At 39.1% G+C, this 144,179-nt stretch overlaps 1 protein-coding gene across 32 annotated transcripts; it reads left to right on the plus strand.

Moving 5' to 3' along the window:
- The first annotated feature begins 18,221 nt into the window (after positions 1–18,221).
- GK (glycerol kinase) lies at positions 18,222–95,131 on the plus strand. Of its 32 annotated transcripts, XM_078362180.1 has the most exons (24): positions 18,222–18,414; positions 28,984–29,057; positions 32,095–32,201; positions 34,435–34,636; positions 40,593–40,670; positions 51,337–51,420; positions 54,923–54,999; positions 57,260–57,397; positions 59,390–59,499; positions 59,962–60,028; positions 61,038–61,055; positions 62,723–62,758; positions 63,136–63,203; positions 69,110–69,152; positions 70,205–70,285; positions 82,770–82,848; positions 83,653–83,749; positions 84,244–84,328; positions 84,852–84,972; positions 85,082–85,225; positions 87,964–88,044; positions 91,312–91,398; positions 91,502–91,561; positions 93,301–95,131. In XM_078362180.1, exons 4-23 carry the CDS (start codon positions 34,618–34,620, stop codon positions 91,519–91,521), a joined length of 1,533 nt encoding a protein of 510 aa, XP_078218306.1. In that variant the 5' UTR covers positions 18,222–18,414; positions 28,984–29,057; positions 32,095–32,201; positions 34,435–34,617; the 3' UTR covers positions 91,522–91,561; positions 93,301–95,131. The 32 variants fall into 32 exon arrangements, with proteins under 32 accessions (XP_078218306.1, XP_078218307.1, XP_008987357.1 ...); XM_078362181.1 differs by lacking the exon at positions 51,337–51,420; XM_008989109.5 differs by lacking the exon at positions 34,435–34,636.
- Positions 95,132–144,179: the final 49,048 nt, after the last annotated feature.

Raw genomic sequence — 144,179 nt, forward strand, 5'->3', positions numbered from 1 at the left:
GGGTTGGATACTACTAATGCCATGAAATCAGGAGGGAAGATTAAATTTAGGAGAGAAATATATAATTGGTCACGAAAAATGTGCACGGTGGCTCACGCTTGTAATCCCAGCACTCTGGGAGACTGAGGCAGGCAGATCACGAGGTCAGAATATCAAGACCATCCTGATCAATATGGTGAAACCCCATCTATACCAAAAATACAAATAATTAGCCAGGGTCGTACGTGCCTGTAGTCCCAGCTACCCAGGAGGCTGAGGCAGGAGATTGGCTTGAACTCAGGAGGCGGAGGTTGCACTGAGCCGAGATCACGCCATTGCACTGCAGCCTGGGCAACAAAATCGAAACTCTGTCTCAAGAAAAAAAAAAGATAATAATGAACAGCCCCAGGAAAGAATTTTAGATGTCTCTGACCTTTTTATGTATTTTCACATTATAATGTTTTAACTTTTTAGTTAGATGCTTCAAATAAAGTTACACCAAAATATTTAAATAATTTAATATTATTTAAATGAAGGGAAACCTTCATTTAAAAATTTTTATTGGCTGGGCACAGTGACTCACACCTGTAGTCCCAGCATTTGGGGAGGCTGAGGCTGGAGGATCACTTGAGCTTAGGAGTTTGAGACCAGCCCAGGCAACACAGTGAGAACCTTTCTCTACTTAAAAAATATGTGTATATATTTGTTATTTACCAACAGAGTCCCTTCCAACACTATTGTATATATTTTATGAAGCTGGTATCAAAGTATGTGCAGTATTTAATTTTACTTAATATTACTTTATATATTGATTTCTTTATTTATATTTATTTTCACATATTAAATGGTCCTACTTCCGGCCTCCCTTTAGCTGCCATCTCGTGCCCCATGTGTATGCACCTAATCTCAGCTGGTCCACCTGAGACCCCCCTGAGCACCAACCCTAGTCCCCCGAGCGGTCCCTTATCTGCTCAAAAAAGATGAAAGAAACAATCATGAACCAGGAAAAACTCGCCAAACTGCAGGCACAAGTGCGCATCGGTGGGAAAGGAACTGCTCACAGAAAGAAGAAAGTGGTTCATAGAACAGTCACCACAGATGATAAAAACACTTCGATTCTCCTTAAAGAAGTTAGGGGTAAACAATACTTCTGATATTGAAGAGGTGAATATGTTTACAAACCAGGGAACAGTGATCCACTTTCATAACCATAAAGTTCAGGCATCTCTGGCAGCGAACATTCACCATTACAGGTCATGCTGAGACAAAGCAGCTGACAGAAGTGCTACCCAGCATCTTAAACCAGCTTGGTGCCAACAGTCTGACTAGTTTCGGGAGACTCGCTGAGGCTTTGCCCAAACAATCTGTGGATGTTGCCATGTATGTACCTATGCAACAATCCTGCATGATCTGCACGTGTACCCCAGAACCTAAAGTACAATTTTAAAAAATCAGAGAGAGAAAAAAAGAAACACATATCAACCAATTAAAAAAAAAAGAAAGAATATTATATTCTTACTTGATAATTGCAATTCCCACCTCTTACTGAGGGTGGCAGTGCTGGTCTCTACAGAGACCAGGATTGTTGGCTTTCCAGCAACCTTAATATTTGCTACATTTTACAAAACCCTTATTACCGTTCTTAAAAATTTTATGTGGTATATGTTTTTTGTTTTTGTTGTTTTTTTGAGACAGAGTCTAGCTCTGTCATCCAGGCTGGAGTGCTATGGCACAATCTCGGCTAACTGCAATCTCCGCCTCCCGTGTTCAAGCAATTCTCCCACCTCAGCCTCCTGAGTAGTTGGGATTACAGGCACCCACCACCATGCCCAGATAATTTTTGTATTTTTAGTAAAGATGGGGTTTCACTATGTTGGTCAGGCTGGTCTCGAACTCCTGACCTTAGATGATCTGGCTGCCTCAGCCTCCCAAAGTGCTGAGATTACAGGCGTGAGCCACCATGCCCAGCTGATATGTGTATTTTTTAAGGCATAAATAAATGAAATAAAACTTTGTTTTGTATTAGAATGTGGTACTATTCATTTTTTTTTTCTTAGAGTCTCACTGCGATGCCCAGGCTGGAGTGCAATGGCAGGTTCTCGGCTCACTTCAACCTCTGTCTCCCAGGTTCAAGCAATTCTCCTTCCTTGGCCTCCCAAGTAGCTGTGATTATAGGTATATGCCATCGTGCCTGGCTAATTTTTTTATATTTTTAGTAGAGACAGGGTTTCACCATATTGGCCAGGCTGATCTTGAACTCCTGACCTCGGATGACCAGCCTGCCTCGGCCCCCCAATATGCTGGGATTACAGGTGTGAGCCACTGCACCTGACCAATTTTTTTTTTAAAGGCATGTCATTGGGGTGGCAATGGTACTGAGGTTAGAATTTCAGTCAGGTGATTTGTGCAACTCCAATTCGTTGTACTTACTTGCTATGTTATGACATTTCTGTTGGCTACCATCATTGCATCCACATTAGTTCTTTAAGTAGGTTAGAGGTTATCCTAAACCTCCCCACTCTTATTACCTATGTGAATGACGGCATCGACCACTGAAAGCACAGAAGAGTTCACAGGAAGGGACTGAGGCACTCTAGTCTAACTATTAAACATTGGCTTCTGTATATTTTATTAAGTAGAGCTAGCCCTTGGGCAAAAACTGTGAAGGTTATATCATTTTTACTCTAGCTCCTAACATTTCTCCTGCAGCCTCTGCTTGACCTTTTGCCCAATTCTCTCCTATTAGGGAGAACGAGATCTGAGAGGCAGAATGTAGAGGAAAGAGCACTGCTTTGGCATCAGAAAACCTATGTTGTCATCTTTACTCTGCCACTTTGATTTCGATTTACTCCAGCTTAATCAGTTAAACCTCGAGCTTTGTTTTCTTCATTTATAAATTGGGGTCAATGATGGTTAATTGAACATTGCTGAAACACATAAAGAGGAAAGTATTTATATAATTTATATATTTAGATTACTAATTTATCAAGATTTAAGCATAATGTTTAATGTATTGCTCCTAATGGCAATTCGTAAGTAACTCCAGGGCCCTTGCATATGCTGCTGGCTGTGTTGGAATGACTCTGTCCTTTACCTTTGGGATTCTGACTCTGAAAGACTGGTTAGAGTTTCCTCCTTAGTGATTCCCATGGCATATTTGCTTTCTTCTGTTTGCTCTTTACCGCGTGTTACAATTCCTATGTACCTGTCTACATCTCCCTCTAGAGCAACTGGAGTCTTCAAGAGCAGAAACTAGCCTGGCATGGTGGCTTGTGCCTGTAATCTTAGCACTTCAAGAGGCCTAGGTGGAAGGATTGCTTGAGCCCAGGTGTTTGAAACCAGCCTGGGCAATGTATTTTTGTGAGACCGTATCTCTACAAAAATAGAAAAACTAGCTGGGTCAGGTGGCTCAACCTGTAGCCCCAGCTATGCAAGGGGCCGAAGTGGAAGGATTGCTTGAGCCCAGGAGGTCTGCACTGAGCCACAATCAAACCATTGCACTCCAGTCTGGGTGACAAAGTGAAATGCTGTCTCCAAAAGCAACAAAACAAAAAAAAACAAAAAAAGAGACAGAACATGCATCTTAATAGGTTTAGATAAAATGCAGGATGCCCAATAGATATCTAATATAGAAGGAAAGTAAGGGGAAAGGATGGAGAAAGTAAGTCCAAGTAAAATGATAATACAAGGCTGACTATGAAATGTGCTATGGGAGTTAAAATAGGAACAGGTTATACTAGCTTGGGGAATTTACTTCATAGAAGTGGAGGCTGGGTGTGGTGGTTCATGCCTGTAATCCCAGCACTTTGTGAGGCCGAGGCGGGCGGATCATCTGAGGTCAGGAGTTCGAGACCAGTCTGACCAACATGGTGAAACATCGTCTCTACTAAAAATACAAAAAAAAAAAAAAAAAAAGCTGGGCGTGATGGTGTGTATCTGTAATCCCAGCTACTCCTCGAGAGGCTGAGATAGAATTGCTTGAATCGGGAGGCGGAGGTTGTAGTGAGCTGAGATGGCGCCACTGCACTCCAGCCTGGGTGACAGAGTGAGATTCCAGCTCAAAAAATAAATAAATAAATAAAAAGGAAGTGGAAACAGCAATAGACCTTGAAGAATGAGAATAATTTGATAGGCAGAAATTGGAAAGGCAGCATCCCAGATGGAGAGAACAACCCAGTCAAAGGCACAGAATAGGGAAAAGCAGGATGTTTTTGGAAAATGGAAACCATTCTTTTTTTTTTTTTTTTGTGACAGACTGTCGCTCTGTCACCCCCAGGCTGGAGTGCAGTGGTGTGATCCTGGCTCACTGCAACCTCCGCCTCCCAGGTTCAAGCAGTTCTCCTGCCTCAGTCTCTCTAGAAGCTCATGCCACCATGCCCAGCTAATTTTTTGTATTTTTCGTAGAGACAGGATTTCACTGTGTTAGCCAGGATGGTCTCAAACTCCTGATCTCTTGATCCACCTGCCTCAGCCTCCCAAAGTGCTGGGATTACAGGCATGAGCCACCGCAACTGACTAAAAGTGGAAACCACACTTACTGGCAGTGGGTAAAGTACAGACGGGGAAGTTGTGGGAGATGAGGCTGGAAAAATAAACAGGAGCTTACTCTGAATTCAGAAATGCGGAAGTCTAAACAGCTCACAAGCTGCTTGGTCTATATGGACTTCTCCTAAATGCTCAGGCAGAGCTCCTCTCCTGTTTCTCCTAACACAATCAAGCTATGGCCTCCTTTCCTCCATCAGTAACTTGCTTGCATCAGGAGCCTTTCCCGGAAGAAGAGTAAACCCCCGTACATGACTTACTTTTATTGCCTCTTCCTCCTACCATCAGTTTACACGTATTGGATCTTCTGACTTTGTAACCCTGATTTCTTAAATAATCAGGATCAAACAAAGAGGCATGGGCCTTAGTTGAATTTTATTAAAAAATAGTTACAGTATCTTTCACATGATCCACACATGACAAATTAAAGGAACAGATAAGGTGTAACATAATGAATTGACAACCAAATCATTTAGATAGTAATATGGTCGGGTGGGATGGGGCAGGGAATGGCAAATTTACAAGACAGAAAAGCACTGTGACCTAGCAGGATCAGTACCATTTTTCTGTCAGGTCCTGAAGACCTTCAATAACCTTGTGTCTCTGGCCTTACTCAAGCCTGACCAAAGCGCATCTTCTGGATTCTGAAGTGGTCTTTCTCTCTTGTTCTTGGACCACTGCTTGCCGTCATGCTCACACCTTGCCATGACCTCTACTATGTTGGTCTGATCTATAGCCATGTAGCTGGGTTGTTTTCCTGATGTGCACAGCAGTTTTCTCACCAGTGGATACAGCTTTGCCCTGAGTTACTTGGCAGGCTAGCTCTCTGCTGTGGGCCATGTTATGCCTAGAGATTTCAGCTATGATACCATATTGGAAGTCCTGGAATAATAGTATTGATCCAGAGCAAGCCCTTGAAATTCTGTAGTTTCGACTGCTTACAATCTTGAAAGCATTCTTATAGAGAAATCGGTGCCTCTATCCCCTGGATCTACTTCTTCTAGCTCTTTTGCATTAGCCCCTGCCACTACCATCTCTGCTGGTCAAAGGATGAACATTCAACACCTGAAAAGAAGGTGTGCTAGGCTGCATTATTGGCCCTAATTCTTCAGCCCTACCTTCATGTAGACACTGCCATGGTCAAATAATGGATGAAGAGTATTTCCTTGCTCCTTGTCTTTGGGCCTGGCCATGTAACTTGCTTTAGAGAATGATATCTGGCTGGATGCAGTGGCTCACGCTTATAATCCCAGCATTTTGGGAGGTTGAGGCGGGCAGATCACCTGAGGTCATGAGTTCAAGACCAGCCTGACTAACATGGTGAAACCCTGCCTCTAATAAAAATAAAAAAATTAGCTGGGCGTAGTGGCGGGTGCCAAGATCACGCCATTGCACTCCATCCTGGACAACAGAGTGAGATTCCATGTCAAAAAATCAAAAAGGAAAGAAAAAAAAAGAGAATGATATCTGAAGGGAAGTGTCAGTGTGACAATTTCAAGCCTAGGCCTTAATAGGCTTACGTGTTTCCTATTGTTCTCTTGCATGTTTGCCATCGCCATGAGAAGAACATACCCCAAAACAAGCTATCTCACTGGTCCAAAGAAAAAAACACTCATAGAGCAAGACACTGTACCCAATATGCAGCCTACAGTGAGAAAAGGGGCCATTATAACTAGCACAGCCTGAAGCAGCAACACCCAGCTGAGCCCAGCCTATATCAGCAGAAGTCCAATCAACCAGCAGAGGTACAAGGACTTCTTGCCCTCCCCATCTGTCCCATGTCACCACTTCTCACTAGATCAGGGGTGGCTACTTGACTACAGGTAGTAGGCAAATGAGTTGAGCCAGTCAGATATTCTTGAGGGTTTGTATTTGGAAACAGATTATAATCAATAAAGGATGGAGTCTTCTAGACTTAGAGACTGAGGTGTTATTTGGACTCCTGTACAGCTTGATGAGTAAACAGAAAAAGCCCGTCTTCAGAGGGAAGTAGGAAAACAGAAAGAATGCTGAAAGAGTTTCAAAGGAGTCCCAAAGAGAATGAAGAATAAAAACTGGGGAGAGTACACTCAGTTCTCAGAGGCTTCCCAGCACCCGCAAACATGAAGCCTGGCTGAGCTGCAGGTCTTATGTCTAAAAAGTTTCCTGTTTTAGTATCAAAACCATCTCTTACTTCACCTGTGTGCTCATGTGCATGCAATCACACACACACACACACACACACACACACACACACATACACACACAGTTTGATTTTTTTTTTTTTTTTTGAGACAGAGTCTTGCTCTGTCACCGAAGCTGTAGTGTAGTGGCACAATTTCAGCTCACTGTGACCTCCGCCTCCCAGATTCAAGTGATTCTAACTGCCTCAGCCTCCCGAGTAGCTGGGATTACAGTCACACACCACCATGCCTGCCTAATTTTTGTATTTTTAGTAGAGATAGCATTTCGCCATGTTGGTCAGGCTGTTCTCAAACTCCTAACCTTGTGATCCACCTGCCTCAGCCTCCTAAAGTGCTGGGAGCCACCGCACTTAGCCTGGAATTTGACTTTTAACTAACTTATATGAATTTTTTTTCCTTGCAACTGAAAAATTGACTAAGATTCTTTCCATAATGGAAGAAGGGAAAAGATGGGCAACCAGGTGTATAATTGATATTCCCTCACATAGTGGAAAATGGAACTCACTGTGCATGTGTGATGTGTATCACTTAGCTTTTTCTGACTGGGTATATACACAAAAGAACATAAATCATTCTATTATAAAGATACATGCACGCATATTTTCATTGCAGCACTATTCACAATAGCAAAGCCATGCAATCAACCCAAATGCCCATTAATAGTAGACTGGATAAAGAACATGTGTTATAAATGCACCGCGGAATACTGTGCAGTCATAAAAAGGAATTAGATCATGTCCTTTGCAGGGACATGGATGGAGCTGGAAGCCATTATCCTCAGCAAACTAAGGCAGGAACATAAAACCAAACACTGCATGTTCTCATTTATAAGTCGGAGCTGAACAATGAGAGCACATAGAAACAGTGAGGGAAATAGCACACACTAAGGTCTGTTGGTCAGGGAGGTGAGGGGAAGGAGAGCATCAGGAAAAATGGCTAGTGCATGCTGGGTTTAATACCTAGATGATGGGTTGATATGTTTACCTATGTAACAAACCTGCACATCCTGTGCACACATGTACCCCGGAACTTAAAAAACAACAAAAAATCTTGAAATTTGAGGGCTTAGAACAATATAATATTTTATTTAGATCACAATTTTGTGGACTGTCTTATGATGGATGGGATATTTGTGATGTTTGTGATGGCTCTTCTAGTCTAGGCTGGCTGAGCTGAGACTCCATGTTCTAGAATGGCCTCACTCTCATGTCTGGTGATTGTCAAGCTGGTTTTTCTAGCAGGGCCTCAGTGGCAATGACTTGTCTGTGCTCCATGGGGTCTCTCATTCTCCAAAAGGCTAGCCCAAGCTTCTTCACATGGTGGTTTGAGGATTCCTAAAAGAACTTAGGAGCCCTAGCCCTACTGAAGAAGCTCATTTTAACTCTCTGCTCATGTCATATTTACTATTGCCCCCTTAGCTAAAGCAAGTCACTTGGTCAAGTGTAAACTCAGAGTGGATGGGGACTAAGCAAGGACTTGGATACAGGGAGGAGTGAACACATTGGAAGCCATTATGGCAACAATATAATGTACAGGGAGGGGGAAAATACTGCTAAAGAATGCCTGTGAGTAAAGGCCAAAGGCCAAGGGAGTGGTGTTTTTATAGGAGTGAGTCTAAGAAAAACTTCAGTTTGTTATAAGTTGACCTTACATATCTTTGGAGGTCTGTAAGATTTTAACTTGGGGACTCATGATTCTACAGCCATAAAAACATTAGTCTATATGGTTCTAAAACATATAATAAATACCTACAGTTTTTTCACTCTCATTGGAATACATAATCTGCCTTTCCTCCTTTAGAAAAATATAATTTCAGCAGAATTAACAGGAGAAATATTAAGAGAATGAAAATAAAGTTTTTCCTGTATACAATCCAGATAACAAGCTCTCTTAGGCTTGATAGCAGAGAAGGATCCCAAATAATACAACATACATAGCAGGACGATGGCTGTGGAAGTTGGAATCCGCTAAGGAGTGTGTAACAACTCACCTGCTAAAAAAAAAAGAAAAAAGTTGAAAAAAAATAAAAGACAGCTATGGAGTAAAAAATTATTTTGCCGCAAAACACTTCAGCAGGGGATGCCACAGAAAGCAGCAAACCCTTCCTTGAAATGGGGCTTGTTCCTTCAAGCTTTGGAACCACATAGCTGCAAATCATAAGTTAGAAGTGTTCACTCTTTTCCCTATTCCAACCCATATGCGAGTCTGGGTGTCCATATCAGTGTTAAATTGGCAGACTAGAGATCTGCAATGGTCAAAGCAATATGAACTCTATCTCCTGAAGAATATGTTAATCCCAAAGTATCTAACATAGGCAATACATCAAAGCAAGACCTCTTCAATAGGCAGAAATATCACCCCATTTAGGAGAAGAGAGAGTCATGAGAGGAGAATCATGCAAACATATGGTTTCCACATTGTACAAATACGAATTTACAAACAGAAGTTATTTCCTCTCTAACCAGGTTCCTCTTGCTATGTTGCCTAACTTCAAACCAACTGTTGTGAGATCATCATTTCCAGGCAATCAGACACAAACTACAAAAGAGAAAAGTTCCATTTGTGTACTGTAATGTCTTTAACCAGCAGTTAGGGGAAGGGATATGCAGGGGTGGCTGTAGAGAAGTTAAAGTACATTTGAAAATGTAAACAGAAAATGTACTTGAAATTGTCCTGAATTGCACAGATTTGGGGGTCAACTGTTTTTAAAAGAAAAACATTATTCTTCTTAAGTCAGTGATTTCATGTTGTGCCAATAGCTTACAAACTACTTAAAATAGCCTTATCTTTTAAAAATTAGTAAATTAAGGCAGGGCATGGTGGCTCACACCTGTAATCCCAGCATTTTGGGGGGCTAAGGGGGGCAGATTAGCTGAGGTCAGGAATTTGAGACCAGCCTGGTCAACATGGTGAAACCCCATCTCCACTAAAAATACAAAAGTTAGCTGGGCATGGTGGCTCACTCCTATAATCTCAGCTACTCTGGAGGCTGATGCATAATAATCGCTTGAACTCAGTAGGTGGAGGTTGCAATGAGCAGAGATCATGCCACTGCATTCCAGCCTGGGCAACAGAGCAAGACTCCATCTCAAAATAATAATAATAGGCCGGGTGCCGTGGCTCACACCTGTGGTCCTAGCACTTTGTGAGTCCAAGGTTGGCACATCACCTGAGGTTGAGAGTTTGAGATCAGCCTGACCAACATGGAGAAACCCTGTCTCTACTAAAAAAAAAAAAAAAAAAAAATATATATATATATATATATATATATATACACAAAATCAGCCAGGTGTGGTGGCACATGCCTGTAATCTTAGCTACTGGAGACGCTGAGGTGGGAGAATTGCTTGAACCCAGGAAGCAGAGGTTGCAGTGAGCAGAGATCACGCCACTGCACTCCAGCCTAGGCAACAAGAGTGAGACTGTCTCAAAATAATAATAATAATAATAATAATAAAATAAAAATTAGTAAATTAATATGGTTGCTTCAATATAATTAAAAATTTTCTAATAAAATCTTAGTTATCATAAGCAAGGAAATATATCAATGCACACAATGTGGCCAACAGTAAGAGAGGTCAAGATCAGGGAATGGAAGTGGCAATGGCAGGGAAAGAGTGGTGATATCTCAACCAAGGCAATGAACACCCAGTAACATGCAGTCAGCTGAGGAGGCTAAGTAGGCAACAGAACCATTCAAGTTTATCAAAATTATCTCTATGGTATTTTTAGTATATTTTATTTTTTAGAGCAGTTTAAAGTTCACAGTGCAATTGAGTGGAAAGTACAGAGATTTCTAGTGTCTGTACTTTCCACTAGAATTGGTGGAAATATTTTCCCTCTGTCCCTGCACATGCATAGCCTTTTCCCTCTGTCCCTGCACATGCATAGCCTCCTCTATTAACTTTTTTTTTTTTTTTTTGGAAACGGAGTATTGTTCTGTCACCCAGGCTGGAGTGTAGTGGCACAATCTCAGCTCACTGTAACCTCCGCTTCCCCGGTTCAAGTGATTCTCCTGCCTCAGTCTCCTGAATAGCTGTGATTACAGGCGTGCACCACCATGTCTGGCTAATTCTTGTATTTTTAGTAGATACGTTGTTTCACTCTGTTGGCCAGGCTGGTCTCAAACTCCTGACCCCTGGTGATCCTCCCGCCTCAGCCTCCCAAAGTGCTGGGATTACAGGCCTGAACCACCATGCCCAGCCAGCCTCCTGTATGATCAACATCCCCCACCAGCATGGTACATTTGTTGCTATCAATGAACCTATAATGATACATCATTATCACCCAAAGTGCATAGTTTACATTATGGTTCTCTCTTGGTGTTGCACATTATATAAGTTTGGACAAATGTATAAAGACATGTATCCACCGTGATAGAATCACACAGTATAGTTTCACTATCCTAAAACTCATCTGTGCTCTGCCTATTTACCCCTCCCTGCCAACTCCTAGAAACCTCTGATCTTTTTACTGTCTCCATAGATTTGCCTTTTCCAGAATGTCACATAATTGGAATCATGCAGTATGTAGCCTTTTCAAAACTGGCTTCTTTCACTCAATAATATCCATTTAAGCTGCAGTGAGCTGAGATCGTGTCACTGCACTCCAGCCTGGGTGACAGAGCGAGACACCTTCTCAAAAAAAAAAAAATGGCCATGTCTTTTCATGGCTCAATAGTTAATTTATTTTTGGCGTTGAATAACATCCCATTGTCTGTGTGTACCAGTTTGATTATCCATTCACCCAATGAAGGACATCTTAGTTGCTTCCAAGTTTGGAAAATTATGAATAAGGCTACTTATAAACATCATATGCTGGTTTGTGTGTGAACACAAATTTTAAACTCATTTAGGTAAATATCAAGGAGTATAATGGCTGAATCACATGTAAGAGTATTTTTCATTTTGTAATAAACTGCCAAACTGTCTTCCAAAATGGCTGTACCATTTTGCAACCCCACCAGCTATGAATGAGAGTTGTTATTGCTCCACATCCTTTCCAGCATTTGATGTTTCTCTACAGTCCTTAATCCTTCAACTCAACCATAGACAGATTGATGACAGAGGTGAAGATTTGGGTTTTGTATACACTGGTGAGGAATGGAACTATGGGAAAATAACATATAGAAAGCGTGATAGAAAAACGCCCTGAAGAAGGCTATAGATTTTATCAGTGATGACTCAATTATTTACACATATACTGTTTATATGTTTACAGTGGCATTGAGGGAAGTAGTACTGTTGATTGATTATAGGTTGGCTTATACTCCAAGTTCTTTTTTTCATAAATAATAAAAAATTCATAAGAGACGTGCATCTCACCACTGGGTGAACAATATCATACATTAGAATAACCTTGGACAACTTACCCTGATTCTTCCCCTCATTTTCTTCATCTCTAGTAAGTGGTACCCAATCCTGAAAGTTCTTTTCAATCCTTTAATTAGTAAAAATTAAATCTGCATATTTCTTCACAAAGAAATATCCCCAAAGACAAATGTGACCTTGGGAATATTTCAAAAGGAAGTAGAGTTTTTCATTGTAAAGACAATGAATATATTTCAATTAACACCACTGTTTCTCTTTCTTTCCATGCCATTATTGAGTGATAAATGATACATTTTTCTTCCTACTCAAGTTTAAATACAAGGTATAAACAAATAAAATGTAATTGCCTTTTCTTTTCAATGGCATACATGTTTAGAGTCAACAAATGAATGATTACCATCTCATTGAGATTAGTGAATTCCCTACATCCAGTCCACATATATTTTGTGCCTGCTATGTGACTTGCCAAAGGAAGCACTAAATATTATTCTTTGTATGATTTGAATGTGTGAATGGAGCACTTGAGAAGTCAGTATCCCACGATTATAAATGTAATGAAAATGTAGTACATGAACTAAATTGTGGTTCCCTAGGGCTATATGTTTTTATCAGTATCTATATTTTTTACTGTGTACATATCATTGTAAAAGGCAGAAAATAAATTATTGGGAGTGTCGAGGTGGGAGGATTGCTTGAGTCCAGGGGTTCAAGACCAGCCTGGGGAACACAATGAAACCTTGTCTCCAAAAAAAATCAAGAAATTAGCTGTGAGTGGTAGTTTGTGCCTGTAATCCCACTTTGTTGATGCTTGGGAAGTTGAGGTGGGAGGATCGCTTAAGCCTGGGAGCTCGAGACTGCAGTGAGCCATGATGGTGCCACTGCACTCCAGCCTGGGCAACAGAGCGAGACACTGTCTTGAAAAAGATAAACAAACAAACAAATAAATAAATAAAATAACATACATTTTTGTTTTTCTTCTATTAGCCACTGGAGGCTTAGAGATAGACATAGATAAATGAAAGATAAACTAGCACACAAAAGGGAAAGCATGAGGAAAATGAGAAGAATGTGAAACTAGAAGACCAAAGGGATGTGGAATAAGGAAATAAAACAGCCAAAGTTACCAACTTTCCATCTTGAGCACCACTTTTCCCTTAACAGATCCAATCACTACCTCAAAAGCATCCCAAGTACGATCCTTACCCCAAACCCTTATAAACAACCGGTTTTCAAATTGTGCCTGCTCATGCCAGGCACAATGGTTTATGCCTGTAATCTCAGCACTTTGAAAGGTTGAGGCAGAGGATCGCTTGAGCCCAGGAGTTCAAGACCACCCTGGGCAGCAAAATGAGACCCTGATCTCCACACACACACACACACACACACACACACACACACACACACACGAATTAGCCAGGTGTGGTGGCGCAACCTTGGCCTCCTTGATTCCAGATACTCTGGGGACTGAAGGATCCCTTGAATCCAGGAAGTCAAGGTTGCAGTGAGGTATGTTCATGCCACTGAACTCCAGCCTGGGTGACAGAGCCGGACCCTGTCTCAAAAAAGAAATAAAAGAAAACTTCTCAACTTGAACCAGTAGCAAGTTTTTCAAATGTTTTTGGAAAATGAGAAAACTTCTGGATACTCATATTTGTATTTTTCCAAAAGGCGCAGTGCCTTGGTTATAATCAGATGTGACCAAGAATTCAACTGTGAGGAATGAAGATCACACCAGAATGTACCAATTGCATCATTTATCTATTGCTGCGTTAAAAAAATGACTCCAGAACTGGGTGGCTGAAAACAAAAACCATTTGTTATTTCTCGTGATTCTGTGGACTAGCTGGGCTCAGCTGTGGTTTGTTGTTGTTGTTGTTGCTGTCGTTTTCCATTCTAAGCGCTGTTTGCTAAAGTCATTCATTCAACTGGGTCACCCATTGAGCAGCTGCAATACCCTGAGAACTCTGACAGGGCTTAAATATGCAAGATGGTTTCATTCACATATCTGGAAATTGGTGCTGGTCAGCTGGGCGGCCTTAGTTCTCCTTCACATGGCCTCTCATCTGCTAGCAGTTTAAATGATCTCTTACAGCATGGCAACTGAGTTGCAAGAGGGAAAGGCCCACTTTTCCACAACTCCACATAATATTTCCAATACTCATATCAATCCATATCTGAGTAATCATTAGAATATCAAGGAGGCATTCAGGAAAGGCTAGCTTTCCAAGTAGACTAAACTAGAACAGATAAGTGCTACTTCTCAGGCAAATACGTAAAGACCAAGAAGCACTTCTGGGGGTAAAAGATACAGAGATTCCCCAGGGAATTCTGTGTAACTTAACAAAAAACAGGAAAAACCAGAGGAAGAATAAGTGAAACACCTATGGACTCTCCAAGAGGGAGGTTAACATTGATTTCCTGCTCTGCCTGTCAGAAATCATCTCAGTGAGCTTTAGATGACTCAAACTACTTAATTTGCATGAAGGACTTTGATCTTCACCTCTGGATTTCTTTGGTGGAGACAGAACAGTGAGATTGCCTCTTGCCTTTCATGATTAACCATTCTGCTTGTACAGTGCTTTCTCAGGCATTATATCATTTAAGTCTCACATTAACCGATCTATGTCAGTGACATTTTCCCTATTTTACAAACAAGTAACAAGAAATCATGGAAAGAAACGAGTTATTACTCAAGTTTATGACGATTAAGTGTTGAATGGCAGGGCCAAGATCAAACCAATGCCCTTCTCTTCCCAATCCAGTATTTTTTCTACTGCTTTGCCTTCAGATCTGGGGTGGGTGGTGAGAAGGTGAACCAGCATCCTATCTTTTTCCTTTTCTTTTGTTTTCCTATCTAACTTCCTTCAGCTTCCCTTTCCTCAGCCACTAGGTTTGATGTCAGGAGACTGAAATTCTAGTTCTGATTCTGCCACAGGAGTCCGGCTAGTCCTAAGACATGTGTGTCACTCATGCTCTCGTGGCCTCAAAAGCCCCATTATTGTTAATACTTCCAAGTCTGTCTCAATGATAGTATGAAAAATGGAATCAGACTATCTATTGGTTGATTTTTACATTTATATAAAGGTTTTGGACAATAGCAGGGGCTTGAAGGAGTGAGAAAGGTTAAGCCAAAGGAGACTGTCCCTCTGGGGATTAATTCCAGGATGACCCCACCCCATACATACTCACCCTCCCTACCCCAAGGATACAAAAATCCGAGAATGCTCAAATGTCTTATATAAAATGGTATAGCAGGGCCGGGCACGGTAGCTCACGCCTGTAATCCCGGCATTTTTTTGAGAGGCGGAGGCAGGTGGATCACCTGAGGTCAGGAGTTCATGACCAGCCTGGCCAACCTGATGAAACCCCATCTCTTCTAAAAATACAAAACATTAGCTGCACGAGGTGGCGGGTGCCTGTAATCCCACTACTTGGGAGGCTGAGGCAGGAGAATCACTTGAACCCTGGAAGCAGAGTTGCAGTAAGCTGAGATCAGGCCACTGCACTCCAACCTGGGCAACAGAGGGAGACTCGAGCTCAAAAAAATAAATAAAATAAAATAACATAGTATTTGCATATGACCTATGCAAGTCCTCCAGCATAATTTAAATCATCTTTAAATTAACTATAATATTTAATACAATGTAAATGCTGTGTAAATAGTTTTTATTGGTATTGTTTGTTATTGTTGTATTTACATTTTTTAAAATATTTTTGATCTGTGGCTGGTTGAATCCTTGGATAAGGGACCCACACATATGGAAGGCTGACTGTGATTCTAAAAAAATAAGACAAAGTGGACTTATAAGAGTTCACAGTAGGCGGGGCATGGTGACTTACGCCTGTAATCCCAGCACTTTCGGAAGGCTGAGGTGGGTGGATCACCTGAGGTTGGAAGTTCAAGGCCAGCCTGACCAACATGAAGAAACCCAGCCTCTACTAAAAATACAAAATTAGCCAGGCATGGTGGCACATGCCTCTAATCCCAGCTACTTGGGAGGGAGGCTGAGGCAGGAGAATCGGTTGAACCCGGGAAGCAGAGGTTGCCATGAGCTGAGATCATGCCATTGCATTCCAGCCTGGGCAACAAGAGTGAAACTTTGTTTCAAAATTAAAAAAAAAAAAAAGAGTTCACAGTAAATATTTAGGATGTGGAGTGAGTTAAGATAGGCTGAGCTCAATCAACTCTTCCATTTAATACCTTTCCCTTTATCTTTCCTTGGTCTCTAACAGGGTGCTTAGATGTAATTCCTGAAAGGCCAAATAATATTTTGGCTTTTCCGTTTGTTTTGGTGAAAGGAATGAGGATGTGGAATACACATTGCTATAGGAAACACAGGATCAATAAATTTAAGAATCCCTCATGTACATCTAGCCCAACTTATTCTGAAATGTCCCAATTCTGATCCCATTGTGCTGCCAAACAAATAATTTGCTGTCCTGTTGGAATCTGAGAGTCAAAAGTGTGTGAAAGTTCCAACGTGGTCAGGGATTTTTTTTTTTTTTTTGTAATGGATCTATGTGGTAGGTTTGGTGGCTTTGTTTTTACTGCCTTCTAGAACCAAGAAAATCCTTTTCTATGTCATTCACTCAATTAATGCCTTTCACTGTTTTTAGAGGCAAGTTGGACTAGTTCCTGCTTATATGCCTGTCTCCCTCTTCCTCTTCCAGGAAATTCAGAAATACTGACTCATCTTCACTCTTATATTAAAGCAAGCCAGTTTTTCAATAGCTATTAAATCTAGTATGTCCATGAGCAGGCTTCATCTGGAACATTGGAATGTGAGGTCTAGACAGTGTTTAGGAAAATTTGCTTTCAGATCACGTGTGGTAAAACTACACAAACAGAGATGAAAAAGTGAGGTGGTGTAGAGCAAGGCAAGAAAGAAAAATAAAAGAAAGAAATGAGGCTCCAAAACACAGAGATTTGGGAAAGGGATGGAAAGAAATGACAGTGGATAGAGTGGAGTGCTTTTGAAATTGATAGGGAGCATGGTGGGTTACAAAAGCAATTTAGTGATTTTCAATCAGCATTTAAAAAAATGACATGCCATAGTATAAAAATACAGAATGCGTACTGTGAAAGGACAAATATTGTTTTGTAAAGTTTTTCTATATCTATATAAATGTATATTAGATGTATATAACATGTATTTACATGTGTAATAATTAACTACAGATGTGTTACACACACACACACACACACACACACACACACACTCAAGCTTGGATTTGTTTTGTAAACTGCTCCGCAGTGTGGGTCTAGGTTCCAAGTTTGAAAACCCTTAAACCACAGGATCCAGAAGGATCCCTGCAAGGTAAATTCAAGGTCAAGAGAGAGTCCCTTTTCTGTCCCCCAGCCATCCAAAGCAGTTAACGGAGAGAGAGGAAATGGCGTGGGGGGGGGGGAGGCAAAGAGTGAGGCCAAACGTGGAGCAAGAGCGCGTCAGGACTGGGTGGTGCCCGGCGCCTTCTGCCTTGGTCGATTGAGGAACTTGGAGAGGTTGACTTTGGGTGCATTCCTTAAATATTAAACCGAAAGAACTTCCGCGTTTCTTATCCCTGAAAAGTTTGCAACGGTGAAGGATTCGCGTCGCTCCTTGGGGTGACCCTATAAGGGGTCAGTTCCAGTCAAAGGAATGATTACAATTATTACCAAGGGCCAGATGTAGAGCGGTAGGCGGGGCGTGGGAAGCGCGGGAAGGCCGGGCCGGGTAGGTCCACAGAGCGACTCACGTCGTGCTCTGCACAGCCCACCGGAGGGAACAAGCAGTTATACACACTTTTCGGACCTCTATCGAGGCGAGACCCAGGACATGAGTGGAAGTGTGCTCTTTTCGCCGGCCAGGGGCGCCGTCTGCCAAAGGGCAGTACTCGTCTCCACCCCAAGCTAAGCAGCTGGAAGGCTCGGCGTCTACAAGCCGGGCCCCCACGTGACATACTGCGCGGGCCACCGCCTCCACCGCGCCCAGGCCCCGCCCCCGTGACGTATCACCGCCCTCTGCTTGTCTGAGCGTTAGGCTCTTTGGGTTCGCTGATTGGCCGGCCCAGGTGACAGCGCCCACCCCCACCTCCCCCGACACGCCCATGGAGCCTTGGGGAACGCGGTGGGGGGCGGGGCCTGGGCCGGAGGGGCGGGGTGAGAAGGCTGCGCGCGGGTAAAGGGGCCGCCTCGAGCGCGGTCCGAGCGTTCAGCTGACGCGCGCGGCCTCGTTCACAGGACTCCTCACCCGCCGCTCCCCCTCCTGCCGCCGTCACCCCGGAGACCGGCCTCAATCGCCGGCGGGCCTGAAGCTGGTTTCATGGCAGCCTCAAAGAAGGCAGTTTTGGGGCCATTGGTGGGGGCGGTGGACCAGGGCACCAGTTCGACGCGCTTTTTGGTGAGCCCGGGGTGACATTTGAAGAGGCGCTGAGCGGGGGCGGGAGTTGGGGGATGGAGGTGGTGGCTGTTGTATCCCCATCCCGCGTATCTTCAGCCTGGGACCCCGGCTGCTGGGCAAGCGAGGGAGGCCGGAACGGGACCTACCATATTGGGGGTGCTCCACCCGGTCCTGGGGGACCTCGGCCTCTCGTGACCTCCACGGCCGAGTTGAACGGTCGCAGTTTTGGTAGCGAAGCTGGGTCAACTACTAGTGGGGTGACTCCTCCCCCAAAGGGAGCAGGGACTGTCCGAGCATCCACCAAGAGCGGCCCGCTTGCAGGAGGGGACAGGTGGCCACATTGACGGCTACCGTGGTCTTCCCCAGGAGCATTTGGCCTGCGAGACACAGGACGTCCTTGGATGGGGGGAAAGCTGTGTCACGGCTGTGGTAGCTAACACAGCGCCCTTTCCAGCAGTAGAACGAATAAAGTATTGGAGTGATGATGCGTTGTCATCCTCTCCCACAGAAATTGCAGAGGGTTGAATAGTGGGGAGGGTGGCAGAACAAATTAGGAAACAATCACACTACACTGCTTTTGCCAGAATATTTAATTCCGAAGATTTGGAAATTTCAGTTCTGAGACTGTCCATTATAAACAAATGATTGTCCTCACTGTGCTTCCCAGCATAATGGGAGACGGAAATTCTGTTTCTCTTATTTATCGTGTGTGGCAGCACAGTTTTACCACAAAAGATTGCTATTTAAGTGACTCTGCTGATTAATTTTTGTGCAATTAGGAAACTTGCTCTTAAAGTGACCTAGCACTGAGTTCAGTAAGATAATTTAAAAGTAATTGGGCCGGGCGTGGTGCCTCATGCCTGTGATCCCAGCACTTTGCAAGGCTGAGGCGGTTGGATTACCTGAGGTCAGGAGTTGTAGAGCAGCCTGGCCAACCTGATGAAACCCCCTCTCTACTAAAAAATACAAAAATTAGCTGGGCATGGTGGTGGGCACCTGTAATCCTAGCTACTTGGGAGGCTGAGGCAGAAGAATTATTTGAACCTGGGAGGCGGAGGTTGCAGTGAGCCGAGATCACACCATTGTACTCCAGCCTGGGTGACGGTGAGGCTCCGCTTCAAAAAAAAAGAAAATAAAAATAAATAAATAAATACGTAAGTAACTAAATAAAAAGTAAAAGTAATTGAAATGGGACAGGCCTGGTGGCTCATGCTTGTAATCCCAACACTAGGAGGTGGAGGTGGGTGGATCACTTGAGGTCAGGAGTTCTAGACCAGTCAGGCCAACATGGCAAAACCCCATCTCTACCAAAACCACAAAAATTATCCGGGCGTGCTGTCATGTGCCTGTAGTCCCAGCTACTAGAGAGGCTGAGGCAGGAGAATCGCTTGAACCCAAGAGGCAGAGGTTTCAGTGAGCTGAGATCGGGCCACTGCACTGCAGTCTGGGCAACAGAGTGAGACTCTGTCTTGAAAAAATAAACAAATAATAAATAAAAGTAATTAAAATGAATGCCTCCTGATAAAAGTCCATGCTTTCAATGGATATTTGACCAACCTGGCAAGTTGATATAAATAATGATTATTTAGCTCTTCACTTTACTTCTAATCATGTTTTCCTGCATTATTTTAGGAATAACGCAGGAAATATTTGTATGTATATATCTATACATATATACACATGTGTATATTTATACATAGGCCTTTACATACAACATATATATTTTATTCAAAGTCCCGTCAAAGCTGGCACTTGACTAAAACTTGCATTTGTACTTTGATCCTGACACATATTTTTTTTGTTTAGAGTGAGAAGCTTTCAGTCTAATTTTGGTTTGAATCTTATTTAATTACTTATCCTGGTTTGAGCTGCTAAGGCATAATTCCACTGTCTTTTGCACTGTTTATCTTTTGATCACACAGGGCAGGTTTCACTTTGTCTTATATTCATAGAAATGTTTATAAGGTAATCCTGAATCAAAAGTAAGAAAGTTTGCTTTACCAGATTTGATCAATACATAATATACACAATCATCATCTTCCCAACTTAAGAAAGACCATTAAGACATGTTTGAACTAACTGTGGGTTGATGTTTAAAGTCGTATTCAAGAATTGCCCACACAAATGCATGCAGGGACCAGGCAGGTAGAAGGGGGAAAGCAGACTAGAGAGATATCTAGGCCAAGGGGACAGCTAGTGGCTGCCAAGCAGGAACACAAGCCCAGTGCTGCCAGATCTTCAGATTAAAAGCTGGTAGTCTAGAGTTTTCAATGGAATCTTTCAATACTTAAATGTTGGCAATTAGTTTATAAAGCACTGTGGGGGCCAAACCAAGCATGGCAGGTGTTCTCAAGTTTATACAGTCTTTATTCAATATGAAAATGGGTAAAATATTTCATAACTTTGTAGGCTTTCTTTTTAGGAGTCAGCTTGAACTGTCTGTGCCTTCTTTTTGACTCTTCGTTATTGCTGTCCATGTAGCCCAGCAATCTTCTTTATCCACTGCAGGTTGTTCCTGGTACCTCAGATTTTGTTGCCCAAAAGATATCTTACTACATCAATGAAGAAGGAGTTGATCAATTTCATATTACCACAATCAGTTGTTCAGTGTGTAACATGAACAACATGAGCCTTCAAAAATTGGCTCCTGTTTACTGGGCTCTGTGAGGTATATAAATAAGTTGGTCTCATTGCATATAAACTAAGATGCAAATTCAGGAGACGCTCATGCTCATCTCATCTCAACTTTTATACATTACTTAAAGAGTAATGTATAAAAGTTGATCAGTAAAGTTGTCTGCTCCTTGAGAAGCAACTATGAAATAATGCTCTAGAGGCAAATAAAAATACCTTAGAGATCCTGTGTGAAGTAGTGAAAAACTTGAGAATGGTTTAGCAAGGTGTTTTTTCCTTTGTTTATAAGGAAACAGGTTGCTAAACTACTCCTTGCAAAATGCAGATAAAAGATTTGCTGACTAAGTGCTTAAATCACAAGGTGATTCCCAGGAGTTATTCCAGTCATATTGCTCCATGTTATAATTATGACTGAAAAATAATTTTTCCTTCTCAGGAAAGAATACAGTGGATAAGAGCTGTCATAAGGAAGCTTATAAAGTTAAAGATATTTAAACAATTTCCTGGCTATTATTCATTAAATTTGCACATTTAACTCAACTTTCCTGAGACCGATAACCTCTAAGCTTTCTTCTTCTTTTTTCTCTGTTAGCAATATTAGCATTCTCCCATAAGGAGAAAATGCTTTATTTGTGCTCTTTCATCCCGGGGAAATGCCTCTATCCCTATCCCCCATCTGCTTCTCTACCTCCAAATAGTGACTCAACTGCCACCTTCTAGTGTAAGTCTTCCTCAAAACCTGTTCAGAATTTCCCCCTCTTCCTATGGCACTTTTAAAAATACTTGTATTAATAGCCCTGATAAAAAAAAAATAGCTCTGATTACCTTCCCTCTTGTATTATAATTGTATAACTGCTGTACTTGGGAGCAGGGACCTCCTTTAAAGCTATTTGTCATGTTGACCAAGATGCTTCATGAAATACAAAGAGGAACAGCACTTAAAGACTGTTTAGTGAGTGTTTTATGCATGTTTACTAAGTAGATTTTTATTTCTCTTTAATAAGTTAACTAAATTTTAATTCTGGTTTTCTTACCTTTTAAAACTTTCTTACTTGGGTACGCTTGGTTAGTTAATTTCTTCTTAAATTTCAGCAGTAGACATACAATAGAACATGTTCATTTCTTCATCAAATTGTCAAATAATTAATCTTGGGACTTCATGCATATGCTTTGTACTAGTGGCAAATTTCCAACTTATCTGATAGGAAAGTGAATTGGGGTTGGCACATAGTAACTCAGATTGCAGAGTAGGAACTTCTTGGAAAGAAAATTAGTGTAACAGGTTTAAGGAGGGGCCATTTCTTTGTAAGTCGAAAGTTTCAGCTTAAAAATCAACTTCCTTCTTTAATTTGGTAACTAAATTTTTTCCCCACTGTGATGATTTTTTTTAAAGACCTGTAATGTGTTATGACTTGAAATGTGTCAGGTACTATGTTGAGGACTTTTCCAGCATTATCTCATTTAATCCTCATAACTCTGTGATGTAGATAGTATTTGTAAGCTTCTTTACACAGGTGATTAAACTGTGGCTGAGGATTGTGCCCAAGGTCGCAGAGTAACTAGGTGGAGCTAGGATTCAAGTCCAGGTCTCTTATACTCTGAAGCCAGTCCTCCTGACTATTGCCTTGGGTTCCTTAGCTGTCTAGAGCACTGTGAAGGGGAGATGAGAGAGGCCACTTTCTCACCTATCTATCAAGTGTCAATTCTGATTATTGTCACAAATGAATGAATCTTCACCAAGAAAAACATAGTTATAAATTGGTTTTATAATGTATTAAAAATATTGCCTTTGAATGAGTACTCTGGGTTATGATCATCTTGTGACTCAAATTCAGTGGGTCCTAGGCAGGGCTCAGATGTGTCACCGTGGATAATGGTTACATAATCATTTCGTTTCAACAGACAGTCCATGTAAAGAATGACTAGAATTATAGCTCAGTGCTTGTTTTGGCAGGAAGCACTCCCTTGGCCCCAGTTGTCCCATCATACTTAGAGATCTCATAAGGCTTACAGATGGATTTCCTCTTTCCTTCATTTATTGATTCAACTCATTTATTAAGCACCCGTTATGGGCCATGGACTAATGAACAATAAATTTCATAAAACTAATTTGGTTCACAAGTGGAATGAGGCCACTCTTGTGATGAGAGTGATTCTTTTGTTGTTTCTTTTTTTCCCCACTACATTTGCTTGTTTCCTTGCCTGTCATGTTACACAAGTAGCATGAACACATTCTCAACAGAGAGCTGCCACCCACTCTTGTCTTCTTGTCACAAGACTAAGTGGTAAGAGCTTTCAATTTTGAGCCTTTGAGGGACAGTAACATGTCTTTTTTCTTTCCCAAAGCCTGACACAGCATCTGGCATGTGGTAGATACACGTTACATGAATCAACATTAGCAGCAAGGGACCTACAAGGACTTAGGTGTATTGACTGGAATGCTTGGATTAGAAGAATAAACAGTTAAAACTTGAGGCGTCTTGGAACAAGTCAAAATCAGAAACTATAGCTGTATTTGATGTATGTTTGTGCCATTTACTACAATTTCATTTTTAAGAAAAACATAATTTTGTTTGCTGTTTTCTTCTGTGGCTTGTTGGAAGATGCCCTTTTTGGTCAAATTTAGCATGGAACATACTTGCGGCTAATGTTTTTATTTTCAGTCACTCACTTATGTAGTATGGTGTTTTCAAGAGGGAGTTTACATTTCTGAATAATGCCTTATCACATGGTAAAGTTTAGTGTGTCATAAAAGAGTACACTAGTGGGGACATCACATGGGGAGGGAAATGAATGTGCACATTTATGATAGGATAGATGAGTTAGTCATAGGATGAATCAAGGAAGCCTACAGGACAGTTACTTAGTAAAGAGTATTTTGGCTCTCCACAACTCTCCTTGTTATAAGGCAGAGAATACATATGCTGTTTCAGAAGCTTATTTTGAAACATTGTTTTGTTTTTGAGACAGTCTTGCTCCGTCACCCAGACTGACTAGAATTATGATCTCAGCTTACTGTAACCTGTCTCCTGGGTTCAAGCAATTCTCCCCCCTCAACCTTCCCAGTAGCTGGGATTATAGGTGTGCATCACCACACCCAGCTAATTTTTGTTTTTTTAGTGGATGTGGGGTTTTACCATGTTAGCCAGGCGCATCTTGAACTCCTGACCTCAAGTGATCCACCTACTTTGGCCTTCCAAAGTTCCTGGATTACAGGCATGAATCACCAGGCCCAGCCAAACATTTAAACATAACAAATTTTCTTGTTTTCTTCACTTTTAAATTATTCTCCTCCTTCAGATCTGGAATTGAGTCATAGTTTGGGCATAGAGCTGAATATAGACCTGGTGACTTCCAATTGTGATACTATCACTTATAGGTAATAGTAATAATAATGATGTGGCAGTAGTAGCCGCAGTGACAGTAGTGGTTACATCTTCTGGGTGTATACTGTGTCTTCACTGAGCTAAATTCTCATCCTATGTGCACTTTCCTTGTTTCTTCCTTTTTAAATTGCCCTTCCCCCAAAACAAAATCTGGAATTGAGACATGATTTAAGTTTAGTGATGAATATAAGACTGGCTTCCTATATTCATGATTCAGAATTAGTGATTTCTAATCCTTATTCTGTCATCCATTAGTGGTGGTAGGAGTAGTAATTGTCGTAATAGTAATTATAAAAATAGTAGCGGTAGTAGTAACAATCTTAGTGTTAACAGCTTTTGGATGTATATTCTGCCTATTCTGTGCTAAATGCTCTTGAGAAATATTGTATTATCCTTTTACAAATGGAAAAATAGAGGCTGAGAAAAAAATGTCAAATAGCTGATGTGGGCAGGGCTGGAGCTCAATGTCCCCTAGCTCTCTGTGCTTCTGGGGTCTGTATGTGCTCTTTGCCTCCACATCACATCAAGCATAACGTTCTCATCTACTTTTTTGGCCCACACAAAAGTCTGGGAACGGATCTTTTTCTTTAAGCTTATGACCTAAAATAGAAGCAACTGATTACTGATATCTCCACTTCTTTGCCCAAGCAACCCTTCAAACACACAATGTGTAATCTCCTATGCATTCCTGTCCTGAAGCTATTGCTCCCACCCTATCCCTTGCCTGGGAAACACTGCCCACTCAATTGCGCTGACGTGTAGCTTGTCATCCCTGAGTGTTCTTTCTCCTGCTTGTACCTCCTGAATTAATCTCTGCACTTGCACTTCACTGCTCTCAACCCCATCACAGCTGACCTCCTAGTGGCGGCCCCTGTATGTCTCACCTGGACTGCAGACACATTCCAGTTGCTCTTTCTGTCCCAGCCTGGCCTCCCTCCAATCCTTTCAGCAAGTACTATGCACCTTCGCCCACCTGTACATCCTGCACTCCTATGCCCACTGTCCCACATGGATTCCCTTCTGTTCAACCCGAAGTCTTAGTTTAGAAGTTACCACTTCTGAGACCCCTCCTCCGACCCCCATAATTCTGGGTTATGTGTCCTTTCTCCTCTTCATAGCCTTGACAGCCCTATGTGAGGCAGAGGTTGCAGTGAGCTAAGATAATGCCACTGTAGTCCAGCCTGGGTGACACAGCCACATCCTGTCTCAAACAAACAAATTCACCCTCCCAAAGAAATGATCATACTAGACATTTTATAAAGCAAATGGTACAGCCACTGCTATCTAATTCGCAATGATCTCTGAAATTTACTTGAAAAAAATCAAACTAGCATTCTTGCCTCTGGGCACTGTGTTCTAATGTGGAGTTAATTACCCTCCACCATAGAGTCTTGTGGAAACATTATTAGCCTTCTTTGTACATTTGTCTATCTGCTGACAAACAAATGGCCAGAGGGCTTCATGTGAAACTAGATATATGAGGAAGAAAATACTCTAGAACTTCATGTATAGTACAATAGCCTCTGGCCACATGTGACTACTGATTACTTTAAATGTGGCTAATCTGTATTGAGTAGGCTGTAAGTATAAAATATATACCAGATTTCAAAGACTTAGTAAAAAAATCATTGATATTTTATAATTATCACATGTCAAAACAATTTATAGATATATTGGCTTAAATGTGTCATTAAAATTAATTCCATGTTTGTTTTTACTTTTTTAATGAGAAAATTTAAAATTAGTATATGGCTTGCATTTTTGGTTTGGGTTATATTTTTGCTGGACAGGCTACACACAAAAAAATTTCAGGCCGAGTGCAATGGCTCACCCCTGTAATCCCAACACTTTGGGAGGCCAAGGTGAGTGGATCCCATGAGGTCAAGAGTTTAAAACCAGCCTGGCCAACATGGCGAAGCCCCATCTCTACTAAAAATACAAAAATTAGCCGGGTGTGGTGCTGGGCGCCTGTAGTCCTAGCTATTCAGGAAGCTGAGGCAGAATTGATTGAACCCGGGAGGCAGAGGTTGTAGTGAGCTGAGATTGTACTACTGCACTCCAGCCTGGGCAACAGAGCAGGACTGTGTCTCAAAAAAATAAATATAAAAACATTGCAGATTCCAAAAAATATTAAATCCAAAACGTATCCCACAAACTTGAGAGTAGTACACAGGGTCAGATTCTAAACACCTAAAGGTGGCGTTGGTCTCCTAAGTTTCAGAGCTTTAAGTAGGGAGGTCTAGGCTCCATCCTGGTATGTCCTAATGTTGTTTGATTGGATAGCTTTATGGTCTAATAGAGCAAGTAGAATTTACCAAAATCTTTCCCTTTTCTGTGTCTCTTCCAAAGATCTATGAATTCATTTTTAGCATAAGAGCCCTGACGTTGCCCTAGTTGAAACTGGGAGGTGATGGAAGAGGGGTCTAACTCCATTAAGAGCCCCATAGGTCTGCTATTGAGGTTTTTATGAATCCAGCCAGCAAAAAGGGACACCTTGTTTCTTTCTTTTTTTTTTTGAGATGAAGTTTCACTCTTGTGTCCCAGGCTGGAGTACAATGGTGTGATCTCAGCTCACTGCAACCTCCACCTCCCGGGTTCAAGTGATTCTCCTGCCTCCGCCTCCTGAGTAGCTGAGATTACAGGGGTGCACCACCACGTCCAACAAATTTTTGTATTTTTAGTAGAGCTGAGGTTTTGCCATATTCGCTCAGTTGGTCTTGAACTGACCTCACGTGATCCACATGCTTTAGCCTCCCAAAGTGCTGGGATTACAGGCGTGAACCACTGCACCTGGCCAACATCTTGTTTTGTAACCTAGAGTCCTTTAGGGATTTGAGAGTAGCAGGGGAGCAACAGTAATATGAATAAAAGTAATACAGCTGGAGTTCCCTCTTATAGTGGTTTTTCTGCATGTTTCTCATTTTATTTGATAATTTTTGTCCAAATAAGTACATGTAATAGACCATATTTTTGCACATTCAGCAAATACTTATTGAGTACCAATTCTGGGCCTGGCACTATTCTAGCTCCTAGAGACACTTCAGTGAATAAAACAGGGCAAATGGAACTGGCCTTCTAGAGACATACCCTAATGCTACGTTGTAAATCAGAGGGCTATCACATTAGTGTATGATACATGATGTGTCAAGTTAACCTTTGACTCGTAAGATGTTTTATCTCCTCAAAGGACTTCAGAGTTTGCCCTCTTGCTTTCATTATGTTTATTTTTCCTCCAGAAAGGGGGAAAGGGGGTATGTGTGATGTAAAAGGAGGGAGGCAACAACTTATAGACTCAATGCTTTTTCTTTTCTTAGTTTACATTGAACAGGTAATTTTCTCCCACAGGAACCCTAGGTATGGAAACAGTTTACTAATTGGAAGTGACTTCACTGCTGTAATTACAGTGATTTTGGAAGTTAATTTTAATCAAAATATGCATCTTACTCTGTAAGATTAAGTACTTTGACACTCAAATATAGGTACTACAACATGGAAAAAATATATAGGAAAAACTTGCTACATTTTAAAAAGTGTTATTTAAATTCTAGAGGATTTTTAGCACTAACAAAGAAGATAGCACTTCGTTAGCTTTCATCCATTGGTTTTAATGTTTTATATCAAGGGGCAGCAATTTATGACAAGCATGTCACAGAGATACTTAGCTGCATGGGACCAAGTATATACTTAATCCTCTACTAACAGTACTCTTGCTCCCTCCTTTTTTTTGAGACAAAGTCTCACTCTTGTTGCCCAGGCTGAAGTGCAATGGCATGATCTTGGCTCACTGCAACCTCTACCTCCCAGGTTGAAGCGATTCTCCTGCCTCAGCCTCCTGAGTAGCTGGGATTACAGAAATGTGCCACCACGTCCAGCTAATTTTTTGTATTTTTAGTAAAGATGGGGTTCCACCAAGTTGGCCAGTCTGGTCTTGCACTCCCGACCTCAGGTGATCTGCCCGCCATGATTTCCCAAAGCCTTGGGATTACAGGCATGAGCCACTGCATCTGGCTTTCTATTTTTCCTTTATTTTCTTTTCTATTTCCCCTTTATAAGAGCTAGATGCATAGCCGCATTTCACTTCAAAGGAATCTACGGAGTACGCATTTATGTGTCTGAGCATCTGTGACCCTTTCTGTCTCCACCTCCAGGATAAATGAGGAGTGGAAGTTTATACCATTGCTATTATAGCACTGTATCAGCTCTCTTTTATTATTCTTGGTTCCCTATTCTGTAAAAGAAATCCATACTATTAATTAATGTGTTAAATTTCCTATAACTAGAGAACCATTTTGGTTTTGTAAAGAATAGGAAATTGCCTCTTAATTTACCTTTGTCTTCAATAGGTTTCTTTTTACCTAAAGAGAAGTTATTTCTGAGGCTGACTTATATCTTTTATGATTCCGTATGAAAAGGAAGTTGAACATCTTGTATAGCATTTCATCTCATTGAACTTTTCCACCGGTGAACAAGAACTTTAGTTACTGAATAATTTTAAACATCTTTGATATCTGCTTGCATTTTTACATTAACATTGTAATATCTTTTTCAGGTTTTCAATTCAAAAACAGCTGAACTACTTAGTCATCATCAAGTGGAAATAAAACAAGAGTTTCCAAGAGAAGGGTATGTTTCCTAATTTAATATGTAAAGACACATTATGTTTGTTAGTTCATCTCACCCGACTTGCCCTGTGGATTTGTTAAGTTAACTTGACCAGACACCCTCCTGAAAAGATTTGAGAGGTTGTTATTAGTTAAGAAAATATGCAATAACTTGCTATATCTTACATGTGATGAATTGATGGCTTAGGAATTCAGTTACATACAAGCAAGGAATAATAAAGTAATAAAGCAAAAGTATTAACTTTGAAGTCATTTAGTTCTGCGTTCCTATTATTGCAAAAATGCTGCTTTGCTGATTTCAGGGTCAGGTTTGTTTTATAATAAAGGTATCTGTACTGGACCCCAAACAATAAAATAGAAAAAAAAAACAAAGGTATCTGTTTTTTAAAAAGTATTCACATATCTTATCATCTAATACTAAAATCATATTTTTGGGAATAGTATTCATACATAGTAATTGTGATTAAATATAATGTTAAGTATATTATTTAAAATTTAATGATGCTTATGATATAACCACTTTGAAAAAACTGTGTTGCAGTTTCTCGCAAAGCTAACCATACACCTGCAGCATTTCACTCTTAGAAATTTACCCAAGAGGATAAAAGCATATGCCCATTGAAAGACTTGTGCATGAATGTTTATAGCTCCTTTATTAAAAGTAGCCCCAAACTGGAAACAACCCAAATGTCTGTCATCAGTACAATGGATAACAATGGAATACCATTTTAGTAATTTTAAAAAAGTTAACAGATACTTGCAACAATATGAGAGAATGTCACTGGAATTATGGAAAATGAAAAAGTTGGATACAAAAGAGTATGTACTGCATGACTCCATTTATCTGAATTTTGGTTTTTTTGAGAAGGAGTCTTGCTCTGTCACCCAGGCTGGAGTACAGTGATGCGATCTCAGCTGACTGCGACCTACATATGCCTCTCAGGTTCAAGCGATTTTCCTTCCTCAGCCTCCCGAGCAGCTGGGATTATAGGCGCACGCCACCACACCCAGCTAATTTTTGTATTTTTAGTAGAGATGGGGTTTCACCATATTGGCCAGCTGGTCTTGAACTCTTGACCTCATGATCCACCCACCTCGGCCTCCCAAAGTGCTGGGATTACAGGTGGGACTGGCCTTATCTGAAATTTAATAATAGTCTTAACTAGTCTAGGATGATAGGAATCAGAAAAGTGGTTGTCTGTGAGGTGTGTGATTCACTTGAAAGAAGCATGAAAGAACTTTCTGGGATGCTGGAAATATTTTGTATCTTGACTAGGGTGATGGTTAGATGGGTATTTCCTTTTGTCAGAACTCAGCAAATTGTGCGCTTTAGATCTGTGCATTTCACTGTAAAGTTTACCTCAATTTAAGAAAGAGAAAAAAATTGACGTCTTACCAAATTGTATTGTCTTCACGTGAAAAAATGTTCTATTTTATAGTTCCTTTGTTTAATAATCTAAGTTATTGATACATTAGCAGCATTAGCATGACCGTCCACAAGCCCGAGCCCAGTGCAGTTTGTAAAAAGGATACCTGAATCTTGGCTAGATGAAAATTATAAATACACAGAAGGAGACTGGGTTTTCAAAAAGAAGTTAGAGACTGGCCAGGTGCGGTGGCTCACGCCTGTAATCCCAGTACTTTGGGAGGCTGCAATGGGCGGCGGATCACGAGGTCAGGAGTTCAAGACCAGCCTGACCAACGTGATGAAACTCCCATCTCTACTAAAAATACAAAAATTAGCTGGGCATGGTGGCACATGCCTGTAATCCCAGCTACTGAGGAGGCTGAGTCAGTACAATCACTCGAATCCAGGAGGTGGAGGTTGTGGTGAGCCAATGTGTCACCACTGCACTCCAGCCTGGGCAAGAGGGAGACCCCATCTCAAAAGAAAAAAAAAAAGAAGTTAAGGACAGAATTCAAAGCCCAGGAAAGGGAAGCATTTAGGTAGGCCTGAGAAAGAGAAGAAAGGCAGTTGGAATTCCTTTGCAACTTCCGTATCCTAGGTTAGAATCATTTTAGTTTGCATTATTTCCACTTTTGGACTTCCTCAAATTACCATATTTCTCCTAGGCTTCTCACTCTTCTAATTTACAATTAGTCTTTCATCCTTCTGAGTCCCTGGTACCTTACCAAAATTGTACTGAGATTAGGTCTGAGAACTTGGACCAATCACTTATCTACATGAAATAGAATAAGTTTTAGATTTTCCCCGAAATTCCAAAAAAACATTTTGGGAAAAAAGTAGCATAAAGGAATAGTATACTTATTTGACTTTTCAGAATTCCTTTTGCTCTCAAATATATTATTCTCAAGAGTAATAAATATATTTCTGTCTACTTAGAAATAACCAGTGATTTGTGAAACGTGCAGATAATCAAAATTAATTAAATCCACAGGATATAAAGAAGGGTAACTAATTTCTTTTCTTATTGGACTTGGAAAAATTATTATTTTTTATTTTATTTTATTTTTGAGATGGAGTTTCGCTCTTGTTACCCAGGCTGGAGTACAATGGCGCGATCTCAGCTCACTGCAACCTCCGCCTCCTGGTCTCAGGCAATTCTCCTGCTTCAGCCTCCTGAGTAGCTGGGATTACAGGCATGTGCCACTATGCCCAGCTAATTTTTTGTATTTTTAGTAGAGACGGGGTTTCACCATCTTGACCAGTATGGTCTCGATCTCTTGACCTTGTGATCTACCTACCCGCCTCAGTCTCCCAAAGTGCTGGGATTACAGGCGTGAGCCACCACGCCCGGCCTGAAAAAATTATTTTAAAATAGGTAGATATTTGCTGTTTGTGGCTTGCTATTAGTGGCCTCCTTGAATATGATTAATTACTATGTGGAGAATAATAAAATTGTAAGGAAATAGGCTTTTCTTGAAATCGTTTCTTTAAAATGTGGAATGTTATTTGCTATCTGATTTATTTTAGTGTATGCACCAGCCACACCCTCATAAATTAACATTTCCATAGAAAAAAGTTACATTTGTTTTGCCTTCTTACTGATTAACCAAATGCCTTCTTTTGTTCAAAGATGGGTGGAACAGGATCCTAAGGAAATTCTGCATTCTGTCTATGAGTGTATAGAGAAAACATGTGAGAAACTTGGACAGCTCAATATTGATATTTCCAACATAAAAGGTATTTTAATAAAATATTTTACTCACATGGTATGATTCTCTTAATCAAATTCATTAATTTATTCTTTCAGCTTATATTTGAGTGCCTATTCAGTGCCAAACATTTCTGGGAGAACTTGAGGATGCAACACTAAACAGGAAGATTTAAGTTGTCCTCATGGAGACTTTATTTGGATGGGGACAAGATAATAAGAGCAGACAAATATAATTTCAAATACTAAAAAGTTCCATCCACAAACTAAAAACCAAGTGGTATGGTGGATTGTGTGTAGAAGGGCTTGCTTTAGATTAGGTGGCCAGGAAAAGCCTTTCTGAGGATGTGACACTTTTGCTGAGATCTCAAAGGGCAAAAGGGGTCAGCCATGCAAGTTTCTAGAATAGTGTTTGAGGAAAAGGATGTAGCACATGCAAAGGCTCTGAAGTAGGAATAAGCCTGGGACATTTCTGGGTTGAAAAGAAGGCCAGCATGTCAAAAGAAGACTAAAAATGTTGAGCAGTGAGAGTGGGTAGAGGGTTTTAGTAGGAGATCAAATTGGGGAAGTGGGTTGGGCCTCATCAGCCATATTTAGGATTTTGGATATTATTCTTAGTATCATAGGGAGCCATGAAAAAGGTAAATAAGGTGACAAGGGATGACTTGCAATATAAAGGCAACTTTCTGGCTGCTGTGTAGAGAGTGGATGGTAAAGGCATAAGTGTGGATACAGGGAGACCAGTGTGGAGGCTGCTATGGAAGTCCTAGAGAAGATGGTGGCTTGATCTATAATGGTAGCAGTGGAAGTGGAGAGAAAGGGCCAGAATTTGCTGATAGACTGGATGTTGGGGTATCAGAGAGAGTAGTGGGGTTGAGAGAAGAGATTGGTTAAAGGTGATGCTTGGGTTTTTGCCAGAGGTCTTGGATAGATAAGGATACCTTTCACTAAGGAGAGAAAGACTAGAGGAAGGAGTATGTTGTGGGAAGGGGTATTTGGAATCCAAACTCTTCACTTGTAAAATTTCCCTGAAATAATTGCTTGAGGGTGTTAGATTGTTATAGATTTCTCTGTGAAGTTCTAGTAGTTTTAATTGAATATCTACATTTGACCTTTCATCATTCATATAGGAAAAAAAAATCTAGCCACCCAAGATTGATATAAGAGCATAAAAGGTAGAAGCATAATGTGGAAGTTTGCTGTCTACTTTATAGCCCAAAATTTTCAAGTTCACCATTCAAGGGCTATTTTTTTCCTCTTTAGGTAGTTTGGCTATAGATAGAGCAACCATCAATTGGTGGTGGTGCCTTGATTGCCATCATCTTGGCTTTGATACTTACCATAACTCCTGAGCCTTTCCCCTATTTATATAAATTAAAACTCACTTTAAAAAAAGACTACAAATCCACAGAGTCCTACTATGTGCTAGATGTGCTAATGATACAATGGAGCTAATGCTCAAGCATGGAAAACATGTTACTCTGATAATCATAAATAAATGGAAATGCATAACAGTAATAGAGTTATTTCTGTTATTGCAGTTTTTTTTTTTTTGAGATGGAGTCTTGCTCTGTTGCCCAGGCTGGAGTGCAGTGGTGTGATCTCAGCTCACTGCAACCTCCGCCTTCCAAGTTCAAGCAATTCTCTTCCTCAGCCTCCCGAGTAGCTGGGACTACAGGCAAGCTACTTTTCATATTTTTAGTAGAGACAGCGTTTCACCATATTGGTCAGGCTGGTCTCAAACTCCTGACCTCGTGATCCGCCCACCTCGCCCTCCCAAAGTTCTGGGATTACAGACTTGAGCTACCATGCCCAGCCTATTGCAGATTTTTTAAAATTACAATTTGAAATTTTATCAACAACTTTTACTATCATGCACATGTTAAACCTTTCCTCCTTTTGTCCCTACATCTAAGTGGAAGGGCTTCAAATTTGCTTTAGGGTTGCAGTACTGAACTTTAGATTAGTTGTGCATTAGTGATTGTTGTTGATAATTTCTTTGGGCTGTTCTTGCAGTTCTCACAGTCTAAGCAGTGCAAACAAATAATAGGCATTCAGTAGCACACTCCTGTCAAAATTACCAAAGACATAGATAATCCAGGCAGCTTAAAGCCATATCCAGAATGTAGAGTCCAGGGTGACTGACCATGGCTTTGACATTATTCTACCTCCCTTACAGGTAAGCTAGGCTGTGGTATGTTAGCTTTCTGGACCCCGTTGGGTGCTATTCCTTTTTCTCTTGTTTTTATGGTTTATGTGAAGATGACGCACAACTCCAGCCCAAGTGACTTGTCTTCCACTTGCACTACCTGGTCTAAGAATTGAACAGGCAGCTTCTCTATACTCCTCTGTGTCTGGCCAGTGTGAAGCCCACATCTGAGCCAAAGTGACCCAGCACTTCCATCTCTACAGCTACCACCCTCTGGCCACAGAAGAGAACATCCCATGAGCTCCTCCATACCAGGCCAGTTCTGCTAATCTTTTTCCCAGAAAATTATCCAGTTGGCAATGCCAAGGGCCAGGCTTTTGCTTGCCTGTATAGAATTCTAGATCACAGACTGTTAAAGCTGTAAAGGAGGTTGGGCATGGTGGCTCACACCTATAATCCCAGCATTTTGGGAGGCAAAGGTGGGTGGATCACCTGAGGTTAGGAGTTCAGAACCAGCCTGGCCAACATGATGAAACCCTGTCTCTACAAAAAATAAAAAAAATTAGCTGGCTGTATTGGCAGGCACCTGTAATTCTAGCTACTCAGGAGGCCGAGGCAGGAGAATTGCTTGAACCCAGGAGGCAGAGGTTGCAGTGAGCCAAGATCACACCACTCCAGCCTGGGCAACAGAGCAAGACTCTGTCAAAAAAAAAAAAAAAGAAAGGAGAGAGAGAGAGAGAGAGCGAGAGAGAGGCCTGGCACAGTGGCTTACGCCTGTAATCCCAGCACTTTGGGAGGCCAAGGTGGGCGGATCACCTGAGGTCAGCATTTCAAGACCAGCCTGGCTCACATGGTGAAACCCTGTTTCTACTAAAAATAGAAAAAATTAGCCAGGCATGGTGGCACATGCCTGTAATCCTAGCTACTCAGGAGGCTCAGGCAGGGGAATCGCTGAGGTGCCTTCCTGAAACTCCATTCATGTGATAGATGCAAAACACAACATAAACTGTTTCAAAATTAAGAACATAAAATTCTCAGAGATTAGATTATCTTGTATCTAAAGCAATTATTTCCCTGTTAGAGGAAAGGGAAACCCACACATCCATTCCTGCAGTGCCTTGTCCTACCCAACATATTCACATACATTTCTACCACCTCTTAGACTCATACTCTCAGAGACCTCAGGGGGTTTTAGGAAGGCACCTCATTCTCCAAAATGTTTCCAGCAGCAGCTACACCTCATCATCTCATTTGCAAGTTTTCTAACCTCAAGTACCCATCTTCCAGAGTCTGTATATAGATAGATAGATAGATAGATAGATAGATAGATAGATAGATAGATAGATAGATAGATGGGGTTTCTCCATGTTGGTCAGGCTAGTCTCAAACTCCCGACCTCAGGTGATCCACCCACCTCTTCCTCCCAAAGTGCTGGAATTACAGGCGTGAGCCACTGCACCTGGCTTCAGAGCCTGTTTTAAAAATCTTTGTCTCTCTTCCCACATGGTATTACTTTTTGTAGCCAGAGAACCTTCCTCTGAAGCTATTATTTTGCTCTGTGTGTTTTTAGTTTTCTCCCAAAAAATGTGTTATAATTGTACATTATGATTTTAATTTTAAAAAATGATGCATCTTATCCATCATTCTACCAAGACAACAATTATTAACATCCTGGAGTATTTTCAAAGGCTCTTTTTTCTAAGGTATATTTTCTTAACTGCAATTATAACTTTTCAGAGATACTTTTAAGAAAAATTTAACCAGAGATTTTGAGTGTAGCTTTTAACTAGTTTAATTTTACTACTGGCACTCAGTGTAGAGAAAAGTATCCCCAAAAAAGAATATGTGGGTAAAGTATGAAGCTGGTAAATGCAAGAGCAATACAGTATATGATAATGGTTATGATATCCATAAATGAAAGATTTTGAGGCTAGGTAATATATGTTTTATGCATGTAACTTTCATATTATCTGAAATGGTGCACATGAAGTAGAGTGGAGAATTATAAAACCAGAATGTGTTATTCTAAGAAAGAAGGAATTAAAATTAGGAACCATTAGGAATGGCACATGTGCTGAGACTAACAGTCGGAAATGTTTTCTTTAAAAAACAGAGGATTTTAGGGTGGAAATGACAAGACACTTGAACATTGAAAAAGTTCAGAGCTATCATGTAAGACTTGTGTGCCCTGGGGAGAAACAGATAATAAAGACATGTTTGTGGCTGGCAGAGAATCCTGGAAAGCTACTTCACTGGACTTTGTCTGCAGGCAAAGCACTTTTACTTGGCATGAAGGAATCCAATTAAGATAGAAGAGAAGGAAGGAATGCCCAGGGAGGAACTCTGACTGTAGAATCAGATTGAAATCGGTCTAGATTAGATTCTGAAGATAAGTTAGAATGAGCCAGTAAAGATAGGTAACATGAGAGACATAGAATAGCGACTTAAGGATTGTGAATAAGAAAGCAGCCAGCTTATTTATGGTAAAATTATCATAGTGAGGAGGAATAGGAGATTTTTGTTGACCATGAGTTCATTGTGATCCCACGCTGTAAAGTTGTCACACACACACACACAAAATCACATTCACAATATGTTCTGATAGAGCTGCTGCAGAATTCCTTTATTTGCCCTGCTTAGCTCAGTCCCATTCTCTGAAACTGTTACTCCACTCTCTTCTCAATAATGATGACCATGGTAGCAGCAGTAGTAACATTTATTGAGTGCTTGCTGTATGCCAGGCATCTGTTGTAATATACATTGACTTCTCACTGTTAACCCTGATTCCTCACTGTAACCCTGTAAAATTGGAACTATTATTCTCTCCCTTTCACAAGACACAAAACTGAGACCCAGAGTCACGCTGCTAGGAAGAATAGGAATTGGAATTTGAATCCCATCTATCTGGCCTCAGAGCCCGAGGTTTACTGAATAATGCCTCAAACTCTCACCCCGTTTTGACAGACAACCTTACCTCCTGCAAGTTGAGCCTCTGTGGCCTTAAATCTTCAACTTCCTGTTCCCGTGCTTAATATCTGGAACTCCTGCCAACTTTCCTTCATCACAAGGGCAGCAATAGCCTTCTGCCCTACTTGGAGCTCCTCCCTCCACTTGTGCTGGTAATCCATCCTCTCCTGTCACTACATCAGTCAGAACCAAGTCACCATTGATTCCCAGCCCCCCATCTTTCCCTTCATACTCCTTTTCTTCTTCTTCCTTTTTTTTTTTTTTTTAGACAGAGTCTTGCTCTGTCGCCAGGTGCCAGGCTGGAGTGCAGTGGCATGATCTTGGCTCACTGCAACCTCCACCTCCCGGATTCAAGCAATTCTCCTGTTTCAGCCTCCTGAATAGGTGGGATTACAGGCACATGCCACCATGCCCAGCTAATTTTTGTATTTTTTAGTAGAGACGGGGTTTCACCATGTTGGCCAGGATGCTTTCGATCTCTTGACCTCATGATCCACCCACCTCGGCCTCCCAAAGTGCTGGGATTACAGGCTTGAGCCACCGCGCCCGTCCCCTTTCTCTTCTTTATTTACTTTTATAAACATTTTAGTCTTACCCAGAATCTCTTCCCTGTACTCTATGCCTCAAAATTTCTTTGGAGAAGAATCTCAATTGTCTTTGGGGTACAGATCCCATCACCCAGGTAGTGAGCATACCACCCAATAGGTAGTTTTAGAAAAGATGTTAAATAAAGTAAGTCAATCTGCATTGGATAAATAGTATTAGAACAAGGGAGCTGATGGATCCCCCTCAGCTCTGTGCTGGTTAGAACATTCCTAGAGTATTGTGTTTTGTTCTGGGTGTACAATTTGAGTGATGTGGACATGTAATTACATGTTTGTAGGCGTGATGATAAAGGGACTTTAAACCATGTTGTGCTTAGGCGGGGTCAGTTGAAGGAAATTGGATTGTTTAGCCTAGACAGCAGAAGAGAAGACTTGAGGTACAAAAGAGCTGCTTCAAGTTTTTGGAAGACTGGCATGTAGAAGAAGGATTACCCTTATTCTATATATCTCCAAAGAATATGGCTAAGATCAGGAGGTGGAAGCTACACAGAAAATGAGTTTTATTGATTAATTTTTTTTTTGAGACAGGGTCTCACTCTGTTGCCCAGACTGGAGTTTCGGTGACATCATCATAGCTCACCTCAACCCTGCAATCCTGGGCTCAAGCAGTCCTTCTAAGTAGCTGAGACTACAGGCATGCACCACCATACCTCCCAGTTGTTTTTTCATTTTTGTTGTAGAAACAAGGTCCCATTATGTTGCCCAGGCTAGTCTTGAACTCCTGGGCTTAAGGAATCCTCCTGAGTAGCTAGGACTAAAGGAACTCACCAGCACACCTGGATTTTTTTTTTTTTTTCTGAGATGCAGTCTCACTTTGTCACCCAGGCTGGATGGCAGTGGCACAATCTCAGCTCACTGCAACCTCTGCCTTCTGGGTTCAAGCGATTCTCCTGGCTCAGCCTCCTAAGTAGCTGAGATTACAGGTGCATGCCACCACCCCAGCTAATTTTTTGTATTTTTAGTAGAGACAGGGTTTTACCATGTTGGCCAGGCTGGTCTTGAGCTCCTGACCTCAGGTGATCCACCCGCCTCAGCCTTTCAAAGTGCTGGGGTTACAGGTGTGAGCCACTGCACCATGCCTCTGACTAATTTTTAAAAAATTTTTTATAAAGTCTTGGTCTCACAACATTGCCCAGGCTGGTCTTAAACTCCTGGGCTCAAGCAATCCTCCTGCCTCAGTCCCCTGAGTGGCTAGTAAGTACTACAGTTGTACACTACCACATCTGGCTAATTATTTTATTTTTTGTAGAGATGAGGTATTGCTACATTTTCCAGTCAGGTGGATTTACAAAAAAAAAGAAAAAACCCACCAAAGTTGTCCAATAGAGATTGCTCTGCCTTGAGAGATGTAGTGAGTGTCGTTACTAGAAATGCTGTCTGGATGGTCATGACAGGTGATTCTAGAGAAGATTTGAGCTTAAGAAGTATTGTTGGTTATACAGACTTTAAGGTCTGTCCTAATCTTAAATTCTGGAAGAGCTGGATCCTTTAGCCCAGTGTGTTCCACCCAGGATGCACATTAGAATCATCTGGGGAAATTTTAGGAACCCATACCAACACTCATATCCCATCTCCCAGTTCAGTTAAATTGGAATGTTTTGACCAGGGCTTTGACATTGGTTGTTTTTTTTTTTTTTTTTGAGACAGAGTCTCACACAGTTGCCCTAGCTGGAGTGCAGTAGTGCAATCTTGGCTCAGTGCAACCTCCGCCTCCAGGTTCAAGCAATTCTCCTGCCTCAGCATCCCAGGTAGCTGGGATTACAGGAACCCGCCACCACATCCAGCTAATTTTTAAATATTTTTTAGTAGAGATGGGGTTTCACTATGTTGGCCAGGATGGTCTCAAACCCCTGACCTCATGATCCGCCTGCCTCAGCCTCCCAAAGTCCTAAATTACAGGCATGAGCCACTGCGCCTGGCTGGACATTGGTATTTTTTAAAAGTTCCTCAGTTGATTCTAAAGTACAGTCAAGTCTGAAAACCTCCGATTTAGCTCAACCAAGTTGAATTGAACAGTATAGTGTGGGTTAGTGTTTACTTAATAGTAACTTACACTACATACAGTGCTTGTTTTATGTAAGTCGATATCATGTAAATGCCATTATGTAATATGTTTATGCCTTAAATTCTTATGTATTGTGACATATTATTAAAACACATGAATAAAACTGAATTCCTAACAAGCCGTCACATAAGGATGCTCAGCACGAAGGATTTTGTCCATAGCTATTTTCTTAGAATGTAGATATGCACATACACACACACACGCACACACGCACACACAAATGCACACACAAAGGGAGGGAAATTTCTTGTAGCAATTGGTAAACAAATGAATAAGTTGATTATTGGTCTGTTCAGAATCGTAAATTGGGTATTACAAATTTGCAAAGTGATTGCATTCCTTAAAGCAACCAGTGTGTCTTTTATTTGGGTATTGATCTGGGTCCATGTCATTGGGTGCTAGTAGTAAAGCCAGAAGGAGTATGTAGAAATGGAAAGAAACACTTGGCATTGGGTATTGACTTTCTCTGGAGCCACTACAAGAAAATAAACTAATACAACTACAAATGTTTCAAATATTTTATTGACTTGTTATGTTTAGTTGTGTCTATAAGCAAAGATGAGAGCTATTCTCCTGAAGTAGTTTTCTACCTGTTAAATTGTTGACTTCTTTCTGTTTAACTTTCTCTTTAAAGCTATTGGCGTCAGCAACCAGAGAGAAACAACTGTAGTCTGGGACAAGTTAACTGGAGAGCCTCTCTACAATGCTGTGGGTAAGCTATCATGCATGGATCTCAAATGTAGGTCCTTTCTTCACATTGCAAATGTGGTCATATTAAAATATCTTGCTAAAAAAGAATGCAGTCATATTCCCTATAATCTGATGGGATGGGCAGAAGAGTCCTCTAAGAAATTAACTGTTGTATATTTACAGTTTTTGGATCATATATATTCACATATTGAATTAACTCTCTCATGCTCTCTCCTCTTGCTGATTGTCTTACAAATGGGTGAATTTTGCCAAATTGTTTTATAACCCCTGCTATTTGTGACATCTAAAAGAGATCTTACCTCCTTACCCTCAAAAAATTAAAATTACATATGTTCATAGTAATTTTTCTATCAAGTTCTTGTATGTTTATCTTTCCATCTAGGAATTTGAATTACTCTTCTAAGGTTGTAAAAATAGAATATCTGAATTTTAGCTGCTTCTGCTATAAATGTGGCTATTTGAGCAGGAATTAATAAAACCCAAATCTCAAATATACCGCTTTTAGATATTATACCTTATTAGATGTAATTGATCCTGAGTATATTTTAGCATCATTATTAGCATATGACAGTTGGTGAACACTGAATGACACTACCACTTCCTAAAAGGCAAATTTTGTTCTAAATTACAATCACTAAAAGACTTCATTGTGTCAAATTGCAAAGCACAATTTTTTTTAATCAATAAAATACTAGGTTGTGGGATGGGGAATGGAATCAGAAATGATCAGAGAGGGGATAATTTTGGGGGAATAATCTTTATGAAAAGTTAAGGTATTTAATGTTTTTGTATTATAAGAAAGCATTTAGTATGTTTTCTGTATTTATAATAAATATTAAATTCTCAAAAAGTTTCAAAGAATTACAACCAAAGATCCTTTTAGTACATCTTTGTGTGTGTGTGTGTGTGTGTTTAATTTCTTTTTTTTGAGACTGAGTTTCACTCTTGTTACCCAGGCTGGAGTGCAATGGCACAATCTCGGCTCACTGCAACCTCCGCCTCCTGGGTTCAGACAATTCTCCTGCCTCAGCCTCCCGAGTAGCTGGGATTACAGGCATGCACCACCATGCCCAGCTAATTTTTTTGTATTTTTAGTAGAGACGGGGTTTCACCATGTTGACCAGGATGGTCTCGATCTGTTGACCTCGTGATCCACCTGCCTCAGCCTCCCAAAGTGCTGGGATTACAGGCGTGAGCCACTGCGCCCGGCCCCTTTTTTAATTTCTTGAGACAGAGTCTTACTGTTGCTCAGGCTGGAGTGCAATGGCACAACCTTGGCTCACTGCAACCTCTGCCTCCTGGGTTCAAGCGATTCTCCTGCCTCAGTCTCCTGAGTAGCTGGGATTACAGTCACCCACCACCAACCCTAGCTATTTCGTTTTCTTTCTTTTTTTTTTAATATATATTTTTAGTAGAGATTGGTTTCACAATATTGGCCAGGCTGGCTTGAACTCCTGACCTCAAGTGATCCACCCGTTTCAGCCTTTCAAAGGGCTGGAATTACTGGCCTGAGCCAATATGCCAGGCAAAAGCACATCTTTTAAATGTTTATTTTGTTCTCATTCTCATGAGTAGTTCATTTTGAATGTAAGTAAAACAGAGTATTTAATGGCTAGTACTTAGCAGAGTATCCTTTCATAGTTCACTGTTAGCTAACTTCCTGAACTAGTTAAGGTTTTACTTTCTTTTGTTTTCTCAATGAAAGGAAGAGCCTACTCAGGCAAACCAGAAAGTTCCAGTTAAATTCTGAGCTTTTTGTTTTGTTTTGTTTTGACACAGAGTCTTTCTGTTTTACCCAGGCTGGAGTGCAGTGGCAAGATCTTGGCTCACTGCACCTCCTGGGTTCAAGTAATTTTCGTGCCTTGGCCTGCTGAGTAGCTGGGATTATAAGTGTGCACCATCACGTGCGGCTAATTTTTATATTTTTAGTAGAGATGGGGTTTCACCAGGCTGGTTTCAAACTTTTGATCTCAAGTGATCCGTCCGCTTTGGCACACCTAGCCAGTTCCAGTTAAATTCTAAACATTAAATTGTAAAAATACAAATTGGACTTTGAATTGTTATTTTTCAAATAATGCAACTAGGTAAGCTGAAGTTATGCTTACGGTAAAGATTTAAGTAAATGTTTTACTAGAAAATCTTTCTGTCCTGTGCTTATTTATTTTCTTTTCTTCTGCCTGAGTCCCTCTGTACCTCTCCCCAATTCTACGTGCTTTGCAGTATTAATTCAAATGTTCATAGGATATGAGGAACTCTTTTCTTCTATTCTGAGCCACATACATGTTTTGAGAACCTCTTACGTGTTTGATGTTATCCTGGGTACTATAAAAGATACAAATTATATTGGCTGTTTTATAAGCACTTTATAATCTAATTTTGGAAAGAGAAAACTAGGGGACAATCCATAAAACAAAATTAGGGAATAGTTGATAAATCACGTGTTGAGAAGTTGAATGGGAATTAGAGCAAGTACATATCAGTATGGATTTTGAAGTTTTGGAATACTTTTCATAGTGGAGGTTGAACTTCATTTGGGCCTTGAAGCATATGTTGGATTACATCAGGAAAAGAGAAAATTGAGGAATAATGTGAACAAGCTATGAAGGTGAAAATGTGTACAAATATTTTGCCAGAGTAAAGAAATGGATGACATAGGTTGACTCATTTTTATGTTTTATTTTTATTAGAACTAGCAGTGACAATAATACTCAGTAAGTGCTAACTGCTATTACTTAGGGATTGTGCTAAGTATTTTACCCATATTCTTTAATCTCACTGACCCTCTGAAACAGATTATACTACCCCTATTTTATAAATTAATTGGGGGAAAGCTCTGTAACTTGTCCAATGGCATGTAGTTATAATTAAGCCACAGATGAAACATAAACACTCTCCAACCTCAAAGCTTGTCTTCTAATTTGGATAGCCAGGGGTTGGTGAAGATATAGAGGGGACTGAAAGCTATGCAGTGTAGTATAGACTTAACACATGAGGCAGCTTGAGCCAAAACGTGATAAAGGAGAGTTTAGCATCCCATGATGGTAGAATGGGTTGTTTCAAAAACACCAGTATGCTGAGAACAGCCAAAAAACACTGGATGAAAATGAAACAGAATTCTGAGAACTGGAAGGCTACCAAGGCAGTGAGGAGCAAAGGAAAGCCCAGAGACATAAGCCTGGCATTTGGAGTTGATTATCTCCCCTAGAGATATCTGTAGGTTCTGAAAGGAGTATCTGATAGGCTAAGCCACACTTTCACAGGTCAACAAAGATAAGGAGACAAAAGGTAGAGTCAGGGGCTACCAAGGGTGGGGATGAGTATTGGTAAAATCCCAGACTTTGGACTGGAACTGTGAAAGGTCAAATCCTGGAAGTGAGGTAAACTGAAAATAAATCAAATCTCAGAGGAATTGAAGCCCAGATTCAACTGATCTTTAACCCTGATTGGATTAAGATAGTCTGAGATTGCTAATGGTAGTAGCCTAACTTCCTTCCTTTCTTTTTTAAATTATTTATTTATTTATTTTTAATCTTTTTTTTTTTTTTTTTTTTTTTTTTTTTTTTTGCGACAGAGTCTCACTCTGTCACCCAGGCTAGAGTGCAGTGGCATGATCTTGGCTCACTGCAACCTCCAACTCCCAGGTTCGGGCAATTCTCCTGCCTCAGCCTCCTTAGTAGGTGGGATTACAGGCAAACTCCACCACGCCCAGCTAATTTTTGTATTTTTAGTAGAGATGGGGTTTCACCATGTTGGTCAAGCTGGTCTCGAACTCCTGACCTCATGATCCTCCCGTCTCGGCCTCCCAAAGTGCTGGGATTACAGGCGTAGTAAGCCACCGTGTCCACCCCTAACTTCCTTTCAGAAGTTAAAGTAAATCTTTTCTGGAGGAAGACAACATTATCTAGAGCCTCAAATCTCTAGAATTTTTCATATGCATTATCTAGTTTTCTATTAAAAAAACATACATACAAAACATGACTGAAAATCAACAGAAACAAGTGACATTAGAAACAGACTCAAGAAATTCACATACTAGAGTTTCCAGACTTTAAAATAGTCATAATTAATATGTTCAAGGAATTAATTGACAAAATTGAGATTGATTATCTCGGCAAATTATTGGAAGTCCATTTTAAAATGGAAATTCTAGAAGTGTATTGAGAACTCAGTTGATGGGGTTTTACCATCAGAGTAGACATAGCTGAAGATGAATTTGTGAACTGGAAGAGAAATCAGAACTGGAAGAGAGAGTGAGTAGAATATTTAGACTGAAGCACAGAGAAATAAAAGTTTAGAAAATGCAGAAAAGAATGTAAGATAAATATGGGATAAGGTGAAGAATTTTATCATTTGTAATTGGAGTTCCAGAAGGAAAGGAAAGAGAGAAAAACAGGCAGATATAACATTTGACAAATAATGGGAAAAAGTTTTTCAAAACTGATGAAAGATAACAAGCTGCAGATTCAAGAAGCACTACAATCCCTAGGCAAGATACATACACAGAAGACCATACTTATGCTGGAATAGGAAGATATAAAGTTTTGAAGTAGGCTGAGGAAAAAAGATATATAACCTTTAACAGAGTTGACCATGACTTTCAGCTAAGTTATCAATGGAAACAAAGGGAGTCAGAATGCAATGGAAAGAAATCTTTATAAAGTACTCAAAGAAAGTAACTTTCACATACAGTTTTATATCCAGTGAAAAAATTCTTAGGAAATGAAGGTGAAATATTCTAGGAGTTGGTGAGGATATAGTGGTCACCAAAAGCTATGCAGAGTAGTGTAGACTTGATACACTAGGCAACTAACCCATCGTCTTAGTCCATTCAGGTTACTATTAAAAATACCCTAGATTGGATAATTTATAAACAACAAAAATTTTATTGTTTATACATTGGATAGGGCATAAAGAGGAGGGAAAAAAAGCAGGCTCATGCGATTTTCACCCTCAGAGAACAGAAGGAAATTAAATAATATTTAGCAGGTACCAACCTGAGAGAAAAAATGGCCTTGTTTTGGACAAGGTGAGTATTGGACTTGTAATGGAAGCTAATTCTGGGCAATGAGAAATTAGATGGTTCAAAATGTAGAGTTGAAAGTTGATAACATAGATGTGATAATCTCAATTTATTATAGATGAATTCACTATAGTAATTAATGTAGAATTAATTCAATGAAAGAATAAGTGCTTTTCTGTGTTCTAAGTTTTGTGATGACCCTTGGCATATAGTGACAAGCCAGCAAGACCTTGTACTTGCCTTTGTGCTATGGAAACTAAGGATAGGAGTTTGGAAGCTAGAAGGAGAAAGGGAAATAGAAAAGGAGGAGAGAGAAGGAATAATTAGCTGAGAAGCCACTAAGAAATGACAAGGATAGATTCTGTCTCCAATTTTATTTCATCCAGGAAAACACTCAAGTGTCATATCTCCATGTAGGTCTTTAGTTGAAAATACCAACATAGTATTAAATCTTTAGCAGTTTTGTTCTAAAGCAACACAAGGTAGGATGGATGGAAACAATGAGATTTTCACATATATTTGTCTTTGAACTTTTTTGCTTTGTTTATATCACAGTCTGTGGGTTTTATACTGTTTTCTCTTTCTGTCTCAGTTCAGGGTGCTATAACAAAAATATCGTAGGCTGGGTGGCTTATACAGTAGAAATTTATTTCTCATAGTTCTGGAAGCTAAAAGTTCAAGATCAAGGTGCTCACACCCCTCTGGTGTCTAGTGAGGACCTATTTCCTGGTTTGCAGATGACTGTCTTCTCATCCTTGTATGGCAGAGAGTAGATAAAAAGAAAGCAAGCTCTCTCCTCTTTTTATGACGGTACTGATCTCATTAATGAGGGCTCCACCCTCAAGACCTAGTTTATCTCTCCCATCTCCTAAGACCATCATATTAGGGGTTAAAATTTTAACATAAGAATTTGGAGGAGACATATATATCCAGTCCATAGCAGTCTCTTTGTATGTTTTCTTCCTTCCTCGTCTATTTCTCTTGTAAATCTCTGTTACTCTAGGCCTGTCCTTTTCCTCTTCAGTCTGTCTTACTAAATTATATAACAGAATATATAGCTGTATGTAAGTATATATATTTTAAATAGAGATATGTTCTCACTATGTTGAATAGGCTGGTCTTGAACTCCTGGCCTCAAGTGTTCCTCCCATCTCAGCCTCCCAAAGTGCTGGGTTTATAGGCGTGAGCCACCGTGCCTGGCCAGATGAGCATATTTATTACAGACAAGCATATGAGAGGAGCAGCTTATGTTTCCCTTTTTAAAAACTTCTATGTGGCTTCCTTTGTTTATGCCTCAGGGACACTTGATAAGTAGTAATTCACTCACCCCCACTACAGTAACAGGAAAACCTAGATAGGAGAACTTCAGGATATCATTGGTGGCTATGGCATAGGCTTGGTGAAGTTAAAGAGTGATAACAGCTATTTTTTTTTCTTTTTGTTTTTTTGGGTTTTGTTTTTGTTTTTGTTTTTGTTTTGAGACAGAGTTTTGCTTTTATTGCCCAGGCTGGAGTGCAGTGGCACAATCTTGGCTTACCGCAACCCTCTGCCTCCTGGGTTCAAGTGATTCTCCTGCCTCAGCCTCCCTCCCAAGTAGCTGGGATTACAGGAGTACACCGCCATGCCCAGCTAACTTTGTATTTTTAGAAGAGACGGGGTTTCTCTATGTTGGTCAGGCTGATCTCAAACTCCTGACCTCAGGCGATCTGCCCCCGTCAGCCTCCCAAAATGCTGGGATTACAGGCATGAGCCACCACTCCTGGCCGCTATTTGCTTTTGCTTGGAATAAAGGTATGTTTATTGACATCTTTTCTAACAGATACAATTATAAACATAGAAAAAAGTTTAAGTGGGTCCATTGAGAAACAGATGGCCTAATTTAGAAGTTCTATATATTTTTAGAATTTATGTGTTAATTCTGTGATTAACAAGGTAAACATTAACGTGATATCTAAAATGGGGAAATATCACTTTGCATCGCTGCTTCCCAGCCACTGTGCCATGATGCAAGCATTTACAATAATGACCTCATTGGTGGATTGGCAAGAGCTTTGCGGCCCTGGATCTGAAGTAGGCCTTTGGATTCTCTTGCCTCTCTTCAGTTATCCTAGTCCTCCTGGTACTTCTCTCTCTCCCTTTTAGCATTATCTTCAATATTCCCTTCCACAGGGTTTCCTCTACCCACCCACTTTTCTAAACCTTTCCTTCCAAAACCAGCTTTTATTAATGGTCTACATAACTGGTTGTCTTCTAAGTATTATTGAAAAAATAAATAAGCCACATACTAAACTGATCAAGAAGCACAAAACTACCCAAGTAGTTAAAATGCAAAGTGAGGGAAGGCTTGAATCAGTGATGTTTAGTATGTTTACACACACATTTTACTGATGCTACCACGAAAATGTTCTGTCCTAACTAGAATGGCCTAGCTGTATTTCCCCCTAATTGGCCAAGTTTGCTCACTCACCACTGCAATTGATGGGTATGCATGGTAAATATAGAGCAGTATAACCCTCACTCTGGTAGATTTCCATAGAGCACAATTCTTGATTTAACATAAGAATACCATTCATAGTAGGGACTAATCCAGCAAGGCAATAGTCCCTGGTTTAACGCTTTTCGTATATCAAAGAAAACCACCCACAAAAATAATTTCATTGTCTCTGAAACATTTTTCTATATTTAAATGGTAGTGCAAATATTTTTTTCTAAGATATCGGATTTAAAATTCCAATGACACACATAACTCTTTATACAGAGTGTTGCAATTTTAAAGACTGGTTATCATTTTTGCATTTTTTTAACATATTGGTTTATACAGGGCCAATTTTTTTTTTTTGAGATGGAGTTTCACTCTTGTTGTCCAGGCTGGAGTGCAGTAGCAGCCTCCACATCTCGGGTTTAAGTGATTCTCCTGCCTCAGCCTCCCAAGTAGCTAAGATTATAGGCATCCGCCCCCATGCTTGTCTAATTTTGTATTTTTAGTAGAGATGGAGTTTCTTCATGTTGGTCAGGCTGGTCTCAAACTCCTGACCTCAGGTGATCCACCCGCCTCAGCCTCCCAAAGTGCTAGGATTACAGGCTTGAGCCATGGTGCCCGGTGAATATTTGGCCAATTATTAAACCTATGTGATCATGTGTTGAGATCTGAACCTTGAACTCAGTCCTTTTATCTTTTCTGGACCTGGCTTAAGTTTCAAAGAATCAGCAGAAAAGAAAACCATAGATGACAAACCACCTAAGCATACTTACCCTTAAATAATAAAAGTATGTTTTTTTAAATTGGTTCTTTGTGGGAGAAGGTTTTTTTACTTTTGTAAAATCTAGAATTTTCAGCTTTATCAATATCCACTTATTTTCCATTTAAAAATTCCATTATTATAGCATTCTTTGAAAATCTTACATCTCCCTCAATCCTGGGTAAAGAAATACTGCTGTATTTTGCAGTAATTGAATTCTTCAAATTTGGCCAAGTAAAAAGAAACTGACTTAGGTTTCAACTTTGTGTTCTCCAATCTTTAATATTTATTTTTATCCCATTAAGACTGTGATGCCAGCCGGGTGCAGTGGCTCACGCCTGTAATCCCAGCAATTTGGGAGTCCAAGGCAGGTGGTTCACCTGAGGTCAGGAGTTCAAGACCAGCCTGGCCAACATGGCAAAACCCCATCTCTACTAAAAATACAAAAATTAGCTGAGCATGGAGGTGCATACCTGTAATCCCAGCTACTAGGGGGCCTGAGGCAGGAGGATCGCTTGAACCTGGGAGGCGGAGATTTCAGTGAGCCGAGTGCAGCCTGGGTAACAGAGTGAGACTCCATCTCAAAAAAAAAAAAAAAAAAGACTGTGATATCATCATGGCTATACCTATGTAGAGGTTTAATTCTGGATTCAGGCTCTGGGAAAATCCTAGCTTTTCCACTTCCTACCATTCTGTGCCTGATCCCTTGACAGTTAAACTGAGGGGATGAAAAGTGTAGACCTTATAGGCTTGAGGTGTAGATCAGTGAGTTCATCCATGTAGGATACTTAAACCAGGGCCTGATGGACTATAAGGCTTCAGTAATTGTTAGCGAGGGCCACTGTTCTGAATTGGCTGATGGCCTTTTCATCCAGTAATGCTAGATGAAATGATTGGTTTATACATGACAGATACTCCTAGGGGAAATGTAGAGCCTACCTGGGATCACCCACACTCAAGTCAGTCATTTATATTTTGGCATTTATATACCTAAGCACTGAAATTGGTTTCAGCCCCTGCCTTTCGCCATATATGTAAATCAATCTTTCTTCCCCAACTCTCTGTTTTACTTTTGGCCCCACCTGTTTCTGAGAATATCATCAGGTGAGGGGCAGCCATCAATATAGTCTCTTCTACCTTGCAAATGACTACTTACCCAGTTTAATTAATAGCTTAGCTTTTGGCAAATGGTAAAATACCGTAATTAAATCTGTTTTACTATTATGTCTCTTGTAGGAGAAACAATCTAATAACACTCTGTATCTGTCAGCAGTCTGTGCTTAGGATGTATTCCGTAACCTGGAGCCTCACCTTCACTTCACGTCCTATCACCCTAGCAGCTCGTGACAGACCATCTCAGAGATTTATTATTTGCCTTTGTTTCTAGTCAGCTGGAAATTAGCTAGATGATTTTAGTGGGTTTTTTTTTTACTTTATTTTGTTTTTTCTTCTATTGTTATGACTAACAAAAACTGCAAATTTATGCCTTTTTATTATTCTAAATATTTTAAAAATAATTTATTCCTCTGTACTGTTACTATGTTACTAACTCTAGTCCCTGGAGATTAAGGGAACTACATTTATCTTCACTCTTCAAACTTTTGTTTTTTTCCAGAACAAACTAAATCTACCAGACAGATTGGATGTGACTTTATTTTATACAAATAAGTTCAGATAATCCAAGTTGTTTTTACTAACTTACGATGGTCTTGACCATTTAATTCCGCTTTACTTGGTGTAGATAAGGGGAGAGATATACCTTCTAGAAGTGGGCTGTCTAGTGTTCTGGACTCCCTGGCATCTGTTTTCCTTCTATTTTTTTCCTAATTACTTTGGAAGTTAGCAATCCCCTGTTCCCTCTAGACATGTTGTTCCCTTCTGTGGAGGTGCCCTTTACTCCCAGTTGTCGTACCAGGAAAGTGCTTTCTTGGGGGCCTCCCTTCCCAAAGCAGCCCTTTCATGTTTTAGAGCAGATGGCCACAACACAGACTGTAGCATGCTCCTTGCCATTCTTGTCTAACATCCCCTAGGATTGTGCTCCCTCAGAACATCATGTATCATTTCAATTTAGTGGTTGAACGAGTAGTCATTTACCACCTGAGCCATTTTTCTAATTAGGATGCATATATGTTGCCAGGTAGAGAAGAGTCATCCTAAACAAGAAGCAGGTATTTACCTGGTCTTCGTCCAAATGGAAATATTATTGAATCAGAGATTCATACTGGACTTCCTTTGTTCCTTTTCTGTTCCATGCCTCTGCCTTTTCTTTTTTTACACTCCAATGTGTAGAAAAATGTTCATTCTGATGAACTTGCCCAAGTGATCTACCATTTCCTACATGGTCAACAAGAGACCTTGAACCTGGCCATCTCTAGCATGAATTGCCCTTATTTCTTCTAATGCTCCAGCTGCTCCAGTTTCTCCTGGCCCTTCAGTTCCAGTTGCCGTTGTTCCCTCTGGCTCTTCAGTTCCAGCTGCTGGTACTTCCTCAGGTATTGGTGCCCTGGCTATTGTTCACTTCCCAGCCTCCCAAGTCCTATATGTTGGGGAAAAATGACTTCTGCTGCCAGATCTGGATCTGTCGTTTCTTTTGATTGTTCTCAGAAATTACCTACACAAGGGGCTTAGTCCTCCAACTTGGGGGTCTTCCTTTTGGCTTTTGGTCTCTTCTGCAAATCTATTTCTGCCATCTCAGCTTCTTTAATGGGTTTTCTAATTGTTTTGTTCTTAATTCAATTAATTTTAAGCATTTGTGAATTGCTTGGTAGTGTACCAACCACTGATACTTTTCTCTTTGGCAGTTTTACTAATGCATTCCATGTATTCTAACTGCCTTAACGTCTGACTTTAAAAACAAAGTAATTATGACAACTTTCTCTGATCATGGAACAATGGAAGAAGAAAGACTTTAGAGACTATCTAGTCCAGCCTCCTTATTTTGTGTTTAGAGAATCCAGACCAGATGGGTAAAATGAGTTGCCTAAATCACATAGCTTATTGGTGGCAAAGCTAAACTTTGAATTTTGGTCTCCCCGATTTCACATCCAATGTTTTGATTCTTTGTGGTGAGGACTTAACTCTGTATTTGCCACTATTGTCAGTCATAGCTGCAGACTTCCAAGTGAGGAATAAAGTATCTAAGTGGTCCTTGCCAAGGAGCAATAGTATCACAGGGGCAATGGGACTTAGGGAACCACCTGATTATCAGGGGTGGGGGGTTAGATTTTTTTAAACAAATAATTGAAACACACCTAGTATTTTAAAGAACATGCTCTTGAAAAGAAGAGTTTCTTCCAGGAGGCGGAGGCTGCAGTGAGCTGAGATTGCGTCACTGCACTCCAGAATGGGTGACAGCGTGAGACTCTCTCCGGGGGCGGGGGGGGGGGGGAAGAGAGAGAGAGAGAGAGAGAGAGAGGGAGAGAAAGAAAAAGAAAAGAGGTTCTCATGTTTTAGTATTCTACTGAATTACTTGAGATACTTTTAACAAAATCATAGACAGTATATAGGCTCGGGGCTCAGGCCTTGCCTAGACCTGCAACCAGAAACTTGCAAGGTAGGGCCTGGATTTTAAGGTTTTCCAGGTAGTTCTGGTATGCTTTGTATGAAAGAACCACTGCTGGAAAGTCTAGCATGTTTCTCAAAATGGGGCACCTATTTAAAAGTCAAGATTTCTGGGCCTCATTCCCAGAACTACTATCTTAGAATTTATGGGGATGGAACCCATCTTTAAGCTCCCTTGTGAATGTTACATCCATTAAAATATGAAAAAACACTGCTCTAGAATATTTTAAGTCATTAACCAAAAAAGCCTAGAGCAGTGGCTTTCAAATGTATTTGTTCATGTCCCTTGGTGAGAATTACGTTTTACATAATGATTCAGCAAATCCACATAACTAAAACAAAAGTTTCACAAATCAATATTTATCTTACCCAGTGCAGTGAACTCTGATATTTTCCGTTCTAATTCATCCTATTTCAATTTTTAAAATAGGTAATCAAACCTCACTAAATTCATTTTTAAACTTATGGCTCACTGTAGTTTGAGACACTGAGGATTGAGATGTGCTTGTTAATTCTACCTATCATAGATTTAAAACTTTTCTAATTCTTCTACTTTTTCTAGTTATTTCTATAAGCCAGTAACACCTGTAAGGAAGGTCCATTTTTGTCATAGTCATACAGTACTGCCACTGTGTAAAAGTAGACTGCCTTTGTTCCCTGGACATGGGAGATCTTGCCACCTCCATGATGATGTCACTAATAGCTTTCAATCACAGTGTAAATGATAGAAAATTCAGTTTCAACTAAATGAAGTTTAAAGCAGGGGGGAGGTCTTTTGCCCATGGAAGCAGTCCAAGGGTAGATAAGTTCAGGTGCTATTTGATTATAGACTCAGAGAGTATCATCTGCATCCCCCCAAGCCTGCCTTTTCTGGGATGACTCCTGATGTGGCATATTCCTCCTTTCATGAGGGTAGCAGAGCTACACCACACACTGCCAAGGTCAACTGAGAAGAGGGACTCTTGCAGACTGAGCACACATTTCTTTGACCACATGTTCTCTCCTGATCCAGTCACTGGGATCCAGACCCATTCCTGGAGCTGGGAGTCAGATCAAATCTCCGCCACACTACATGGCTGAGGAAGAGGGAGGACCGATTTTCTAAAAAGAATTCGAAATACCTCTCCCCGACGGATGCAGGAGGAGAAGATACTAGGCAGCAAATGCAGATGTCATCTATTATAGGCCATCTATTTTCACGGTCTTTCTCTTTTCCCTCCTGTTTTCTTGGTTGTAATGAGTCTTTTCTTGCTGCTTTTCCCACCTACAGACACCAGTTTCTTGTCCTGAAGTTTCCAGTTTAAATCTTGTTGGAAGTAGCCACTGTCAAATGAAGTGCGAGGCCCTCCAGGGAAATAACAGCATAAGTAATTAGAAAGAATTGATTAAAATTCACTACAGGAGAGACCTGATTTTTTAATGAATAGAATGGAGTAATATGCAAGAGTTAACCAAACTACACAATGATTGCTAGCATTCAAATGTGTGGCAGTGGGCAAGCTTGTATAGTCTTCCTTGGAGTCCTTTAAATAGACTATGCGACTGAGTCTTTTCAGGAAGTATCTGAACACAGTCAGTGTCCTAGAAATATCAAATGACCACATATAGATGAAGAGTTATCAAAGTTAAGTATAAAACTTAAATCTGGCAAATAAAGCTCAGCTGATTCTATTGGCTGCCTTTCAGAATTACTTTATATACTATTTAATGTTTCCTCTTCCTCAGGCCTTCTATCATGAAGCAAAACAGACTTCCTTTCTACCAGGGGGTTAGAAAGTAGATGATAGCTATGTAGTAAAGATAATGTTGATCCATTAAAATTGAGATTTTTTCCCTACAGTCCAACAGAGAGAAAGAATGGTACCTTTAAAAGTTTCCTAATGATTCCAGGTCTACTTGGAAAAGATTTCAATGTAAATAAGCATTTCATACACAACATACTGAATCTTTTGTTTTCTCAGTAATAGAATCAAGTTCTCTACTTTGTCTTTGTCACAAATTATTCCCTAGTTTGTTAAGATACACACTTTATATATGGTATGATGATCCTGGGTTTTGCATTTTGTGCTACCAACTAGCCTGCCTAGCTTTTAGATATTCTCTGCCTTCATGTGTGCTTAGAAAATCTATATTCCAAACATGTTTTGTAGTTTTGTTCTATAAAGATAATACAAAATGAGCACTCTAAGGTTTGTATTATTCCCCTAACTTGGTTTGTAATTTTGCATAAAAGCTTTAAATCCTCTCATAAATTTATTTTTCTCTAACAGTATGCCCATTCATTTCTAATTTTCTAATTTCTGTCTCTTAAAAGCTATAGCATTTTAATTGCTTAAAGAAACTAATCAGTCTTTTATCCTTGATGGTGATTTCATTAAGTTCTTACTTTTTAAATGAAGTTTTTCATGTTTGTTATTATATTTTGGTTTATAGTGTGGCTTGATCTAAGAACTCAGTCTACCGTTGAGAGTCTTAGTAAAAGAATCCCAGGAAATAATAACTTTGTCAAGGTAAGCATTTCTTCAAAAGTATACTTGCTATAAGAATGTTTTTTAAAAAATAAAAAGTTTTCAAATTTCACTAGAAAGAAGCATCTTATGATATAATAGTTATTTGATACAATTTATAGAATCTTTTTCTCGGATAATTGAGGCCAACTCAAGTCTTTACCTTCCTGTGTTTCTTGCTTTGTGGTGGATCGGAAAAATAATGCCCCAAAATTGACAGGCTGGAGGAGATTATAGTGTATCTCAGTGACTTAAGCCATACTACCCAATGGGTGCTTTCTGTAATTGATTCAGGGAGAGAGAGAAAGTAGAAGACACCGTAGCCCTTTATTGAACTCCTCTTCCACTTCGTTTACATGAAGAAGGCTAATAAAACTGCCTAATTTTCAGTCCTCATATAGATCCCTCTTCACATAAAGGAAGGGAGAGAGAATTTTTAAAATAGGCAAGGAATTTTCTTTCAGCAAGATCAAGGCCAAGTTCTTCTAGCATCTAAAAGGAAGTTCCCTTTTTCTGTTTTCGTGTGTGTGTGTGTGTGTGTGTGTGTGTGTGTGTGTATGTGTGTTTGTTTATCCCCTTTTGATTTGTCAGTGGGATGCTTATGTCATTTTCTTCTAAAACTATTGTTGAAATCCCATTAGTTGCAGAAATCTGACCATTCCATCCCCCCACAATAACTTCAGACTTGTCCTGAATAAACTGTTTTCTATTCTGTTCTCTTCATCACCCTGCCCAACCCTCACTCTCACCTCTAGCTGCACTCTACTTCAAGAGGTACATGTTTTTCTCTCCGATGTCATTTTAGGCAGCTTTTACACTTTCTACCCACATCATGAAAATAAGATATTATGTACTAACTCACTATTGACTTTGTGGGATCTTCCTAGGTCACCTTTTGGGGTGACCCTGGGTCCTTCAAATCCAATAATATTTCCATAAATTATCTCCTTCTATTATTTTTATGCATTGATTTTCTTTAAGAAAGCTAGAAAACCTTGAGTTACAATTTTTAATTTACAGTTTGCATTAAAGTATTAAATTCTTTGGTTTGAGTGTTCTTACAAAACCATAGTCACAGGAGATAGGAGGGAAAAAGTTAGCACTTCCTGTAGTTAGGTAATAAATGAGAATAGGGATGGGGAGGGGAAACATAGTTGTATTATTTTTGCGTATGTATTTTCTTGACTAGTTAACTTTAATCAGCCTTTATGTATAAATTTAGTGTTTAATATACTAACCACAAATGAGTTGGGTTTGACCCATCTCAAGGAAGATTGGTAAGCACATATGTGTTTCATTTTTACCCGTTAAACTTTCTTCAGTTCATTAAATATATTTCCTCCATTAAATATATTTCCTAAATTTAGGTGACAGCTGGTTTATATAGAGCAATTCTGTGTTGCTTTATGTTTTTTTATTTATTTTTTTTATTTCTAGACAGAGTCTTGTTCTGTTGTCCAGGCTGGAGTGCAGTGGCATGATTTCAGCTTACAATCTCTGCCTCCCAGGTTCAAGCGATTCTCTTGTCTCAGCCTCCCACATAGCTGAGATTACAGGCATGCACCACCATGCCCAGCTCATTTTTGTATTTTTAGTAGAGACGGGGTTTCACCATGTTGGCCACTTTGGTTTCGAACTCCTGACCTCAAACGATCAGCCTACCTTGGCCTCCCAAAGTGCTGGGATTATAGGCATGAGTCACTGCACCCAGCCCTGTGTTGCTTTAATTTGGCATGTCTTTGAGCTCTACTTTAGTGTCTACTAATTTCATGTTATTTGAATATGTGTGTGTATATATGTAAAATATATTATTAAGTCTTATGTGTTTTAAAACAGTTTTCTGGTTATGATCATTAGTTTATGACTTGGTATATACTCTCTGATCTTTCATAGTTTATACGTCATTTTCATGGAATATAAAATAAACAGCATAGTTTGGGGCTAGGTTTACATACAATACTAATTTATTGTGGAAATTAACATCTACATTGTTACTATCTAATTACAGGATGTTGTGTCATTTAATTTTCTCTTTACCTTGCTATGTGGATGCCCTTTGAACTGTAAACATTTCGCCCTAATCTTTGTTCATGAACATGCTTTCCTGTGCCATGAGACAGGAAAAGTATTTTTATTCATAATACAATGGGATTGCCTTTGAAGTCTTTGAATATTTTGTGATTTGTTGAGTTCTTTGGTTTGGTGGTTTTGTTTTAAACTGCTATACATTTCATTCGCTAACTGAAGTTCACAACTGTTTTAGTCCAAGACAGGCCTTCCACTTAGCACCTACTTCAGTGCAGTGAAACTTCGCTGGCTCCTTGACAATGTGAGAAAAGTTCAAAAGGCTGTTGAAGAAAAACGAGCTCTTTTTGGGACCATTGATTCATGGCTTATTTGGGTATGTTTAAATGTAATGACTATATGGAGAATTTTTTTCAGAAATTTTTCTAGACTGCCTTGCCTATTGTTTTCTACTAGCAGGTCAGGCTTTTTAATTAGTAGCATTTTGAAGAAAAGGCGCTCAAGAAGCAACAGAACATTTCAGCTGCCATTCAAGCAGCATTTTTGCCTACTTTCTCTTTATTTTTTTCTTGTCTTATTTCAGTAAAAATGAAGGATAATTACCAAAACGATATCTCATATCTATTATCTTTAGGATGAGTAATTCAGGTACCCTTTCTCTATTGTCTGTCATATACTCCTTTCCTACTAGCCATATCTTAGAAGAAATAACTATTTAACAGGATAAAATACATAGAGTACTTGTTTTTTTTTTTTTTTTTTGAAATGGAGTTTTGCTCTCATTGTCCAGGCTGGAATGCAGTGTGCGATCTCAGCTCAACGCAACCTCTGCCTCCCAGGTTCAAGCGATTCTCCTGCCTTAGCCTCCCAAGTAGCTGGGATTACAGGCATGCACCACCACACCGGGCTAATTTTTGTATTTTTAGTAGAGATGAGGTTTTTCCTTGTTGGTCAGGCTGGTCTCGAACTCCTGACCTTGTAATCCACCTGCTTCAATCCCCTAAAGTGCTAGGATTACAAGCGTGAGAGCCCCCGCACCTGGTCGAATACCTAGAGTACTTTTATCTTTTGCTTTCAACATTACACAACTGTCACTTTTATAATCAAGCCATAATATGAAACTAAATCATACTGGAAATTTCTATTTAGAATCTTTTTGCCTACACTGAACATGCAGCAATTATCAACCTATGGCCAATCTTGTTTTTTCTATACTCACATATGCTTTCTCCCCACAGATAATTTTAAAACAAATGCCAGACATTTCATTTTATTTGTAAATATTTCAGTAAGTATGTGATGATCTTTTTTGACATTTGAGGGAACATCAAGGAAATATTGTCCCCACTCTCACTTGCCAGATCCACAGAGCAGGTCTTTCAGAACCAATATCAGCAAGAGGCACCTACTTCACCTCTCCATGTGCTTGGCCAGGGCAGAATATGCTTTGTGTTCATGACCAGCCATTTTCACATGGGTCAGTCACAGTCGAATGAGTATCTTTGACAATTGCATCGAACCAGAGTAAGGCAAGATGTAGGAACTGTTAGCTGCAGGAGACTCAAGGGAGCACGTTTTGGCTATATTCCCAGTGGATGTTGTTTATGAACCTTTGTTCCTTTCCTACCTCTTACTGCTTCCATGTAAAAGAAGGTAGTAGTGCCTCCAGTTCAGGCATGTGGGTATACCTGAGAAGAAAGTTTAAAACTTGTGAGTGGAGACAGCATAATGCAAATTGTTATTTAAACAACAATAGCAACAAAGAAAAAACCAGAGATGACAACAACACAGAATTATCTAATATCCTTATGAAGCAGGTGTTTCAACTTATTTCATCTTGTCAAATTTAATAAGACTCTGAGTTTTCTAAACATAATAGGATGAAAACAAAACTGATTTTTTGTTTATCCATCAAGTAACTGGAATTGTGCTGATAAGGTAGCCACTAGCCTCATTTGACTATTGAGCACTTGAAACGTGATCAAATTGAGGTTTGCTGTAAGCATGGAATATACACCAGATTTCAAATACTTAGTACAGAAAAAAGAAGGTAAAATGTCTCAATAATATTTACACTGATTATATGTTAAAATGATATTTTGGATATGTTGGGTTTAATAAAATATACAGTATTAAGATTAATTCTACCTGTTTCTTGGTATGCTTTTAATATAGCTACTAGAAAATTTAAAATTGCATATGTGGCTCACATTTTATTTCTGTTGGACACTGCTGTAAACTAGAACACTAGATAAATGAAACGTTCCATTCTTTTGCTTTATGTGTTCTGCTGATTATAACCCTTAACAATATGTAAATTAAATTCCAAATAAGTACAAATTTAACCTGTCTTTTTTGTTCTGTTTAGAGTTTGACAGGAGGAGTCAATGGAGGTGTCCACTGTACAGATGTGACAAATGCAAGTAGAACTATGCTTTTCAACATTCATTCTTTGGAATGGGATAAACAGCTCTGCGAGTGAGTTCTGTTTTGCTCTAAATATAATTTCCCCAATATATTACCTATTTATAACAAAATCTTACTATTTTCAGATGTCAGTGGAACACCAAAATTTAACTGTTGCTATTTCAACTACAATATGCAAATCTATGTTGTGTGTTTTTTAAAGAGAGACTATTGCTTATATAATAAACAGGCCAAATTAATCATTCTTCATGGAAGATTAGGTTCCTTTGTAAAAGTACTTTGTTTTCTATGTGCTTTCTAATTTTTATTGATTGGCTTGCATAAAGTTAGAACGTTAAATATCTAAGAATACAACTATGTTCTGTTGGCTTATGTTATTTATTACTATCCAACTCCATGCTCAAAAACATCCATTTCTAATTGTTATTGATACTTTTTGCATTTAAATACATATAAATGTTTCTAGATGTCTATTCAAAACAGTGTTAAATACCCAATCTTATTGTTTTTTAGATTTTTTGGAATTCCAATGGAAATTCTTCCAAATGTCCGGAGTTCTTCTGAGATCTATGGCCTAATGGTAAAAAAAAAAAACAAAAACCTAAGAATTAAAGTTTTTTATTAGAAAAAAACTTGACTATTATTATTGAAAAGTCAACTGTTTTGTTTTGTAACTTAAAAACTTTAAAGTCCTTCTTACCAATGAATTTGCCGTTTATAAACTTATTTATAAACTTCAACTGGTTTTTCTTTGAGTATTATTATTTTTAAAGAATTAATGGGATACTCTAACTTGGCATGAGCCAATTTATTCTTTGAATCCAAATAACTGTTTAGTAGTTGTGGTGTCTGCTTTTAATTTAGAGGAAAGACTGTACATTTAGTAATGTTATTTTTCCTGTTGAATCTCTTTTATAGCCAAACTATTTATATATTAGATTCTTTGTTTGCATGAGCAAAATTTAGCAAAGAAACTGAAAGCAAAGAGTGTTTCTGGTTTGAGATTGCTAATTAAACTGGTTTCTGTAATGGACATTTTAACTTTTTATTTCATTGAAATCCAGTAAAAGCGTAGTTTCAGCAAAAAGTGTGCTTAGCATCACTAAGGGTCTGTGATTAAACATCAGGAATGAAAACTTCTAGGAGGAATTGCACTGGTGTTTGAGCACAAAAATCTGGAATTTATGATAAGACTCAGGAATAAGTCTGTGATAAATCACAAAAAGCATTACTTAGACATTTCATGAAAGATATGAGAAACTTCCCTTATAAAGTGAATAATAATACAGATGAACACTAAGTCCTCTGGATAAAGCTTGAGCAAGAATTTTTAACTGTTTCACTTATAATAAAGCTTTTTAAGGCAACATAGAGTTTCTTAAGGGAAGCATAGTCACTGCTTATCTTCAGCAAAAGTGCTTTGATCATTTCATAGCTGTCTGCAAACTGACTTGAATCAAGGAAAAAGAAACTGTGCTTGGGATGTAGTTTCAGAGGATGGTTAGAAAAAAAAAGTTGGACTGGCCTAGTTTTTCTTGCATTAAAAATATTATGCTTCTATCCTTCTTTTTCCCCTTTTCTGACTATAGAAAATCTCTCATAGCCTGGTGAGTAGGTTGCCTACCAATTATGTACCCATTCATTTGGAAAAGATACAGTGCACTTCCATTTATTTGTAGACACAAGCAGAAGTCCGTTTACTAAACATATATATCTGGAATGTCTGTGATCTCCCAAATTATTATAAGCTCTGGTCAGATTTTAATTAAAAAAATCAATCTTGTTTCTTTTTTAAGAGTAATGTTCTAAAATAAAAGACTAAGGTAGTTTCCTGTAATGAGAGATTCTGATATTCTCATAAAGTACAACTGTGATGTGCTTTGGGCCTTAGCATAGTAGGGCAATTAGATATAGTTTGAAATGTCTATTTTAAATGATATCTTGATTACCTTTCCAGACCAGTTAGGTGGAAATGCACTGTTACTTTTTCTGCATGCTTCCTCAAGGATGCTCCAGGAGGAGCATCAGAAGTCCCTCCCTTGAAAGAAAAAAGAGCACTTTATGTGCCTGAACACACATAGTAGATCCTGTTGATAGTTTGTTAATTTTGAAAGCATAAGCAAAAACTTCTTGTAATATTTAAATATATCAAGATATATAGCCTCTAGGTTTCCTATAGATGTACTTTAAGGCTTTTGAGAAATTTACCCTTTACTTAATATCCAGATCCAGATTTTCAAATAATATATACAGTAAAATAAAGATAACTGATTTTGAATTAACTGGAAAACATGAAAGAAATAAAATGATACCAGCTATCTAGAGGACATTTTCTATTTTGTAGAGGGTTTCTACATGAATGTTATTATTTCCTCATTATCATAGCCATGTAAGGTGGATTCTGTTCTTGCCCTCACTGTAACAGACAGGATATCTAAGCCTCCCAGAGCCTGGGAAACTTGCTCATACATTGCAGACCAACAAGTCATGTCCAAAGTTTTAGTTTGGTGCTCTTCCTAGTACATCACCCCTACTTCAGGAATCATATTTCTTAGTTCTCCTAATTCCTTAATATCATTAAATATTTTTTTTGAGTTAGTGTGCTTTTTTTAAAATTAAGTTTGTAAAGTCTACAATCAGCCACTTAAATCTCATTTTTCTTACTAGAATTCTGGCCATCATGATCAAAATAAAAACCAGTATTTGTGACATAAATTAACTGTTGCTTATCAAAATTTGAAGACAGATGTTTGCTATGAACAAATAATATCCAATACCTGAACACTCTTATGTTCAGAGCAGCTTGAGTAGAAAGAAAAGTTGCTAAAATATGGCCTTGCAAAATAAATGTTTCATACTGGTTTGATAGCGATTTCAAGAATATACTAGTCATTTCTTAATATTGGCAATAATAGCAAAGCACTAATGAACTTGGGCAATCATGTAGCCCAATCTCCATTTTGTAGAGAAATAAAGTGATGTATTGAGAGGTTTCAGCGGCCTGCTAGTGGATTAATACTAACTAACTAACCAAGAGTAGAGCCCACATCTACTGACTCCCAGTCTAACATTTTGTGTTCATTCTTCAGTGCCATATCTCTTCCTGTCATTCTAGGAATACTTGTAGTATCTGTCTCTGTATCATCTTTTAGTTGAAATACTTTGTCTTGTCTGCCCACATCCTCTGGCACATTGTTATTTGTGTTCACTCTTGTTGCAGAGTAGAGCCAAAATTTTGTGATTATTCATAATCTTTTTTTAAAAATTTTATTAGAAAGCTGGAGCCTTGGAAGGTGTGCCAATATCTGGGGTAAGTTTCATCACCAAGTATCTCCCCATCCCTACTCCATTCCATGTTATGGCTTTCATTCTCTTAGTTCATCAGTGTGTCCCTTTTAAACTAGGGAAAACAAGTAGAAGTAGCAAAATTGGCTAATTCTTGTTCTTATGTGACATACTATGGGCCATTGAGAATTTTTTGAATAAATTAATTTAACTCTCCCTTCCCATACTTATTCTCTTATATATTAACAAATGGGGAAAATGGTCAAATGGAGAAAATGCAAGAAATGTAGATAGTTCATTCCTTGATAAATAAAAAAGAAAAATAAGTCCCATGGCTCTTCTAAAGAGGAAATTAATCCTACTGTATTAGTCAGTGTTTTTTATTGTCATTTATACTTTCAGTGTTTAGGGGACCAGTCTGCTGCATTGGTGGGACAAATGTGCTTCCAGAATGGACAAGCTAAAAATACGTGAGTTTAAGAAACAGACTTAAAAACCAGTGCTGTTTTGTTTTTCCCACTTGGTGCTTTGAATGAGGAAAAGCTTTTGAAGTTCATCCAGGATGAAAATCAGTAGTTTAATAGCTCCAATATGTATATATACATTTATCATTTTTTAAATATCTTTAAATAAAATATATTATGCCATGTATATGCATACTGATGAAGCTTATAAAGACCTTAATTTGTAAAATTAAGTTTTTTAATCCCAAAAACTAAATTTTGATTCAAAGTATTCTTGCCTTTTTCGGGAGATTGGTAGGCTGGTGAGAGGGATGGGAAGAAGTGAGGAAGAGCCATAATGTAAACTATAATTTTCAGCATATTAAGTCTTTCTCATTAACTGTAAAGTTATATTTTTGTGGAATTTTCAATGTTATTTTCCTAGCACTGTTCTTTCTCTCCATTATCTGAAGTTTCTCCTTCGACAAGAAGCAGAAAGAATGATAGAAGTAGATATTTGGAATATTTTTCTCTCAATCTCATCTTCTTACTACTCACACATGCAGAGTCTGGGACAAGCATCATATCTAAGAGTAATAAGAAGACGACTCTCACTTTACGATGAGAAAATGGATGTTGGAAGAGGTTATATGCTTGCTAAGGTCATAGCCTTGACACAAAAGCAGAACCAGATCTCAAGCCCACACCTTCTGAGTCTGAATCTGGCACTCTTTCTTTCTGTTCCACCAATCACTATACTTATTTAAATGTAAACTTTTAAATATTAAAAAAGCTACCTGCCAATTATATGTGTTCATGAACAAAAATGAATATGCCTCAAAAGCTGAAATAATACTGATAATTATAACACAAGCTCAGCCAGTGGCTATTGTGTTACATATAATGCTCCATGTGCTTGAAACACAGTATATAATTTAACCCACATACAGATCCTGTCATTCCCATTTTATAGATCAGGAAACTGAGAATTAAAGAAAATAATTTATGCAACAGCACAGAACTAGTAAGTGGGAGATGCAATATTTGTACCTAGATCCATTTCATTCCTTAGCCAGGGTTCTTAACCTGTGTGGTATACTGCCTCCTGTGTGGAAAAAATTTCCATACAACTGGCAAGAGACTACATTTAATTGTTCTTTTCTTGAGAATTTCCTAAATGTCTCATCAATTTTAACTTCAGTGGTTAAGTTCTTCCTTTGTGAATAATGGAATGTGTAACATTTCTAGATGAAACATTTTCGTAGTCCAGCAGGGTCAGGGGCTCTCATGCGAAAGTGTGACATTATTTGTGTGAATTTTTTGAGGAATAGGAATGTGGACATTCTTTGCAGGTCATGATAATCTAAGGTTACATGAACAAGAGCATTTGAGTCAGCACAAGTCTGGAAACATTCTTGGAATCTGGGTTCCAGGCAGCTGAATCAAGAGTCAAGAGAAATGAGATAGAAAACTAGGTTATTTTTCTCTTTCTTTCCTCCTCTGCCAGGAACACTATTGTTAGTAAACCAAATGTTATTTATATTTTAGGTGCCTAGCACAGTACAATCAATCCTCTGTGTCTACAGGTTCCACATTTGTGGATTAAAAATATTCAGGGAAAAAAACCCATAAAAATATCAATACAACAGAAAAATACAAATTTTAAAATACAGCATAACAACTATTTACATAGCATTCATATTGTATTAGGTATTATAAGTAATCTAGAAATGATTTAAAATATACAGAAGGATATATGTAGGTTACATGTAAATATGAAATATGACACCATTTTATACAAGGGACTTAAGGATCCTTAGATTTTGGTATCTGTTGGGGCAGTAGGTGACCTTGGAACCAATGCCCAACCCCCCCGCCAGATACCAAGGGACGACTGTATGTGTAGCACATGGTAGGTACCCAATACAATAGCCTGCTTTTCCTCTTCTCTACTCCCCTCCCCTCTAACGTTATCAGCCAAGTCCTTAAGTGATGAATTTAAGTTAGGAAGGACTTGTTTGAGTACCTCTGCAGCTACTGCATATTGGAAGAGGGAAATAGCAAATTGTAAGATCTTTGATCTCATATTTATCTTCCTGAGGGAAAAGAACATGAGTATACATTTAATCATATATAAATCAGAAGTTATGTGCCATGAGAAACTTTAAAGTAAAGCTGTTGGGTTTCAATGGGAGGAAAGAAAAATCATGAAAGATTATCTTAGTAATGAGATGCTTTGAAAAATGAGCATTATTGGAGGATACAGAGAACATTCAACAAGATACGTATGGGGAAATAGAAGACTTTGTTTAGAGCATGTAGAGAACATTAAAGTAGAGAAGTGATAAAAACACAAGAGTAGGATCATGTTGTGAAGCCCTATATTTCAGGCTAAGGAGCTTTTCTTGATAGGCAGTAGGAAACTTCTGATGGTTTATGAGCTGGTGTTCAGAGATGACTGGAGTTGTCAGTTTATAATACAGCAGTCTTGGGTGAAAGTGAGGAAAGACTAGAGGTCAACATGCCATGGAGGAAGCCACTATAGTATCCTGGTAATGAGCACATGGTCTCAGAAGGCTGGGGACAGAGAGGGAGACCGTGAGTGGATGTGCATGACATTGCAGAGGAGAAAGGGAAGGGAGGTAGGTATGTAACCTAGGGACCTGGACCCAATGGTTAGGCTTAGCCAATATAAGGAAAGGATCTGTTTAGAATTTTTGTTCAGAGCATGTTTGTGGTACTGGCAGACCATATGTTGCACACATGTGGAAATGTGGAATAAGTTCAGTATAACAGTGGAAATTTTTGAGCCAGGTGCAATGGCTCATGACTGTAATCCCAACACTTTGGGAGGCCGAGGCAGGTGGATCACTTGAAGTCAGGAGTTCGAGACCAGTCTGGCCAACATGGCAAAACCCTGTCTCTACTAAAAATACAAAAATTAGCTGGGTGTGGTGGCAAGTGCCTGTAATCCCAGCTACTCAGGAGGCTGAGGCACGAGAATTGCTTGAACTTGGGAGGTGGAGACTGCAGTAAGACAAGATTGTATCACTGCACTCCAACCTGGGCGAGAGAGTAAGACTGCCTCAAAAAAAAAAAAAAAATGGAAATTTTGAATTTCCCCTAGATAGAGGGGGTTTTGAAGCAACAGAAGTAGATGAAATTACCAGGAAAAAATATACTAGTAAAGGAGATATTTAGAAGTAGCAGGCACTGGGATGGGGAAGTCAGAAAAATAATGCAGTTATTCATTTTTTGTTATATATATGTGTGTGTATATATATGAGATAGGGTCTTGCTCTGTCCCCCAGGCTGGAGTGCAGTGATGAGATATCAGTATACTACAGCCTTGACCTCCTGGGCTCAAGTGATCCTCCCACCTCAGCCTCCTGAGTAGTTGGTACTACCGATGCATGCCACTACACTCAGCTAATTTAAATTTTTTTTTTAGAGATGAGGTCTTACTATATTGCCCAGGCTGTCTCAAACTCCTGGGCTCAAGCAATCCTACTGCCTCAGCCTCCCACACTACTGGGATTATCGGGATGAGCCACTGCACCTAGCCTGAAGTTATTCATTAGTGTGGAAATCCTGGGTAGAGATATTTATGAGAGAGGCATGGTCAGTAATACAAAACACTACTAAGAGGTCATGGAGGCTGAGAACCAAGAATGGACCATTATACATTGAAATTAGGTCTTCATTTGGTGACTTTCATGAACGCTCAAGATGGAAGCTTGGTTGCAAATGGCAAAAAGAGATGTAAGCAGGTAGAAAATCGAAGATAGGTGCTTTGCAAAAATACAGCCATACAAGAATGGTAAGAGAAGGACATAGTTTGTGAGGTTAACAGGATTATGAAACATATTGGGAATTTTGTTTGATTTTGTTTGTAAGTTATGGTAAGAGAATATTTCTTTGGAATCTGAGGAGAGAACAGATGAAAGTTGTAAAACAAATGGGGGATAAACAAATAGGCAAGACCAAGTCCTAAGAGGTTAGAGAGATTGGGATTGAAAATGTAATTAATTTCTCCCAACATCAGCAGGGAGAAAATGACAGTCAGCTCAGAATTCAATGAAAAGCCCATCTCTGGTTCAGGGTGGGGGAGAAATTATGGATGATTCTGATTTTTCTTTTAGCTTAGTTGTATTTTCTAATTTTTCTAGAACCTCAAAAAATTGATTATTTGAGCATTAAATTTTATTTTTCTGAAAGAACACCTAAGATAGCTGTCTCATCTGTCCTGGGGTGCTAACTGAGTGTGATAACGTTTTTGACTTCCTTCACAGCTTTATCGGGGCAAAAACCCCTGCCCCTGTGTGCCATCTTTGCCACGCCTCTCTGGGCTGCTCAGTCCTGATCTGATAGTCATGAAGGAGAGCAAGCAACCTTTACCTTTGCAGAAGTTAGAAAAGTAAAACATCTTTCTGGGATATTTGAACACAGTACAGTGTTCTGTGAGTACAGTATATAGTGAGGAAGGCAAGGTAGATCACATAAATGCTGCAAGCTCCATATATGCTTGATGACTGGGAAGAAAGAACAATAACATTTAAGAGGAAAATACTTTCCTATGTACTGCTTTAAAAGCTGTGGCCTAAATATAGCAAAGAATTGTCTTCATATTTGCTATATTCATTAATTGCTTATTAAGTATACATACTTAATAATTCACTTTTATTAAGTGCCTTGAGCTTTCTCATCAATTTTGCACTTTAAGACTCATATGCAACTGTTCAGTACAGTGTTTATATGGATGCTAAACTGGTACAGATTTCTCCCTTAAAAAGCACACAATAGATAATTATCTTCCATTTTTATGTGTATTTATCATAGTAGATTAACTCGAAATATATAGCTTTTTCAGTGTGCGGCAATAAAAAGGTATAGTGATTTTGTGTTTTAATTTGTAAATGTATTACCTGTACCTAGTGTTATTTGACAAGTTTCTTTACAAAATAAGATATTTATTAGTCCTATGCTCCTTGAATTTGTCACCTGCTCATCAAGCAGGCCAAGAATATATTTGAGTGAGAAGAGATAGACTATCCTAGGCTAATCCTTATTCAGAACAATGGTACCTGGAAAAATGTCAGAAACCAATTTCCCTTGGTTTTGTGTTTGTTGCACAATCAAAATGCAACTGATGGGATCTGTTCAGTTAGTGCTCACCGGTAGTACATTCTTCTGGGATCCTTCTGCCAACCCCTGGACTGAGCACTGTCGTATTTCTCAATTGCTAGAATGTCACCTTGTTACCCCAACTCAGCCTAACTGTTCCTCTGTGACCTTAATGGGTATCAGTTTGAGCCACTTACCTGCCTGGCACAAGTCAAAACTACCTATTGATGTCCAAGGGCCAGACTTGCTGCAGAGTCCAAAGTTTATACTGATAAGGCTGCCACAATATAAATTCAGTTCTTCTGTAACAGCCATGTTACATTCGGGCTCTGATTATCAAAGATAGGCCTTAAATTGCCTTCTCTTCCATGCTTTGGAAGCTACACCCAGCTTGTCCAGCTATACCCTTTCACACTCTGCATCCAGCCTCCCAACCCTGCCAAAAGATAGTGGTGTTTCTCAGCTAAGCTGGCTGTCAGTCATGATGCTTCACTATGACATAACTTAGAATTTTTGTAATTCAGTGGTATTTTTTAAATACAGCCCGGGTCTATGACTGACTAAACACAAAATACTATACCTGCATTTTTCCATTAAGATTGCAAGTGCATTTCCTTCTATGCTGATTTCTAAAGCACTATTCCGTGAAGATATATGATTTTTGTTAACTTTAGGAACTTTTCTAAAACTATAATATAATGACTTTTTTGTACTAAATTATATGTCAGTTTTGATCATTTGTATTATTAATGTTTCATTATTTGCTTTCAATACAATTGTCTTACTATTCATTGTCCCTTCAACTATAGGTATGGAACAGGATGTTTCTTACTATGTAATACAGGCCATAAGGTTGGTTTTTTAAATTTAAAAATTGATAAAAGTCTTTAAGTTCATATAAATAATGCTTAGACATAATTTGCTATTAAATTACTTTTGGTCATTAGTTTTTACTTAATCTTTATCAGGGTTTAATTTAGAGCATAATACAAAATTTAAATGGTTCTAATAAGAACCATTTTAGGTTCTTTGAATCTTATATGTGTGTTTTTAATTGTGTTGGCGGGAAATCTAGACTGAGACCTTGTCAAATTCTTAATGCAACTCTAATTTGAAACAAGGAATAATTTTCTTTTTTTTTTGAGACAAAGTCTCACTTTGTCACTGAGACTGAGTGCAGTGGCACAATCTAAGCTCACTGCAATGTCTGCTGCCCAGGTTCAAGCAATTCTCCTGCCTCAGCCTCTTGAGTAGCTGGGATTACAAGTGCCTGCCACCGTGCCTGGCTAATTTTTGTAGTTTTAGTAGCGATGGGATTTCACTGTGCTGGCCAGGCTGGTCTTGAACTCCTGACCTCCTGATCCACCTGCCTCAGCCTCCCAAAGTGCTGGTATTACAGGTGTGAGCCACCATACCCAGCCAGGAATAAACTTTTTATACAGCTTAAAAAAATTTTTAAGCTCTGTTGCCCAAGCTAGAGTGTAGTAGAGTGATCTCAGCTCACTGCAACCTCCGCCTCCTGAGTTCAAGTGATTCTCCTGCCTCAGCCTCCAGAGTAGCTGGGATTACAGGCGTCCATCACTGCACTCAGCTAATTTTCATATTTTTAGTAAAGACGGGGTTTCATCATCTTGGTCAGGCTAGTCTTGAACTCCTGACCTCGTGATCCACCTGCCTCAACCTCCCAAAGTGCTGGGATTACAGACATGAGCCACTGTGCCTGGCCATGTGTTTTTAATTCTGATCATTTTGACTATAAAGATTTATTTTTAAAAAATGGTTTATTGATCGCATTATTTTTTACCTATGTCATTTTAACCATTTTAACTTTAAAAAAATGTTCTTATGTTATCTTTTCATTTTCTACTGCTGAAAACTTTTTTTTCCCTCTCCCTTTCCTACAGTGTGTATTTTCTGATCATGGCCTTCTCACCACAGTGGCTTACAAACTTGGAAGAGACAAACCGGTATATTATGCATTGGAAGTAAGTTCTTTTTAATCAATATGGATAATATGACAAAAATTCAAAGCTAATGCAAATTTCAGTGTTTTCTAACACTTTTCTAGTAACTCTTAATACAGAGGACTCAAAAAATTCTGCTTTCTTGGCATTGGATTGAGTGGAAGGAACCTGAGACTGATCTGGGTGTCAGGACTCACAGGAGACCTTGATTATATTGGTTCCTCAGTTCTTATGCCAATTAATTGTGTCACCTTAGGCATATTACTTGACAGCTCTACAATATAAGGGTTTTTTTTTTTTTATCTTTAAAGTTTAATCAGATTAAGGGTCTCTCTTACATTTCTTTCATCTTGAAAATCCTTTGTTTTTATAAATAAATGCCTCAGTGTTCCAAAGAGAACCCCTGGACACAAGAAGGCAGAACAACCCTTTTTACTTGTCTCCTCATAAAAATAAATTTTGTGTAACTTTTTTTTTTTTTGAGACAGAGTCTTGCTCTGTCTACCAGGCTGGAGTGCAGTGGCATGATCTTGGCTCACTGCAATCTCCACCTCCTGGGTTCAAACAATTCTGCCTCAGCCTCCTGAGTAGCTGGGATTACAGGTGTGTACCACCACACCCAGCTAATTTTTGTATTTTTAGTAGAGACAGGGTTTCACCATGTTGGCCAGGCTGGTCTCAACCTCCTGACCTCGTGATCCGCCCACCTCAGCCTCCCAAAGTGCTGGAATTACAGGCATGAGCCCAGCCTAACATTTTGATATAGAAAAGAAAGTGAGGAGATTTATGCTACTTATCACTCGAAACATTTGTTTCCAATGTGTTTGTATGTTATAGTAGGAATATGCCAGCCTAAGCCCATAGGATACAGTAAGTTTGTATTAGAAATATGTATTTATAAAGTCAAAGAAATAGTATTCTTTTTATAAAATTAGATACATTTCTAATAAGCATTTCTATATAATTAATTTTGAGTTGGCTACCTTATAATGCACAAGTATACAGTTGATCTGCAAACTTACTGAGGCTCATGTTTTAGAGTGCCTGATGATAATTTGGTGACAAGCTCAAGACTTCTAGTTAGAGTTAAAACATTTTATTAGTCATTATGCCTAGCACATGAAGAATATTAGTTTATTTTTTTCCCTTTTCCAACCCATAAGCATCATAATATCGACCCCAGCCCCTTTTCTATGGATGGAAGCATTGTGAAAACTTAGTCTGTATATTAAAGGTATCTTAACACTTCTCAGAACTTAAAATCCTACAACCCTTCTCCCTCTCTACTTTCCCTCTGTGGAAAGTGCATAGTAAAACACTATGCACATAGAATATACACTTGGTAAGTGTTACCTATAATATAATAATATGATTCTGCTTTCTTTTTCTTCTTGCACAGGAAACAATTAATGCTTTTTTTTTTTTTTTTTTTGAGACAGAGTCTCACTCTGTCACCCAGGCTGGAGTGCAGTGGCGCGATCTCAACTCACTGTAACATCCGCCTCCTGGGTTCAAGTGATTCTCCTGCCTCAGCCTCCTGAGTAGCTGGGATTACAGGCATGTGCCACCATGCCCAGCTAATTTTCGTATTTTTAGTAGAGACGGGGTTTCACCATGTTGGTCACCTTGGTCTTGATCTCCTGACCTCGTGATCTGCCCGCCTCAGCCTCCCAAAGTGCTGGGATTACGGGCGTGAGCCACTGCGCCCGGCTAATTAGTGCTTTAGAATTACAGATGCCTTGGACCTGGGACAGGCTTCAGGGACAGTGGTCACCCAGTCTTAACTCCCCACCCAATATGAAAAGCCTTCTCCTGTCTCCTTGCCAGTAGCCATCCAACTTCTGTCTGAAGACAGCACCTAAAATTGTTTCTTAACAACATCTCTGGCTTTGGACCTACATTGGTTGTCAAAAGTGTTCCAACATTAGGAGGCTGCGGTCAGTTTCTCTGGGTCTTCCTCCTCCAGGGGTAAACTGACCCATTACCTTGATCTCACGTGGTTTCTGGATGCTTTATAGTTTTGAGCTCTTTTCATTGGGTGCATTGCAATTCATGTCATCCAGAATGGAGTATAATATTCTACATCTAATCTGACCTGCACTCAATCAATAGGGTGATTTGTGTCTTTCCTACCATAAGCACTGCTTAGCTCCTCTAGCCTAAGAGTTCATTAATTTAGACGAATAACCCCTTCATATTATTGGCCCCGGGAGCATATGCTAAAAAACCTAGCTCATATTCAAATGAGTCATTGTCAAACCAAGTCTGCTCTGTTTTGTATTTGTGTAGTTTTTTTGTTAAATCTAAATTAGGGTCTTTGTTTCTTCCTGTTTAATTTCATAATAGTGATTTTAGCCTATTCCTATATAGTCTGAATTCATTTTCACTCTTTACTGTTACTCTCTCAGTTTTGTCTCATCTAGAGATTTAACAAGCATATGCTTTATTATTTTGTTTCAATTTATGTAATGCTTTTAGATGCTTAGAATTGTAAAAGCTGAGAGGGACACTAGATCATATGACAACATACTTAGTTACACCTTCCTATCGCCTTGTTTTACACATGAGGAAACTGAGATTAGAAAAGTGAAATTGGAGTCCCTTGACCAAGTAACTTTTGACAGCATTAAGTAGCAAATCCAGAATGCAGATCCAGATGCTTGGACATGAAAGCTTTGATGCCTAGGTCACCCTGCTGTACCATTTCCCTTCTTGTAAGTCTGGAAGTTCTGGGCTCCAGTTTCCCAAGTCCAGTGTTGTTGTCACTGCATCTAGCTTATGTCCCTTCCTTCATCTGCTAATCTAGCAGTCTCAGCACAACAACACACATACATATACTAATATGTTAACGGTGTAGTTAGAATTTTTATTCTTTATGTTTTCTTAATTGTTTTTACAATTAACAAACATTAAAAAATTTAAATTAAACCAAACCAAAAAACAAGGGTAGGGAATAATGCTAGACTGGTAAAACTTTTTATCAGTTAACTCATGCTAATTTCACTTGGTCATACTAATTCTTTTTTTTTTTTGTAAATGTTTACATAGTATATATTTAATAATATTGTCTTTCATCTGATGGATTGTTGTTAGGCTTAGAAGTTGGAGATATGAAAATTTTAGTCTTTATGCTCTTTAAAACCTAAAACTATAGCTACCCATCTTCAGTCTTTCTTTTTTCATTCTTCCTCTGCTGATTTGGGAGCAATAAGATGTATTTCTGTGTTTTTATTTTGGTAATTTTTTTTTCTTTTGTGTGTAGCCTTAGGTTGTTTGTTTGTTTATCTGTTTGTTTATTTGAGACAGAGCTTTGCTCTTGTTGCCTAGGTTGGAGTAGTGCAATGGTACAATCTCAGCTCACCACAACCTCCGCCTCCCAGGTTCAAGTGATTCTCTAGCCTCCACCTCCTGAGTAGCTGGGATCACAGGCGTGCACCACCACGCCCATTTGATTTTGTATTTTTAGTAGAGATGGGGTTTCTCCATGTTGCTCGGGCTAGTCTCAAAATCCTGACCTCAGGTGATCCGCCGTCCTCGGCCTCCCAAAGTGCTGGGATTACAGGCATCAGCCACCATACCTGGCATGATTTTTAAGGTATTGTTTAACTGTATGTTTTTCCAAGAGTATATGTCATTGTTTGGTATTTTTAATCTCCCAACCATGATGAGGACCTCTAATATTTTACCCTACCACCTCCATCACCAATTGTGTTATTTTACTAAAGCTTTCATTTCCCCCATTTTCTTTTCTTTCTTTCTTTCTTTTTTTTTTTTCTTTTTTTTTTTTGAGACGGAGTTTTGCTCTTGTTACCCAGGCTGGAGTGCAATGGCGCGATCTTGGCTCACCGCAACCTCCATCTCCTGGGTTCAGGCAATTCTCCTGCCTTAGCCTCCCGAATAGCTGGGATTACAGGCATGCGCCACCATGCCCAGCTAATTTTTTGTATTTTTAGTAGAGACGGGGTTTCACCACGTTGACCAGGATGGTCTCAATCTTTTGACCTCATGATCCACCCGCCTTGGCCTCCCAAAGTGCTGGGATTACAGGCGTGAGCCACTGCGCCTGGCCCATTTCCCCCATTTTCTTAAACATAACGATAGTTACTACCGTTTTCTTTGCAGTCCACAGTAAATCGTATTTGTTGACTTATTTTATCTATTTCTGTGTCCAGTATTATTTCTTTGGTCTCACATCTTTTTTATTCCCACCTACTTTTTTTCTTTTTTTCTTTTTTTTTTTTTTTTGGCTGAGGGGCATCCTTCTTCTATAGTTCTTTTACTGACAGTGTAGGATAGTAAGCCTATTCTTTTTAGGTTTGTCTTTATTTTGCCCTCACTCTGAGGATGAGTATAAAAGTCTGCATTAACAATTATTTTTCCCACATCCCTTTTGGCAATTTTTGATGCTGATGAGACCTCTGCTGTCAATGTGTGGTTCATTTGTAGATAATCTAGTTTATTGTCTGGGAGTTTCTAACATTATCTCTTTATCATTGATGTTCTGTAGTTTTACTGTGATATGCCTGGGTTTGGATTTATTTTTATTTATCCTGTTAGGTACTTGGATCCAAGTCTGTCTTCAGATCTGGAAAATTCTCAGCAATTACCTCTTCAAATATTGCTCCTCTACCATTACCTCCATCCTCTTCTGGAATTGATATTGGATGAATATTGGAACCTTTCAACCCATCATCCATGTCTCTTAACTGCCCTTTTATATTTTTTAATCTCTTTGTTTCTCTGTGCTGCGTCCCTGGTGAGTTTCTCAGTATCTACCTTCCATTTCCAAATTATCTCTTCAAAACAAACAAGATAAAACATAAAAGCCTTTTTTGTATTGTGAAATAGAAGACACATACAGACAAATGCATTAAATATCATTTAATGTACAACTCAAAAAAATATTATGAAGACTCATATAACTTGTTCCTAGAATGCTACCAATCCCAAGAACCTCTATTTGTCGTGAGATCACAACCTCCTCCCTCTCCGAGATAAACATAAACTGACTTTTATCATAATCACTTCTTTACTTTTCTTTGTAGATTTAACACTTAAATGTACAACCCTGATCACCAGAGTTTAGTTTTGCATGTGTTTAATGTTTTATATATTAAAAATATAAAAGAGAGAGAGAGAGCATGTGCATGTATATTTGATTCACTTAGTATGTATTTTTTGATCTGGCTTTTTTCAACATTATGTTTGTGAGATTCATCCACAGTATTAAATATAGCTGTTGTTTTCATTCCTTCTCATTGCCATATGATATTATTGAAATTTAGTATTTATTCAGCTATTGATGACATTCGAGTTGTTTTCAGTATTTGGCTATTACGAAAAATGCTGCTATGAACATTTTTTTGTATGTTTCCTGGTGTAAATGTATTCACCTTTCTGTAGGAGTAGAATTTCTAGCCCATAGATTGTGTGTATCTTCACTTTGAGTAGATAATGCAAACCATTTTTCATGGTAGATGTAGCAAGGTATACTACCATAAGTGTGGGGGAGTGCTAATGTACTCGTCATCTCTATCTTGTCTAGCATTTACCGCATCTATTACATTTTTCATCTTATTTAATATTCTCATTTCTTTTTATTTTTTTGAGACTGAGTTTTGTTCTTGTTGCCCAGGCTGGAGTAGAATGAATGGTGTGATCTCAGCTCACTGCAACCTCCGCCTCCCGGGTTCAAGTGATTTTCCTGTGTCAGCATCCTGAGTAACTGGGATTATAGGCATAAGCCACCATGCCTGGCTAATTTTGTATTTTTAGTAGAGACAGGGTTTCTCCATGTTGGTCAGGCTGGTCTTGAACTCCCAACCTCAGGTGATCCGCCTGCCTTGGCCTCCCAAAGTGCTGGGATTGCAGGCGTGAGCCTCTGTGCCTGGCTAATATTTTCATTTCTATGATTGTCATTTGGTTATTTTTCACATCTACCTGATTTTGTTTCAGTTCTCTTTTCTTTTGATTGATAGTTTCATGTTTTTTCATGTTTGTTTTTAAAACGGAAGTTATTTTCTAATTTATCTCTGAATACTTAAAGCATACGTCTTTTAAAATATGTGTTAGACAGGAATGAACCCTAGTCCAGCTATTAAGTTTTGTTGGATTTCTTTCTTTCTTTTTTTTTTTTTTTTTTTTTGAGATGTAGTTTCGCTCTTGTTACCCAGGCTGGAGTGCAATGGCGCAATCTTGGCTCACCGCAACCTCCACCTCCTGGGTTCAGGCAATTCTCCTGCCTCAGCCTCCTGAGTAGCTGGGATTACAGACACGCGCCACCATGCCCAGCTAATTTTTTGTATTTTTAGTAGAGACGGGGTTTCACCATGTTGACCAGGTTGGTCTCGATCTCTCGACCTTGTGATCCACCCGCCTCGGCCTCCCAAGTGCTGGGATTACAGGCTTGAGCCACCGCGCCCAGCCGGGATTTCTTAATACAAGATTTCTTCATATAGTTTAGAATTGTCACTTCCAGCCTCGTCTTCCACTAAGCCATAACCTCAGTCAGCAAATACACAGTTGCTTTTTTTTCTAGCATCTCTACACAAGTAAGAGAGCGCCACCTAGCCCCTGGTTTCAAGCACTGACCCAGATTCTATTTCCTTTGTCTTACACAAAGCATTTTGGACCCCTTTCTTCTGTAGGAACCAGTTCCCAGCCACCACTTCCACTCCCTGACACATATAGAAAAATAAATCAGAAGCCATCATGCTTGTGGCTTCAGTCCTGTTTGGTTATGTATTTCCGTGTCTGTCCACATAGATGTTATTCTGTATTTGAGTCAGCATGTGCTGTTTCAGTTTTCTCTTTTATATTGTGTCGGTTATCCTCTGTGGTTAGACCAAAGGGGATTTTTGTAGTAGAAATTCATTATTTCGGCTCATGTAAGCATCTGCGTCTTCTTTTTCATCACCAAGAGAACTCTTTTTCTCTCTCTGAAGCCCCTGGCAGGTGATACTAAGGCCTGACATGCTTCTCCTTTCCCTTATTCCTCTTCTTTTTCCAAATACTGTTTCACAAAACAAAAATCCTTTTGGGAACTTTTAATATGATATGAAATTGAGCTTACTTATCACTTGTCTATCTTGTTTACCACTCTATCCCAGCAGGCTGGCAGATAATATATACCAATTAAATATTGTTTAAATACTGAATCCTACGTTATGCCATTTTTTTTCTTTTTAATATGAGCTTCTAAGAGGGTTCCCTATATCACCTCATTGGTTTCTTTAAATGTCTCTTCCCCTCTCTCTTCTTTGGTATGGCTTATGATTATGGCATTAAGATTTCCCTTTTAGAGTTTTTCATCCTTCTTGAGCTAAATAACAATTTTAGGTATAAACCTATGTAGTAGATATCTATTGCTGTGTAACAGGATTACAACAAACTTAAGTAGCGTAAAACAACGCATTTATTGTTTCTCAGTACCCATGGGTTCAAAATCCAGGCACAGCTTAGCTGGATATCCTGCTCAGAGTCTCACAGGGCTGCAGTCAAGGTGTGGACTCAGGCTGTGCTGTCATCTGAGGTTTAATCTGCTTCCAGGCTCATTCAGGTTATTGGCAAAATTCAGTTCCTTGTGGTTATAGGACTGAGGACTTCAGTTTCTTGTTACCTGTCAGATGGAAGCCACTCTCAGTTCCTAGGGCTACCTGCAGTTCCTTGCTACATGAGGGACCCCCAATGCTCCTCTGCTTCCTTAAAGTCAGGAAGGGAGGGAATATATCCAGCAAGACAGGCAAAATAAATCATGTAAGCACGTACACATCACCACAAATATCCTATCACTTTTGACATGTACTGTTGGGTGGAAGAAAGTCACAGATATCACCACACTCAAGAGGAGGGGATTACACAAGGGTGTGAACATCAGGGGGCAGGGATTATGGGAGCCATCTTAACTACAAGTCTATCTGCCACAGCATGTAAACATTGTTTATGAACTTTTATAATGTTCTTTCTTGAAAAGTATACTTTCTGAACAATAAATGCTTTTTATTTTATTTTATTTATTTATTGGATGGAGTTTCGCTCTTGTTGCCTAGGCTGGAGTGCAGTGATCTTGGCTCACTGCAACCTCTGACTCCCAGGTTCAAGAGATTCTCCTGCTTCAGCCTCCCAAGCAGCTGGGATTACAGGCATGCACCACCATGCCTGGCTAATTTTGTATTTTTAGTAGAAATGGGGTTTCTCCATATTTGTCAGGCTGTTCTCAAACTCCAGACCTCAGGTGATCTGCCCGGCTCAGCCTCCCAAAGTGCTGGGATTACAGGTGTGAGCCACCAAGCCCAGCCAAATGCTTTTAATTTTAATTCTCCAACTTACTACAAAGTATTAATGAAATCTATTACATTTCAAAATAATGTTGTCCCAATTCAACTCTGTTCCCTTTCTCTGTGTGATTAAAAATGCTATAGAGTTAGACACTGCATTTGTAATCTAATATATACAAATTAATTACACTATATATTCTGTACATACAGATACATAGTACTGTAGGATACAGAAAACTCTGTTTGCTATGCCTGATAGATGATTGTAAGCAATTTAGGGTAATCTTTATTTTACGTGATTTTTCTTCATATTTACCAATTTTCACCCTAACTGCCTTGTAAGCTACAATTCTACTGCATCCTGAAATATCCTGCTTTATTTTTATACTGTTTGTCGCAGTGGCATTCATGTTAAGGAGCTTTTGAAGAAAAGTGTGCCTGCTGTGACATTACATGAGATCTACTTGGTTATTTTTAATTCAATCTTCCTATAGCCTATTTCTTAGCCTTTTACTTTCTAGGCTACATGTCTAGTTTTAAAATAATTTATTCCTCTTGCCCTGTTATAATTTATTATTCTTTACACCCTCTTGCTTTCATTGCATCTCCCTTAGTGGACAACTATTAGGCTTGCATGCATCTTTTCCAGGGAGTCATAACAGAACAAGGGCTGATTCAAATTTGTAGATGATGCACTGAAGTACTGGGTCTTCATACTTAGGATGTAATTTACGGTAACTTAATTGATAACAAGTAGACAGTCACCTTCTATTTATCATTGTAGTTTTTTTGTTGCTATACTCTTTTCCTGTCCAGTTTTGAAGCATTATACCATCTTCCATTTTATTTCCTACCTCTGAATTCAGAAGACCACGTCTTTTGTGAATTTAGAGGTGTTTCTCATTTTTATTAATTTCCTTAAAAGCTAAATCCTACCATATATTATATCCTGACAGCAAAATTATCTACTTCTTTCAGATAAGTGTTTTTATCTAACTTTTATTGTGTTGTATTGAATCTATATTTTCAATCACAATAAAATGCTTCCTGATGACAAAAATTAAAACAGTTGTCTCCTGGAGCTTTAGCAGTGACTATGCATTTTTTTTCTTTTGTTTTAATCTAAATAATACTCTGATTCTCAGCCAGTTATCTCTAATCAAAACCTTGATTTTCCTTTTACTAAAATCATATTGCTTCCTCTTAAAAATATGGTGTAAGCATGTAACATCCTATCTTTTTCAATAGAAATGAGGCATATCAGCATTTGGTTTCCTGGAGTATAATCCCACCAGTTGAGCCCCAAAGTCACTTTACTAGACTTCTAGCACAGTGGCTTCTAAAAATTCGTAGTTTAACTCTACTTGCCTAAAACTATTTTGTATGCATTTCTTGGTTAGATGCCGATTAAGGACAGTGTCTTCGAGAGTAAAAGGAGGAGGGACCCCTGTTTTTGTTTTTTTCAATTAGGTCTAGAATTATACTGCCCATGGCAGCCGTGGCCACATGCAGCTATTGAGCACTGGAAATGTGCCTAGTCTGAATTGAGATGTGCTTGAAGTGTGAAGTACATACCAGAATTCAAAGATAGCACTAAAAAGCAAAATATCTCAATAATACTGATTTCATGTTGAAATTATGTTTTTAATATATTGGGTTAAAGGAAATCTTAATTTTACCTTCCTTCTACCTCTTTAATGTGGCAACAATGTAAATTACATATGTTACTCACTTTCTATTTCTGTTGGATGACATTGATCTAGAAAATCTTACATATTTACTAGTATTTGGCAGCTGCTGTCTCTGAATTATCTGTTTCCAAAGGAAATTTGAGAGTCTCTTTAAACCAAAATTTTACTTAGTTCTCTTGAATGATCCTACTAAGTACTTAAATATGTAAATGTATCAAACTTAAGAAGTACAAAACTTTTTAAGGCAGGGAATGAGTGTGTTAGAGTCCCTTGTAAGGTATTTGTTGAATTGTTTTTGTCCCATTTTTAAAGCCTTGTCATATTTACATAGCTATGTCAGATCTGTTCCTAAAATGCTTTTTATGGTTAAAAAGCCATTTTATAGATACAGAGTTACAGAGTACTATATGTATCTCTACATATATAAAAATGTATAAACAACAATTTTGTCATTATACAGCTTTGCAGCAATGTAGTAACTTTTCATAGAAGCTGTGAATGATGGAATATATCAGCATATTCATTCTCTAGTTTACTTACTTCTTGACAACTGACAACAAGAAGGCATGACCAGTCGTAATTCAGTTACTAGAACTGGGTACAGATCCCTACATTTAATAGCACTGACATTTGGTTTGGAGTGACTCTGTGGAAGTAATTTACATTAATAATCTAGATGAATGAAATATCAGAGCTAAAAAAAATTTCTTGGAATTCCTAATGGTTTGCGCTGATACTTCTTTTTTTTTTTTGCCTTCGGGATCTTTTTATAATAGCTTTATTGGGATATAATTCATATTCCACACAATTTACCCTTTTAAAGTATACAGTCCAATGGTTTATAGTAATACTATATTTACAGATTTTTACAATCATCACCACAATCTGACTTTAGAACATTGTCATCACCCCAAAAAGAACCCCATAACCACCCCCTATCCCCCAGCCCTAGACAACCACTGAGCTACTTTCTGTCTTTATGGATTTGTCTGTTATAGACACTTCATATGAATGGAATCATACAATGTCTGGTCTTTTGTGCCTGGCTTCTTTCACTTTGCATAATGTTTTCAATGCTCATCCATGTTGTAGCATGTATTAAGACATCATTCCTTTTCATAGTCCAATAGTACTCCATTGTGTAGACATACCGTGTTTTATCTCTTCATCAGTAAGTGGTATTTGGCTGATACTTTTTTAATATTAAAAAAATTATTGGGCCAGGCGCGGTGGCTCAAGCCTGTAATCCCAGCACTTTGGGAGGCCGAGGCGGGTGGATCGCGAGGTCAAGAGATCGAGACCATCCTGGTCAAAATGGTGAAACCCCGTCTCTACTAAAGATACAAAAAATTAGCTGGGCATGGTGGCGCATGCCTGTAATCCCAGCTACTCAGGAGGCTGAGGCAGGAGAATTGCCTGAACCCAGGAGGCGGAGGTTGCGGTGAGCCGAGATCGCACCATTGCACTCCAGCCTGGGTAACAAGGGTGAAACTCAGTCTCAAAAAAAAAAAAAAATTATTGAAGTCAATATTTACATTTAGTAAGACCCTTCACATATATTTTCATATTGAGCCTCACAGGAGTTAGTTAAGTGTTGTCATAGTCATCCTTTTATAGGTGAAGAAATGGAGGCTCAGAAAGCCTAAGTAACTTGCCTAAGATTACACAGCAATTAAGAACTAGAACTGGTATTCAAAGCCAGTTTATCCAATTCTGAAATACATTTTTATCCTTATTGCCATCCTAGGCAATTGTGTTTTAAAGAAAAATTATGGTCAGGTGTGGTGGCTCACACCTGTAATCCCAGTACTTTGGGAGGCCAAGACAGGCAGATCATGAGGTCAGGAGTTCAAGACCAGCCCAACCCACATGCTGAATCCCTGCCTCTACTAAAAATATAAAAATTTGCTGGGTGTGGTAGCTCATGCCTGTAATTCCAGCTACTCAGGAGGCTGAGGCAGGAGAATCACTTGCACCTGGGAGGCAGAGGTTGCAGTGAGCTGAGATCGTGCCACTGCACTCCAGAGACAAGAGCAAAACTCCATTTCAAAAAAAAAGAAGAAAAGAAAGAAAAGAAAATTACTTACTAGCTAGCCTCTTTGTTTTTTTTTCTTGATTTCCTGTACTGTTAGGTATGGGAAACAGATTTGAAAAAACTTTCAATGTGGCCTTTCCCAATAATTTTATGGATAATATGGAAATATATTCTAAAAGTGATAACATACCTCAATAACTTAGCAATAGATAGAAAATTGTTCAAGACGCAAACTCATCAACAGATCCATGTCCACCTCTAGGGACAAATCCAAAGGTGTGCTGAAGGGCTCACTTCTTTTCCTGCATCCCATTAAAAACATTTATTAGTGACTTAGACAAAACTATGTTTGTATTAGAAGACCAAGTTTATCATATCCGTGGAGTCCCAAAATGGAAACTGAATTCAGTCCTTCTGATTGTGTCATACACAGAAAATATGCTCAATAAAAACCTTTGGTAGTAATAAAATATATTCTATCTTGGATTCCTTTTTTTCTTTAGGGTTCTGTAGCTATAGCTGGTGCTGTTATTCGCTGGCTAAGAGACAATCTTGGAATTATAGAGAGCTCAGAAGAAATTGGTGAGTGTGTTCTAACAAAAGGTTAGAAAATCTAAAAAATGACACATTTCAGTGTTTTATCTCTGCAATCTGTAAATACTTAACGCTTTGCCCCAAATGTAATTCATAAATTATATGGCTCCCTATTACGAGTTTGACTTATACAAAAGACTATTTTGTGAAGATTGATAAAACAAGGAATTGACATAATTAGTGGTGGTTATTAATAAACTGGCAACATAGGGCATAAAAATTATCCAAGTATAAAATTGAACACTGGAGATTGCCAGAACCTGTAGATAGAGAAATTGAGTTAAATTTGTCTGATGAGAAAAAGCTTTAACTCCTAGATTAGAGTGAGCATTAAAACTCTGGTACTATAATTTAAGTATTATTATGGCTGTTTTCAGTCCATAGCATATTAGTTTGAACTTACCTACTCACTCTTTCATCCACTTGTTTAGCTTTGCCTGAAGGTGAGACAATCAGAAATACATTTCAGATTAGGGACACACTAGAGGCCACTTTTTCATCTCCTATTCAGCAACCTTCAAAATAGTGGAAATGAGCTAGAACACCTTAAAGAAACTAATCTGGTTCCTTGATTTCTTGGGCTAGGCCACATTTTAGTGGGGCGTTTTTAATGCGGAATAAATTGATTTTTGTTGATCCTACCCTACTACTGTAGTTGGCAACATTTTGCTCTACCAATGAATTGGAAACCAAAATCCCTGTTCTAATTTTTCTAATTTTTAAAATAGGTATGCTTGTTTAATAATACAGAATATTTGTGTAACTTTTGTTTTTCCTTTTTTTTAATGTTAGAAAAACTTGCTAAAGAAGTAGGTACTTCTTATGGCTGCTACTTTGTCCCAGCATTTTCAGGGTTATATGCACCTTATTGGGAGCCCAGTGCAAGAGGGTAAGTGTTGAAAATATGGTGTAGTTTTGGGGATCTTGATATATTTACTAAAGCAGTTAATAACTAATTAGCTTCTTATCTAGTTTCAAATGATTTTAATGTGTTGGAGAAAACCTTTTGTTTTTGGAGAGTATAATTTCAGAAGCTTTAAGCTCCAAGAAGTTATGAATTAGCTGACAGTAACCCCTGTCATATCCATATTCATGTTATTATCTTTTATCTTCAAGGTGTCTGCAAGTTGTATAGTGAAGGGACAACATCATAACAAATATTCAGTTTTATGATGCCATCATCTCTTCAAATGCATCATGAACTTTTTCATATGTGAATGTAGAATTGTGAAATATAAGGACTTTTGAGTTAATGATTATGTCTAGTTTTCTCTTCCTGAACATTTCTGTCTACCAAATTTGACCTTTTCATATTTGAGATATTTCAAATTGATTGATTTGTTTATACCATTCTAATCTGAAAATCTTTTTGTGTATTTTTAGGATAATCTGCGGACTCACTCAGTTCACCAATAAATGCCATATTGCTTTTGCTGCGTTAGAAGCTGTTTGTTTCCAAACTCGAGAGGTAACAAATATGGGCCTCTTTTCTTGTACTTAGTTCACTTTTATCACTCTTAAGTTATATGTTATTGCCCAAGATTATTTAGTACTGAAAATGTAGTTAATCAAATATTAAGCCTGCCTAAATACTAATCTAAATATAAGTAGGGGTTTCCCCCTTTTCCAGCTGTTATTACCTTCTAAGTTACTGTTCCCTGTCAGGCACTGGGAATTTTATGGTTGTGGGCAGGTTGAGTGATACACATTAGGCAAAGGAAACAGCACAAACATAGGCATCAAGACAGAAAAACAGGGTGCAATATAGAGTTGTATAGCTTAGCTGAGTATCAGGGTGAATACAGAGGTGTAGTGAGAGAAAAGGTTGGCTGTGACCAGATCAAAGAGGGTCTAGAAGACCAGTATAAGAAGTCTCAGTTTATTCCATAGGCTCTTGGAAGCTCTTGAGACTTTTTGAGTGGAGGATTGCCATTTTCAGAGATGTTACTATGAAATAGAGTTATAGCATTAATTGCATTGGTTTATTTAAGATTTTGGATGCCATGAATCGGGACTGTGGAATTCCACTCAGTCATTTGCAGGTGGATGGAGGAATGACCAGCAACAAAATTCTTATGCAGCTACAAGCAGACATTCTGTATATTCCAGTAGGTTAGTAAGTCTTCATTCCTTTAAACTCCTGGAGTAATGTTTCTTGTGGAAGAACTAGTTCTTTGGGCATATGTAACCACAAATATGTTGATGGAACTCTCTCCCTCAGTGAAGCCCTCGATGCCTGAAACCACTGCACTGGGTGCTGCCATGGCAGCAGGGGCTGCAGAAGGAGTCGGCGTATGGAGTCTTGAACCCGAAGATTTATCTGCCGTCACAATGGAGCGGTTTGAACCTCAGATTAATGCTGAGGGTACATTTAAAGAACGAAAGTTTTAGTGGTATACTGTGAAAATGACCTTAGTGCAAGGGAGTTTTGTTTTTCTGTTTAGTTAAAAGTTAAGGAACCAAGTAAAATTGCAAATGTTATCATTGCAGATTCGGCTACTAAGCATATTGGGTTTACTGAATAAATGTGAATGACAGAAATCGCTTCTTATCAAAAGAACTTCTAAAATCACTTTTTAAAAACTATTCACTTTTACTGTTTATGGTCCTTTAGTGTAGGAGAATAATACTGCCACACTGTCAGGTGTAGCTAGTTAGAATAGCATTTTTTAAAGTGAGAAGGAAGATATATCAGCCACTCACCCCTAATGTCTACACCAGATCATCTTTGGTGCCAGTGGCCCAGCTTTAGGACATAATTAGCTGGGTTAAGAGACATTCTGGTAATTTTAAAGCACAGCAGGACTAACCTGATGAAGGCAGCAACAATTTAAGTAAGTGAACATTAGATAATGTGATTCACTGTGCTAACTATGCTAAGCCACAAGCTCTGGTCAGCACTTTTACTAAAATGTAGTGATGCATCTTTTAAAGTAAATGTGATTAGAAAAATAAGGTTTTATATATTAGAATTGGTTTTACAACTTTTTAGAAACGTATGCATAAAATAGTATCAGCTGGGAATGGTGATGTATGTCTACAGTACAAGCTACTCAGGAGGATCTCTTGGGCCCAGCCAGGAGTTCAAGTCCAGCCTAGGCGACATAATGAGACCCCTGTCTCTTCCCAAAAAAAAAAGCATCAAAGTGGATTTTGAGATATTGGGAATAAGGATTTTTGTTTGGTTTTCTGGGAGACTTTGCCAGTGTTTCTCAACTTTATTCATTCTTTTAACATATATGAAAATGATTTAAAATACTAGTAATTTTATAGTCAGAGTATATCATATACCTTGATTTAGAAATGCATTTCAACATCTGATATTCTGTCATTTTTAACTTTTGCAATACTGGATAAAATATGAAGTTCGAAAAATTTTTCTACTTTTCAAAAAAAATCAACTTTATAATAAGCAAATAATGCCCAGAGTAATATATGGCCTCTAAATGCTAATCTTACTCTTAAAGCAAGGAAGTTATATGCCAAGACAGCCATCCTACTCTTAGGAGAGCCATCTCTGCTGGTGTTGAAGGCCTTAGCCTGGAGTGGATCAGTCATACCCTATGGTCCTCCCTCTCACCAGCCCTCATTCCTCCCCATAAACGAATGGGCACCTAGAAATAGATAGTCCATTTTTCCAGCAAACAGTTGTTTATAGCCAACCATAGGCCAGAGACTGTATTGATATGGGGATATAGAGATAAGTAAGACCTGATCTTCCTTTCTTTTTTTTTTTTGAGATGGAGTTTTGCTCTTGTTGCCCAAACTGGAGTGCAATGGCGTGATCTTGGCTCACTGCAACTTCCACCTCCCGGTTTTGAATGATTCTCCTGCCTCAGCCTCCCAAGTAGCTGGGATTAGAGGCACGTGCCACCATGCCCAGCTAATTTTTTTGTATTTTTGGTAGAGATGGTATTTCACCATGTTAGCCAGGCTGGTCTTGAACTACTGACCTCAGGTGATCAGCCCGCCTTGGCCTCCCAAAGTACTGGGATCATAGGTGTGAGTCACCATGCCCAAGCAAGGCCTTATCTTCTTATCTTCTTTTGCCCTTCAGAATATTAAAGTATGTTAGAAGCAGTAGACAAAACCATAAAAATTCACTGTGATGGCTGACATCCTGGAGTATATGTGAAAAGAGAGAGGGAGATAGAAATGGGGCACTGGAAAACTTTCTGAACTGAGTGATTCTTGAGCCTTGTCTCCTGGGTAATGCAGGGTTCAGGTGCTATGGAAAGTCTGGGAAGCTTGAGAGAAAGGTAGCCGCATATGTGGTTCAGCATCCTTAGAAGTACAGCATCAAGCTCATTTTTGTTTAGTCTTTATGTTGTGGATTTCCACCTTTAAAAAATCTTGCTTTAGGATGCTGGGGTTGGGGGTAATGGGGCTGTGTCAATAATCAACTCAAATCTTATGAGAAATCAGTGTTTGTTAAATCTTCTGACTAAAATAAAAACATCTCCTTCTAATCTTCCTACATTATAACGTACCCTTTCCCCAAAAAAGAAGAGAGAACAGATCAAATGGTATTCCCCTTTCTAATTCATTACCACCTGTTTGTGAGTGGCCTAGTCTGCATAGCAGGCAGTCTGTCTGCCAGTCTCCCTTTACCCTGCTGAATTTCCCCTTCCTGTTTTTGTTTGTTTTTGAGATCTAGTTTTACTCTGTCACCCAAGCTAGAGTGCAATGGTGTGATCTCAGCTCACCCTAACCTCCGCGTCCCAGGCTCAAATTATCCTCCTGCTTCAGCCTCCCAGGTAGCTAGGTTTACAGGCAGGGTTCTACATTGCTCAGGCTGGTCTTGAACTTTTGAGCTCAAGCAATTCTCCCTCGTCACCCTCCCAAAGTGCTGAGATTACAGGCATGAGCCACCACACCCAGCCTCCCCGTGTTCTGTTTCACTCCAACTTCCAAGCAAGCATCTCTTCCAGTCACTAGCAGTCACCAGCAACCATGTGCTTTCAAATCTGAGTCCTGGTAAAGCCCCACTGCAGTTTAATGTGTACAATAATTTGTCAAGAATGTTGAGTGACCATAGTATGGTATTTAGGATATCTCAGCAAATTACTTCTCATCTGTGTTTTTCCTACCTTCTAATTCTAGAAAGTGAAATTCGTTATTCTACATGGAAGAAAGCTGTGATGAAGTCAATGGGTTGGGTTACAACTCAATCTCCAGAAAGTGGTAAAAATGTTTTTGTTTATTATTACCACATTTTCTTAGTATGTTAGTTATTTAAGTATCTAGCCATTTATACATAGCCAGGCTACTCTGAAGAAAAGCATTATCATATGTCCAGAGATTCTAACATTTTGAAAACACTTTAAAGTTCTAAACACAAAATGTAAATTTTCAGGTTGATATATATACTTCAATTCTATCCTGCCATATCTTTTCTTATTAGGTTATTCTTGGTACTTCAATTGACAACTTAGTCTTCCAAGAGTAAAATTATTTCTAGTTTCTTCTTAATGGAAAAAAAATCAAGTAGAGTCTTCATTTTGTTCTCACTCTCCTCTTACTTTACCTTTTTGGGTGGCTGTCTTTATTACCTGAGCCAACTGAAAGCTGTATTAATTTCAGAAAATATTCTGCTACTTCCTAGGCTGATTTCAAGTACATGATGGGAATTCCTTTGGAATCAAAGAGGAAGAAAGAAATATACCAAACACAGTAAATTGGAACTCTTATAAATATATTGGGAAATGCTCTTAGCAGAAAAATTAGTGGACTATTCTACCTTTTAACACTTAGGAAGGTGACCAGCTTAAGTAAACCATTTAGATTTAAATAGCCTTAAGATGCATAATATTATTATTTTTTGCTAAATGCAAGATGTGGAGCATAATGAATGGAACAATGGCAAATAATATATTGAAGCATATACTTTTTTTTTTTGAGACAGAGTTTTACTGTCACTGAGGCTAGAGTGCAGTGGTGTGATCTTGGTTAACTGCAACCTCTGCCTCCCAGATTCAAATGATTTTCTTGCCTCAGCCTCCCAAATAGCTGGGATTACTGGTGCCCACCAACATGCCCAGCTAATTTTTTTGGTATTTTTAGTAGAGACAGGGTTTTACCAGTTGGCCAGGCTGGTCTGGAACTCCTGACCTCAAGTGATCCATCTACATCGGCCTCCCAACTCCCAAAGTGCTGGGATTACAGGCATGAGCCATCACACCTGGCTTAAGTGTACATTTTAATGGAGAAGAGTTGACAAATGAAATAATACCTGCCTTCCAACACCAAAGTTAATGTATCTGTTTTTTTTTAATGTATCTGTTTTTTAGGAGAAGCTTCCAGAAGCATCTACTACCACAGATCATTGTGGTCTGTATTTTTAGTCCTGGTTGTTTTACTCCTAAATAAGCTTAGTATCTTTTGTTGTGAGACTTAGCTTCCTTTTCCAAGATGGTGGCAAAGCTTTTCTTGCTAAGACTGTAATTTTGAGTGCCCCTTTACAATTAAACTTCTCAATCATAAGTACTTTCTAGCACAGTACTAATTGCTGTGTGAGATACAACAGATGTAAGCCCTGTCTTCTTTTCTAGTTGCCCTTAATTATTTGCTTATAAGAAATTGAGTTACATGATTTCTGTAACTAGCTGGATGTTTTAAAATGGCCCAATCCTCCTGTCTTCCTCTCTCCAACCCCATGCCTTACACACACATACACAATTTTCCTCACTAGCAGTTCAGGATGTAATTTTCACTGCAAAATTCCCACAAAATCAACTGATCATTTTCCCCTTGTTTGTGTATTTTACTATCAGTGAATTTAAAATGCTACGAAAAAATTGATAAAACAAGCAAAAAAAAAAAGATATGATTGCTTCAATTTCTGCTATCAGCATTGATGATAAAAGTAATTTGATTTTTTTGAGAATTTTATTTATTTTGTTTGTTTGTTTGTTGAGACAGAGTCTTGCTCTGTTGCCCAGGCCAGAGTGCAATTCAATCTTGGTTCACTGCAACCTCCACCTCCTGGGTTCAAATGATTCTCTTGCCTCCCAAGTAGCTGGGATTATAGGCACCCGCCACCTCACCCAGCTAATTTTTGTATTTTTAGTGGAGACAGGGTTTCAACATCTTGGCCAGGCTGGTCTTGAATTCCTGACCTTGTGATCCACCCACCTTGGCCTCCCAAAGTGCTGGGATTATAGGCATGAGCCACGGCGCCTGGCCAGAGAGTTATATATATATATATTTTTAAGAATTTTGTTTTTGTTTTCAGTTAGGCTGCAGTGGATTTAGGCCAGTTTGAAAATGTTTTTTAAATAGATTTATGGAAAACACTCTAAAATGTAATATTTTGGGGGTCTCTAAGCTGTATAATAATCTAGGAATAGTAATCATCAGTTAATAAAATGCTAGTTGTATTCCTTTAAGCAATATAAGCTATATAACTGTATATTAAGTTATATGATAATAGCAGTACAGATAGAATCCTATTTCAATACACTTGAAAGGATATTAGAATTGCTACCTGTATCTTATCTCATGGGAAGAATATTAGGCTTCCTTAAGTTCCAAAGCAGTTTGCCAATTTTGAAGCAATCATATTTATTTTCTTGTTTGTGACTATATTTGAATGCTTTGTAAACAATTTTTAACATTTCATATGTGTAATGTATTGTCAGAGGCCAGGCATGGTGGCTCATGCCTGTAATCCCAGCACTTTGGGAGGCCAAGGCAGGCGGATCACAAGGTCAAGAGATTGAGACCATCCTGACCAACATGGTGAAACCCGTCTCTACTAAAAATGCAAAAATTAGCTGGGCTTGGTGGTGCGTGCCTGTAGTCCCAGCTACTCGGGAGGCTGAGGCAGGAGAATCCCTTGAACCCAGGAGGCTGAGGTTCATTGAACTAAGATTGCACTCCAACCTGGTGACAGAGTGAGACTCTGTCTCAAAAAAAAAGAAAAAAGTAAATATATTGTCAGATGCATTTTGTTACGTACCACATTCTATTCAAAACATAAAACTGAACTAATATTTTAGCAAAAATAAAGTTTTAAATTCATCTTAGGACACTAATATAACTCTTCTCTTATAGCCAAAGGACCTAGAATTTGAAATTGGACAGAATTATATAGATCATTTAGTATCTTTTGGGGAAGAATCAAGAAAGCTAAAATTAACAGCCTCCCAAAAAGTTATCCATAGGCTCTCTCTGGCTTTGCCAGTGGAAGGCTAACGTTGGTTGGTCTATACGTATTATGTTCTTGGCTGTGTGGCATGCTATCTGTATTGTTTGTTAACTGTCATAAGTCTTCAATACTGATTATATTTTTGATTTGAAGTAGTAACTCTTTGCTAGCTTTTATGAATATACTATTTTTTATAGCTTATTTTGTTTTGCTATCTTGTGATTCTTAACACAAATATTGTAATTATGTGTCTCTCTTTTGGTTTGCTTGACTGGAATTCTCTTCTGCTTGGATGACCACAGGTGACCCTAGTATCTTCTGTAGTCTGCCCTTGGGCTTTTTTATAGTGAGTAGCATGGTAATGTTAATCGGAGCAAGGTACATCTCAGGTTAGTTACTCTTTAAATTAGACAATTATATTAGTTAGCTTTAATGTTTTCGTGTATAACTTGGCAGAAATTTTTCAGTGTTTTTTATTCTTTCTATGTCTAGGAAGCTGGAAAATCAACTAAAGGTCTCATTAGTTAGACCAATCTTTGGGGGCAGTTAGAAGTAAGAACTATGACTCTGCTTAACCTTTTAAAATTTTTAATGTGATGATTTCTTTGGGAGGGACTACATTCTGCTGTCAGCTGCAGCAATAAGCAAAAGTGAAAATACTAATGTTTAAATGAAAGGACTTCCAAATTGACTGCTGAAAGTTAAAGTATAATTTTGACATTAATTAAATTGTCTTTCACATATATATAAATTATTTTTGATGCTCCTGAAAATTTGCTAAGCAACTCTTAACATCGAATTCTGGCAAGACTTTCAGCCATAGCATGTCAGCAGAGTTCCTGTAAAACTCTAAAACCAGGGAAGATTTATAGTTACTTTTATTTCAGTTAAAAGAATATATTTTGTGAACTGAAGGTTTAAAAATTATTGCTTAAATAAATCGTTGTTGAAATGAAAACAGAATTATTTTTCCACATTAACTTCTGCTGAATACTCTTTTAATAAAAGTAAAATGGCTCAGCATGTTATGAAATAGATTGCATAATCTTAATTAATTTATAATAGCTATTTTTGGAAGCCACTCCTGATGATAGCTCAGTTTTTCTTAAAATTACTGGCTTAAATAGAAATGATGTTTTTTATTCTGTATGTTCCCATAAAATTGAAGCTTTAAAAGAAATCTTCATGGTTAGGGAAAGAGTTAAATTCTCTCTCGTATTTAATAAGGTAATGACCTGAGTTTGAGACATAAAATTTAAACTTTAGTAATACGAGAGGGAACATCTGTTTGTGAAGATCTCACAAACATTCATTTGGCTTGGCATTATCAGTTTAGTGCTATATATAAATGTGGAATGAAAATTATTTACAGAAAATTATTTGCAGAACATTAGATTATCTTTTAATGAAAAAATTTCGGTTACTTGCATGAGAATTTAAAACTAGATTATATTACTTTTTTCCATATTCTGAATGTTCAAACATATTCAGAATAAATTTGTTCAAATTGGCTGCTTCTCTACTAACGATACCTTAGTTTGGTATCAGTAAAAGAAGAAAACACTATGGAATACTACAGAAAATATTGTAAATATTGTTTCCAAAAATGCAACCACTAGTCCAAATAAACTTATTTTTTCTTTGAATTACCTTACGAAGGGCTTCTGTATACATAAATCTATATAGAATCTGTTCTTTCTGCTTCTCAGGAATGTTTGGTGGAAGACTGTAAACATTCCCATGAGAACTGTAATTTAAATCTATAAAGAAACATATATATTGTTTTAGAAAAAGTTCTGTTACTTTTCATTATCCTGAGTATTCTGGGCTGCGTAATGATGGTCTGGAAAAGTAAAGGAAAAAAAACATTGCAGCTGAAAATTTTGATTTTTTGGTTTGTTTTTCCCTTGGTATTATGACATCATGAAAAGACCTTGTCTATGAAAATTGCGACGTGGCATCTCTCTAAGCTAAAAGATGCGTTAAGTGTCCAGATTCTTAGGCTTCTAAAATGCATGTGGTCACTATATTTAGGTTCTCTCTTTGGTGACATACACTGCAATTTGAGAGGGCTGGAAATTGTTTGCCTTCATAAACAATTAGCAACAATGGCAATATTTGCTAATTTTGGAATTGGCCCTTTTATATTTGTTGCATTTTAATTGTGAGGCATGGTTTAGAAATCATATGGACTTTCTAGCTTAATAAATGATTGAATAGTCTTCATTGCTTTAACTCCTGAATTGCATGCACATATTATTGACATATATGGTTTTTGTTCCCCATTTCAGGTATTCCATAAATACTACCAACTCATGGATTCCAAGATTCAAGCTTTTTACATAATGAAAGAATCCAGCAATTCTGTCTCTTAATGCGATGACACTATTCATAGACTTTGATTTTATTTATAAGCCACTTGCTGCATGACCCTCCAAGCAGACCTGTAGCTTAAAATAAAGAAAATGCAGCAAAAAGAATGCTATGGAAACATTTGGTGGCTTTTTTTTTTAACATCCACAGTTAAGGTTGGGCCAGCTACCTTTGGGGCTGACCCCCTCCATTGCCATAACATCGTGCTCCATTCCCACTAAAATCTTGGAAGAATTCAGATCCTCACCATTGGAACCTTCCATCAAACATACTCAAACACTATTGGACTAGGATTTGGGTCTCTGCATAACATATGTTTGATTAAAAGGTTATTACTAACCTGTTAAAATGAGCAGCTTTTTGCATTTAACAGACACCCCCCAAGTCTTCTTTTCTATTTAGTAGAAGACTGCAACATAGAAACCTCTACTAAATTACTGACATTTGGTGTTCTCACAGCTTCGAGATTTTTCTGAAAAGTATTTGCCAAAACTGAAATTCTTCAGATATTTTCCATAGTCCCACTAATTAAAATGACTTTCTGTCTGGATCTTATAGGAAAGGGATACTTTCTTTTGTCTTCCGTCTTTCCTTTTTACATTTTTTACTTTGTATGTATAACATACATGCCTATATATTTTATATACTGAGGGTAGCCCATTTTAAAATTAAGACCACATTATATTCAGAAGGTTCTAACAGGGCTGGTCTTAAGTAAACCACTATGTATATAAAATGTTGGAAAACAGCTGTATACATTTTTGGGCAACGGTTATGCATAATTTTTACCAGGAGAATTTTTTTCTTAAAGAGCCAACATTTAAAATTTGTGTTTTATGTCAATAAAAGAAAATATACTTCATTGTGACTTCAACTATATTTCTTATCCCTGACATTTTTATTTAATTGTCTTAGCTTAAAAAAAGAACTGTAGAATACTACTATAAATATTGTTTTCAAACACAAGCACCAATTCAAATAATTATCTTTCCTTTGAATTAATTTTAGGTGTATTTTGGGTCCTATTGAGGGGATGAGAGGATATCAAAAAAAAGTTAAATACCTAAGTAGAAAAAAGTTTAGAAATAAAGCCAAGAATCTCTTTCATTTCAAATGTTATCAATTGTTAATAAGAAATTGCTATCTGGGATGACAGAATTGTCTCTGCTTAATATCATAACTGAAAAAAGGTTTTTCATTACAAATGTCTTCCAATGAAACCAAGAATTTCTCAAAATATTTAATGTCACATATTATAAGAAGTTACCTAATGTAGCTTCTTCAATTTTTAAAAGTATCTTAAAATCACTTTGTTTTGTAGTAAATAGTAAAGAAAAGATTGCCTCCTAATTATTTTCTTCAATGAGTACTGAATGGGGAAATATTTATATCTTACTATAATAGGTTCTGTTTTGTTTAGAATTAATGGTAGCTTTATTAACTGTTCTGATTGTGCTGTTTCTAGATTCTTGAGTCGGCTAAGTTTTATTGATGCGCCTGTCATTTAACTGGCATAAATACTATAGAAGGGTACTGTGAATGATCCCTTTGTGGCGGGGGTACTTTTAAACATGAATGTTTCTACAAAAGTAGGTTGTGTTCATTGTAAATATTGTGAAAACGACTGTTCAAATAATTTTAAGATTACATTAATTTTTCTATAAATTGCAAGATTTATAAATGTTTGAAATTGTACACACTGATATCTAATGACAAACTTACTTAAAATAAATTGACCCCTCGTTCTTATTTGCATTTCTTATTTACAGACTAGAACTTAGATGAAAGTTAAATTAAGAAAGATGTTTCAGGAAATGTGAGACTCAGCTGTTAGCACTTGATATGGCCCACTCTGAAGAGTTAACCAATGGCCAAAGAAGTAATTTCTGTAATGATGAATACCTTAAACATTCTATTAGAACAGTCCACACTGTCCCATCTCAGCATTTGCGGAAAATACGTTGGTAAGGTCAGCAGCCATTATCAATAGAGTCTTGCGTGGCTAACCATGACCACCATTGTTCTCTCAACCTATTAGCCAACACCTCAATCCTTTGTTCTCCAACTAATTGGTAAAATAAGGAATGTATCTCTGCTTTTGTAATGATATGTTAGAATTTTTAGTATGTTTCTTTTGAAGTACCCAGAGTCCAATTATTTGGGGTATCTTTTGGGTATCTGGTTTCATGTGGGAGTGAAGAATGAAAGTTATTTTGGAGAACCTAACGAAGTTGTGATAGTACAGAAGCTAATGGTGTAGACAGTGGAATGGGTAGTATTTCCTCTCTAGTGTTTACATAATAATAGATAGAAGTACCAGTTTTTTAACTGTAACTCTTTAATAGCTTGTTTTGTCTAGTAATAAATAATGAAGTTTCCTTGATACTTTTGCTTTTGCAACCTAACAACTAATAAGTTCACATAATAAACACATAATAACTAATAAATTCCCATAACTAATAATAAGTTTACATAAAAAACAATTAGAAGAAAACAGTGAATTTGTGAACTAATCTGATTTGTACTTTGTGTATACTTCATAGGTACATATCTTAACTCTTGCCTTATAATTAAATATAAGATGTGACAAGTACTGTAGACAAAAGAAAAATCTCACAGGTATTTCCTGAGATTTCCCTGTGATCAGATTTAATGAAAATGACTCATTAAACTAAATTTGGGGACTATAAAGATAAATATTCTGAGAAGGAAAAGTTAGGTTAAAAACAAGTTTCTCAACTAGGCCAGTATCTTTGACAGTTTTCATTCTATTTCAAATAACTAGTTCTACCTGACAGCATAACAGTTGAGAGGATGACAATATTTTATTTTAAAAAGCAGCCTCAGGCCTCTTTCAATTTTCCTGTTTAGTATTAAAATTGAGTAGCTTCTTTTATTCCTTATTATTGAACTTGATAATATCTATCTTGTAGGTTTCTTATTGTTGTATGACTAGTTTACAAATGGATTTCATAAATATCAAATCATTTAAGTAATCACCAAAATATCCATCAAGGAGAAACTTTTAAAATTAATTCCGGTACAGCCATAACAAATAAAATGTGTAGCTTTAGAAAAGAATGAGGACACTGTCTAGAAAGACATGGTATTCAGGGTAAGTGAAAAAGCAAGGTGCAGAGTAGCATGTTAAGTGTGCTACCCTTCTATTAGAGAGAGACAGAGAGAGAAACTAGAATGTTTGCTATGCCAGAAGGACAGAAAAGCTGTTAATAGTGCTAATCTACTGGGATAGAAAGGGATGATAATTAGGTATTTGGGAGATAGGGGTAGGAAAAAACTTCACTATATATACATACACACACACATTTTTTTTTTTTTTTTTGAGACAGAGTCCCACTCTATTGCCCAGGCTGGAGTGCAGCATTATGATCTGGGCTCACTGCAACCTCCACCTCCCAGGTTCAAGTGATTCTCCTGCCTCAGCCTCCTGAGTAGCTGGGACTACAGGTGGATGCCACCATGCCCTGCTAATTTTTGTATTTTTAGTAGAGATGGGGTTTCTACTAAAACCCGGCTGGTCTTGAACTCCTCACCTTAAGTGATCTGCCCACCTTGGCTTCCAAAGTGCTGGGATACAGGTGTGAGCCACTGCTCCTGGCCACTATATATATTTGAGCCATCTTAATTGTTAGTATGTATAATATTAAACCATATTAATGTATTAACTATTTAAAAACTAGATTTTTAAACTGTAAGTTCCAAAATCTAATTTTTATCTTTAATGCTGCTATGAATTTATATACAGTAACCTTTGAATTTAAGTTCAAAGGTTCATTCAAAGGTTACTGTATATAGATATTCAGACAGCATTATTCATAATAGCCACAAAAAGGAAACCACCAAAATGTCTATCAATTGATGAATAGATAAACAAAAGCAGTATATCCTTGTAATGGAATATTATTCAGCAATAAAAAGAAAGTACTGATACATGCTGTATGAATGACCCTTGGAAATACTATGAAAAGTGACACAGAAAGCCACATATTGTATTGATTTCAGTCATATGAAATGTCCAGAATAGACAAATCCATAGAGACAGAAAGTACATTAGAGATTGCCAGGGGCTGGAGGATGGGGAAATGGGAAAATGACTGCTAATGAGTATGGGGTTTCCTTTGCGGTGATGAAAACGTTCTGAAACTAGATATGGTGGTTGTACTTTGTGAATATACTAAAAGCCACTAACTTGTTTATACTTTAAAGGGGTGAATTTTATGGTCTATAAATTATACCTCAATAAAAATGTAGTAAGAAATTTCAGAGGTCATGAGTTAGTGACCCATAGGCCAAATTCTGCCCACAGATTTGTTTAAAACAACAAAATGTTTTAAATTTTTATTTATGTAAAATAAACATAAATGCCCAGTCCCTAATGGCACATGGGTTTCTGATCCCTGAAATGAGCCCCTTGAAGAAAATGAATTTTATTTACTCTTTGAAAAATGGAGAGTAAGAAATTTAACTCCTTATTTTTCACTTTTTCTCAATGATTTATTACTGAAAGTAAGAAAACTGCTTTAGGCACTAATGCGTAAATACAATGATAAACAGAAGGTCCACCTTTCCACTCACCTTCTCAAGGGTGTTCCAAGTCTGTCCAGTAGAATATACTCATACAACTTGGCCGGGAGTGGTGGCTCACACGTGTAATCTCAGCCCTTTGGGAGGCCAAGGCAGGTGGATCACCTGAGGTCAGGAGTTCGAGACCAGCCTGGCCAACATGGCGAAACCTCGTCTTTACTAAAAATACAAAAAATTATCTGGGAATGGTGGGGGACGCCTTTAATCCCAGCTACTTGGGAGGCTGAGGCAGGAGAATCGCTTGAACCGGGAAGGCGGAGGTTGCGGTGAGCCAAGATCGCGCCATTGCAGTCCAGCCTGGGCATCAAGAAGGAAACTCCGTCTCAAAAAAAAAAAAAAAAAAGCAAAGCAAAGCTGGTCTCTTGTAAGAAACAAATTCGGCCGCTAGGTGGCGCTGCTTTCCACAGTCTAGCTTCTCTGTCTTAACCATCCTTTCTATCAGCATGTGCTTACAGAAGTTGCTACTGTACTGGTTTTTGGTAATCATAGTAAAGTGAAAGCATTGTAGTGACTGTGGGAGACATACAGAATGCTTTCATGCTAGGATCGTGAAAAACAGAGGCTTAACTGAATCCAACAATCTGTTTACACTCCTGCATTTTTTATTTTCCTTAGACTTTCAGCTCATAAAAGTAAGGTTTATAGATATTTCTCTTTATAATTTCACACCTGAAATATCTCTGCTAATTACAAATATACTCTGCTAAATTTATTCAATCACAAATATATTCTTAGTTATAGCCTGTTCTATTTAAAAAGCGATTAAAAAAAACACCTCTGTTTATACTTGAGTCTTGGAATGACATACTAGAATCAGCCAATTCCAAGGCAAAATTCTTCCTCTATTATTTTCCCAATACTAACCCAATTTTTTCTGACTCTTATTTTTGCTTGTTTTTGCCTTTCACCAAATGGTTCTAGAAAAATATACGGAAAAAAAATCTTTTTATATAACAATCTATAGACATGACCCAATTAAGACAAAATTGTGGTAATAGTCCCTTATGTTGATAGAATCATTATTTTTGTCAATGCCAGGCAAATCTTTATTATCATTGTCATTAGCTTTTTACATTAGCTTTGAGCTTTACAAAGTTATTAAGAAAGTATTCTTTATTACTACAATCCATCAGTATTTTGATCATATGTTATAAGCACCATAGCATCCAAGTATAATAAAACTGCCAGGCAAGGTGGCTCACACTTGTAACCTCATCACTTTGGGAGGCCAAGGTGGGAGGATCATTTGAGGCAAGGAGTTTGAGACCAGCCTGGGCAACACAGTGAGACCCCATGTTCACACAAAAATAATTTTAAAAAGAAAAATTGGCCAGGCATGGTGGTACATGCTGGTGGTCCTAGCTAACATTCAACATACAGTTTTAAAAGACAAATGATATACTTCTAAAAAAATCACAATAGATTCATAGCAATGATGATAAGCTACATATAGGATAAATTTATTTAATCATAAAATTAAAATTTAGTCTTTAAGCCAAATATATGTGTATATATATATGTGTGTGTGTGTGTGTGTGTGTGTGTGTGTGTGTGTGTGTGTATAAATATATATATTGAGACAGGGGCAGGGTCTCACTCTATCACCCAGGCTGGAGAGGAGTGGCATGATCATGGCTCACTGCACCCTCAACCTTCCTAGGCTCAGGTGATCCTCCCAGCTCAGGCTCTCGAGTAAGAGTACCTGGGACTATAGCTGCCTGCTACCGCACCCAGCTAATTTTTGTATTTTTTGTAGAGACAGGATTTCACCATGTTTCCCAGACTGGTCTCAAACTCCTGGGCTCAAGAGATCCACCCACCTTGGCCTACCAAAGTGTTGGGATTACAGGTGTGATCCACCATCCCCAGCCTAAACCAACAATTTTAACACCATAATCCCTCAGGCATCTTTTGGATAAAGTTTATTTCAGATTGAATTATTTTATCTTTCTTTTTATTTTTTTTCTGTTTTCTTTCTTTTTAAGACGGGTTTCACCATGTTGGTCAGGCTGGTCTTGAACTCCCGACCTCAGGTGATCCACCAGCCTTGGCCTCCAAAGTGCTTGGATTACAGGTGTGAGCCACCACACTCGGCCTGAATTATTTTATTTAAAATAAGAAAAAAATTAACATATTACTCTAAAAACACTATTTTGGAACTGAGTATTCCAAATCTAAAAGAAGTAAAGGCATTTTCCTTTGCATTCTACTATTAGTGCAAAATTTAGTCGTAGATTTATAGACACTAAAATTGTACAACAATGAAAGTACAGGCAAGGAAAGTAGTCTAATAAATTTTCTTGCTCACAAAACTGTTTTTGGAGCTAGCTCTCTTATAGAAAATCATCAAAAAGGGTTTTATCCAAAACGTTTTAATAGGATGTTAACTTGAAATAAAGTGAATGGCCTTAGGGTTATGCTAGTCCTTCCTCTCCTCTCAAGTTTCTAGGTTAAGAAATAATGAATTTTGTTTCTAAATGTTGCTTTAGCAGAGCTGATTGTAGTCCCCTTAGGTGAAGAGATTGGAGAAAGGACAATGAAGCTTTTCTTACCCTGCTTCAGTACTCAATTGACTTTGGTATACCCAAGTGGACTTGGCCATTTTAACTGTGTATGCTTAAAGATTTCTCTAAAGTCTGCCATGTGTGTACCTATGCAACTGTCTTGCATGTTCTGCACATGTACCCCCAAACCTAAAAGCAATAAAAAATAAAAAAAAAAGATTTCTCTGAAGTCAAAAGGAAAAACAAATAAAATTCTACCATCAAATATTTGATAATTATAATAAAATATAGTTAAATTGTTAACACATTTTTCATAAATATCTTCTGTAGAAAGTAAAAAGTTCTTCAAAGTTTCCCTTCTTGTTAAAGAATAATAATAATAGTTAAAATAATAGTTTCTTTTAAAGACCTTCTTCAAAGTCTTCTTGCTTTTCGCTAGTAACCCTTTGTTAAGCCCTATCCTATGTAGCTATTAGCTATGAGAATAAGTACATTCTATGTCATTGTACTTTAACCAAGATATTTGTGCTGGACATGCTCATAGGCACATCCTAGCTCACAGTCTGTGCCCCTACCTTATTTGGGAATGTTATTACTTTTCTAAGTTCTTTCACAATCAGCTCTCTGTTTCCCTTTGTTCTCCATTGCTTTTACCTATTCAGGAAAGTTTTAAATTATTAGCCAGTCAGGTTTAGCTTAGACTGTGAGGTCCAGCTCCAACCAATGGAGATAGCACACAGCAGTAAGGACCCAATGCATAAGGAATAAATATTTCTGCCTTTCCTTTGTTCAGTGCACTTTCATGGAAAGATTGCTGACAGACAGCACCCTTTCTGCAGAAAGTAAAATTGCCTTGCTGAGAGATCCTTTGTCTCAGTGTCGATTTTTCTTTGTGGCACCGAGCATCTGTTTCCAACATCATCTCAAAATAATGAATAACATGCATTATGTTAGTGATGTTTTAGGCATTAAAATTTCAGTTTAAGGTAATTGTGGTTTTTAAATAGTGAGCTGGGTGTATCAGTTATCTATTGCTATATAAGAGACCACCCCACAACTTAGTGGCTTAAAGCAACAACCATTTAATTGGTCACTATTCTGTAGAGCATTGATTTGATCTGTTTTACTGAGGACAGTTCTGTTGATTTTGCTTAGATTACTGCTGGGCAAGTAATCCAAGTCAGATGACCCATTGGCTGGAGGCTGGATGGCCCTGTTTGATCTCACTTATACATCTGGCAGTCAGCTGGGGCTATTAGCCAGAGCACCTCAGTTTTCCACCTTGCTTATCCAGTAGGATAGGTCATACATCTTCCCATGGTGGCTGGGTTCCAAAAGGGCAAGAGTGGAAGTTGTAAGGCCTGGTGAGGTCTTGGCTTGGAAAGTCCCACAGTGTAACTTCTGCCACTTTTGTTTTTTGACAGGGTCTCACTCTGTCACCCAGGATGGATGCAGTGGCATGATCACAGCAGTGGCTCATTGCAGCCTCTACCTCCTGGGCTCAGGCAGTCCTCCCACCTCAGCCTCCCAAGTAGCTGGGGTCACAGGTGCTTGCCATCATGTTTGGCTAATTTTTGTATTTTTTGTAGAGATGATGTTTTGCCATGTTGCCCAGGCTGCTCCTGAACTCCAGGACTCAAGCAATCTGCCTGCCTCAGCCTCCCAACATGCTGGGATTACAGGCATGAGCCACCGTACCAAGCCTACTTCCACTGCTTTCTATTGGTCAAAGCAAATCGTAAGACTGCCTAGATTCAAGGGAAGGGAAAACAGACCTCTTTTTATTTTTAGTTTTTGAGGTGGAGCCTCACTCTGTCATCCAGGCTAGAGTGCAGTGGTGTGATCTCAGCTCACTGTAGCCTCTGCCTTCCAGGTTCAAGTGATTTTTCTGCAGCAGCTTTCCAGGTCGCTGGGATTACAGACATGTGCCACTACGCATGGCTAATTTTTGTATTTTTAGTAGAGACAGGTTTTCACCATGTTGGCCAGGCTAGTCTCAACCTCCTGACCTCAGGTGATCCACCCACCTTAGCCTCCAAAAGTGTTAGGATTCCAGGCGTGAGCCACCACAAGACCTCTTGATAGGAAGAGCTGCAAATAGTTTGTGGCTTTGTCTCTCACAGTAGGTTATTCAGATTAACTATCGCTTGAAAATGTCAAAATAATACCTTAAAAGTATTGAAGGGGCCAGGTGTGGTGGCTTACATCTGTAATCCCAGCACTTTGGGAGGCTAACGCAGGCGGATCACTTGAGCTCCGAAGTTCGAGACCAGCCTGGCCAACATGGCAAAAACCCATCTCTACTGAAAATACAAAAATTAGCCAGGCTTGGTGGCACACACCTGTAATCCCAGCTACTTGGGGGGCTGAGACAGGAGAATTGCTTGAACCTGGGAAACAAAGGTTGGCTTAGTGAAACAATAGGGCAGAGAAAGTGAATCTCAGGAGCCTCAGAGGGATGCTGTCTGTCTGTCCTTTGTCCACAAGGACTTTCCCTTTGAGTGAATTGTGAGGGAGGTCTGTAGTTGTTTTGTTTTTGTAGCTATGTTATTTAGAAATAAAATGGAAGGCAGGTTTGCCTGACACAGTTCCCAGCTTGAGTTTTTCCTTGATTTACTGATTTGGGGGTACTGAAATTAATTTTCCTTTCACAATATATTGAACAGATCGGACAGATCTTATTAAATCTCTCAGTTTAATTAGTAAACTGTTTTTGGTTTTGTTTTGGTTTTTAAAGATGGAGTCTCACTCTGTCGCCCAGGCTGGAGTGCAGTGGTGGGATCTTAGCTCACTGCAGGTGAGCTCCACCTCCCAGGTTCCAGTGATTCTCGTGCCTCATCCTCCTGAGGCTGAGATGGGATTTCAGATGGGATTTCACCATGTTGGCCAGGCTGGTCTCGAATTACTGACTTCTGACTTCAACTGATTCACCTGCCTTGGCCTACCAGTGCTGGGATTACAGGTGTGAGCCACCACTCCCAGCCATTAATTAGCAAACTGAAAAACGCATCAGGACAAATTACCCGATATTGATCAAAGAAAGAAAAGAAGGTGAAAGAAAATCTCTGCCAGCCTCACTGGGCTAAGTTCTGGAGTGGTGATTGACTGTTAAAGAAGTCCCACACTGGGCAGAAGCCGCCAGGTCCAAGTTCCACCTCATGCTCAGTCATTGGCTAGGGGCCACCCCCAGAGAAACATAATTTCTGTTCAAAAGCTGACATGGGCCCTGCAGGAGCTAATGGCTGGAAGCATATATAGGTAGTAAAACTATTAAAAAATGCAAAGGAGGCTGGGCATGGTAGCGCAGGCCTGTAATCCCAGTACTTTGGGAGGCGAAGACAGGTGGATCACTTGAGGTCAGGAGTTGGAGACCAACCTGGGCAACATGGTGAAACCCTGTATCTACAGAAAATACAAAAATTAGCCTGGTGTGGTGGCAGACACCTCTAGTCCCAGCTAATTGGGAGGCTAAGGTAGGATAATTGCTTGAACCCAGGAGGCAGAGCTTGCAGTGAGTCAAGATCACGGGACTTCATTCTAGCTTGGGTGACACAGTGAGATCCTGTCTCAAAAAAAAAAAAAAAAAAAAGCGAAGGACACTAAGAGTCAATCCCAAGTGTTGACTCTTAAGCCAAACCTCTTAACCACTCCCCTGAGTTTCTTAGCATTGTTGACCCTCTTCTGAACATGATCAACTATTGTTTTGCCATATGCATTTCTGGGCCAAAAGTTCAAGGATGCATATATTCAAAAACATTACCAAGAAATGGTAGTGGGACACTATATGGTCAGGTGCAATTCAGCCACTCACCTCGACATCCTACTACGATAGCTTAGATGACACATTCTAGTCTATGACACACACAGACTTTCTTTGTAGAAACATGTGCCACTTCCACTCAATAAAGTTGCCATGATGAATATTTGCAGGTATATTTACTTCCAAGCCTTTATTTTCTACTTCGATAGCTTCTGCTATTAAAGTTCATTATTAATCCATAAAGCCTACATGATTGTACCTAAGTAGGTGACCCTAAATTAGTAAATTTCTATCCTATCAACCACACAAGATTTATTCATTCCAGGAGTAATTTATTTTGTAATCACTGATTCTCTGGGGGTGGGGGTGGGGGTGGATTTCAGAGCTTCTTTTCATGTCCATTCCTACTCACCTCACTGGAAAAATAGACTGAGCAGCCTTTGACAGTGCTGAGTGTTTGATAAATGTCTATAACTTTTATTTAAAGATAAGGATGGAAGGTGATCCTTTCTCTGATAACTCAGTTTAATGAACAATCTTTTTACCCACCTATTCTGGAAATATACCCGTGTAGAAATAATAGACAAATTAAAATGTTTGTATATGTTTTATAAATAAAATAAAGGAGAAAGCATCTCAGATAAATTTAACCATCATTTAGGGAAGAAACTGGAAATAAAAAGGTCAAGTAAATAATCTTCCATGTTTTAAAACTGCATTTTAAATATGAGGTGGAGAAGGGTGAAGAGGTGGAACAGAGGAAGATAGGAGAAAGAGGAGAGGGGGAGAAAGAAGCAAATTAAAAAAACAAATGGACAGGCATGGTGGATCCCAGCACTCTGGGAAGCCAAGGCAAGAGGACTGCTTGATCTCAGGAGTTCAAAAGCAGCCTAAGTAATATACCGAGACCTCATCTCTACAAAAAATTTTAAAAATACCTGGGTGTGGTTGTGTACGCCTGTGGTCCCAGCTACTTGGGAGCCTGAGGCTGGAGGATCACTTGAGCCCAGGAGGTTGAGGCTGCAGTGAGATGTGATCATGCCATTACACTCTAGCCTGGGTGACAGAGTGAGACCCCATCCTGAAAAAAGAAAAACAAAACAAGAAAACCAATCAACCCAGGAACTCGGTGTGACTAGTGGATTGAAAAGATAAGTCGTTATTGAAAAACCCTTATTAGGTCACTGTCAAAGTCAATATGAAAAAATTATTGTTCAAAAATACTCCCTCCCTTTCCTCTACTTCTGTGGAAGGACTCTATTTCATCACATCTTAACTTCAAACTAGGCTACATGTTGGGTCATGTGGAATGTTAACAGATGTGCCACAAGTAGAGACTTCAAAAGTACCTGTGCCATTGAGTGTGTCTTCTTGTGCTGAGAAAGAGAAGTGCCTTGGCTAACCTTCTGAATCGGGGATGATGAGAGACACGTGGAGCTAATGCAGCTCCAGCTTAAACCATCAGACCCCCCAGCTGACCCACAGACACGTAACAAAAATCAACATTTATTGCTGTATGCCATAGAAACATTGCATTTTGTCATTACTCACCAAGAGCTAACTGACACAATAATTATATCTGTTCTAAAGAAAGAATTCTTTGTTTTTTAAAAAAGGAAAAGCTTATGTAAGCAAATGTATAGTGGTTTGTAAAATACTTTGAGTCAAATAGAAGACATGGGACATACCAAAATATAATTCAAAGTTTTCTCATTAGAAGCACAAAAACCACAAGAAGTGATACTGCAGTGGCTGGAGAACCTGCTAGGGAATCAGTGCATCAAAGCCATGGAATGACCGAGTGTCAGTCAATTCTATACTTTGGTCTTGACTCCTCAGGATACAAATTAAGTCAACAGAGCTAGACTCCAGGTCAAGAACACTAGGTCAAATCATTGTTGTGCAAATGCTAATGTATTGACTCTACATAAATGTGAATAAATCACTGGGATTGTAGAAAATTCTCCCACAAGTTTTGCAGTCATTCAAACAACAAAATCATATATGGCAGATTGTTTCAGTTATTATCTCTAATTTGGTCACAGCTCTCTATATCCGTGTCCTTGAGTAATCCTCTTGTACAATGATTATGGACTTCGATATGTGACTTTTGTCCAATGGGACAACAGTGAATGAGATACACACAAAATCAGGGAAACTGACAGCACTTTGGGGCTAGCTTGTCTTTGGAGCTCTGATATCATCATGTAAAAGAGAGCAGGTATATTAGTCTGTTTTCATACTGCTAATAAAGACATACCCCAAACTTGGTAATTTATAAAGGAAAGAGGTTTAATGAATTTGCATTTCCACATGGCTGGGGGGGGCCTTGCAATCATGGTGGAAGGCAAAGGAGGAGTAAAGGCACATCTCACATGGTGGCAGGCAAAAGAGAGCGTGTGCAAGGTAACTGCCCTTTGTAAAACCATCTAGATCTCATGAGACTTATTCACGAACATGAGAACAGTATCAGGCAAACTGACCCCATGATTTAATTATCTCCACCTGGCCCCACCCTTGATGTGTGGGGGATTATTACAATTCTAGGTGAGATTTGAGTGGAGACACAGCCAAACCGTATCAGCAGGCTAGCCTTCTGGAAGATGAGAAGATCATTTGGAGCAGACTACTCATCTCAGCACAGCCCAAATTGGCAAGCCTCAGAATTGTGAGGGGGAATAGGTTACTGTTGTTTTAAACTATTACATCTTGGGGGTGATTATACAGTAAAAGCTACCTGATATACCGTGTGAGTGACCTCATGTGAATGCCTTTGCAATTCTTATCCAAAAGAAAGTATGGCTTGTTTTTCCTTTAACAAGTTGGTAGAAACCTTAATAAAGGTAATATTGAAATTTAGGGGTATATGTGAGTCAACTTTGACACCTTCCTCAGCCTGCATACACCCATCACCAAAGTCTGTTGTTCTTATCTCCTATACATCTGAATTCCTTTTCTCCATTTCCACTGGCTCCATCCTAGTCAAGGCTCCCAGTGGAGTAGTAACCAGGGATTCTTTTGAACCCATCTCCCTGCACCCACTCACCCTGCCCCCACTCTGAAGATCTGTTCTCCATGCAACAGTCAGAACAATCATTTTTAAAACCAAATCTGACCATGCCCTCTCCCCCATCTTAAAGTCTTTCATTCACTCTCCTTTATCTTAGGATAAAAACCTCTGTATTTCCTTGGATCTGCAGCCCTTCCCCAGCATATGCTGCTCCCCATCTCCAGCCTTGAGCCCTTCCTTCAGTTCTGCTGAAGGGTGGTAGCTCCTTCTGCCACAGAACCTTTTTGTGTGCTGTTGTTTTTGCCTTGGACTCTGCACCTCTTGCTCCCCACTCTCCTCCAACTTCTCATCTCATCTCAGGCATCACTTACTCGGGGAAGCCTTTTATGGCCCCCAGGTCCGGGTTAAATTCTTCTCCTTTAATTGTACTTTTATCTCATTTTTTTGATTGGGTATACTTACATTTGTATAATCCTAAGATTGATTTCTGTATTCTCAACTACACTATAAACTCTAGAAAGCAAAGAATGCTGAATTTTGCTCACCTGTAGAGTCCTAATATCAGGCATTGTACCTGCCAAGCATAGTGCCTGATACATAACTGACACTCAGTATATATTTGTTGATGGAATGGATGGTTTGATATGCAGAGTTGCAATTGTAGTACTTGGCATACAAAATATACTCAATAGATATTTGCTGAATGAATGAATAAGCCTGGAATGAAGAGGGGCTGGCAAATGAAAACGCCTATCTTACATAACAAGTAGCATTGCTCCTTGCACATAATAAGCCAAATAAGTATTTTCATAATGAACAACTAGGAAAGTTTGAAGGGATAAATAGGAATATGGACAACAAGGGAACAATAATTTGTTTCCTTTATACTTGAAATAATCATGAATTAAGTGGCCTCCTTTGTGTAGATATGAAACCAATCTGCAAACAAAAAGTAAATTGAAATGGGTACCTCTCTGGATGTAGAGCTGGAAAGTGATGAGTTTCTATAGGACAATACCTTGTGATCACAATACCTAACATTTCTATACAGCCTGAAGGCTGAATTTTCTAGGTTTGTACAACACTTAACATCTTCCCATTAGAGAAATGAGCACAAACTATAGTCAATTTTTCCCAAACATAAATAGAAATCAAAATAGAACATACATATTAGCCTGTCCCCCTAATTGTCCCCTTTATTAACCTGTTTAAAGGCTCATCAGCTCTCGAATGCACACAGATGTTTAAAAAATCACCAGAGCTGCAGAAAATCTGCCCACAAATTTTGAAGTAACCCACAGGTGATACAATGAAACCCCATGCTATAGATTGCTGCAATGATGGGCCTCAATTTTGTCTGTCTCAGAAGAAAAGTCAATATTTATTCAGGAATTTGGTAAGGGGTGTGTGTGTGTGTGTGTGTGTGTGTGTGTGTATGTGTGTATGTGTGTACGTGTTTGGGCAGAGAAAGTGTCAGTGTCTATGAAATTACGTATGTTTCTGTATAATCTAATCTAGTGGAAAGTTTTAACCTTATTTTGAAAACTCAGACTTTTAGGTATTTTTATTTCTATTTATTTATTTTTTTGCCATACATGACATTGACAGAGTTCTAACTCTTAAGGAAAAAGAAATGTTTGTAGTCATTCTCTCCTTGATTTTTTTTTTGATGCATACTTAGCATCTAGTGCAATATTCTGGTTAGGATGCAACCCCTTCACATTGTTAAATAGTGAAAAATAGGTCCAGATGTTTTACTTTAAAAGGACATTTTAGCTAATGTTCCTTGAGGAGAAGCAATAGTAAACAATGTTGCCCATTTGTCTGGTCATTTTGGGCTCCAGATGGCTTCATCAATGCTTGAGGAAATAGGAATGTTTTATTGAGCTGGGAGATTAAATATGTGTGGAGCCACTTCTACCAGTTTGGGAGGAGTTTGAAGTTTAAGCCTACAGCATTAAGCCTACAGTAAAACTCACATGAAGTGTGACAAAGTAATCGGAACCACTTGCTATTGCAACAGGGAGATGTTATTGTCTTTTCCACAACTGAGAATTTATAGAACTGTCCCTCAGCCTACTAGCAGAAAAGCACTTTGGAGTATTACCAGCCGAATTTGCAAAGGATGCAGTTTCAGGACAAAGAAGAAATATATACAATGTAAGCCTCTGAGATCATTAATTAAATATCCTAACCAAAGTCCTTAAAAATGGGATCACCCAACTAAAATGCCAGTAGGGGACTGCTTTGAAGTTACTGTTGGTTTAAAGACTTGAAATATATGTCTCGTAAAGTTTGCCTGATTAGTTGTAAGTGATAGCTTTGGCAATGATATATGATTGTAAACATCATTCCACACTAACATTTAAACAATTTTTTTTGTTTGTTTTGGAGATGGAGTTTCACTCTTTTGCCCAGGCTGGAGTGTAATGGTGTGATCTCGGCTTATTGCCACCTTTGCCTTCCAGTTTCAAGCAATTCTCCTGCCTCAGCCTCCCGAGTAACTGGGATTACAGGTGGCTGCTACTCCACCCAGCTAATTTTTGTATTTTTACAAAATACAAAATTTTGTAAAAATGGCTTCACCATGTTGGCCAGGCTAGTCTCAAACCCCTGACCTTAAGTGATCTGCCCACCTTGGCCTCCTATAGTGCTGGGATTACAGATATGAGACACCGCGCCCGGCCCACTTTCACAATTGTTAAATAGCTTCTATCAGTAGTTGATCAAGTGACAGAAATCCAAAGGGAACTAGATACAGTAGATTGCAATCTACCAAAATTCTTTTCCTCCCTTTCCAAGGCCTAGTCTATTTCTCCAGCCCTTGCACTTGAATAGACCATGTGGCTGGCTTTGGCCAATGGAACATTGAAAAATGTGATGAATTCAGAAGCCTGAAAAGTGTTTGGACATTGAGGCTTGCCCTCTCTAGCAATAAACAGAATCCTGCAATTGCTGTCTGGAGAAGGTGAACTGGCCTACTGAGAACAAGAAATAACATGGCCCAGTCACCACCACAGCACCTCAGCCAACAGCCAACCACCTGCCAGCCCATAAGTGAAGTCATCCTCTGGATAACCCAGCTGCCAGCTAAGCACTAATGCTTGAGTTAGCACAGGTGAGATCAACCAAGGCAGCCCCCCCAGAGTCCTCTAGCTGATCCACATTATCAGGAGCTACATATAAATGCTGGTTTTACGCCACTGTTTTAAAGGGGGAAGTTACGCCGTAAAAGCTGACTGTTTAGCTCTTTTTTTAAAAAAAAAAGCTTAAAGAAAATTTGTTGGACAACCCTGTGTATTCTGAGACTGAGCCAAGTAGAAGAAGGGATGGGATGTACTTGGGCCTCAGAAACAACCAGAAGCACAATATAAGAGATGAAGATATTTTAAAGGCTCGTATAGCTGGTAAGCAAGTAAAAACTCAAATGTTGACTGAAACAGGACTTCAAATCCACTATTTTTTTTACCCTTTGAACTACTTCCTCCCATTTTTTTTTTTTTACATACTCCCTGCCACTGCCATTTTGCCCTCAGTTTCATTTCTGTTTTTGTTTTTTTTTGAGAAAGAGTCTCGCTCTGTCACCCAGGCTTGAATGCAGTGGCATGATCTCGGCTCACTGCAACTTCTGCCTCCTGGGTTCAAGTGCTTTCCCTGCCTCAGCCTCCCAAGTAGTTGGGACTACAGGCACACACCACCATGCCCGGCTTATTTTTGTATTTTTGGTAGAGATGGGGTTTCACCATGTTGGCTGGGCTGGTCTTGAACTCCTGACCTCAAGTGATCATCCTGCTTGGCCTCCCAAGGTGCTGGGATCACAGGTGTGAGCCACCGTGCCTGGCCTACCCTCCATTTCTATGTATTCAACTTTTTCTTTTTAATTCCACACATAAGATTATCCAGGCTCTTTTTTTTCTGTGTTTGGTTTATTTCATTTATCATAATGTTGTCCAGGTTCATTCATGTTGTCACAAATGGTAGGATTTTCTTCTTTTATAAGGCTAAACAATATTGTACCAAAATATTCCTTTATATCAAAATTTTGTTATGAATCTTTCAACAGATATTTGTTTTGATATTTGGCTGTTGTGAACAATGCTGCAATGAATATGGGATTGCAGATATGCCTTCACCTTATTGATTTCAGTTACTTTGGATATATACCCAGAAGTGGGATTGCTAGGTTATATGGTACTTCTTCTTCTTCTTTTTTTTTTTTTTTTTTTTTGATACAGGGTCTTGCTCTGTTGCCCACATTGTAGTGCAGTGGCACAATCATGGCTTACTGTGCTTTGACGTCCTGGGTTCAAGTGGCCCTCAGCCTTCCAAGAGTAGCTGGGACCACAGATGTGCCCCACCTTGCCTGGCTAATTTCTTTACTCTTTGTAGAGATGGGCTCTCCAGCTGGGTGCAATGGCTTACACCTGTAATCCCAGCACTTTGGGAGGCCGAGGTGGGCAGATCACCTGAGGTAAGGAGTCCCAGACAAGCCTCATCAACAAGGTGAAACCCTGTCTCTGCTAAAAATACAAAAAAAAAAAATAATAATTAGCTGGGCATGGTGGCAGGCCTCTGTAATTCCAGCTACTCAGGAGGCTGAGACAGGAGAATCTCTTGAACCCAGGCGGCAGAGGTTGCAATGAGTCGAGATTGCACCATTGCATTCCAGCCTGGGTGACAAGTGAAACTACATCGCAAAAAAAAAAAAAAAAAAAAAAAAAGGATGGAATATCCCTACGTTACCCAGGCTGGGCTCAAATTCCTGGGAACAAGAGATCCTCCCACCTCAGCCTCCCAAAGTGCTGTGATTACAGGTGTGAGCTACTGTGCCTGGCCAGTTCTACTTTTAATTTATTTAGAAACCTCCTTATTGTTTTCCACAGTGGCTTCACTAATCTACATTCCCATAAACAGTGTATTAGTGTTCCCTTTTCTCCACACCCTTGTTAACATTTGTAATTTCCTGTCTTTGATAAAGGTCATCCTAACAGATATGAGATGATCTCATAATTTTGTTTTGCATTTCCCTGATAAGTAGCATACTGGCCATTTTTATGTCCTCTTTGGAGAAATGTTTATTGAGGTCCTTTGCCCATTTTTAAATTGGTGTATCCCTTTTTTTGCTATTGAGTTAGGTGAGCTCTTTATATATTTTGGTTGATAACCCCTTACTATGTTATATGTAGCTTGCAAATATTTTCTCCCAACCTATAAATTGCCTTCTCATTTTGTTAACTGTTTCCTTTGCTGTTTGGAAGACTTTTTGTTTGATGTGATCCCATGTGGGAATAGAAAAGTTCCTCTTTCCTTTCCTAACAAGAAAATTTCCTTTCTTCTTAAAGAATAAATTACAAGTATTAGAAATAATAGTTTATTTTAGACTTTCTTCAAAGCCTTCTTGTTTTCTGCTAATAACTCTTTGTTAAGCCCTATCCTATGTAGCCGTTAGATATGCTCACAGGCACATATTACATTCTACGTCCTTGTACTTGAATCAATATGTTTGTGCTAGATATGCTCACAGGCACGTAGTACATTCTGTGTCCTTGTACTTTAACCAAGATATTTATGCTATTACTTTTCTAAGTCCTTTGGCAAGCAACTTCCTATCCCTTCCTTATTTGGACTTTCTCTTTTCCTTTTATTCTCCATTGCCTTTACCTATTCAAGGAAGTTTTAAGTTATTACCAATCAGGTGCAGTTTTAGATTGTGAAGTCTGGCTCCAACAAATGGAGATCAGACGCATTAAGGACGACCCCAAATGCTTAAAGGATTAAGATGTCTGCTTTTCCTTTGTTCATTGTACTCTCGTAGCAAGACTACTAGCAAATGTACCCTTTTTGCAGAAAGTAATATTGCTTTGCTGAGAGAGCCTTTGTCTCAGTGATGATTTTTCTTTGCAACATCAAGCATCTGTTTCCAGCTTCCCACTTGTTTAGATTTTTGTTGCCTGTGCTTTTGATGTCATAACCAAAAAAAAAAAAAAAAACATTGCTATGACCCATGCCAAGAAACTCTTTTCCTATGTGTTGAGTTTTATGGTTTCAGGTTTTATCTTTAGGTTTTTAACACATTTTGGGTTGTGTTTTCTCATGTGTGTATGGCATAAGATAAGGTTGCAGTTTCATTCTTTTATATGTGCATATCCAGTTTTCCTTGCTCTATCTAATGAAAAGACTATTGTTTCCCCATGGTGTCATCTTGGTGCCCTTATCAAAAGTTAGTTGAACATATATGCTGGGTTTACTGCTGCATTTTCTATTCTGTTCCATTGATCTATGTGTCTGTTTATGCTAGTGCCATAATGTTGTGATTGAAATAGCTTTGTAGTAGATTTTGAAATTGGGTAGTGTGATACCTCTAGCTTTATTCTTTTTGCTCAGGGTTTCTTTGGCTGTTGGTGTCTTCATGGTTCCCTTTGAATTTTACAATTTCTATTTTTGTGAAAAAGACATTGTAGTTTTTATAGAAATACAAATTAAAAGTTCAACTCCTATCTAATTCAATGCAAATTGCATTGAATCTATAGATTGTTTTGGGTAGTACAGGCATCTTAACTGTTTTTCCAATCCGTGAAAAATATTCTATTTATTTGTGTCTTCAGTTTTTTTCCTTTTTGAGACAGGGTCTTGTTCTGTTGCCCAGGCTGGAGGGTAGTGACACAATAATGATTTACTGAAGCCTCCAACTCCTGGGCTTAAGCAGGTGTGGCTACAGGCATGCACCATCACACCTGGCTCGTGGATTTATTCAATTTTCTTTTGGTAGAAACAGGTCTCACTGTGTTTCCCAGGCTGGTCTGAAACTTCTGCCTTCAGGTGATCCTCCCACTTCAGCCTCCAAAAGTGGTGGGATTACAGGCATGAGTCACCATGCCTGGCTTCTTTCAATGTTTTATCGTTGTCTCTTTTCAGATCTTTGACCTTTGGTTTAATATAGTCCCAACTATTTTTTAAATGCTATTGTAAATGGGATTGTCTTGATTTCTTTTTTTGTCCTCTTTATTATTATTATTATCATTATACTTTAAGTTCTGGGGTACATGTGCAGAACATGTAGGTTTGTTACATAGGTATACACATGCCATGGTGGTTTGCTGCACCCATCACCCCGTCATCTACATTTGGTATCTCTCCTAATGCTATCCCTCCCCTATCCTCCCACCCCCTGCTCTCCCTCCTCTAGCTCCCCACTGCATGACAGGCCCCTGTGTGTGATGTTCGCCTTCCTGTGTCCAGGCGTTCTCATTGTTCAACACCCATTTGTAAGTGAGAACATATGTTGCTTGGTTTTCTGTTCTTGTGCCAGTTTGCTGAGAATGATGGTTTCTAGCTTTATCCGTCTCCCTACAAAGGACATGAACTCATCCTTTTTTATGGCTGTGTAGTATTCCATGGTGTATATGTGCCACATTTTCTTTATCCAGTCTATCAATGATTGTCTGAAACTTGGGTTGGATCCAAGTATTTGCTATTGTAAACAGTGCCACATTAAACATACTTGTGTGTGTGTCTTTATAATAGAATGATTTATAATCCTTTGGGTATATACCCAGTAATGGGATTGCTGGGTCAGATGTTATTTCTAGTTCTAGATCCTTGAGGAATCACCACACTGTCTTCCACTATGGTTGAACTAATTTACTCTCCCACCAACAGTGTAAAAGTGTTCCTATTTCTCCACATCCTCTCCAGCATCTGTTGTCTCCCGATTTTTTAATGATTAACATTCTAACTGGTGTGAGATGGTATCTCAGTGTGGTTTTGGTTTGCATCTCTCTAATGACCAGTGATGATGAGTTTGTTTTCATATGTTTGTTGGCCACATAAATGTCTTCTTTTGTAAAGTATCTGTTCATATACTTTGGCCACTTTTTGATGCGGTTGTTTTTTTTCTTGTAAATTTGTATACATTCTTTGTAGATTCTGGATATTAGCCCTTAGGCAGATGCGTGGATTGCAAAAATCTTTTCCCATTCTGTTGGTTGCTGATTCACTCTAATGATAGTTTCTTTTTCTGTGCAGAAGCTCTTAAGTTTAATTATATCCCATTTGTCTATTTTGGCTTTTGTTGCCGTTGCTTTTGGTGTTTTAGTCATGAAGTCCTTGTCTATGCCTATGTCCTGAATAGTATTGCCTAGGTTTTCTTCTAGGGTTTTTATGGTGTTAGGTCTTATGTTTAAATCTTTAATCCATCTGGAGTTAATTTTTGTATAAGGTGTAAGGAAGGGATTCAGTTTTAGCTTTCTGCATATGGCTAGCCAGTTTTTCCAACACCATTTATTAAACAGGGAATCATTTCCCCACTGCTTATTTTTGTCAGGTTTGTCAAAGATCAAATGGTTTTAGATATGTGGCATTGCCTCCGAGGCTTCTGTTCTGTTCCATTGGTCTATGTCTCTGTTTTGGTACCAGTACAATGCTGTTTTGATTACTGTAGCCTTATAGTATAGTTCGAAGGCAGGTAGCATGATGCCTCCAGCTTTGTATTTTTTTTTCTTTTTTCATTTTTTTGCTTAGGATTGTCTTGATTATGTGGGCTTATTTTTGGTTCCATATGAAATTCAAGGTGACTTTTTCCATTGTGTGAAGAAAATCAATTGTAGGTTGATGGGGATAGCATTGAATTTGTAAATTACTTTTGGCAGTATGGTCATTTTCATGATATTGAATGTTCCTAACCATGAGCATGGAATGTTTCTCCATCTGTTTGTGTCCTCTCTTATTTCCTTGAGCAGTGGTTTGTATTTCTCCTTGAAGAGGTCCTTCACATCCCTCAGTAGTTGTATTCCTAGATATTTTACTCTCTTTGTAGCAATTGTGAATGGGACTTCACTAATGATTTGGCTCTCTTGTTTGTTACTGGTGTATAACAATGCTTGTGATTTTTGCAGATTGATTTTGTGTCCTGAGATTTTGCTGAAGTTGCTTATCAGCTTAAGGAGATTTTGGGCTGAGATGATGGGGTTTTCTAAACATACAGTCATGTCATCTGCAAATAGAGATATACTGGCTTCCTAGTTTCCTAATTGGATACTCTTTATTTCTTTTTTTTTGCCTGATTGCTCTGGCTAGAACTTCCAATACTATATCGAATAGGAGTGGTGAGAGAGGGCATCGTTGTCTAGTGCCAGTTTTCAAAGGGAATGTTTCCAGTTTTTGCCCATTCAGCATGATATTGGCTGTGGGTTTGTCATAGATAGCTCTTATTGTTCTGAGATACATTCCATCAATACCTAGTTTATTGAGAATTTTTAGGATAAGGAGTTGTTGAATTTTGTCAAAGGCCTTTTCTGCATCTATCGAGATAATCATGTGATTTTTGTCTTTGGTTCTGTTTATGTGACAGATTATGTTTATAGATTTGTGTATGTTGAACCAGCCTTGCATCACAGGGATGAAGCCAATTTGATCATGATGGATAAGCTTGTTGATGTGCTGTTGGATTCCGTTTGCCAGTATTTTATTGAGGATTTCCACATCAATGTTCATCATGGATATTGGCCTGAAATTTTCCCTTTTAGGTGTGTCTCTGCCAGATTTTGGTATCAGGATAATGTTGGTCTCATAAAATGAGTTAGGGAGGATTTCCTCTTTTTGTATTGTTTGCAATAGTTTTGGAAGGAATGGTACCAGCTCCTCTTTGTATGTCTGGTAGAATTTGGCTGTGAATCCATCTGGTCCCGGACCTTTATTTGATTGGTAGACTATTAATTGCTGCCTGAATTTCAGACCTTGTTATTGGTCTAATCAGGGATTCAACTTCTCCCCTGTTTAGTCTGGGAGGGTGTAATTGTCCAGGAATTTATCTATTTCTTCTAGATTTACTAGTTTATTTGCATAGAGGTGTTTGTAGTAATCTCTGATGGTAGTTTGTATTTCTGTGGGATTGGTGATGGTATTCCCTTTAACATTTTTTATTGCATCTATTGGATTCTTCTCTCTTTTCTTTACTAGTTTGGCCAGTAGTCTATCTATTTTGTTGATCTTTTCAAAAAGCCAGCTCCTGAATTTATTGATTTTTTAAAATAATTTTTTATTTTATTTTAATTTATATATATATAACATTGCACTTTAGGTTCTGGAGTACATGTGCAGAACATGCAGGATTGTTGCGTAGGTACATACATGGCAATGTGATTTGCTGCTTCCAGTGCTCTGTCACCTATCTGGTATTTCTCCCCATGTTATCCCTCCCCAACTCCCCATCCTCCACTGTCCCTACCCTAGTCCCCGCCAACAGACCCCAGTGTGTGATGCTCCCCTCCCTATGTCCATGTGTTCTCATTGTTCAATACCCACCTATGAATGAGAAAATTTGGTACTTGATTTTCTGTTCTTGTGTCAGTTTGCTGAGAATGATGGTTTCCAGATTCACCCATGTCCCTATAAAGGACACAAACTCATCATTTTTGTGGCTACATAGTATTCCATGTTGTATATGTGCTACATTTTCTTTGTCCAGTCTATCATCGATGGGCATTTGGGTTGATTCCAGGTCTTTGTTATTACAAAAAGTGCAACAATGAACATATGTGTGCATGTGTCTTTATAATAGAACAATTTATAATCCTTTGGATATATATGCAGTAATGGGATTGCTGGGTCAAATGGAATTTCTATTTCTACGTCCTTGAGGAATTGCCACAATGTCTTCCACAATGGGGATGAGCTAATTTACACTCCCACCAACAGTGTAAAAGTGTTCCCATTTCTCCACATCCTCTCCAGCATCTATTGTCTCCAAATTTTTTAATGATCATCATTCTAACTGGGGTGAGATGGTATCTCAATGTGGTTTTGATTTGCATTTCTCTAATGACTAGTGAAGATGAGCATTTTTTCATATGTTCGTTGGCCTCATATATGTCTTCTTTTGAAAAGTGTCTGTTCATATCCTTTGCCCACTTTTGGATGGGTTTGTTTTTCTCTTGTAAATCTCTTTTAAATGTTTGTACATACTGGATATTAGCCATTTCTCACATGAGTAGCTTGCAAAAATTTATTTCCATTCTGCTTGTTGCTGGTTCACTCTAATGATTGTGGTACCAGTACCACATCACTCTAATGATGTTTTGGTACCAGTACCATGCTGTTTTGATTAAGGTAGCCTTATAGGATAGTTCAAATCAGGTAGCATAATGCCTCCAGCTTTGTTCTTTTTGCTTAGAATTGTCTTGGCTACACAGGTTCTTTTTGTTCCATATGAAGTTTGAGGTGGTTTTTTCCAGTTCTGTAAAGAGGGTCATAGGTAGTTTGATGGGGATAGCATTGAATCTGTAAATTACTTTGGGCAGTATGGCCATTTTCACAATATTGATTCTTCTGAACCATGAGCATGGAATGTTTATCCATCTGTTTGTGTCCTCTCTTGTTTCCTTGAGCACTGTTTTCTAGTTCTCCTTGAAGAGGTTCTCTATATCTTTTGTTAGTTATATTCCTAGGTATTTTATTCTCTTTGTAGCAATTGTGAATTGCAGTTCATTCTTGATTTGGCTCTCTTTAAGTCTGTTATTGGTGTATAGGAATGCCTGTGATTTCTGCACATTGATTTTATATCCTGAGACTTTGCTGAAGTTGTTTATCAGTTTCAGGAGATTTTGGGCTGAGACTATGGGGTCTTGTAAATATACAGTCATTTCATCTGCAAATAGAGACAATTTGACTTCCTCCTTTCCTAATTGAATACCATTTATTTTTTTTCTTGCCTGACTGCTCTGGCTAGAACTTCCAATACTATATTGAATAGGAGTGGTGAGAGAGGCATCCTTGTCTAGTGCCAGATTTCAAAGGGAATGCTTCCAGTTTTTGCCCATTCAGTATGATATTGGCTGTGGGTTTGTCATAAATACCTTTTATTATTTTGAGATATGTTCCTATGACACCTAGTTCATTGAGAGTTTTTAGTATGAAGGGCTGTTTAATTTTTTTGAAGGCCTTCTCTGCATCTGTTGAGATAATAATGTTTTTGTCTTTGGTTCTGTTTATGTGGTGAATTACATTTATAGACTTGCCTATGTTGCACCAGCCTTGCATCCTCGGGATAAAGCCTACTTGATCATGATGGATATGCTTTTTCATGTGCTGTTACAATTGGTTTGCCAGTTTTTTATTGAAGATTTTTGCATCTATGTTCATCATGAATATTGGCCTGAAGTTTTCTTTTCTTGCTGAGTCTCTGCCGGGTTTTGGTATAGGATGATGATGTTCTCATAAAATGATTTGGGAAGAATTCTCTCTTTTTGGATTGTTTGGAATAGTTTCACAAGGAGTGGTATCAACTCCTCTTTGTATGTCTGGTAGAATTCTGCTGTGAACCAATCGGGACCTGGGCTTTTTTTGGTTGGTAGGCTATTAATTGCTGCCTCAACTTCAGCCATTGTTATTGGTCTATTCAGGGTTTCGACTTCTTCCTAACTTAGGCTTGGGAGTATGCAAGTGTCCAAGAATTTATCCATTTCTTCCAGGTTTGCTGGTTTATGTGCATAGAGTTGTTTGTAGTAAACTCTGATGGTAGTTTGTATTTCTGTGGAATTGGTGGTGATATCCCCTTGATCATTTTTTATTGCATCGATTTGATTCTTCTCTCTTTTCTTTTTTACTAATCTGGCTAGTGGTCTATTTTGTTGATCTTTTCAAAAAACCAGCTCCTGGATTTATTGATTTTTTTTTGAAGGGTTTTTTTGTATCTCTATCTCCTTCAGTTCTGTTCTGATCTTAGATATTTCTTGTCTTCTGCTAGCTTTTGAGGTTTTTTTTTTTATCTTCTAAAAATGAGCTTCTCTAGCTCTTTCAATTTTGATGATAGGGTGTCAATTTTAGATATTTCCTTGCATCTCATGTAGGCATTTATTGCTATTAATTTTCCTCTAGACACTGCTTTAAATGTGTCCCAGAGATTCTGGTATGTTGTGTCTTTGTTCTCATTGGTTTTGAACATCTTTTTTTCTGCCTTCATTTCATTGTTTATCCAGTCAACATTCAAGAGCAAAGTTCAGTTTCCATAAAGTTGTGTGGTCTGAGTGAGTTTCTTAATCCTGAGTTCTAATTTGATTGCCCTGTGGTCTGAGAGACTGTTATGATTTCCATTCTTTTGCATTTGCTGAGGAGTGATTTACTTCCAATTATACGGTCAATTTTAGAGCAGATTTGATGTGGTCCTGAGAAGAATGTATATTCTGTGGATTTGGGGTGGAGAGTTCTGTAGATGTCTATTAGGTCCGCTTGGTCCAGATCTGAGTTCAAGTGCTGGATATCCTTGTTAATTTTCTATCTTGTTGATCTGTCTAATATTGACAATAGAGTGTGAAAGTCTCCCACTGTTATTGTGTGGGAGTCTAAGTCTCTTTATAGGTCGTTAAGAACTTTCTTTATGTATCTGGGTGCTCCTGTATTGGGTGCATATATATTTAGGATGGTTAGCTCTTCTTATTGCATTGATCCTTTTACCATTATGTAATGCCCTTCTTTGTCTCTTTTGATCTTCGTTGTCTTAAAGTCTATTTTATCAGAGACTAGGATTGCAACTCCTGCTTTTTTTTTGCTCTCCATTTGCTTGGTAAATCTTCCTTCATCCCTTTATTTTCAACCTATGTGTATCCTTGCACATGATATGGGTTTCCTGGATACAGTCAAAAACTGATGCATTTTGACTTTTTATCCAATTTGCCAGTCTGTGTCTTTTAATTGGGGCATTTAGCCCATTTACATTTAAGGTTAATATTGCTATGTATGAATTTGATCCTGCCGTTTTGATGCTAGCTGGTTGTTTTGCACGTTAGTTGATGCAATTTCTTCATTGTGTCAATGGTCTTTGCCATTTGGTACGTTTTTAGAGTGGCTGGTACTGGTTGTTCCATTCTATGTTTGGTACTTCTTTCAGGATCTCTTGTAAGGCAGGCCTGGTGGTGATGAAATCTCTGAGCTTGTTCATAAAAGATTTTATTTCTCCTTCACTTATGAAGCTTAGTTTGGGTGGATATAAAATTCTAGCTTGAAAGTTCTTTTCTTTAAGGATGTTGAATATTGGCCCCCACTCTCTTCTGGCTTGTAGGGTTTCTGATGAGAGATCCACTGTGAGTCTAATGGGCTTCCCTTCGTGGGTAACCTGACCTTTCTCTCTGGCTGCCCTTAGCATTTTTTCCTTCATTTCAACCCTGGTGAATCTGATGATTATGTGCTTTGTGGTTGCTCTTCTTAAGGAATATCTCTGTGGTGTTCTCTGTATTTCCTGGACTTGAATATTGGCCTGCCTTGCTAGGTTGGGGAAATTCTCCTGGATAATATCCTGAAGAGTGTTTTCCAGCATTAATTCATTTTCTCCATCACATTCAGGTACACCTATCAAACATAAATTAGTTCTTTTCACATAGTCCCATATTTCCTGGAGGCTTTGTTCATTTCTTTATACTCTTTTTTCTCTAATCTTGCCTTCTCATTTTATTTCATTGATTTGATCTTCAGTCTCTGAAATCCTTTCTTCTGCTTGGTTGATTCAGCCATTGAAATTCGTGTATGCTTCACAAAGTTCTCTTGTGTTTTTCAGCTCCATCAATTCATTTATTTTCTTGTCTAAGCTGTTTATTCTTGTTAGCATTTTGTCACACCTTTTTTTCAAGGTTCTTAGTTTCTTTGCATTGGGTTAGAATGTGTTCTTTTAGCTCACTTTCTGAAGACTATTTCTGTGACTTCATCTAACTCATTCTCGATCCAGCGTCCTGGATCGAGATCCTTGCTGGTGAGGACTTGTGATCCCTTTGAGGAGGAGAGGTGTTCTGGTTTTGGATGTTTTCATTGTTTTTGCACGGGTTTCTCCCCACCTTTGTGGATTTATCTACCTGTGGTCTTTGTAGTTGGTGACTTTCAAATGAGGTCTCTAGGTGGACATCCTTTTTGCTGATGATGATATTATTTCTTTCCATTTCTTAGTTTTCCTTCTAACAGTCAGGCCCCTCTGCTGTAGGACTGCTGGAGGTCCACTCCAGACCCTGCTTGCCTGGGGATCATCTGCAGCAGCTGCAGAACAGTAAGGGTTACTGCTAGTTTCTTCTTTTGTTATCTTCCTCCCAGAAGGATACCCACCAGATGTCAGCCTGAGCTGTCCTTTATGAGGTGAGTCTTTTGATCTATGGGGATTGGGAGCTGCTTGAGAAGACAGTCTGTCCCTTATAGGACCTCAAGTGCTAAGCTGTGGGCTCTGTTGTTCCATTCTGAGCTGCTGGGCAGAAATGTTTAACTCTGCTGCAGTGGAACTCATAACCATGTTTTGTTCCCAGGTGCTCTGTCCTGGGAAGGTGGGGCTTTATTTATAAGTTCCTGATGTGCTGCTGCCTTTTTTTCAGATATGTCCTGCCCAGCGAGGAGGTAGCCTAGTCACAGTCTGCCAGCAGAGGCATTGATGAGCTACTGTGGCTCTGCCAAGCTGCTTTGTGAACTTGCTTGTGGTTTTGTTTATAGAGGTATAGTTAGAACTGCCTTGGTAATGGCGGTCTGTCTCAGTAATGGTGGACTGCCTCAGTAATGGCAGACTGCCTGGGTAATGATGGATTGCCTTGGTAATTGTGGATGCCCTTCCCCCACAGAGCTGGACTGTCCCAGGTCCAGCTGTGCTTGCTGTGCAACTCTCAATCCAGAGTGTTTCAGATTGCTGGTCATTGTTGGTGTGGGACCTGCTGAGCTAGATCACCAGGCTTCCTGTTTCTGCGCCCTTTTTTTCAGTTGAATGGGTGACTCTGTCTCACAGGGATTCCAGGCACCAGTTGAAACAGTCACCTTGATTTGTGTGAGTTTTTGTGTGGAGACCCGCTGTGCTAGCTGAAACAGCCATGCTGGAGACTTGTGGCACTTTTCTGCCTGGGAATCTCCTGGTCTGTGGGCAGTAAAAACATGTTTGGATATTCAGTGATCACTCACCCTCTGCATTCTTGCTGGGAACTGCACTCCAGAGCTGTTCCTATTCAGCCATCTTGGATCAAGGATCTTATTGATTTTTTTAAGGGTTTTTTTGTGTCTCTATCTCCTTCAGTTCCACTCCGAACTGAATAATCTTAGTTATTTCTCATCTTCTGCTAGCTTTTGAATTTGTTTGATCTTGTTCCTCTAGTTCTTTTAATCATGACATTAAGGTGTCTCTTTTAGATCTTTCCTCACTTCTCTTGTGGGCATTTAGTGCTATAAATTTCCTAGACAATGCTTTAAATGTGCCCCAGAGTTTCTGGTACGTTGTGTCTTTGTTATCATTGTTTTTTTTTTTTTATCATCCCCCAATTCACTAAAGTTAAAACTTGTGTGCTCTTCACTGTTCTCAGTGGTTTTGAAGAACATCTTTATTTCTGCCTTCATTTCATTATTTATCCAGTAGTCATTCAGGAGCATGTTGTTCTGTTTCCATGTAGTTGCGTGGTTTTGAGTGAGTTTCTTAATCCTGAGTTCTAGTTTGATTGCACTCTAGTCTAAGAGAATGTTTGTTATAATTTCTGTTCTTTTGCGTTTGCCAAGGAGTGATTTACTCCCAATTATGTGGTCAATTTTAGAATAAGTGTAATGTGGGGCTGATGAGAATATATATTCTGTGAATTTGGGGTGGAGAGTTCTGTTGATGTCTATTATGTCTGCTTGGTCCAGATCTGAGTTCAAGTCCTGGAGATCCTTAATTTTGTTTTGTTGATCTAATATTGACAGTGGGGTGTTAAAGTCTCTCACTATTATTGTGTGGGAGTCTAAGCCTCTTTGTAGGTCATTAAGAACTTGCTTTATATATGTGGATGCTCCTGTATTGGGTGTATATATATTTAGGATAGTTAGCTCTTCTTGTTGCATTTATCCCTTTACCATTATGTAATGCCCTTCTTTGTCTCTTTTGAACCTTGTTGGTTTACAGTCCGTTTTATCAGAGACTAGGATTGCAACCCCTGCTTTTTATTCTCTCTCTCTTTGTTTGCTTGGTAAATCTTTCTCCATCCTTTTATTTTGAACCTATATGTGTCTTTGCCCATGAGATGAGTTTCCTGAATATAGCACACCAATGGATCTTGACGCTTTATCCAATTTGCCAATGCATGGGGAAGAACTTTGGCCCAACTGGAGCCTCGTGGGGACAGGGGTGTGCTGGGGGCCTGCCACTTATTCTACACCTCTCATGTCTCTTCACTGTGCCAGACTGGAGTTAGGCTCAACAGGGTCATCTTTCCCTGCTGATTCCACCAAGCCTGTTCTCTTGGCTGTGGTTTTGCTGGATAGTAGGTAGGGACAGTGGTAATCTCATTCATCCATTCATGCGTGTCACTAATTACATGATGAGGCATTTGGCTACTTTAAGAGAGTCGTAGTTACTGCCACCATTTACCCATGCTTCATTGAATTTCTTCACTATGACATTCAGAGCACTGTGCAGAAGTCACATTGTGTCACCACCCTGGCGGGCCTTCGCAATTTTTGTTGTTGTTGTTGAGACAGAATCTGGCTATGCTACATAGGCTAGAGTGCAGTAGAGTGATCTAGGCTCACTGCAACTTCTGCCTGCTGGGTTCAAGTGATTCTCCTGCCTCAGGCTCCTGAGTAGCTGGGCCTACAGGCATGTACCACCACGCCCAGCTAATTTTTGTATTTTTAGTAGAGATGAGGTTTCACCATATTTGCAAGGATGGTCTCGAACTCCTGACCTCGTGATCTGCCTGCCTCAGCCTCCCAATGTGCTGGGATTACAGGTGTGAGCCACTGCACCTGGCCTACTTCTTGATTTCTTTTTCAGATAATTCATTGTTAGTGTATAGAATCACTGCCAATTTTTCTATGTTGTTAGGCTTTTTAAATAAACACCCTGTAACTTTACCAAACTCATTTATCAGTTCTGACTGTTCTTTGGAGTCTTTGGGGTTTTCTATATATAAAATGATGTTGTCCTTAAACAGGAACAATTTAAATTCCTTTCCAATTTGAATGCCTTCTATTTCTTGACGAGACTTCCAGTCAAGAAGAGTAGTACAGAAGTGACAAGAGTGGGCATCATTTTCTTGTGCCTGATTTATTTATTTATTTTTATTTATTTTTACAGAAAAAGCTTTCAACTTTTCCATATTCGGTATGCTCACTCTGGACTTTTCATATATGGCCTTTATTATGTTGAGTTACATTCCTTCTTTTACATATTTGCAAACTACAGTTGTATATATTTATAGAGTAAGAAGCTGATAGTATGATTTAAAAAAAAATACAACATGGAATAATTAAGTCAAGCTAACCTGCCTATCACCTTAAATATTTGACATTTTTTTGTGATGAGAACCTTTGAGATTTACTGTTAGCAACATTGAAATGTTTAGTACTCAGTTGTTAGCTATGATTACCACACTGTGCAGTAGCTCTCAAAAAAATCAAACTTATTTCTCCTATCTGATTGAGGCTTTTGCCCTTTGACTCTCATCTCCCTATTCTGCCAACCCCCAGCCTGTGGTAAACCATCCCTCCCCTCCTAGTTTAAAAATGGTCTTCCTGGTTAAATATATTTAAGTCATTGCCCAGTGTATTACAAAAGAACCAATTATGTATATTCATATATTTAAAATATTATGTTCTAGTAAGCATATTCTTGTTAACAAACAGGAAAGCATTATCTTTTTTTCCAAATAACATTTTAGAAAATTATAATGATAAGGATAGCTATTGGCTAATATACTACCTTCTGTGACCAAAATTCCAGAGCACCATTTAAAGTACTTCATGAATATTTATCTTATTTTCTGCTAAGAACATTTATACCCTCTTAAAAACTTGTTATTTAGGGTATTACAAAGAATAGATCAAACTACCTTAAAGAGAGAAAATGTGGAACAGAACTTTCTCATGTAACTTAGCAGTAGGGCAGGGCCGGGCGTGGTGGCTCACGCCTGTAATCACAGCACTTTGGGAGGCCGAGGTGGGTGGATCACGAGGTCAAGAGATCGAGACCATCCTGGTCAACATGGTGAAACCCCGTCTCTACTAAAAATACAAAAAATAAGCTGGGCATGGTGGTGCATGCCTGTAATCCCAGCTACTCAGGAAGCTGAGGCAGGAGAATTGCCTGATCCCAGGAGGCGGAGGTTGCAGTGAGCCAAGATCGCGCCATTGCACTCCAGCCTGGGTAACAAGAGCGAAACTCCGTCTCAAAAAAAAAAACCAAAAAAAAAACTTAGCAATAGGGCTAGATTCATAGATACAAAGGCAACCGTGATCTTTCTCACAGCAGACAGAATCAGAGAATCCTCCCCAGAAAATGGTACCTGACCTAAGAAGTCTGGGTGCCCGTCTCTACATGGCCAATGAAGAAGGAAGACTTCCTTTCCAACTGCATTCCAGAAAGGTCTGGGGAAGAACTTTGGCCCAACTGGAGCTACATGCCCACCCCTCAGATTTACTGTGACAATGGGATTAAGGGACTACAGTTAGCAGTTCCAGAAGCACATGGATGAAGTGAGGTAGCAGCAGCTTCCTAAATATCATTCTATCAAGATAACAAATATTCTCTGAATAAAGGCTGTAATCCATTTGTGAGTCAAGCTATCTAAACACAGCAGAATACAATGCAAAAAGCCTTACCAAAGACTCTTATTTCAAATGGCCATTGTAAGTTCCAGTTTTCTAAGGAGTTGTAGTAAACTCAAATGCACTGAATAACAGACCCCCAAATATTTAGAGCAAAAATTGACAGAAATATGAGGATAGACAAACCCATAATTAAAGTGGCAGGTACTACCCTACTTGCTCAGTTTAATATATCAAGAAGATAAGAAGATGGCCAGCTAAACACAGCCAGATCAAACAGCTGCCACCAAGGGAGCGGGACAACTGGTTTATTCCTAACTGATCTTCAGAGGGAAGGCACTGAGACTGGACAGATGGAATATACAGAAACTGGGCTGAAGTGGGAGGAAGCTGGGAACCCTGCACGGAACTACTGTGCACTGGGATTCATACCTGGCCCCCAATGCCTCTGGAGGAATGGGTGAGTTGAACAGGCAAGTAGAAACCTGATCTCGCCCTGGGCCTCTGGAATCCTGGTAGGAGGAGACCACTCAACCACCATGGAAACTTGAGTTGGCCAGGAAATCTGCTTAGAGGAGTAATAGGGGCAGCAATCCAGCTGGTGTGGAGCCCAAAGGGTTTGGCAGGGGAGCATTTGTAGTGGAGCATGGCCAGAGAAGTCCATCCTCCTAGGCTCAACTTGATTCCATAGGAGACTTCAGTCCTAGGAGAACTGTCAGACTCCAACTCCATAGGGTGGTCTTGCTTATCAGATAGGGTTGGTCCTACCTGAGTACCACTTGGTGCAGGCCTCATGTGCCCTGGGAGCCCATATCATAGCTCCTGCACTGGCAGACCATGTTTTACCAGCGGAGAGGGCCCCATGGCCATGCACCAGCCTAGCCACCCCCACATTGCTTTGCCAGTGTGGTTCCTATATATAGGGGCAGACCTTGCCTTCTCTGCCCCACTAGTATGTGTGTGCATGTGCACCCTGCCCTGCCACTGCTGATGGAATGAGTGCACTCCAATCCTTTCTCTCTACTGTATCACTATTGCAGTGGGAGCCTTGATGGGCAAAGACCCACCAGTGCTGTCCTCTGCCAGCACCCAGCCCCTGCACTGACACTGCCCACCAGCTTGAAACTAGGCACAGAGAACAGTGGAACCTCCCCAACCCTGAGCGGTCACCTCTGCCTGTGTGAGCATGCGCAGAGAAAGCACACAGTCCTGTATGCACCATACCCTAATACCATGTGAACACCACCACTATCTTGACCTATGCATATGGTTACCAGTGGGGGTTCTCCCAGCCCCTGGAGCCATGCCTCTACTGCAGCTGCAAATGCCCACACAGAGGCTAGCAGCCTGGTACCTGCTAGCACCCTGCCACAGCCCACAACTGTGCATATAGCTCCACTGCTACAGGCATGTATGAACCAGAGTGGATCCCACTGCCACCACCCTATGAAACACTTGGTTGGCACCACCCATCAGTGTTGTGACCAGCAGTCTGCGAGCACCTCAGACCTGCCAACCCAGAACAATGGGTTCCTAAACTTGAGGAGCCAGAGAACAAAGTTGGAGCCTAGTACCAGTCCCCCAGATTTACAGCATGCAGCCTAAGAATTGGGAGCTAAACCTATGGCCCCTAAAATCTTCTAGAAATGAAGCCAGTTGACTGAACTCACCTTATACCACAAGCAAATCCTCAAGGTTACCGAGAGCTGTACTACCTCTCTAGCAAGGGTTCTGAATCAGACTGAGATGGCTGAAATGACAGAAATAGAATTCAGAATATGGATAAGGACAAGGATCATTGAGATGCATGAGTACATGGGAACCCAATCTAAGAATCACAGTAAAACAGTACAGGAGCTGACAGAGAAGATAGCCAGAATATGAAAGTACATAACTAACCTAACAGAGCTGAAAACACAAATTTTATAGTGTAATCACAAGTATTTTTTTTTCTTCTTAAGACAGAGTCTAGCTCTGTTGCCCAGGCTGAAGTGCAGTGATGCAATCTTCGCTCATTGGAACCTCTGCTTCCTAGATTCAATTGATTCTTGTGCCACAGCCCCCTGAGTAGCTGAGATTATAAGTATGTCCCCACCACGCCCGGATAACTTTTGCATTTTTAGTAGAGATGGGGTTTCACTATGTTGACCAGGTTGGTCATGAACTCCTGGCCTCAAGTAATCTACCCATCTGGCCCTCCTGAAGTGCTGGGATTACAGGCATGACCACCATACCCGGTCAACATAATTGCAAGTATTAAATAGCAGAATAGACCAAGTACAGGAAAGACTCTCAGAGCTTGAATACTGGCTTTCGGAAATAAGACACTCAGACAAGAATAGAGAAAAGAATGATAAGGAAGAAACAAAACCTCTGAAAATACGGAATTATAAAAAGAGACCAAATCTATGACTCATTGGTGTCTCTGAAAGAGAAGGGTAGAGTATAAGCACCTTGAAAAACATATCTCAGGGCCCCAGTCCAGCTAGAGAGACCAGCATTCAAATTCAGGAAATGTAGAGAGCTCCTATAAGATATTTAACAAGATCATTCCCAAGACACATAATCATCAGATTCTCCAGGGTCGAAATAAAAGTAAAAATGTTAAAGGCAACTACAGAGAAAAGCCAGGTCACCCATTAGACTAACAGCGGACCTCTCAGAAACCCTACAAGCCAGAAGAGATTGGGGACTAATATTCAAATCTTTTATTTGAGACAGTGTCTCACTTCTGTTGCCCAGGCTGGAGTGCAGTGGTGCAATCTCAGCTCACTGCAGTCTTCAACTCCTGGGCTCAGGTGATCTTCCCACCTCCGCCTCCTGAGTAGGTAGGACTACAGGTGTATGCCACCACACCCAGTGAATTTTTGTATTTTTAGTAGAGATGGGAGTCTCGCCATGTTGTCCAGGCTGGTCTTGAACTCCTGGACTCCAGCGATCTGCCTACCTCGGCCTCCCAAAGTGTTACGACAACAGGTGTGGGCCACTGCTCCTGGCCTATATTCAACATTCTTGAAGAAAATACCAAGCAAGGGCCAGGTATGGCTGCTCATGCCTGTAATCCCAGCACTTTGGGGGGCCAAGGCAGGTACTTCACTTGAAGCCAGGAGTTTGAGACCAGCCTGGGCAACATTGTAAAACCCCATCTCTACTAACAATACAAAAATTAGCCAGGATATGGTAATGCATTCTCAGAAAAAAAAAACTTTTAAAATTTATATGGAACCAATAAAAGAACCCAAATAGCCAAGGTAACCCTAAGCAAAAAGAACAAAGCTGGAGGCATCACACTACCCAACTTCAAACTATACTACAGGCTATAGTAACCAAAACAGAATGGTACTGGTATAAAAACAGACACATTGAGCAACAGAACAGAATAGAGAGCTCAGAGATAAGGCCACACACCTACAACCATCTGATCGTTGACGAAGCTGACAAAAACAAGCAATGGGGAAAGGACTCTCTATTTGATAAATGGTTCTGGGATAATGGCAAAAGATTGAAACTGGGCTCCCTCCCTATACCATATACAAAAGCCAACTCAAGATGAATTAAAGACTTAAATGTAAAACCCCAAACTATAAAAACCCTGGAAGACAACCTAGGAAATACTGTTCTGGACATGGGAACTGGTAAATATTTTATGATAAAAATATCAAAAGCAATTGCAATGAAAGCAAAAACTCACAAATGTTATCTAATTAAACTAAAGAGCTTCTGCACAGCAAAAGAAACAATCAACAGAGTAAACAGCCTCCAGAATGAGAGAAAATATTTGTAAACTATGCATCTGACAAAATTCTAACATCCAACATTTATAAGGAACTTAAACAACTTTACAAGATAAAGCCCCATTACAAAGTGGGCAAAGGACATGAACAGACACTTCTCAAAAGAAGACATACATGTGGCCAATGAGCATATGAAATAAAGCTCAATATCACTAATCATTAGAGAAATGCAAATCAAAGCCACAATGAGATACCATCTCACACCTATCAAAGTGACTATTATTAAAAAGTCAAAAGATAGCAGATACTGTTGGGGTTGCAGAGAAAAAGGATTGCTTATACACTGCTGGTGGGTGTATTAGTCTGTTCTAGCATTACAATAAGGACCTATCTGAGACTGGGTAATTTATGAAGAAAAGAGGTTTAATTAACTCACAGTTCCGTAAGCTATACAGGAAGCATGGCTGGGGAAGCCTCAGGAAATTCACAATCATGGCGGAAGGTGAAAGGGAAGCAGGTACATCTTCACATGGTGGAGCAGGAGACACAGAGTGAATAGAAAGTGTGACATACTTTTAAACTACCAGATCTTGTGAGAATTCACTATCACAAGAACAGCAAGGGAGTAGTCCACCTCCGTGATTCAGTCACCTCCCAGCATGCCACTCTCTAACACGTGGTGATTACAACTCAACATGAGATTTGAGAAGGGATACAAATCCAAACCATATCAATGAGAATATAAATTAGTTCAATCATTGTGGAGAGCAGTGTGGTGATTCCTCAAAGCCCTAAAAAATAGAATTATAATTTGGACTCACAATCCCATTACTGGGTATAGACCCAAAGGAGAAATCTTTGAATAGAAATTTATCATAAAGACACATGTACACACATGTTCACTGTAGCACTATTCATAATAGCAAAAACATGGAATCTAAATGCTTATGAATGGCAGACTGGATGAAGAAAATGTGGTACATATATACCACGGAATACTATGCAACCATAGAAAGGAATGAGATCATGTCCTTTGCAGGAACATAGATGGAACTGAAGGCTGTTATCCTTAGCAAACTAACGCAGGAACAGAAAACCAAATACCACATATTCTCACCTTTAAATGGGGGCTAAATGATGAGAACACATAGATACCTAGAGGGGAACAACTGACAGTGGGGCCTGATGGTGGTAGCTGGGAAGAGGGAGAGCAGCAGAAAAAATAATAGGTACTAGGTTTAATACCTGGGTGATGAAATAAGCACTACACCAAACCTCTGTGACACAAGTCTATCTAAGTAACAAATCTGCACATGTACCCCAAACCTAAAACATAAAATTGTTGAGGATATAGACAATTTGAACCATGCAATCACGTTTGATTTAATAGAAATACAGCAGCCAAGAGTAGAAAAATATTACAACAATATATTATGAAATATACTATAAATATTTGCCCATAAAATATTAACTATATTCCCAATAATTGTTATACAGATCATGCTCTCTGAGCAAGTCTAGTTCAGCAGAGTTTTACTTTGTGGGGCCAAATAGGCACCTAATTTAGTTACCCTGCAACAGACAACTAAAAACTCTGGGCAAAATACAGAAAGCAACTATTTAACGGCTTCAGAGAGTAAACCAAAGTAGGCATATTTTGAATGGGAGTAAGATTGGAAGGAGGGATGAGCCTAGAGTGACTTAACCATTTTTTATGATTTTTTTAAATTTTTGTTATCTCTTGCTTTAAACTTTAAAAAAAAATTAAACAATGTACAAAGACTTGGGGCAATATTCCCCACTTAATCTGATTGCTTGGTGGGTGGCCAGGGGGGGAATTGACTAACTTGATAAAGAAATTCCCTAACAGTACTGTAGATATCATTTTATTATTAGAGTATATACCTAACCTCAGCCCAGAGGAATAATCCATTTGGTTGGCCACAATTTTTTTTCATCCCTTCTAAAATCAGTCCTGTTCTAGGATTTCACGCCATGGACTCCATGAACCCATTCCATCGTGACTGATACTGAAACAGTAGTCCTCACTGGGTTACCTTCCAAAATTCATTCCAAGAAGTAGACATTGACATTATAGAAAGATGGCCTAATGCATCACTTACTGCTTTCTTGTCTCATCCTTTTTTCCTCCTCCTTTTCCAATGAATTAGGAACTTGATACCTCTGAAGTCATCCTGTTAGATTAATAGCATGACTGCAACTAGGGTAATATTCTTCCTATTTGTCCACATTATTTTTTTTACTATGTGTGTAGTCTCAGTAATGAAGTAGAAATCTGGTAAACAGGCCAGGCATGTTGGCTCACGCATGTAATCTCAGCACTTTGGGAGGCTGAGGTGGGCAGATCACGTCTGGAGTTTGAGACCAGCCTGGCCAACATGGTGAAACCCCATCTCTACTGAAAGTACAAAAATTAGCCACGTGTGGTAGCACATGCCTGTAATCCTAGCTACTCTGGAGGCTGAGGCAAGAGAATTGCTTGAACGTGGGAGGCGGAAGTTGCAGTGAGCTGAGCTCGTGCCACTGCATTCCAGTCTGGGCAACAGAGTGAGACTGTCTCAGAAAAAAAAAGAAATCTGGAAAACAGGGACAACTTAAACTACATTTATGTGTCTCATATATATCTGTAACAATTTTGGTGAAGAAGACCCCATGGAAAAACCAATATACTCGCTAAAATTCCTACTAGAACGTCATTTGGAAATTGATCAGGGCAGCTAAGAGCTGAATAAGGAGCACAAGAAAAATTAGAATCTGCTGAAAGAACAAAATATAGTCTATTCAAAACCCAAAACCTCTTCAAAAAGATCGTGGTCCTTGGGCATCTGCTGCTCATTCTTGTATGGAGGAGGTACTCTTGGCAAAAGGCCCTTGTAATGAGTCAAGTAAAGGAAATGTTTTTTATTATTTGGATTTTTTAAAAAAAGCAAATGGGAACTATTTATTACTTGTCAGTAATTGTGAGTTTTATGGCTGTGAATTCTTATTTGCTGTCAAACAAGCAAGTAAGTGCTGTATCTCTGAACTAATCCCTTAGTCACCATTCCTGGTACTCTATTGTCAAATAGCCTGTCAGTTGGTTTTTATTCTAGCACATATTTTAAATAAGTTTTCAAAGTAGGGAATAGTTAAATCTATTTCTTCTTTCAGAAGTCTTAAACTTTGCTTGGAAGCTATTAACAAGATTGAAATCCATAGAAAAAAAGGTTGGAAAGGAATCTGCTGAAATGTTAACAGTGGTTATCTCTTAGCAATGGAATTTTAGTTAATTTTACTTTCCTCTTTGTACTTATTTTTCTACTGTGAACATAAATAGCAAAATCAGAAGGAAAAAAGACACTAAAACAAACAATTTATGGCAAAGGCCATTTAAAGTCAGTCTATTTCTCAGGGCAATCATTTAATCTATATAAGCAGAAGATATTACTTATCCTTGTATCCTCCATAGTTCCTAGTTTTTTTTAAAAAACAGCCAGGTGTAGTGGTTTATACCTGCAATCCTAGCACTTTGGGAGGTTGAGGCAGGTGGATCAGTAAGCCCAGGAGTTTGAGATCAGTCTGGGCAACATGGCAAAACCCCATGTCTACAAAAAGTACAAAATTAGCCAGGCATGCTTGCATGTGCCAGTAGTCCCAGCTACTTGGGAGGCTGAGGTGCAGGAATCACCTGAACCCAAGTAGGTTAAGGCTGCAGTGAGCTGTGACTGAGCCACAGCATTCCAGCCTGGGCAACAGAAAGAAACCCTGTCTCAAAGACACACAGACACAAAAACCCCACATCACAAAGGGTTGAAGTGTAAGCCACAATGCTAAGCATTGGAAGAGATAATTATCACAACACATGTAAAGAATGTAAAATTATTAGTCTTTACAATGACCTTTATGATATAAATGATTTCTGTATTTTACAGATAAAGTATCAGAGAGGCAAATTACGTGCTCGATGTTATATAGTACGTAGCTGGGCTGGATTGGTTAGTAATGACCCTCTAAAAAGCAAATCTCATATGGCTTGCTGTGTCCAATGGGACATGAGCAAATAGGACATGAGCAGAGGCTTATAAAGGTCTCAGACGTTGGAGCATGTCCTCATGTTTGTTGTTGTTTTTGAGACTGAGTCTCTCTCTGTCTCCCAGGCTAGAGTGCAGTGGCATGATCTCAGCTCACTACAACCTCCGCCTCTTGGGTTCAAGCGATTCTCCTGCTTCAACCTCCCGAGTAGCTGGGATTACAGGTGCCCACAACCATGCCCAGCAAATTTTTGTAGTTTTAGTAGAGACAAGGTTGGCCAGGCTGGTCTCCAACTCCTGACCCTAAGTGATCTGCCCGCCTTAGCTTCCCAAAGTGCTGGGATTATAGGTGTGAGCCACCACGCCCAGGCCTCTTGCTGTTTTTGTAACCCTGAGTCGACCATGTGAAGAAGCCAGGGCTAGCCTATTGGAAGATAAGACACCATGTGGAGCAGAAGTGAACCCGCACAGCTAAGGCACATGAGACATACTAGCTTCACCACTGGCATGCACCTAAACTGTCCAGTCTCAACAGAGGCTCCAAATGATTTCAGGAGTCAAGTGAGCCAGCTGGAACCAGAGATGCTCAGCAAATCCACAGAATTGTGAGAAATGACAAATGCTTACTGTTTTAAGCCACTAAGTTTCAGAGTCTATTATGTAGAAAGATGATGTTAGACAGTGACCCAACCTGAATTTCATCTTTCTCCCTTGGAAACTCTGATCTTTCCTATTGTAAGCCAGTGACTACCCATTCCTGCCAGCCTTCGAACAGATGAAAGGAATAATGACCCAAATAACTGAACACAAAGGGGCCATGTCATACACGTGTGTAATTTATATTCCATTAGATATAATCGGCAAAAAGGGAAGTCGACTTATGAGGTGAAATTATGTAGAGTCAAAAATACCTTTGGAAATTCTTTAGGTCCAGGCAGAGAAAACAGCGAATATAAAGGCCCTGAGGATGTAGAACATGGGCTTAGGGAGGTAGCAGGGCCTTGCAGCCCATGATTGAAAAGACTTTATCAACAAACAGGACAAACCGAGTGGGACTTTAATATTTTTAACAAAACACAGCACATGTAGGTTTCTGAGCAAAATTGTAGTAAGACGACTCTGAAAGCAAGCAGTTAGAGGAAGAAAGAAGAGATGGGGAATAATTGCAGCCATTCAGGGAAGAAACAAGGGAATGGCCGTGTCGATGGAAAGGATGCACTGCAACCAAAGCCTGCTGCAGAAGTTGAATCATGGCAGGTATTGATTAATAGATGTGGAATGCAAAATCCAATAAAAGAACATGAGTGTCTAACATTTTGAAAAGCATATAGGCTGAATGCAGTGGCTCATGCCCATAATCCCAGTGCTTTGGGAGGCCAAAGTGGGGAGATTGCTCGGGTCCAGGAGTTTGAGACCAGCCTGGGCAACATAGGGACATCCTGTCTTTACAACAAATTTTAAAAAGTGAACTGGGCATGGTGGTACATGCCTATAGTATCTTGGCTACTTGGGAGGCTGAGGTGGGAGGATCACTTGAGCCTGGAAGGACAGAGCAAGACCCTGTCTCATATCTCAAAAAAAGAAAAGTATCTAGAAGCAATCTTTTTTTGAGACAGGGCCTCACTCTATCGCCCAGGCTGGAGTATAGTGGTATGATAGTGGCTCACTGCAGCCTCAACTTCCAGGGCTGGGGTGTCCTGCTCCTAAACCACTATGTCCTGCTGATTAGTATTATTTTTAAACTTTTTGTAAAGATGGGTTTTTATGTTGCCCAGGATGGTCTCCAGCTCCTGACCTCAAGCTTTTCTCTAGCTGTGGCCTCCCAGAGTGCTGCAATTATAGGTGTGAGCCACTGTGCCTGGGCAGAGGAAATTTTTTTTTTTGAGATGCAGTTTCGCGCTTGTTGCCCAGGCTGGAATGCAGTGGTGTGATCTCGGCTCACTCTGCAACCTCTGCCCCCACCCCGCCCCAGGTTCAAGCGATTCTCCTGTCTCAGCCTCCCGAGTAGCTGGGATTATAGGCTCCCACCACCATGCCTGGCTAATTTTTTTAGTTTTAGTAGAGATGGGGTTTTGCCATGTTGGGCAGGCTGGTCTCGAACTCCTGACTTCAGGTGATCCACCCACCTCACCCTCCCAAAGTGCTGGGATTACAGGAGTGAGCCACCCTGTCAAGCCGTTTTTTTTTTCTTTTTTGAGATGAGGTCTCACTCTCACCTAGGCTGGAGTGCACTGGAGCAATCTTGGCTCATTGTAACCTCCGCCCCCTGGCCCTAAGTGATCCTCCCAGCTCAGCCTCATAAGTGGCTGGGACCACAGGTGTGCACCACCACACCCGGATGGAGATATATATTTGTATTTTTAGTAGAGCCAGGGTCTTGCTATGTTGCCCAACCTGGTCTTGAACTCCTGGCCTCAAACAGCCCCCCCACCTCAGCTTCCCAACGTGCTGGGATTACAGGGATGAGCCACCATGCCTGCCCCAGAAGAAATTTTTTATACCTACTGTCTGCCAAGCCCTTGATAGTCAGCGTCTCCTTTAATTTTTACAGCAATCCTCAATGAGGTAGTTGTTGTTCTCCACATTGCACAAAAGAGAAAACTGCAGCTTGAGACAGTTTGAAAAATACACCAAATTTCAAAGGGATGGCAAAGTCACAACTTGAACCCAAGTGTGTATGACCTCTGGTTGCGGCGGGGAGGGTGGGTAGCGGCATTACAAACAAATGCACAAACGCGGAAGTCTAGAGGAAGAGTTAAGTTGAGGTTGAAGCCTGCTGCATGGGAGGCACTAGAAAGCATTCAGGTATGGATGTTTGGCCACCTGGAGAACAGGGACTAACCAAGGATCTCAAGAGAGGCAAGGAAGCAGATTTAGGTCAGCTCATTTGCCTTGCCTCATATACGAGCTGATATATTCTTAGGAAGCAAATTAATATATATTTTTTTGAGACGGAGTTTCACTCTTTTTACCCAGTTGCTGGAGTGCAATGGTGTGATCTCGGCTCACCGCAGCCTCCGTCTCCTGGGTTCAAGCAATTCTCCTGCCTCAGCCTTCCGAGTAGCTGGGACTACAGGTATGCGCTGCCATGCCCAGCTAATTTTTGTATTTTTAGTAGAGACGGGGTTTCACCATGTTGACCAGGATGGTCTTGATCTCTTGACCTTGTGATCCACCTGTCTCGGCCTCCCAAAGTGCTGGGATTATAAACGTGAGCCACCGCGCCCGGCCAAGATTTTTTAAAAGTAAAATTGTGCATATCAGTATGTATTCTAGAGAAGTTATCCAAAAGTTTCACCTAAGCCAACCAGGCTAAATCTTTATCTTCTTGAACAGGGTGAGTTAATTATCTCTCTCTGAATCCCAAAATACCTCACTGTTAGTTAAAACATTTTGAGACAGGATCTCGCTCTCTTGTCCAGCTAGAGTGTAGTGGTACGATCTCAGCTCACTGCAGCCTCTACCTCCTAGGTTCAAGAGATTCTCCTGCCTCAGCCACCAAGTAGCTGGGATGATTATAGGCGCGCCGCCACCACCACGTCTGGCTAATTTTTGCCTTTTTAGTAGAGACCCTGTTTTACCATGTTGGCCAGGCTGGTCTCAAGCACCTGAGCTCAAGCAATCCGCCTGGGTGGGCCTCCCAGAGTGCTGAGATTACAGGCATGAGTCACTGCACCCGGCCACAGAAAGCATTCTTTTAATGTTTTCAAGGTAACAATGGCACAAGTAATCAAGGTCTTATATTACTGATGTCAACTTACTGTCTGCTGAACTCACAGGAATCAAACCAGTGAGTCAAATGCAATAACTCATCTATGTTATATAAGCATTCTTCTTCCCTGCCCCCATAGTTACTGGACTGAGTGTCTTTGTAAAGGGCAAGAGAGTGCATATTTTAGAATTTGCAGGCTATCTTGCTTCCATCACAACTACTCAGCTGTGTTGCAACTATTCAGTTTTTCCATTGTAGCAAGAAAGAAGCCATAGACAAGATGTAAACAAATGGGCATGGCTGTGTTACAATAAAACTTTATTTACAAGAACAGGCCATGGGCTGGATTTGGCCCATAGGCTTCAGTTTGTTGACCTCTGCCTTAGATAATTATGTAAGAAAATATGAGTCATATTTTCTGATGCACGTTCTATACCTTAGAATGGGTACTGTATTAATTTTATTGTTTTAAAAATTACAATTCTATTATCTTTGAATCTGGAACATTAGAGATCACTCAGATTTTGAGGAAAGAAACCATTTCTTCTTCATCTTGTATCTCCTGCTCCTCGCTCAGTGCATGGCATACATCAAATGCTTGGTTAATGCTCATTTATAAATTGATGAGTTAACTGCATCTAGCCTACCAGTGCCCTCATCTCAGAGGTGAGGATATGGTACCACTGAAGAAGCACTGTAGCCAGTGGGGGACGCTTACTATATATAGATTCTAATTCTAAGTCTGGCTGTGAGGCCAAGTTGCTACAAGTCACTTCCTTGTCTGAACAGAGCTTCATCTGTTAAACCAATCACTGCAATTGTGGCAGACTCTGTTGGTTCCCTAGCTGACTGCTATATATATTTTTTGACTGCTACTTCAAACCACCTTCTTCCTCATATGTCTTTCTACAGAGGCTGTAAATGCCAAATGTACACTTTCCACCCTCATGTCCATCAGCATTGACCATAAGACCCAGTTTTGGTCAATAAGATGGGAGAAATATAGGCTTCTGAGGAAGATTCCCCCTCTGCCTATGAAAGGAGCAAGGCCTGTAGGAAAAGCTCCTTTTCTTTTCCACTTTGGACACCCTGCCATTTTTGGACATCATGCCTGCAGCTGTGACAGCCAGATTGTAGCCATAAGGCTGTAAGGCTTTAGGGAAGCCATAGATACCTCTAGTTTGTTGCTGTTATTTTGCTGCCAAACTCATTTTAACCAATACAGTGATCCTTAGCATACCCTTTAGATCTCTGAGCAAAGACATAGATGCAAGTAATCAAAGAACCGAGACTTGAACTCTGTTATCTTGATACATGTGCTTTTTTTTTTTTTTGAGATGGAGTTTCACTCTTTTACTCAGGCTGGAGTGTAGTGGCACAGTCTTGGCTCACTGCAATCTCCCCTTCCTTTTTCAAGTGATTCTCCTGCCTCAGCCTCCCAGGTAGCTGGGACTGGCAGGCGCCCACCACCACGCCTGGCTAATTTTTGTATTTTCAATAGAGACAGGTTTCACCATGTTGGCCAGGCTGGTCCGGAACTCCTGACCTTGTGATCTGCCCACCTTGGCCTCCCAAAGTGCTGGGAGTACAGTCATGAGTCACTACACCCAGCTGGCATGTGCTTTTACTAGTATATTAATCTGCTTTATTTAATGTCCCATTTTATATTTGACTCACCCATTCAGTAATATAACTAAAATATATGGGACTTATTTTTAAGGGAATGCAGTCTTTCTCTTAGGCATTGATACCCATCCTCCATAGATGGCATTTTGCATGAATGTCCTCAAAATGGATATACAATCAGCTGAGAGATGCCTCAATAAAAGCTGAGAACGTGTTTGCTTTTTCTTTCTTAAATTTGTATGCCAACCAAATATCATAACTGATTTTTAAAACCTTAAAGTTGGAAAACACTAAGCAGTATTATTTGATATTTGATGAAAACCAAACTGTTTAGTTCTAATTAGGCCAAATAGAACACTTCCAGTTCAGCTGAAAAAAAGTAAGTTGCTCTGACAACCTCAAAAACAAATATTCTCTCAGATCACACCAGAAACACTTAGATGCTGTGTGCAAATCAGTTTACTCAGTTGCCCTCAGTTCAGAATATCTCTTTCATTAGGTGTTTTATTTCTTATATTATTTTCCTTTTGATATGAAGTCAAAACTACCCTTGTATACCAATCAAATATTTGAGACAAATATTTAAGGAAGATTCATTTTATGAAGCAGCTCATGGACCTGAACGGATTTTAGAAAACTAGGGATAAATTTGAGAGCTGTAGGGAAATTCATCAAAATCTGATAATCTGGGCCATCATTAACTGGACAGATAGCACTGTCAGGAAATCAGAATTTTAAAATATTATTAAGAATCAAGCTGTGCTTACTACTGAATAAATTACAATGTGGCACCTTGGAATCATTTTGCAATTTCTAATTTCAAGAAGTTTATGGGCTGAGCACAGTGGCTCATGCCAGCACTTTGGGAGGCTGAGATGGGTGGATCAGTTGAGGTCAGGAGTTCAAGACCAGCCTGGCCAATATGGTAAAATCCCGTCTCTACTGAAAATACAAAAATTAGCCAGGCGTGGTAGCGTATACCAGTAATCCCAGCTACTCGGGAGGCTGAGGCACAAGAATCGCTTGAACCCAAGAGGCGGAAATTGCAGTGAGCCGAGATTAGGCCACTGCGCTCCAGCCTGGGTGACAGAGTGAGACTCAGTATCAAAAAAGAAAAAAAGTTTATGAAATACCAAAAGTTAAAAACTGAGGAAAAGGTGACATGATGTAAGTAGGAGTGACTAGTTTAAAAAAAAATCTGTTCTTAAAAAAAAAATCTGGAAAAAAATTTTTAGCAGAGAATGACTTTTTGCTGAAGGAAAAAATCCAAGCCACCCTATCTTTCAATAATAACTTGATTTTGTGATTATAACAAATTGTTATATGTTCTTAATAATTTATTTTGTATTTTATATTTCCTATATTCCAGAATGTCATTTTGGACATTCATCTCCCATGTCATTTGCATTGTTATAGAATGTCATGCTTTTAAATTATGTAACTTACCAAAAGTTATATTACAGACTAGTATTTTTGTTGACTCTGCTATTTAGTCTTACATCTGTTCTCTAGATTTGTGAAGGTCTCTATTTCAAAATTTGAAAGATGACTTCTTTAATTTTTTTTCCTCTCCACATTGTTTACTGAAGTGTAAGGCTAACGTTATTACTGGCTTATCTACTTTATGCTAAATGAATACTGTTAAGCATAGCTAAATTTTAGTTGAGGTAAATTTATGTTACACAAATAAGATTCCATATTTCTGCAAACTTGTTTTTATTCTATGGTGCATATGGGATGCGTTGTAAAAATGGCTACAATATTTTGCAGCTTTTCCCGCCAAGAAGTGAAGTCTATTTCCTGGTCTCTTGAATCTTGGTTTGATGAACAGAATGTAAGAAATGTGTAAAATCTTGAGCTTCAGCCTAACAAAGCCTTGTAGTTTTTGCTTTCTTGTGGCTCTTGGAACCGTTTTACCACTGTGTGATAAGGCTGGGCTAGTTTGCTGGAGGGTGAGACCAAATGGAGCAGAGATCAACTGTCTTAGCTGAGCCCCTCACCAAAACCAACCCAGCCAATCTGCCAGCTAACCACAGAAACTTGAGTGAACCCAGCAAAGACCAGGGGAGAATATCCCTGCTGAGCCCAGTGCAAATTGCTGACCCACAGAATTCTGAGATAAATGAACAGTGGTGGCTATAAGCCAAGAAGCTGTGGAGTAGTTTGTAACATAGCAATAGATAACTGATGTACTCCATCATTTTTTCTACTTTTATAGTTCCATTTATATGTGTTTATTCTTTTGTAATTTACGTATTAAATATCATATAAATGATTCTGAAAAAAGACACATAGTCTTGAGCTGACAAAGCAGATGTGTGTTGGAGTTTGAGAAGGATCAAGGATAATCTTTTTCAAAAACTTATTTATTTTTAATTAAGAATTAGACACATTTATAGGGTACAACATGTTTTGATATATGCATAAAATGTGGAATGATGAAATCGAGTGAATTAGCATCTCCATCACCTCACCTACTTTTCTTTTATTGGTGAGAAAGTGTAAGATCTTCTGTTTTAGCACTTTCAAAATATATAATACTCTTTCCCTTAGTTTCTCATTCAGGTTTAGAACAATTCAATGAATTGTTCATTCATTGAAGGCATAAAGATAATAAATGATCACTGTTACTACTCTCTAGTCTTGAACTGTATCTCAGGAATGTAGGAGTGGTCTAGAGTCTGATCCTGATGCTACTGAGTGGCAGATGGAGAATTATACAGCCACCAACTGCATTGAATGAATTTAGGCAACTCTCTTAAGGGACCAGCCCTTGTGAAACTTTGAGCATGGAGGGGCAGAGCAGAGTGAATGCCCTCTGTAGGCAGAAAGGAGGACTGGGAAGAGAAATTGTGTTAAGATGAACAAGTATCTTCTCTTAGATTCACCAATAGTTAAGTCACCTCCCTCCATAGAAGAGCAGAGGAATGCTGCTCTAATGGACTATCTTCCGAAATGTCAAGCCACATTAGGAGCGATAAATAACTATTCTTGCTTGACAGTGTCATGAACTAAAAATGCTGTGGGTAACCTCACTATCACTCAAAAGTTAGCAGATTTAAAGTGAGAAATATACCATCTTGAGAAAAGTAGAAACAAACCAACACAAAAAACTTTTGTGCGAGTAATAATGGCAATAATAGCGGTTGGCTTTTGAGCATTTATTACGTGCCAGGCTGTGTTCTAATGAAAGTGTTTCATTTAACCCTCACATAACCCTATGATATAGGTATATTTATTATCTCCTTTTTACATATGGGGATAATGATGCACAAACAGCCTAAGGAACTTGCCCCATGATACGTAAGATGGGATGAAATTTGTATCTTTTCTGGCTTGTTTCCATCTAAGAGTAAGAAGCATATTTTGAGAGATTTATGTAGTTCACATGGATGGATTTGTATAGTTCACAGACTTATCCTAGGATTCAGTTAGAAACCTCTTCATTCTGTGATTATTCTTATTGTACAAACACTGACTTCCCATAAGCTTTGTTTATTTTAATTCAAAGATTAGTTTTCCATCTAAGACATTAAAGCCAATGCATTGTTTGATTTTATTGAGATACAGCTTCTAGACAAAAGCATTATATTTAACTGTCAGTATGTCTCATCCAGTTACACCCTGTTTTACCCATAGCCCCCTCCTCTTTACCCCATTGTAGATAGATAATCAGAACAAAAGCTTGCAAAGTTTGAGGCTACCATTACAGTTTGAAAAATTTGTCAGAAGCAGACTAACCTAGGATGCAATTTGAAATCTCTTCCTACATTCTGTGGTCATTTATTTGTGTGTGTGTGTGTATGTGTGTGTGTGTGTGTTTGAGATGGAATCTTACTTACTCTGTTGCCCGGGCTGGAGTGCAGTGGTACCTCGGCTCACTGCAACCTCTGCCTCCCAGGTTTAAGTGATTCTCGTGCCTCAGTCTCCGGAGTAGTGGGGATTACAGGTGTGCACCATCATGCCAGGCTAATTTTTGTAGTTTTAGTAGAGATGGGGTTTCGCCATGTTGGCCAGGAGTTCACAAGCTGGTCTTGAACTCCTGACCTCAGGTGATCTGCCCACCTCGGCCTCCCAAAGTGTTAGGATTATAGGCATGAGCCACCACACCCAGCCCATATTTTTATTCTTATTGCACAAACACTGACCTACCATAAGCTTTGCTGGTGATTCACAGATACTATGAGTCTACTGTTTTAGTTATCTGTTGCTTCACAGGAAGTTATTTACTACTTAATACCTTAAAACTGAAACCATTCATTGTATTTCATGATTTTGTGGCTCATGAGTTTGG

The sequence above is a fragment of the Callithrix jacchus genome, chromosome X, assembly GCF_049354715.1.
Source record: "Callithrix jacchus isolate 240 chromosome X, calJac240_pri, whole genome shotgun sequence".
In the NCBI taxonomy this organism is placed as follows: domain Eukaryota; kingdom Metazoa; phylum Chordata; class Mammalia; order Primates; family Cebidae; genus Callithrix; species Callithrix jacchus.

Excerpts from the sequence above, each read along its gene's own strand:
- GK (XM_008989109.5), top strand. The coding sequence starts at position 18,337 with ATGGCAGCCTCAAAGAAGGCAGTTTTGGGGCCATTGGTGGGGGCGGTG. Across the intron at positions 29,058-32,094 it reads CAAGAGTTTCCAAGAGAAGG|ATGGGTGGAACAGGATCCTA; the intron begins GTATGTTTCCTA and ends TTTTGTTCAAAG. Across the intron at positions 32,202-40,592 it reads TGATATTTCCAACATAAAAG|CTATTGGCGTCAGCAACCAG; the intron begins GTATTTTAATAA and ends TTCTCTTTAAAG.